At 31.6% G+C, this 136,613-nt stretch overlaps 1 pseudogene across 1 annotated transcript; it reads right to left on the bottom strand.

The window, feature by feature from the left end:
* Nucleotides 1–23,314: 23,314 nt before the first annotated feature.
* LOC143247354 (F-box/WD repeat-containing protein 7-like) lies at nucleotides 23,315–132,987 on the bottom strand (annotated as a pseudogene). The gene is made up of 14 exons (XR_013026526.1): nucleotides 132,842–132,987; nucleotides 101,987–102,146; nucleotides 86,163–86,401; nucleotides 72,544–72,807; nucleotides 58,503–58,881; nucleotides 48,563–48,648; nucleotides 46,686–46,875; nucleotides 45,688–45,822; nucleotides 42,563–42,872; nucleotides 39,886–39,999; nucleotides 33,976–34,157; nucleotides 29,060–29,285; nucleotides 25,329–25,539; nucleotides 23,315–24,353 (listed from the first exon to the last, which is right to left on the bottom strand). The product of XR_013026526.1 is annotated as an F-box/WD repeat-containing protein 7-like (transcript).
* Nucleotides 132,988–136,613: the final 3,626 nt, after the last annotated feature.

The following is a 136,613-nucleotide window of genomic DNA, read 5'->3' as shown; positions in this document are numbered from 1 at the left end:
TTGTAGAAATGAAAGCATAATTTAACTTATTTACTGCAATATTATTTCATAACGGTAAATTACATTTCTTGATTTTATCTATTATGATAATTAAATTGAATTGACTGAATATTCACTATCGTTTATCTAATGGTAGTTGTAGATTCCAAACATTATAATGGTAGCTTCTCAGAATTATTGAAAGATACAAAGAGCTTAAGAAAGGTATATCACAACACATGTTGGAGAACATTAAGTTTCGCTGTAAATAACTCAAACGTTTCATCAAGCCAGGAAAAAGTAATTTTATTTCTAGTAATTGCAACACAGCCAGAATATATGCTTTGCCTAAAATACATAAACCTAGTGTTTCATACAGACCCATTGTAAGTAGTTTAAATTCTTCTATACACTCTTTAGCAACGTTGTTGATTAAAAACCTGTCTGATTTAAATATCAGCATGCTGTTAAAACTGTATTAACTTTGTTAAATATTCTTAAAATGTTGAAATCCAGGATAACTTGTTTGCATCATTAGATGTTTCTTTGTTTACAAATATTCCGGTAGATATTTTATTCAACTTGCCATTGAAGAGTAATCATTAGATTACATCAAAGCCATAATTAATATTATCAAACTTTGTCTGCAAAATTGCATGATCAAAATCAATGATAAATTTGAAAACAAACTGAAAGTCCTGCATTAGGTTCTCCTTTATATGACTTTCTGAATGGCATATTACAGGTCTTTTGAAGATAACAATTTACATGAAACTGTAACAGAACCTATAGGGTACAGAAGGTATGTAGACGATACCTTCATGACAAAGGCAAGCAAAAGAAACCTTGAAAACTTGAACCACATGAATGACAACAACATAGAATTTACTATGAAGTCAATTAATAAAAATATCTTTATCATATGTTCTTATTAAAAAACGTGACAATAAATTAAAGCATAGTGTATTCCACAAGCCAGTTGCCATCAGAATGTTATCAGATTACAACTCTAACCACCTTTTAAGTCGCAGGTAAGTACTTTATACACATATGCCTGACATGCTCTCATATATGTTCTGACGTCATCGTAATAAATTACGAAAAGGTATTTAGCAATATTTTGGTATTAAAAGCAGTATCTGGGAATCATGGTTACGACATTATAGTCGTTAATAGAGTTTTCTACAAAATGAAAGTAAAACGGCTTGGGGTGAAATATTCAAAACTTACTCCGTTAAAATAGTCACAACATAAGTTCATCAGTATACCGTTTTCCTGGTTATTTCTGAAAATAAATGTGAAGGCATTCTGATTAAGGGACTATAAAGTAGAATTCATTTCTCAACACAAAATTGTTAACCAATTGCAAGCACTCAAAGATTCTAAAACTCTAAACATAAAAATGTAATATATCAACAGAGTGGAAGTTGCAGTGAACTGTACGAGGACAAACAAGAAAGAAATAAAGGTAAGAGTGAAATACATCAGTTTCATATAAAACATGGTAATATAATGTCCTCTTCTATAACTGAATACTTTAAAACTGTGGTGATAGTCATGACCGGATTAACGTATCTTAAGATATGCAAAACTAACACAGAAAAAAACTTGAGAGAATGTTTGCATAATCAAAAATAGACCCTCAGAAATAGAGATGACTAGCCAACCAACACGTCCTATTGGAAGACCTACTTTGGCCAATCAACACGTCCTGTTGGAAGACCTTAAATATTCTGGCGTGTATGACTTACCTTCCCTAACCATGAAATACTATATTCAATATCAGTTGTTCCCCACAAAAAGTCCAGTTAGCCTTTCCTCAGTGTTTCTTAGACGAAATCAAACACCATGGAAAGCCAGACCCTACCAGGGTACATACAGTTCATCGTATTTTTTCTAAGCATACTAACCGGTCCACCTATTTCATCAAAATAGTAACACCTTCAAAACACAGTGCTGACTACATCTTTCACAATGGGTGTTTCTACCATATCTTCCATTCCAGCACCGAACGCCCCCGTCGCCGTTCCACCTATCCGCAGTCATATAACACTCCCAGACGAAAGAGACAACCTATGGACGACTTCCAGCAGTCAAGTATCGATTCATCACTTAATCCAGATTCAAGCAGGAATAACATCCAAACATCCTCTACCAGCTCCACATTGATGCCTTCAACCCCAATATAAGTATATGTCCGGCTTTACCGAGCAGATGTAAACACACGACAAATCTTGCGAGATTACAGCTACAATTTCAAGCACTACAACCTCATGCCAGACTGTGTGTTTTCTTATAGCAAAGCTACATCGGGCTATCTGCTCAGCCCACCGAGGGGAATCGAACTCCTGATTGTAGCGTTGTAAATCCGAAGACATACCGCTGTACTAGCGGGGGCAAAAGGAGAACATGTTTGGTATGATAAGATTCAGAACCCGCGACCCTCAGATTAGAAGTCGAGTGCCTTAATCACCTAGCCAAGTGTTTGTGTACATGCCAGACACAAACCTCACGAACCAAGACTACAAACGCACTAGTTCAGATCGACCTCAAGATTACTAACACTCAGAAGGTACAAATTAAGACTGCAAGAAGACACAAATCAGTCCAGACAACCGAAGAAGAACAAAACACTCAGGGAGCACAACCTGAATTCTCATCAATTCTATGCTCTTCATACGCTTGTGCTCGTAATGCACTACCCGATTACCCAGACCTTCCTTCTTCATCCACCAGATTAACGAGACGCCATTACCTGCAGTCTAACCGAACAGGGAAGCGGACTCACCACCTCCCTTCAACCCTTTCTCTCTGATCAAATATGCAAGATATTACAGTGACATAGCTCCTTACCTCAGTTGGAGCTGCGACTCAAACCTACCTTCTTCCTCAAGTCAGCTAAACAGGAACTAGTTGGATTATTGGCACCAGCCAGTGAAAGTGGGTTTTCTCGGGGTTCTCCCGTTTTCCCCATATAAACTTTGTGGTATCGGATTTATAGATCCCAGCCACCCTGAAGGACCCTAAATCATATATCGATCGTTGATTTTGTGATATTCATGCATAGCGGGTGCCCGGTGTCGGTTTTGTCTTTTCGCCTGCTCGTGATCTCGACTCTGATATTATTACCATCAGGATGATCTCGTTTCATTTCACATATGTTGTTTTCTTTTTTCGGGTCGCTCGATTAAACTCTCAAATCAAGAGTGGGACGAAGAGAAAGTTCATCTTTCTGAGCTCCCAGGTTATCTCAATTTCCTCGGGAATGGAGAATTTTAAACCGAAACAACTGTTAGCATTTTGCTTTTGTTTGCTTATCTTCCCTCTCTATTTCTTAATCTTGTTTTTTTCAAAAATGAACTCGCCCATTGTCGGTTGGAACTACATATCAACTAACTTAACGGATACTGTAGAATTTTGCTTTGATGATGGTAACAAATTTATTGACACTAGTCGGCTATGACTTATGTTAAATAATTTTAATTATTATTCTGTCAGAAAACGTTTTTTTGTTTTTATAATTGCTACTCTTAATTTGTCCTTTTGTGTCAAATAGTTGATTGGAACCAACTGAAGACTAACTTCTTTCACATTCTATTCTGATTTTTTTTTCTTTTTCTTAGTGCCATTTCTGGACACTACATGGCAACCTATTCTACGTAACAAATTTGTTTGTCTGTAATCGAGAAGAAATACAATTGGTTAGCTGTACTTTGTCCACCACGGGTATCGAATCCTGGTTTCTAGCAATACAAGTCCGTAAACATGCAACTGTGCCACTAGGAGGGTACTGTATGTAAAGTTTTAATAAAAACTAACAAATGTATTAAATACGAAGTAAGCGAAGTTGGAAATGAATAAAATAGAGAGCAAAAAACATTTTGGATGAAATTAAAAAGTTAACTCATCTTTATCTGGTAACCCTCTCTGATCCATTTCCAATAAGTCAATATTATTTTAGATAAGAAAGACTTTATCAATACATCTATAGTGTAAACACACACTAACATTTTATAACCTTTAATAATAGCAACAGAGCACTGCTTGAATGACTAGAAGCACTTACCTACTTCTTTATCAGAAACCTTTAGTTTAGTCATGGTTCCCTACCGATATTATTTACTTAAAAAAAATAAATGTCAAGATATGATCAGAGTTATAAACTATATCTTGACTTCCAGTTCAGAAATTATTCACAAATAAACTATTCTGATTATTTGTCACACGTGAGCAATTATTACACACTTGTAACTAGACTACATTTATCTAATAAAACCTTTCAACAGTTTCATAAAAGTATGAACAATATCTGGTATTTTTGATAATTAAACTTTTTTAAACTTTAACAAAAAAAGCAGACAGAGTTAAATGGCTGCCAACATTCATTCTGATCCATCGTGATCTCTTCTCCATTGGCCGGCATGGCCAAGCGTGTTAAGGCGTGCGACTCGTAATCTGAGGGTCGCGGGTTCGCATCCCGTCGCGCCAAACATGCCCGCCCTTTCAACCGTGGGGACGTTATAATGTGACGGTCAATCCCACTATTCGTTGATAAAGAGTAGCCCAAGAGTTGGCGGTGGGTGGTGATGACTAGCTGCTTTCCCTCTAGTCGTACACTGCTAAATTAGGGACGGCTAGCACAGATAGCCCTCGAGTAGCTTTGTGCGAAATTCAAAACAAACAAACTCTTCTCCATTTACTCTGGTATTCTGTAAAGTCAAGACAACACATATCTTTTATTTATAAGGAAGCCAAAATATTAAGGTTGATTTAATGCTACTCAATATGTCGGAAAAAACTGTTGTTAGATGGCGTACCAGTCAGGAAAATTTGTCTGTAGTGATTTCTTGCACTGTCAGCACGTAAGTATAATAACAAATAACGAATGTTATAATATCTATTATAACTCTTTAATTGGGGAATTTTTGTTTCATAAATTTATTCCTACTGTAGTCTTGTTTTCTTAAGCAACTGGTTTGTTTCAATATAACAATAGTTCTGACTAGCTACACAATCAACATCATCATTTTGTTTTCTATTGTCAAATTGCAAAAAAAAACAAAAACAACAACGACAAAAAAATATAATTTGGAAGAGATGGTGCAATAATTGTCAGTTGTGAATCGAGTACCTGTATTATTTGGAGACCTGATTTAAAAAAATGCTTTAATATACAAGACAAGCCCTTTTATTCAAGGAAGACTTGTATCTTAGTTTTTCAACCACGTTAGCTCTATACACTCCAAAATTACGTTCACCTGTGAACAGAAAAAAACTAACCAAACAGGATCTCTCAACCTCAAGATTTCTAGAACTGATACACAATTCAAAACAGAAATCCACAGAAAAATCATCCACACTGGATTATACATTCTCTGGGACTCAGCACATGGAACAAAACAAAAACTCAACATATTAAAGAACCAACTAAACACACCTATGTTGACTTGCTAAAATTAATGACAAAATCAACAAAATAAAACAACACTTCATCAACATCAACAATTTTCCTCCACAACCCGTTGAAACAATTATACACACGTAGATCTACACTTCAATCAATAAATAAACAAATAAAATAACTCCCAAGATACAAAAAACTACACAACCTTACTTTGTGCATACCATATCTTCACGACATTAGCGAAAAAATAACTAACATTTGAAAAAAACTCATAACAAAATACAACATTCCAGTAAACACCAAATTTATTCAAAAACCAGATACAAAACTAAAGTTCATGCTATGTTAAAACTACACTGAAAAACATAACACCAACATTATTAAAAAAAACACAATGTAATAACTGCCTCGACTTTTATATTGGAGAAACAAGCAGAAAATGGTTAGGTTTGCATTTCGCGCAAAACTACTCGAGGGCTATCTACGCTATCCGTCTCTAATTTAGCACTATAAAACTAGAGGGAAAACAGTTAGTCATCATCACCCACCGCTAACTCTTGGCCTACTCTTTTACCAACGAATAGTGGGATTGAACGTCACTTTATACGCCCCCAGGGCTGATAGGGCGAGCATGTTTGGTGTGATGGGGATTCGAACTCGTGACCCTCAGATTACGAGGCAAGTGCCTTAACCACCTGGCCATGCCGGGCACAGAAAAATTGAAACAAGATTCAAAGAATAAAAAAAAACATAAACATCTTCACATGTTTTTGAACACTGAAATATAAATAAACACAACATAACCATAGAAAACACCTAGATACAAAGTAGGGAAACAAATATAAACAAACACAAAATCAAAGAAGCCCTACTTATACAGCAACTAAAACCAATATCAAACCGATATAAAGGATCACCTTTATACCTATACTAATTAATAACCTAACATCCAACTGCAACGCCACCTACAATCTCGTACACTTTTACATTCTCGTTCCTGAGACATGCGCCTGGTAATGGTCAGTTGCAAACTCTTTCTTTGTTAACAAAGTCGTAGGAAAACAGACTCCACTGGAAGCTTACAGCTAGATGTTGATTCTAGACTATATGCACGAAGCTACGAAACTTTATGTTGTTGAACTGGAAAACAATTTCAAGATAAAGAATTGATATAGAATAAGATGAATACTCGGGAGGATATACACCCATTTCCTTTGATCCTACATTTGATCTGTTTGCTGGTCATACACGCTATAACTTAGTGAAACAGAGAACTTTATGAACACATTAGAAATTCACTCGATACTCTCACAAGGTTTGTATTAGCGAACAAATTTAGAAGTGTATTTGTCCTTGAGAAAAACAGTTATACATCGTCAACTTGGATCCAAATCATACACCCGGTAGCCTCTGGTTCTGTATTTATTTTGTCGAAATGAAAAAGGACAACATTTTGATCCATTAGGACTACCTTCACACAATCTCAACATAAAAATACGATTAAGAATAACTGTCGAATGTAGACTTAAAATCAAAGAGTACTGCAATGACCATATTCGACTGTGTGAACAATACTGTATATATTATGTCTATTATCATTGTCAACATGTGTCAACATGACAACTATCTAAATTTCGATCCCATAAAGATATTAGTGACACCTTTATTTATGATTTTGTTACAAAATATTTTCATATAAATACATCCTTAAGATGTGCGTTTTTGTATGTAGATCAGACTGCAAAAGTGTTAAAAAGAAATATTGTGTTGAGAACTTTTATTGTTATATTAAATCAATAAACGTTTTACATGTAATTAAATACAAATATTCATCACATGCTGATACATCTTAGAATGAGCTCATCAGCCTACGTTTATAAAAACACTATTTTTAGTAACATTGCCCATCTTTGCAAATTGTATTTAATGCTTTATTTATGAAGCAAAACTGTGAAATCAACGTTATACAAATTAGACTAAATTATTACTTTTAAGACTTTGTTACTAAAATATAAATGTAATGTTGATCTACATAATATTAAAGCCATGTCTGGTGCCACTCTGTGGCTCTAGTAGCACACTTTCCGATGAACTTTCGTTGTCATGGCAACATGACAACTTCTCCCCTACCACATAGCAACGCACCCTCTGCTTCCACTTTGTAGTACTATGACGTCATCGTTTCTGGTTCATGGCTTTATGACACCATCGTCCCTATTTCTCCTCTTCCTATTGCCTTGGATTAACACATGTCTGTCGTCCTCTGATACAACAAGCACTCTAACTACTCGTATCTATACAAGAACTCATTAATCATCATTTTTCACTATTTTCTTAGTACTTATTTGTTTGAGGGAATATAAGCCGACCCATTTACTGGAATAATCCGTTAGTAGATTTAGGATAAGGTCCCATGATATCTACTCCAATATTATTTCACAAGCTTCCACTAGTTTAGTACTTTGTATAAATCTAGTCGGCTGTTCCTAATAATTTAGTAGTTTGACAAACATGATATGATAACACATAATGTTTAAAGTCCATTCTCATACCAGGCCAATAACCACGTTTAACTACCTTGTCTATTCTTTTTCTTCTACCTAGATGGCCGGCTGCAGGATGATCAGGCAGTTATATTAACATTATTAGTCTCTGTATTTACCATTGCTAGTAACTTTTCTGTGTAATAAAACTTTATTTCAGATAGGGTGTTCAAAGCTATTTGCAGTCTCTGTAGCTATAGTAGAATCATTTGACAAATGTCAAGTTTTAAGCATGGGTAAATATGTTAAAACGCATCATCGTTTGCTTGTTTAGTAGCTCAAATGCTAATGTTAACAATGACAAAATGTTTAGATGATAATTTACTAACATCTAATGACTGGGAGACCAATAGGATGTCTAGATAGAGCATCACGTGACTGGTTCTCTTCTCCTTTTCTGTGAAGTATTTCAAATGTCACGTGCTGTAACTTTAATGAACAATGAACCAGCCTACCAGGTAACTTCTAAGCTGTCTGTAACCATTTCAAGGTAGCATGGTCAGTGATCAGTGTATATTTTTCTACAGCTCAGACTATGACCAAACACTCTAACTCTGTTGCAATGTACTTCTTTCTACAAAGTTCAGTGTTTTACTAGCATATGTATGATACCCTTCTTACACAAAACTGCTCTCAATCGAACATTTTGAGGGATTCATATGCAAAAATAATGTTCACCTTTTTACTGGAAGTCGCGGGACAGGAGATTCATGTAAAGACTGATGTATTTTCACACTAGGAAATCCATTTCCACTTAATATACTTTTTTCGTAATTTAAAAGTTGTGGCAAAGTATGAAATAAACTGATTATACCATTCACATATACCCAAGAATGTGCTTAACTTCTCTCAGTTTATTTTAAGTTGGGTAGTCTTTAATATCTTTCAATTTATCAACATTTGTGTGTAATCCCTCATAAGTAAGTTTAAACCCTAAATATGATACTTTTGGCTGACAACTTTACTTTTAGAAATTATTACAGCATAATTGGCTATACGGAGCTTGTAGAAAACCAATTAAAGTTTTTTCATGTGTTTTTCAAATGTGGGTAAAAACACTATAATGCCATCATACCAAAGTCTTAGCCATAAATCTTTAGAAGATTGCAGGTGCATTTTTTCAGACTGAAAGGGCATCACTTTAAATCGATAAAGTCCACTGTTTATTATAAGGGTACTTACTCCGATGTCACTCTTCCCTTTTAAAAACACCCACTTGATATTTCTAATGTGCTGATACTGGTCACACCTCACAAAGCATTTAAAATATCACCTATATGAAGCAATGAATGTTACCAGATTCTGAGACTTGATTTGATTTCACACAGAATATAAAATCATTAGCCTTATTCTTGACAGTAATGGAGGGTTCATTTAACCTATCATGGAGCATCTCATTCACTTGATGATGTAGCACTTGTAATTTATTGGGGGGTTAGTGATAAGGTTTACTAAACGCTGTTTTTTTTTACAAATAGTGGTTACAATACTGTGTTAAGACAGATCTGTGAAGTTAGGTTTATTGTGAGAAATATCTATATCTTAATACAAATTGTTTTAACTGTTTGCTGTCTTTACTTATTAATTGTGAACCCTGCACCTTTTTAGTATTTTTTTCAGTCTCGGCGTCACACCTAACAGATGGAATATTTAATTCAAAAACATTAGTGGGAAAGTTTAGAGTAGGTTCCTATTATTTTATAAAGTGTAATCCAATGAGACAAGTTACTGCCATTTTTTAAAAAACAACAAAATATTGGTCTGTAGTGCTATTCATTGCAAGTACTTTGGCTTCAAAGCATCCAAACAATCGACAGTTAATTATTCCAACACATGTTGCTTTTAGTTCAAGTTTTTAACTGAAGTGTTGCCATATTTTTTCGTTTATGACTAAATATCCGACCCACAGTATCTACAACCTATTACTTTCACACCATTAAATTTTATTGTTGAGTAAGGTAAATACATTTTATTGTTGAATAAGGTAGATACATTTTATTGTTAAGTAAGGTAGATACATTGTATTTTTGAGTAAAGTAGATACATTTTATTGTTGAGTAAGGTAGATACATTTTATTGTTAAGTAAGGTAGATACATTGTATTTTTGAGTAAGGCAGATACATTTTATTGTTGAGTAAGGTAGATACATTTTATTGTTAAGTAAGGTAGATACATTTTATTGTTAAGTAAGGTAGATACATTGTATTTTTGAGTAAGGCAGATACATTTTATTGTTGTGTAAGGTAGATACATTTTATTGTTGAGTAAGGTAGATACATTTTACTTTCAATGGATTATAAATCTCCTTCTTTGACCTCTTTTTTCCGTTCCCCGAACACTATTTTTTGCCACCTTGTACTCTGTTTCCATATTTTATTTTCTTAGGACAATACACAGATACAAGCTTTATTTGAATACAACTGTAGTATCACAAAGGTTTACTACAGAGTTGAATATAACATTACTTACTTCTCTATTAACAGTTTCTTGTTTATCCGTCTGCTAATGTTTTTATTGTTTTATAAATTTTAGCGCATCAGCAATAAATACAAGTATTTTGGCCAGGAAATAAACATATAATTAATATAAATGAACATATAATTAATATAAATAAACATATAATTAATATAAATAAACATATAATTGTGATATTATGCACTTCGCAATTTCTCTTTCTATAGCTTAGTACTTCATAATTTATACGTTTTTTTTTTGTTTTTTGTTTTACAATTTCCGATGTAAAAATGTCAGATAACTCATCTACGTTAGGGTGATACTTCCTGTTAAGAGCTCTTTAGCCGGTTCGTTGTTGTTTAACATGCTGAGAAAAAAAATGTTCAAGATTTCTTTAAATTATACCCATTGCTAAAAAGTCGTTTTTTATCCAAAAGCCTTCAGGTATTCTAGTGAGTCTCTCTTCAAACAAGAAACTACGGGTTTTTATAAGTTATAGATAATATATTATTAGATGTCAGGAAAACTATCGGTCGGCAATTTATGAAAGAGAGAGGATGTGTGTGTGTGTGCTTTCATTTAGCAAAGCCACCTCGGGCTATCTGCTGAGTCTACCGAGGGGAATCGAGCCCCTGATTTTAGCGTTGTAAATCTGTAGACTTGCCGCTGTACTAGCGGGGAAGGAGAGAGGATGTAACAGGTGGATGTGGCAAGAAGAGTTTCTAATTTATATCTCTGTAGCCAAATAAGATCGAAAGCTATGAAACTCATGTTTTGGCTGAGTAGCAACAACATTAAAGTGAGTAATTTATGTTAAATTTTTCACTTTTTTGGAGAGACAGTAAATAAATTATAGAAGAGGAGTACCTGGAAAGCAAATGTCACAAATCTCGTACTAGGGTGAGATTGAGGGTTTTTTAATATATTACTTTGTAAACTTAATAACTTAAAGCTTATACAGTATTAAAAACTTGATTTATTAACTTCCTTTATTATGCCAAACCTATCTGTATACTATAATAGTAAAATAATTTAATTAACTTTTGAATGTAACTCAGTAAAACCTCGTGACATGCTCAGAAGAGGATGTCTATATGGAAAGGGGTATTGCACAGTTGCTCTTTGCTGCAGCAATAGAATTCCCTCACGAAATACATTGTTTTTATCTGCAAAGCACGGTTTATACAAGCAAGAGTGTTCCATCAGTGTAGATCTCTAACTACAGACATTTGGCTATTTAAACTCCAGGTAAATTTGAACAGCTGTACAGTAACAGAGGAAGAAGTGACACAAATTATCGATGCAGCTATTGCCCCAACTAATGATCACATTCGAGAATGAAGATACAAGTTTCAGAACTGTAAAAATCTTAAATTGAAAGTACTACAAACAGTTTAAATTAATTGTAAAGGCATGTACTCAGTGGTTCAGAGAGTTTACAAACATGTCCTGATGGTTTTGGAAAATAGTAACACGTATTAACGGAGATGTAGGTGATGCATATTAAATAAAATAACTACAACCAGGGGTATAACTAGCATTGAAACTGGGTAGATATCAAAGAACAGAATAATAAAACCTTTAATGCTCATATGTGATTTGCAAAAAAGAAAAGGAAAGAACACCAAGGTTCTATGTAAACTTTAAACGAATGAATGCAGTTATGTGCATAAATGCTTTTCTGCTACTATGCAAAGGTGAATGCCTGGATGCATTGGAAAGAGCTTGTTGGTTAGTACACTATGTCAAATCTCTGGCTACTTTTAACACCTAATATGAACTGTATGAACTCGGCGTCATTTAAATTAATTTATCTTACGTACACTCCACTTTTCAGGGGCAAACGGACTTGTAGTACTGCAATGAGAAAGATCTTTGATCTATGCGGACGACAAACGTGTCTATGGTTACATATTTAGAGTGGCAGCAGAGAATTTGAGAATGGAATTCCAACGCATCAGAGATATGGACTGAAACTAAAATTGAGATAGTATGCACGTGCAAGTGGAATTTTTGATTCATGCGAGTAGTACGGGTGGAGTTTTCAATGATCTTGCGAATATTACAACAGTTAAAGACTAGCACTTACTTTGTAACAAATGCAAAATCGTAGCTTTTTTAGCTTTTGTGTCATATTATCAATGAGTCTGTAGCTACTTTCTCCCACTGACTGAGGATAATATGTTTGTACAGACATCAGAATGTGAAGATGTACTATAACTCCCAAGAAAAGCGCCAGTTTTTACATATCAGGGTGGAAGGATCCATTCGTCGTGGATACAGATGAATTGACATCATTCAGTGAAAAGTACAGGATACTATAAAAACAAAATCATATATGCTAGTCATATTTTAAGTGCCCATACTTTTTGACAAAGAAAAACTGGTTGCATATGTAGTTTTTAAAGTAATTTTACCACTATTTGTGTAGTAGTTATTTCATCATTTGAATGATTGAAGAATCATTAAAATGGCTAATAAACTTAAAAAACTCAAAATGTATAGTTGTGTATTGGATTAAGATGCTATAAAAGTATAATTTTTTGTACAACAGTACACAGGTCAGTGGGATAAACATACTGATTGATTATATAGAGAACTCATGACACAATGTCTATATTTTTAAATATCATACAGAAGTTAAAGCTATAACATGAGCAGTGGTGCTCAAGAATGACCAAACCAAGAGGTTTAAAAGAACAAAATGAATGAATCAGATATATTATGGTGATACTTTCAATGCAACAAAGTAGTGTGTATCCATTGTAAAACTAACAAAATTGCACCATTTTCAAATATTGTATTTGTGTAGCCAGTTACTACTACAGGATGGGATACTGTACCATTATTGTAAATCATAAAACGTGGTGCCCAACCTGTGATGTAGCTAATGCTTACCATTGCTCAAAGGTAGGAAATATTTCGCAATTTACATAATAGAATGACTGGAAAGAACAAGAGAGTGTCACACATAATTTCAAGCATACATAAGTAGTTTCACTAGCAGCTTTCGTATAAAGATATTGAGTGATGGTGTAACCACTGTACTCAGTGAATTACCTGGAAAAAAACTAACCAAATTAAGGAACTTCAGACAGAGAGAATTATCTTGCATATTACTGGTCTTCTGTTCAAAGGTGAAGAAAAAGGTAAAAGATATGTGCTGTTCATTACAGATCATTTCATAAATGCGTAAAGATTTTCCATTACCTGACATATTAACACCATTTGTGATAGAGATGTTTGCTGCAAAATTGATACTCTTCTTTGGTATTCCAGAAGACATCCACACAGATCATAGAGTTAACTTGAATAGTTGCTTGTTTACAGATTTGTGCCGAGAGTTGGATGTGGTAAAGACATATATTTTGCCATACTATCCTCAGTGATTGTAGTTTGGCTGAAAGAGCAATACAAACTATGAAGTGGTTGTTAGCCAAATTTTCTGATGTTCAGATGATAGAAGGCCCGGCATAGCAAGGTGGTTAAGGCATTCGACTCGTAATCTGAAGGGTCGCAGGTTAGAATCCCGTCACACCAAACATGCTCGCCCTTTCAGCCGTGGGGGCGTTATAATATTATTGTCAATCCCGCTATTTGTTGATTAAAGAGTAGCCCAAGAGTTGGCGGTGGGTGTTGATGAATAGCTGCCTTCCCTCTAATCTTACACTGCTAAATTATGGACAGCTAGAGCAGATAACCTTTGTGTAGCTTTGCGCGAAATTCCAAACAGAGCAAAACCTGTTAATGAGAGGTACAGCTCCATGTGGATTTGGTTTATTATCCTTCACCTATCCCAGGTGTACTTGTACTGAAATTTACTAATGAATATGTGAAATAGTTTGATTCTGTAATAATTGATGTGCATGAACTTGCACTTCAGCATATGGGTAAACTTGTCATATATCGACAGAAGTGTTGTAAGTACTATAATTGAAGGTCCAAGCCTAGTGAGTATGGTTGTGGTATGCTTCTCCAACGTGGAAATACCTTTGTTTTGCATAGAACAACGTATTAAAGTGAACTACAAATTACAATGGCTGTACAGCAGTGGTGCACAAACTTTTTGAGTCAGGGGCCACAAACAGACTTCTCGTACAGTTGGGGGCCACAAAAAGTGAAGATTAAAATCGTCCCACAGTTGTTTCACACAAGATGGACATCACATTTAAGAACACACAATTAACGATTACATTAAAGAGTTTGCACATTATTCTAAGAAATGTTATGATACTTCAACTGTCACAAAGTCAGTGTGATGGATGGTGTTGTATGTCATCTACGAGCTTAGAAATGTCCGGCTTGATGTTTGACATTGAAAGACGCAAGACTGCTTCCAGATGATCATCAGTCAGCTGATTGCGAGTGTTGTTTTTGTTCAGTTTCATATGCGAGAAAGCCTGTTCGCAGCAGTACGTGCTGCCAAACATGCTGGTGTGGACAAGTGCATTCTCTTTCAGATTAGCAAATGTATCAGGCAACGTTTTGTAGAAGTCAAGTAAGCTATCCAGTATCTAATCTAATGCATATTCTTCTATTGCGCTTAATCTTCGCGCAGGTGCGAACTCTCTATGTTTGACTTTCCCATTGGACATCGCGGGCCGGACTTTGTGCACCACTGCTGTACAGTATGCATCGTGCATCTAACGCATCAACAAGTTTTAAACTCTACATCACTGACCAACATCTTAGTAACTTGGTACACCAGGAATTATAGTTAAGTGAAGGGGTTAAATGGTGATGAGAGTACTGACATATAATCTTCTCTCAGGTAACTAGAAGGAAGACATTGGTAATATATATATGAATATTCATGAAGAGTCGGATAAGGAAATGCAAGTGGAGGCACAGATAGTTGGCTCTGATGTTCATTCAAGAAATTAATGGCCAACATCTAATTACTATAGATGTGATGACCAGGAGCTAGAACTGTAACTAAGAATTAATTGCTTAAAGGAAATGGTATTTCTTACTTTTCAATCTACTAGTTAGTGTACCTTGAGAGAATGTATATACAAATATACATATACGGTATTTTATGTTAAATTTGATTTCCTGTCAAATTTAAATAGCTTACTTTGAAAAAATAGTACAGTTCGCCCACGAACTTTACAAATAATTTAGCGACTGAAATAATTTGAGTTTCGCTCTTTTAAGTGAAAAATGACCAGTCCGAAGACTTTTAAAACAATGAACCAAAATATTTAACTTAAATAGAAAAAGAAAGTAAGTGGGCTACAATGAAATTACAACAATTTTTTATCTCATTTGTAGTGAATGTTCAGTCTTTTAATATCTCTTTCCACATAATACATCACTGCAACTCTAAACGTGACTAACTTCTAGTGGAAAATAACCCTTCACTGTAGCTAGACTGGTGAAGAGTTGGATATATAGTACGCTTGGATTCAGAATTTGAACTTGTTTTCTTTGTTCAGTACAGAGTATCGCTAGTGAGTTCTCTTCCTGAAAGCGTTGATCAGCAAACAATTTCAATTGACATAATAGTATATAAATAAAGAATATTTATCAAATCATTAATCAATTACGGGATCGGTATAATACACACGAGTTCGTCTCCACATTTGCACACGTTAAGTATTTGCACTATAACTTTTGATACAACATGTTTACCTTCACAAAATTTGGTAGACTTTTAGTAAATATTACAAGTGTTTTGTATACAAAAATAAGATTTTTAATGAAATACTTCTACTAAAAAGTTGTTTGTGAAAATAGAGTCTGTTTCGTTTGTTACTAGTCCGAGCGTAAAGTGATTTTATGCAATGTGTGTGTTTTCTGATAGCAAAGTTACATTGGGCTATCTGTTGAGTCCACCGAGAGAAATCGAACCCCTGATTTTAGTCTTGTAAGTTCGTAGATTTACCGCTGTACTAGCGGGGGACGACTTCATGTTATGATAAAAAAAAAAATTCTTCGTTCCAAAAATCTCAAATATTATTTGTGTAATCTCTAAAATATCCTAAATACAATTCAATCGTTTGTTTTCAGTAATACTTTATATTTTATGTTATTTTCTATACTCTAACTATGTTGGCTCTGTCTCTTGAGCAGCCTCGTAACTATCATAAACAAATTAGGAAATGAATATAAGTTATACTTTTTTCGTGCTAGAATGATTACATATTATAACGCAAAAATATAAACTTTCAGTCTAAGTTGATAAAGTTTCAAAACATTATATATTTACATATGTATTTTTCTTGACCTTCCAGTCATGCCTGCCTAACATAACTTGCATTAACACGGTGCACGTACACTCAGGTCATGTATCTAGTAATATAAAACTGACCTTTAGTCTTCCCTGTCTTGGCAGTGTTTTAGTGGACTAGTATTTTGTAATAATGTCACATTACTATTATTATACATTATATATATGTATATAGATTATTACTATTTAGAAATAAATTATTGAACTTAGCTTTCTTAAAAAATATAGAACAATAAATCAAGAATTAAAGCAAACAATTATATCTTTTGCCACGACCTTTGTACTAGGTTGCTGCTGGATATAGGTTGATAAGGCTTTACAGTTTCACACATGGAGAATATCAATGTTGTTGTTTTTAGGTTTTATATATACATTTGAACAACCAAAGGATCATAAATAATTACACTGATACCTTTAAATTTCAGTACAATCTATGAAGCTTAGTAATTAAGGTGTATTTAGATTTCAAAACTTAAAACAGACTAAAGATACAGCCTACCTCCTCGAAATCTTGGCTCTAAAGAATGTGGTAACCTTCTCACATATTAAAATGGCTGAGAAAATCATTCTGGGGATATTCTAAGCTGTTGATTGATTATTCACGTCATATATTGAAAGTGAGTATAAAGAACAGTTTTCAAAATGGAAAGTGAATGGAGTCACTGTGTTTGATTCAGTACATAAGCCATATCTAAGCAAAATAAAATGTATGAGGTTTTAATCTTATATTCCAGCTTGATAATATTGGTAATTTGAATTCTAATTTGTAAAAAAACTACAGATTTAGTATTCTGACATCACAAACATCTGGTATTTTCAAAATACCATATGACTCACTAAAATATATATTGAGACGCGTTCTTTTAATATTACATTTAAATTAAAACGTTAACTAATATATGGTATTAAAGTTTGAATTATAATCTACAATTTGATTCCAAACTTACCGAAATAAATTCAAGAATATTAGCTCAATAAAATTTTGTTAACTCAAGCTCAACAAACAGTATTGAAACATTCTTGCAACAAGAACAACGGAATAAAGTAAAATAAAAAAACAAACGGGTGAAGCAGCTAGAACAAGACAATGCGAGCAATCTTGGACAATGTGTTGCCACCATAAAACTAAAGATGGGCCCTGCATGTTAAGGCGTGCGACTCGTAATCTGAGGGTCGCGGGTTCGCATCCCCGTCGCGCCAAACATGCTCAACCTCCCAGCCATGGGGGCGTTATAATGTGACGATCAATCCCACTATTCGTTGGTAAACGAGTACCCCAAGAGTTGGTGAGGGTGGTGATGACTAGCTGCCTTCCCTCTAGTCTTACACTGCTAAATTAAGGACGGTTAGCACAGATAGCCCTCGAGTAGCTTTGTGCGAAATTCAAAACAAACAAAACTAAAGAAGCAAAATAATCAATAATTTGAAATATACATCCTGCTGCTACATAAGGGAGAAGCTCTTGATATGCTAGCGTATCACGTATTGGATACACGTCTTAACCATTTGACTGTTTTACTTGGGAAAGTTGTTTTAAAAACCAACACAATAAATGTTGCAACCCCTCCTTTCTGAGATATCAAGCGATTTTCGATAACGAAATATGAATTTAATGATCCATGATAATTGTTCAATTTATTTAGTTGGCTAGTAGTAAAAATTCCTGAGTAGTCTGCAAAAGTTTCAGAGACAAGTGATGTTGTTTGATAAAATCCTAAGAAAATTGACGATTGATGATGAATAGGGATCCTGTCAAGTCAATAATTGTTTGTTTTGGAATTTCGCACAAAGCTACTCGAGGGCTATCTGTGCTAGCCGTCCCTAATTTAGCAGTGTAAGACTAGAGGGAAGGCAGCTAGTCATCACCACCCACCGCCAACTCTTTTACCAACGAATAGTGGGATTGACCGTCACATTATACACCCCCACGGCTGGGAGGGCGAGCATGTTTAGCGCGACGGGGGCGCGAAACCGCGACCCTCGGATTACGAGTCGCACGCCTTACGCGCTAGGCCATGCCGGGCCGAAGTCAATAATAGTAAAAGGGCTTTTAAATATTTGCATACTGAGCACCTAGCTTAAGTGTTTATGACAAATGTTTCTGGATATTTCGTAGTATAAACTTCTTGATTGAACTTCCAACCTTCTGCATAGATTGAAGCGACTTGGTGTCGATATATTTCCAAATTTTAATCTATGGTCTTGTTGGTATAAACCAGTCTTCTACGTCACGAGAAATTAAGACTTTAAATCAGGTTAAATGTGTATCATTTTGGAAGATTTCGTCTTAATTATTTTGTGATAATCTAATGTAACAGGGTTTTCAAGATCCCGTGATGACTGTGTCACTGAAATAAACATGTTGAATTAGGATTATCACCGTTTTATTTTTGGGAAAGTGTTTTTCTGTCTATCTACTGAGGGCATGTGAAAGTATTTTGGGGTTGATAATGCGAAACGTGATCTGGATGGATGTTTATAGTAGAATAGGTTATTTTTGCTTGCTTCTATGTTATAATTTTCGTGATATCATTCGAGTTGAAGTAATTAAAAATATAAGGTGGTGTACTTCTATTATGAGCATATTTTTGCTTTTTTTTTGTATATATCATATAAAGGTGAAGGTTGAGAGTTTCACACTGTAGACATTTAGAGTGGTTTATTTCTACTTTAAGTTTGTTTTTAAATATCAAAGGTAACTGCCTTACTACAAATCGCTGCACACAGCGAAAGGCAGTAGGAGTTGAAAGGTCGAAGATTGAACCACTCAGCTTCTAAGTTTTAGTTGCTGGCTAGTTTGTCATTGGCGTCTGGATCTTGTCTGATTGGTGGAATATTCCCAACGCGTTTGGATGTGATGGCTACAGGCATTATCTTTTATGAGTTTAAATGATGACAAAAGAACTGGTAATGAAAAAGTTAAATCTGATTTTTGAGTCTCCTTGTAATGTTTAAAATAGTATCTATTTACAAGGAACGTTACTAATAGCTTTAGAACTACATGTATATATACGTATTAATACGCGATTACAACTTTTCAGGTGTAGAAATAAATTTGCGATGAAATATTTCAGATGCGGTACATTTGGTGGAAAATGTTGAATAATTTGCTTCAATTATACCAAGCTATCAAAGAGGGCTTCTTTTTTTGTGTTTTCTTACATCAAGAGGTTAGAACGCTCGATCTGTAATATAAGGGTCTCGGGTTCGAATCCCTTCATAATAAACATACTCGCCTTTTTAGCCGTGAGGGCATTATAAAGGTGACGGCCAATCCTACTATGCATTGGTAAAAAGAGTAGCACAAGCGTTCGAGGCGTATACTGAAGACTAGCTGCATTCCTTCTAGTCTTACATTGCTAAATAAGGGACAGCCAGCGCAGATAACTCTTGTGTAGCTTTGCATGAAATTCAAAAAAACAAATAAAGCACGTAAACGACTTGACTTGAGGTTGTAATACTGGACTCAAGTCACATGATATTATTAAAATGCTATATTCACAATCTTATGTATTTTAGTTGATATGATATTGTTACATGTTCATAAAGATATGGCTATAATTAATACAAAAAAAGCAACAAATACGATCATGTTCCACTTTAGTAAATGTAGATAAGCTAACTGCCATAGGTGAGATTGAAGGTGGCTTTTGTGAGAGAAGTTGCCTGGAGAATGAGATGTACTGTTTTAATAATTTGCAGACTAGCTCTTAGAATCCAGGTAAATGGCTCTATGAAGAACAAACCTCTTCCAAAAAGGCAGAGAGTCACCACAACATCTTAGAACTGTCACATCCATTTGACCTTTTTGGAAATCTATCTAGAAATGTCGATTTTTTAACATGCTACAGAAAACACTGAAGTCTTTTTTCTCCTGACCCAAGTCTAGTAGAACGTCTCTGGGACCCACTTGTCATTTCCATCAACAGGAGACAACCACGATTGACTAACCTTCGTCAGCAGCATGTAGCTGCAAAGAAAGAGTGGGAAAACACATCATAGGAGGCTATCCAGAAGTTAGTCTATACATCAATGCTGTCAGAATTGTGTTAATACTAAAGGAGGTCATAGCCAATATTAACCTTGTAATGTTTTCATTTTGACACACTGTTACATTTCACACTATTTTGAATTTCGTGCAAAACCACACGAGGGCTATCTGCGATATCCATCCCTATTTTAGCAGAACAAGACTAAAGGGAAGGCAGGTAGTTATCATCACCCACTGCCAACACTTGACCTATTCTTTTACCAACAAATAGTGGGATTAACCCTCACAATATAACGTCCCCATGACTGAAAAGGCGAGCCATTCAAACCTGCGACTCTCAAATTACTAGTCGAGCACCCATTTAATACTGAAAACCTATCGTGCTTCTTTCATCTGTACAACTTTATTGCGAACTTGTTTGATATTTGTTTAAAATATATAATTATATCCATTAGATCAGAGTGCCACATTTCTTTTGCACATCAGCATATTTCTAAACTTATGATCTTGAACTAAAACATGTTATTTTTATAGGGATCAACACCATATCAGGTGACAAAATGTCGACCTCTTGCTTCGCTTTTGGTTACTAAGAAATTCGTCGATTATGTGACCAATTTTTAAAAGGTAAAGTTACGATATGATCGTATGCTTATCCGAAATAAAATAAAATATAGTGCATCTAATTTTCTTTGAACAGTTTTGATTTAGTAATGTAATTGATATTTACATTCAAACGATTTCTAAACTTTGACAAGCCCTGTTAAGTTTACGGATTCACAACGCTAAACTTCGGGGTTCGATTCCCAGTACTGGACACGTAGATAGCCCAATGTGGTTCCTCCAAACCCAACTTTGGTAAATATTACCGAATGTTTTCGTGATTTATTTTCAGGCAGGTTGTGCTATTATGCTAGAAGTAAAGAGCACAAAAACAGACGTCTTTTGGCACAATGAAAGATTTTGATAATTCATGAATTGCGTTAACTACATTTACTCGTGGTGTTACATAATAATCTGTGAGAGATACATGAACCAAATTCTGATTTATTTATTCATCATATATGATTTTATTTCTTTATTCAGATTATGTTCAACTTGTACCAGTAGGTTACTGTTGCGAACCAGTTAGAAACGTGCAAAGATAAAACTTTAGCCAATGCTGGTTATTAGCTTCATTACATTTATCACTACAACACATCTTCTAAAGTTTCATTCCCTACCCTTTCTCTCCATTGGATCTGGGCTTGTATACTTTCGAAAACTAAAATAACAGTGGAAGAACTCGTATACATGTGAAATTATTGAACTCGCTGACTGTTGCCAAGGCCTGACACACTCAGGGGGTCAGTCTAATTTACTTCAACGTAAACTCTTCTACATGTATCTGTGTGTATTGCCTATTATTTAAAATACACGTGTTCTTATATCATAATAGTCTTTTCCTCGAATATTAGGCATAGCGCATGTGATACACTTTTTTGTTGATTACCTTATCTTAGAAAGAGTTAGGTCATGACCTGATAGATAATTCTAGTTGAACTTGTAGCACACCAAAGGTTCAACTGACACACAAGTTTTTGTTCTGACTCGTAATTGAATATTGTGAACATCCTGACAGCGTATTGCATTTATGAAAGGCTTATGTGTCTTCTGAGGTTCGTGTTCAATTTATTCTCTGCATTTCTGGAACCTGTTGGACATCAGTATATTTGAACAGTACTACATTATTAACGATAATAGGTCCACGATATCAATATCATTAACAAATAAATTTGTTCTAAGACCAAAAAATGTAATGGAAAAATTACTTACTAGAAACAGAGGCTCTTCAAAATCAAAACTTCACAGATGATAAAAAATCACGAATTTTTGTGAAGTATTGGAAAAAACAACAACAAAAATATCCAGAAAAAAAGATCAACATTCTATGAGCAACCCAGACATGTTTTCCTTCATAACTTTATCATATGAGTAGTAAAAGAACTAATGTTAGTGCACTCAAGTAAGAAATAATGCAAATATTCATGAGTGACTCATAAAATACTAAAGTATGTATGTATAAATAACTCATTAAAATAAAATGATTAAAAAACAACAAAAATAACCCAAAAAACAAAACCAGATAGAGACCTAAATGCGTGTGAATGATAACTGCAGCCTGGTGAGAGCCTAGTAGATCTCATGATGTTGCTCCAAATTTTGATGTACTCTTTCATCTAAAAGAGGTCATAGTTTTTGGTATGACAAGAAACTAAAACTGAATAATCATATCAAAAGGTGATGTTTTAATCCATCTAACTGTTTTCTGAATTATTGTGTATCGTAGTTCATAACAAAAAAGACACCCTCTTATTGTGTATTTACAACATAGGCCATTTTCATCAGCATTAGAAGCTTTGTTAAACATTTGAAAACATGTTTACTTATTACTCATAATGTCATTATTAATTTAGATTAACATACATATCTTTAGACTTTATTGGCTACATACAACAATCAATGCATACACTAATAACAAAAGTTAAAGTTTCAACCAAATCAATTTTTGATTTCTTCAAAATTTCAACTGAATACTTTAGCCTAATGTTAATAATTGCTTAATTTAGCATTTCCTATGTTTTATCTTAGGCCCCTAAATAAAAAGTTTCTGTCATTACATTTGTTGTGTTCATTGTACGAATTTAAAACAAAATAATTCAAAGTCAAATAAAATCCAAAACTGTTTATTTACAACAAAACGTGAAAGCTGATAAGGAAATATTGTACACAAGCTTTGTGGATTCTATCCTGAAATTTCAACGTGACCAGTTGGACTCCTCACTTTTAACAAAACGTAACATTAAAACCAAAAACAGTCATTCACAATGTAACTGACAGAATCATCTGTAAGAAGCAGCTACACAATGTTTCAGACCATATCCTGACTTTAAAAAAAAGCTAACGTGAAATTACCCCACAAACATTTTAAAATTAATCTTAAAAAAACAACAACAAAAACAATCAAACCAAGGGCATAATTTGGCCCCTAAAATACACCATTCAGGATATGAACATTTTCATTCTTGCTCAATGCCTGTTTGTTGATTGTTATGAGCATTAATTTTAAGAGATTCTAGGGTTTTAAGACATCAGTATACTAAAACATTAGGAAAAGACAACACAATAAATGTGACTGAAAGACCAATGGCATTCCTTTCTCTAGAGTCTTTCTGAAAATCTGAAGCAACACATTCTGCTTCTCACACTTCCACTACTCGAATAAGTTCTATTTGCTGTTTCTGCTGCCTTAAGAAATACCTTTGATTCCTTAACTCCCCACTGTCAAAATACAATGGAGAGATTCAGATATGATGATATAAAATCCTCTGGAATCATGGTGGGTAGAGAGAAGAATATACATGAGGCATTTGAAAGACCAATGGCTATCCTTTCAGTTAATATGATATGAAGTTCATGCACAGCTATATGGTGTAAGGGTTATTTGACTTCCACATCAAAGTCTAAGACTAACAGTTTTGTTTCTTCAGTGCCATTACGACTGCCTACAGCACACACTAGTCTGGTAGGGGAGGCCCTAATTCGCCACACCACCCCTCCGCTGCCTCCACTGTCTAATGATACAAGATTACTGAATAAAATCTCAGTCTTGAGGTCCCACAATTTTACAGTTCCATCATCAGATGATGTAATCACAAACTTGCTATTAAACTGAAGACATGTTACTGCACTTTGGTGTTTATTGTCACCTGATTAATAAAGATATGAAAAAATATGTTAAGTCAATAAGAAGAAGAAAAAAAAGGTATTGCATGTTTCCAAAAGAACATCAGCATAGTGACAGAAAAAGACAAAATATTACTTTTCAACTGAAATAATCAAAAATGAACAATTATATAGATATAAAGCAATTTTAGATGGACCTACATTTACAAAACATACTGTATATATTTATATCAAACTTAAATACAGTTTGGTTTCCTATCTACAGACCACTAATGACAGATACTGAATAGTATTAGTTATGCTGTGTCTTAAGTAAAACCTTCAATTTGCTTAAAGTTTTATTTACTTTAATACTTAGATGTACACTGTTTGGAACCCTGACAACAAGGCATCATTCCAGTTACATCTCAAGGTAACAGCAATACAATGAAAACTTTTGCTTGTTTCCACCAATTGTTTATTAGATTAGAAAAATACTGTCTTTGATAACAATATTCTTGAACAGTAGAGATATATACAAGTACTTTTTTTGTGTGTGTGACTAATTTCAGTAAAAGCAACAATTACTTTAATCAGTGTAAAAAAATATGTATACATATTTCTACTTCAAAAGTCTAATATTTTTTAAATTTGCAAAAATCACTTGGATGTGAAATAATATTGTTAATGTTGTCATTGAAAAGTTACTTTATTATTGTCAAGCAAGGTTATCATCTTTAAGAAACATTAACAACCATCAACATAAAAATTGCAAGTACCAAACAATGATTTTAACCAAGAAAAGGGAAATATGGTTAATATATACCAGCTAAACACATTTTAATAGCTTCTGTTATAGCAGGAAGACTTTATAAATTTAACTTATCATACATTAAAATACATCACTCAATACATTTTTCAACATATCAATAATTTTTCTTTGCTAAAAAAATATAATACTTGAAAAACCAATGAGTTATCACAGTAATCCTCTTCCAACACCACAAACGTTTGCTCACCTGCTAATGTATGTAGACATCTCCCTGTAATAATGTCCCACACTTTGACAGTGGAATCAGCATTTCCAGAGACTAGGATGTTGTTTCTGAGCTCCATGCCAGATGTTAGTGATTGATGCCCTTTGAGAAGATGTTTACAGGCACCAGTTTCTACATCCCACACCCGAATGTGGGTGTCTAAGGAACCACTGACAACATGAAGGCCATCGAACTAAAAAAAAAATATATATATACACACACACACACTTGTAATGGGGGCAAAGTTGTAGAAATTTAATTTTTAGCCATGTATCATGTAATACTGATATCATTTCATGTACAAATGGGAAAGCAAGATCTTTTCTTATATCAGTATATACATATGTACATATTGCCAAATTATTAGTAATTTCAGCTGTCTGCAAATATTACACAAATACTGTTGGTGTATATTCATAATGTAATGTTTAAATGCAACATAAACAGCAAATGTACTCTTTTTATATACCCAAAACTTATAATTCAAGCTGTTCATATACAAGTTACAAAAAATTGTGTCAATACTATTAAAACTGTTATATAACTAACATTTTGAACAACATAATTAAGCCAATAACAAGTAGCTTGCTATAGTATTTTTTTGATATTCATCCAAGAGGATTTCCCAGTAAAGTTAAGTTGAGGTTATGAAAATACAGTTAATAACCATGTAATGTAACAGTAGAAAACAGACTTGAACATTCATCATTGTTGATGCATCACATTAACAGTCACTAATGAAACAAATTCTACTTTGAAGTGAAGTTAATTTGAAAACATAAAACTGTGTGTCAGTGGGGGGAAAAGATGGTTACATGTACCTGTGTTGCAAGTCTGACTTGTTTTAAACAATCAATAATATAACTTTGGCTAAATGAACAGAATCCTCATTGTGTGTTAAAATACTGATCTGTCTGGTAAGCTAATCACTGTATGAACAGTTATAAAGCCTTGGATGATAACTATAATACATCAGGCAACAGAGACTGTCCAAATGCCTAAATAGTACCACAGACCATAACAAAAATACCACCATGTTCTGTTGTGGTTTGCAGATTAAGCCACAGTTAATGGCTTAATAGTTATTAAAAAATAACTAATTTTATGGTTCAAGTAATATCCTGTAAAATGATTAGAATCAAATGGCAAAACATGCTAATCTATAAATAGCTACTAGCCTGACAAAAGTTAAAACTAATTTTGTTTTACTTACTTGTGACCAATTACTTAATAAATATTTACACAGAATAGAACTAAATGTTTCTTTAAAATGTGGAAAAGTTGTATACTAAACAGGAATATATGTATGGGCATGACTAAAGATTAAAAGTAAGTTACAAAAATTGCAAAATTATTTCTAAAATTTTATTACAATGTCAAATAAATAGAATATTTCTTCTTTGGTTAGTAATCAAAATAAAAAAAGGTAATATCCTTTCTCAATTGAATAGATATTAGGAGCATATAATTGGCATTCTGACACACTCAGATTTTCTTTGCTCTAGTTTCATTAACTTTAAACTGATTACAATGTTTAGAATAATTTTTAGGTTTATCCTGATTATTTTACATTTATTAATAGCTTCTGGTCATAGCAAGGTACATACAATTAACCTAGCAAATAATAACCAATTTTATTTACTTGTCTAACTATCAGAAAGCCTAGTCATAAAACAAACTTTTAAAATGCACTAAATCATTTGCTGGGTAAACTGGTTCTTATAGTTTTTATCAGTGCATGTTTTTATGTGTTTTGAAAATAATGACCTTTATTTTTTAAACTTAGTAGTATTAACTATTACTGGTTATAATAATTTCTTGAACTAATCATCACACTTATGAAGCCTATTTTAGCATTGTTTCCTACATATGGATTCTGAACTAACTTAAACCTCCTAAGATGGTTAAACTCTGTGAGACATTAATAACATATTATAATCATTAACAGTTTCTAATCAGTTTGTTATATGTTAGAGAACAAATTTAATGGTTGTCCAAGATGATAGAAATTCTGTCACACAAGAAAATGATGCAAAAGGTAGTGATTAAAGTTGTCCATACTGCCTTCCAATAAGCATTTCAGTATTGAATCAAAGACAAAATGTGCAAGAATATTATCACAAATCAATAAATTCTGTATTATTTTTATGTTTTTACTGAACTGCTCTGCTGGCTCAGTTCTACTTCTGAATGTACACAAACAGTTGTTTTCACTTTTGAGGCATACATTGCACACACTGTACTAAGGGGCTCAATTTACAACATGCCTTCCAAGGTACTTGTAATGTTCACAGAAATCCCCAAACATGTGTACACCATGGAAGGAATCTCCAAATTAATAACATTCCTATTCAAGGTGTAATGTGCTGTGTGTGACAGTTCAGCCAATCGCAACTAATAACTGCTTGTCTTAATGTGTGGAAAGTTTTCTTGAGCAGAACATGACAATTCCATTGGAAATGTTAAAAATTATCAATGTCTTTCTGTTGAGTAAAAATGTCTCCAGTATTGTGATAAAGCAAATACATGAACTTTTTGGGTGCACAAAATGTTTAGCATATTTTGGTGCAAAATAACCATTACTGTGGCAAATTTCTTCAATTAATGAAAGCCTAGAGTTAATTTCTGTCCTATGAAATGTCTATGATGGTAATGGATGCCACATACATGAAAATGTCACATGCAAACAAAGCCTTGTTGACTGTGTACAGCAAGCATAATGTACTTATGTTAGTGTACTGCTTAGACTCTGTTCAAAGATTCAGCAAGATAGTGTTATTTTTAATGTAGTATTTTGATGGGTCCAGCAACTGTATCCCACATTTTACCAGAGGATGCTTGTTTATGGTAATTATTCAAATTGTCAAAACTAAATAGAAGATTCATATCAATGCATTTTGCAGCATGTTAATTAACATCTTAGTGTATTTCCAGTGTAGGCTCGTTTTTTAATGATACACAAGTGGATAAACATACCAACCCATCATGCCAGATAATGGCAAAAAGTGAAAACTTCATAAAACAAGCACATCTCAATATTTACTGAAATGAAAAAAACACTTGTGATATTGTCACTATGTGACTGTCTTTGCAAACACTGCTGAAATTTGGAATAGGCTTAAGAAGCTTTCACTTATGAAAGAACAGCTTTTTTTTTTATGTAGGGTAACCAAAGTCTGGATAATGGTTATCCTTTGGGCAACTATTCAAAATGTTTTAAACTTGTTCCCTGTATATGAAGATTTTTAATTTGTAACTTACATTTTATGGTTCCAATCTATTTATTAAGCCTATTTTTAATCAAACTTTAGTATCATGAATATACTCAAAAACAGGTCAAAGAATATTTTACAAAATTAAGTTTTAAAAAATGGCCATTATTGGAAATTAAAATGATTTCCAATTTCAATAAAATAGATTACAAGCCTTGTAGGAACAAGTATTAATAATATAGTCTATTTAACTAACTTTCATGATGGTATTTTTACATCTGACAAAGACAAGTAATTATTAATGGTTAAAATAATTATGAAATAAAATTTCACAAAAAATTACACAATGTTTACTTCAGTAGAATAACATTACTTTTATATTCACAGATACTTATAAAGACATTAACTTTAGAACATTTTCAAATCTATTAGATCAAGTATCCATCTTGAAATTATTCTTGATACAGTATTATCTACCCAAAACTTTCAAGTTCATACTACCTGTAAGGAGTAAACTCTGTTTGAGTGTCCTTGCAGTGTGTGGAGACATTCTTCACGTTCAGGATTCCACACCTTCACTAAATAGTCATACGCTCCACTAACTACAAGTTTCCGTTATACTGTACACAACGGACGGCAGCACAATGACCCACTAGTACATGGAGACATTCCCCAGAATCAATGTCCCAAACTTCGCAAGGTTGCATCTCGTGAACCACTTACAACCCTTCATTCACAAAGAAGAGATTTTTTTTATAGTTACAGTTTTAAATACCAGATTTATATCTTACTTATCAATTAGTTGTTCTCCACTAATTATCAATAAGTTACAATTTCTTCAAAAACAATAATGATAAATTCAGATTCTTCTTCAATGGTTAACTGCTTTTTGAAACTTGAAGTGCATCTTAATTAAAACACTGTTATCAATAGAATGTCTAATCCCTGGACCATTTCTTGTTTGTTTACTTGTAAATGTGTATTTTGTGCTTATAATAATGGCTGAAGATGGTTAGAATGGGAAGTGAAGAAAAACTATCACACATTTAAACCTAAATTGACCACCAATATCCACATTAACTTGCAATATGTTTTGTGTACCATCACTAAATTATCAAGCTTTCAGTTAAGATTACACATTGTTTGTATACAGAAATTAAGATTTTAATTATGCATTTTCAATAAAACTTTGTCCTTGAGCATGATCAGTCCTGACTGCTTCAAGTGCAAAGTGATTTTCATGTGAAGGATAAAAATGCTTTTCCTTATATGAAAATTGTAAAATCTCATTTGCACAATCTCCAAAATTTCCTAAATAAATATCAAACTTTCTTCAGTAAAATTTTGCATTTCATCTGTTATTTTCTTTACCCTAACTATAACACATGGAAGTCTATTTCACTGACTACATAACCATGAAACAACAAAAGGAATAAATCTAAATTACCCCTTTTTACCTATCTAAAATAACTTTAAATTTTAACAGGAGATTACAATTATGCATCCTAAAAAACTTAAAGCTTGTAACAACACACATCTGTTTATATTTAAATTTTATTACTTTATTGTCCTTTGACCCATATGTAACTAATAATCCCACCACACAAGTTATAAAGCACTTGATAAATGCATAGTTTAAGTTACCATATTGAATTATATAATACGCACGATTCTTCATAACTTGTGAAGAAATATTTTTTTCATTATCTTAACTAATTTTTATCTTTTAGTTGCTTTTACATTAATACTAATAATAAATAAAGTATATATATGTATATGGAAAAAAATGTGGTACATACCCATAATCTTGTTATTTTTACTATGAACTGTTGGTGAAAGTTGAAGTTACTTTTTTTATTGTAAAGGTTGTAGTGTACAGTATAATTTTTATTTAATTAAATAATGCACCTAAAAACACAGTATAAAACACACACAAAATAAACAATGCCCTATAACTATTGTAATTTATCTGGCTTTTTAAATAAACAACAACAGTTTTTAAAATTTAGATAAGCTGATCAATGTGAATAATGTAAGAGAAATTTTCAAACTGAAGGTGTAACAGACAATACCCTATACAGAAAACAATGTAATATAAAACATCATTTAATAAACAATTTTTATTGGTTGTAAATAATATAACAGAAAATTCACAAAGAATGACTGGCAACTTGTGAAAGATAGGATGTGAAAGATGGTTCTGATTTTTTAGTTTATAACTTTGTAAACAAATACCATTGAAAACTATAAAAATTATGCTTTTCCTCAGTAATGTCTATATTAGAATGAGTAATTAATGTCAAATTCTGTACTTCACAGAAGGGCTGTAAATAAATTAAAGAAAAATGCAATAATTCTCATACTAATGGAGATTAAGGACTTTTATGAATACTTCTTTATAAAACTGAGAAGATACAACTCGTACAACATTAAAATTTGATTTAGTAACTATGCTTTTTTTGTATACAATGATAATACAGTAGCTTAATTACTAACATAATAGGTTGTTACACGTGCACTTTGACATAGCTGTAGTGAGAAGGTTAACTTGTATTATTTGTGCAATGTTTCAACAAGGTTTTGTCACATCAGGTACAAGCAGTTTAGAAACACACTGAAATACATATACAGTATGGAACAGACAGAAAACATAAACAGATTTCTTGACAGCTCAGTAACATATCTTGGTTCCTATAATACTGGATTTAGTTAGAGCTGTTTTGTTCAATTAAGATTCTGCTTTGATTTTTCATTTATTGATATTCAGCTCTGTTTACTATTACAGTTTTAATAGATATCTCTGTCTTCTTTTTTTTTTTTTTTTTGCAATGGTGTTAAACATGTGAAGGACGTTTATTATTATTATTGTTTTCTTCCAGTTCCTCCAATGTAGAATTATGGGCAGTTATTAAACATTATTTCATAAATGATGATGGTAATGTGTGACTACACAATTTTTATTCAGTAACATTTCTACTTTAGGGCCAGGTTTCTGAGTGAATTTAAAGATGATATGAATTTTACATTTTCTGGCGTGTTTTGTGCAAGTGTGAATTATTTTTAAACAATTTTAGAGATTAGTGATAAATTGCAGTGTAATGTTGTGTTGTTTGTTGGTTTATGTGTATATATTCCTGTGTTTTTGTAAACTACTTGAATGTGATAAAGACTAAACCTTGTTGAAAGATTGTACAATTGTTACTACAATAAACACATAATAAAATTTTCCTCATTAACCATTCAAATTGTTTTCAAAGTTGGTACCACTTCATCAGATTTTGTGGTTGTGCTTTTTAACATAAATAAAATTTTTGACCTTTTTGTCCCAAAGTTAACAGGAATTGATATGTTAAGTTTGATTATTAACACTCTCTACTAGGCATTATTTACTGAGGGTTAAGTGACTTTCATTCAAAAGTTTATTAAATTAATTTTTGTTTACGTTATACCAATTAGTATAGCATAAATGTGTACTTAATAATCCATATTTTAATTCTTTATTTTATAAGTTATTATTTAAAAAAACAAAAAACTGAATATTCCATAGTTTAGGAAATGTGACAATTTCTCTAGGCATTCTCTCTTCTCTATTTTATTCACACCTCCAACAAGTAAGAAATTCAACAATAAATTACTCACTATATAATTGTCATTACTTAGACAAACCATTTTTTTTAGCCTTCAATTTTGTTTGATTACACCTGTCATATCCTATCTTTTAGGATTTGTTAATAGTTCTCTCGTGTTTCATTTTGTATCATGTATAACTAATAAAAAGCCAAGGTTTTCATCTATCAAATGATATATTATATTGTGTTCTAAGTAGAGAATTATTACTACTTCTGTTAGTATAAGCTTCGTTGCCATGGGAAAGGTAACTTGCTTGCATGAATTTTTAATGACTGTTGTTGTATAGTTAAAAAGTCAGAAAAATTATGACAGGGGAAATTATCTGCTTTTTTACATGTTATTGTTCTATATTCTTTGATGCACTATTTAATTAAATAAACATGTGGGGTTAAGTGTTATAGACAGTTAAGAGGAAAAAAAAGACCTGGGTAAGTACTTATTCCTTGTTTTTCATGTTTATTCTTCTATATTTATTATAATAAAAGCAACTCAAATGTAAAAATGGGGATTTTTTTAGTTCAGACTAAATAAAATAAATAACAACAACATGATAAAAATGTTTCACGAGGCACGCAAGCAAGCAGCTTGTTGGTAAAATAATTCATTAACATAATGTGAGCTCCACATTCTCGAAGTGATTTATAACTTATAAAACTTGTGTATAAATAGATGTATGCTATTAAGAGTGTAAAGGTATTTAGGATAAATGAATGTTGTTTCATGTTACAAAATGAAGTTATTGTAGAGAGATTTCCTATTTTTGTTTGTGGTCACAAAGTCAATTAAATTGACCAATGTTGTATACAGTTAGGGTAGAGAAAATAACAGATAAAATATAATAATGTTTTACTGAAAACATACATTTTATATGTATTTAGGAGGTTTCAGAGATTACATAAATGAAATTTGAGGTTTTTTTGAAATAAAGTATTTTTAATCTTAACATGATAATCACTTTGCAAATGTATGTGTGGAAATATCTTTAAGTTGACTAAAAATACTTCACTAAAAATACGAGTTTTTGTACATGAAATACTTTTAATGTTTACTATAAGTCAGCCAAATTTTGCAATCAGTCAAACTGACTCAGCCAAAGTTGAGAGAGTTAATTATTAGAACTCTGGTTATTCTAAAAAGTAAGTGTCTACATATATTAAAAATATTTATTGCTCTATCTCATTTGAACCTCTTCCACTGGGGAGGGATAAATACAAATGACTTAGCATTGCACAAGTTTTCTAGATTTTAACTTTATGTGCATTTTTTTCCCTCATACAAAAGAGTAGATGAATGATCTATATATATTTTACAATCATTTAAATCTTTTCTGCTTTGATTAACATTTAAGTTTATCTTAAGCATACACAAGCTTTATTACAAATGGCATGAATGCAATTTGGACAAACTTGGTAAAAAAATGAATATTTAACCCTTTTATGTCCTGGTTTTGGCTCAGACTTGATAGCAAAAACAAAGACATCAACAGAAAACAACCGTTTTAATTTTTTTTTATCTAAATTTGTTTCATTGCAATTTCATAAAGTTTCTTAAGAGTTACCTGCATTTTTTTCTATTGATTGGGAGTATGACAATATCAAAATAATTCCAATTAGCATGCAACTTCATTTTCTAATAATTATGTACATCTTTTGATGCAAAAATTAAGCTATCAGTTGTCAAGTTTAGAGTAAACATCTCCTCCAACTACTAACAGAAGCACAAACTAGATAACAGGATAAATGTTGCATATCTGATGCCTGTAATTATTATGTAAAACTAAAACATACTTGTTCTGATGAAGATGCATGCATCGTACAGTGGACGTGTGTCCATACAGCGTATGAGTGCAGGTTCCAGTATCTGCATTCCAAACCTTTAATGTTCGATCGGTAGATCCACTGATGATAATGTTTCCTGACATCTGTGATGACCAGACTCCTCCAGTATGCCCCATTAATGTTCTCATACACTGATGGGTAACAAAAATGAAAAATTAATGCAATACCACAGGTTTAGCAGTTGTTTATAATACCCTCTTTAGAGAGAGGTGGTTCAATACAAAATAATAATTGGTTGTTGTGGATTGTTTCTTGTTGGGTTTTTTTACATAAAGAACGTTCGAAATAAATCATATTACACAACTTAAAATTTCACTGGTGAAATATAACTACACATTTATCAGGTTAATCATTGAAAAATTTACCAACCAATGGATCCATTTTGTTCTGTGCATGTTTAAAGTAGAAACAATGCTGTATTAAAATAATGCCAAAGGAAGACCTATCATACTTTTTACAGAAAAAAACATTAGCTACACAAACATCTAGTTTCAAATTATTTTGACAGACACACAAACATAAATATTTCATGATGGCAGACAGGCAGTTAAGTAAGCTTACCAATAACAAAATTCATAAATTTTAGAGAAATGAGCCATAATATTAGTCATTGCAAAATTACTTTGCAAACTATAAAACACGCAAGTAACATTTTTATGTTATTTACTGTTTTTGTGGCATTTTTCACAACTGGTGTAAAACCTTATTATCCACACATACACATACAGCCATTCTACCAAGTCATAGTCAAAAACAGTTTTATAAATATAGTTAGCACACAACAATATGCCATGTCCTGTATATGTTTCATGCCATTTTAACCCAAACACTTCAACAAATTTGATATATTTGTATTCAATTGTATTGAACAGTAAAATACTTACTTCATGATACAAAAAGTAAAAAACAACACAAACACAATTAACAAAATGAAAGTATTAGCTACACTCTACTTAGTTTTTCAATATCTAGAAAAAAAATTAATAATGGTTTTATTTACCACATTCATATTTTCAATGATAGGATTTGAGGCAGTTAATGATTAAGATAACCAGATGGGGCTAGTGCATCAATAACATTTCTTCAAAACAAAAATAGTCAATATTAAGCAGTCAAAATTGTGTTTTAATTATTAGGATCTTCATTACTAATGACTTAACATAATGTTTAAGAACACCAAGGGACCCACTGGTCCATCTCAGCTGTCCTATTCTCTAAGCCAAACTAAAAACCATCAAATAAATTAAAGAAAAACATTTAAAGCCAACACTTATCATTCATATATCATATATCTTTTAAGCTTTATTTTAATTTCACTCAAATATACTCCCTTTACAACACTGAAAGGCATTCTATTTCTTTGGCCAACCACCCTATCTGGAAAAAAAAAAAAAAAAAAAAATCATAGCTGAAGCTTCTACCTAGCCTAAATTTGTGTCCTCTGATTCTGTAATTCTCACTGAAAATTATCTGTTCCTTTTACACTCTTAAACACTTAATCAAATCCTCTCTAACTCTTCTTTTTTTCAAGGGAAAACTTTCAAAGATCTTAATCTCTCCACGTAATAGCCCCTCCATCACATGTATCATTTTTGTAACCCTCAAGATTGAACACAACACACCAAATGTGGCTTAACCAGTAACCTGTACAATGAACTTATAACCTCTTTGAACTTGTATTCAATATTTCTGTAGATACAACCTATAAAATATTATTTGCCCTACCACCAGCAATAGCACACTGCTTAGATGGCTTAAGAGACTGTTCAACCATTACACAATGATCCCTTTCTTTCATGACACTGTTAATGTTATTTCTAAAGAAATTATAATTATAATTCAAATTATGATAACCCACACACAATATCTTTCATTTATCATAATTAAAACCCATCTGCCAGTTATTTGCCCAACTCACTATATATTCTAATTTATTTTGTAAATAAATCTAATTTATTTTATATATGTTACAAGCATTAACCTTGTAAGAGAATGTAAAAAGATTTGTAAGGGCAAATTTTTCCACCTCACTGAAAACATGTTGATTATCTGACAATATTCTGTGCTTTGTTAAATGACTTTGTAAAGTATTTTTTATCAGACTTTCCAGAATTTTCCCCACAACTAATATAAGACTAATAGGCCTAAATTTACTGAGACAATTCTATTACATTCCTTGAAGGTAGGAATGACAGTAGCTAATTTCCAGTATGCTGGTACTTGTCCACTATTCAGTGATGTACAAGAAATTGTACATATCCAATGCTTAACCTTCTTTAAAATCCTTTTGGAAATATTATTTGATTCAAGAGACTTATCATTCCATGAACTTCCCAATTTTATTTTAACAAGCTTAGAACTCGTGCAGTTATCTTGCTTTCCTCTATTAATTGCTCAAAATAAGGAATACTGCTCAAGTCTTAATCAGTAAAATCTGAAGGAAAAGTAGAATAACCTAACCATTTTATAATCAGTTACGAGCCTTCATTTGTCAACCCTCAAGCATCCTATCCCTATCCAAATATTTTGTTTCCTCCTAATGTACTTTAAAAAATCCTTATTCAATTTTTCTTTTCAGTCAAATGTTTCACACATTCTTTTGAATATCCCAATTTTCCATTTGACCAACTTTCTTGATCTGTTATAACACCATTCAATTTAAAAATCTTACATTTATGGTGCTTTTCTTTAATCTTTCAAACCTTTCGTGAGCCAACCTGGTTTTTTACTTGCAGCAACAAATTCCAACTAAGTTTTTCCCCTTGATATCAACTAACAGTAACCCAAATGGATTCAATCTCCTTGCTATTATCCTTAATATTGTTAACTTTAACATTATGTAACTCTCACTTTACATGCAGAGCCACTCCCTCCCTCTCCTCTATGTTTATTACTCTGTCTCTATTAAATAGCCTATGACCATGTATTTCAAAGAAATTTCTGTTGTTAAAATCACCTGCACTTAACCATGTTTCTGTCATTCTCATTTTATCAAAATTGTCTGTTACTACCAGTGCCCTAAAGTCATCTATTCTGTTTCCTATACTTTTAGATTTACAGCAGTAAAAATTACGCCTATTCTTATAACAAATTTTAAATTAATTTCCTATGCTAAACTTTCATCTACATCTCAGTTTTGTTTCATTTAGTTTACCTTTATCCTCACCAATATTTAGTACTAATTCAAAACTTCCCTTACATCTGAGTTAATAAGCCCTCCAAAGCATGCCACACCTTTTCCTACTTAAATGCAAACCATCCATTCCAAAAAAAATTCAATCTTTCCACTGAATTGATCCCATACATCCAACCAGATAACCTGCTAATCCTTACATATTAATTTCAGCCTGACATTTAGTCCTAGTGACCTACTCAAAATTTCATCTTCACAATTAAATTTTGGCAATATCTCTCACACAATTAATTTATAATCTTTAAGTGCTTTTATCAATCCCTTGTACTTACTAGTTAGTTCCTCTGACTTACTCTTGCCTATATTGTTAGATCCTAAATGCACAAAAATTTGAATCCTTGTCAGTTCCCTTCACTGTATTTCTTTTTCTGTCAGTCATGCTTCTACCTCGAACCCCCAGGATAGCATAATCTAATTCTTTTCTCATTATTTACCTCATAGACTATTCTATCCACATGTTGTGTCAAGAAGTCACCTATTACTTAACTTTTAGTAGATTTTCATTAACACACAGTTTTCCAATTTCCAAGTATATCTTGGCACTTGTGTATAATCTTAAAATAATAAATAACTCACAACCTTAAAATAGATACAAGTTCATACTCTATATCCTTCTCTCTTCCTTTCATTTTCCATTCCGTCAATAGTTCCTCATCTACATAAGCCAATGACTGAAATCTGTCGCTCAATAGAACAGGATCTTTATAATTAAGTTGACTATTTTTTGACCCCAATGCTACCTTTTTTTAACTTCCTGAATGTCACTGTTAATCTAATCTGATGTTTCGACTTTTCTAGGTCATATTCCTAACCTAAAGATGACCTAGGAAGGTCAAAATGTTGTTCTGTCCTTATCAAAAACAGTGTTAATACCCATACCAGCCATTCTGAGATATGTATTTGTTGATATCTGTTGATACAAAATGTCAAGAATGGTAGAATGTTTCACTAGTCACATATTTAACATTTTAGAACCAACACTAGCTTCATGAATTTTCATAATTTGACTCTTAAATTCATTTCTGAGTATGTAAAAGGTAAAATATATTTTAGCAAATTTAATGTTAGCATGTTTTTTTTCCAATTTCTTTGTATTATATCTTGGCACTTGTGTATAATATTAAAATGATAAATAACACACAACCTTAAAACAGGTATAATATTAAAACATTTCAATTAAAGCCAATCTATGACCATTAAAAAGTTAACTCTAAGTTTTGATATTTAGGAGCGAATTGTAACATTAAAACATGCAGAGTCAACATTTTAGTTGTCATAGATTGCTTAAATGTTTTCAATTATGTACATACATTAGATTTTTGTCTCATAAAATTATACACTAGAACAATATTTGTGACTCAAAAACAGTGAAACAATGAGCTCTGGGAATGCTTGCTGATTACAAAGATCATTCTTTCTAATTTCAGTTGTTCAAATTCTTTCCAAATGATACAGATGAAATTTCTTGTTAGCTGAAATTGTATGCAAAGTAATCTGGAACATTAATTTTTCTACAGACACTAATAAGAACTGAATGATAATACTTTTATACTATTGCTCAGTGGATTAGCAATAAGTCTGTGGGATTACAATGCTAGAAACAGGATCTCAATACCCGTGGTGTGTAGAGTGCAAACAGCCTATTATATTTGTATAGCTTTATATTAAAAGCAAACAGTCATATACTTTTTTAATATAATTGTGGTGAGTTGAATAATATTAAAAACTTCTATCAAGATAAGACCAATGTATGTGTGTGTGTTTTTTTTATAGCAAACTCGTACCACACTATCTGCTGTGTGTGTCCACTGACAGGAACCAAAAATGTTGTACTGACAATAGTATATCTCTGTAGTTGACTTCTTGGTGGTTTTACCTACAATATTTTTCTTTTTCTTTTACGTAGAACATAAAATCTATTCAAAGTTTATGTGCATCACACATGTACTGTGGCATATTATTTCACTTTTGTTATGTTGTGGAAAAAGTCCCTACAATGCACAAAGATGTATATGTTGGAGTGTATAATAATTCACTTATTAGAGATAAAAATATGGTTGGATTATCATTTGTACTAGTATTTCAGATTTGCATACCTCTGTTGCTTATTGCAATTCACTGTTTGAAAATTTACTAAAAGAACTTTGTGACTTGTATCAAAAGTATGTCAAACAGCAGCAACAAAAGACAGTTAAAACTGCAATAAATTATCAAAGTAAACATGGTAAATATCAAGAAAGATTATGAACATTTTCAAAACTAAAATATAAATGAATAAATGTTAAAATAATTTTCACTTATTGCCCAAAATTCAAATAACTATTAAAGTTAAGCTCAGTAATGCCATAACTTAAGTTGTAGACTTAAAATATAGATGATTTTCTATAATTTGTGATTTAATTTGAAGCAAAACTTTAAATTAAAACTAAGAGTATTTTAATGAGAAATTGTTTGCATAATATATATAAATGCCTTTCTTTTGGTTTAGTAAAGATCTTAAAATAACTAAAAAATGAAGCTCTTATTTCTTCGTATTGAGCAGTTATACTGTTTTCTATTAAAAGGTCTCAATAAAAACTTACTAAAGTATTTATCATCAGTAAAACGTTCACTGCACTACTACCAGGTTCTAGAGAATATATTAACAGAATTATTCTTTGACTTACCCTTCCAGTGGTTGCATTCCAAACTTTAAGTGTGTTGTCATCCGAACCACTGACTATTTTGTTCGCTGAAAATTGCAGGCAGGTGATCACATGATCATCGTGGCCTCGAAGCACCTGAGTAAGACATCATTCAAAATGTGTGAATATGTTTATTATAATTTAAAATAACCAGGTTTAGGAGCAACAGTGAGTGGATTTACAAATGAACAATCTTTTAAAATAGAGAGGAAAAACATTCTTCCATGGAAGTTCTAGGTATGAGAAATTCATTCAAAAAGTGAAAAGATAAGAAAACTTTAATATAAATATAGATTAAATTACAAATATTGTCAAATTATTTTTTTAACTGATTAAATAATCATTTTGTAGTTTTAATGGCATACACTCATTTATGCAAGCCTGAAAGGACTGAATATCTAATCTTAATTTTCGTTTTATTCCACATTACAGCTTTGATAGCATGAATGAATATTTTTAAAACATGTATGACATTCTAATCCCTGATGCAATGAAGAAAGTTTTGCATTTAAATCAACAATGAACAATCTAACAATGTATTTAAATTATTGAACAGTAAAAAGAAATCCCATTTTTAATAGATTAAAGACATTCTGCATGAAAAAAATATAGTTTAGATCTTTCTGTGTCACATTTCTTAAATGACAACTGTACAGTTCTGCAAAAAGACAAATGCAAAGTTTCTTCTTTATCCAGTAAACATAGTTTGGAATTCTTCATTACTTAAATTAGCAATTCATAAAAAGAAGACTTTTTTTTTATTCACACTGCTAAATAAAATGTTTGTAAGTCTTTTTACTGATGAAGAAAACATAAAACTGTGCCTTTCTCATTTTTTAACCATTTTATACCAGGTGTCCCTTTAAATGTTTTTCTGTGTCACATTCAAAATTTAAGATCTTTAATATAAATGTATGTGAATGAATTCAATATTATAATGTACATTATGACTCCAAGACATAAGTCATTTATTTTAAAAAAATAAATCTTTAAAAACTACTTAAAATTTCAGATGTACTGTTATGTGACAAACAAGCAATGAATATTCTCTACTTTGACTATCTGCATCTTCAGTAAAAAATGTTAGTTAATTAGAGATCTGTCCAGACAACAAGATGGTTACATAATCTCTTGATTCTCATATTTCAAAGTTTTCTGAATGAATACAGTTTAAATAAGTAATAAATTTTTTCAACCCTTGACAACTGCTGTGCTTACCTTCAACAGATTTGTTGGAGGGAGCTTTATAATCTTTGTGTTGATGTTATGTACTTGTGTGTATATCAATCAGAAATAGCTCCATTTTAACTATAATCTCATAATATTTATTTTTAAATTAGTGCCAAGTTGTTGTCATGGGGTACATGAAATTAACTGTAGTATGGTTGGCTGTTTGATCAACTGTAGCACTTATAGTTGCTTCTTACATAAATATGTTATAATTAGAGGTAGAGTTTAAATTACTATTATAACTTAGTTAATTATGCATCACTTTCAAAATGCATAATTAAAAAGCTTAAAATATGCATCATACATTTCTTTCCATTCTCAAGGCTTCTGTTATTAGGTGCTTAACAAAAATTTTGCAGAAGGGTTGCATAAGTGTTTTAAAGAAACTGTTATATTCATTGAGGACACCTGTTTTCTTGTATCAAGGTCAATGATAAGCCGCAAAAGACAAAAATTGAAAGTAAGAAATTAAAAATTAACAATACAGGAAAATGAAAATATTTTCTATTTTTAAAATTTCATTACATTGTACACTGATGATAATAGATTTAGTTAGTGATATGGTAACAAAAATATATGCATTTTAATATTCTTTTATGTGGTTCTGAAAATTACACAAATGAAATTTGATAACTAAGACAGAGAAAAGTATTTTTATGCTTCAATTGAAAATCACCTTGTACTCAATTTGATAATAGCTCAACTGCAAGTAACTACAATATATAATTATTTTTTAGTAAAAACAAACATTCATTCTTTGTGTACAAGATACTTATGATCATTAACAAAATCTTACTAGTTTTTGAAAAGACATTAATTTAACTTTTAGTTAAAAATTAAAACTTGAGCCTCTGCAAATAATGTTTTTTAACTTTTTTTATAAAAACAAATAAAAAGTTATGGTTTCCCACACTAAAATATAAGAACTCTACATTATTCTTGACTAATAACTGAATTTCGATAACCATCTACAAAACTTCCCAGAAAAATCCTATTTCTCAGTGCATGATGCCAGAAATTTTACTATTAAGTTCTCAAAATCCTGATAATAAAGCCTGAATTACTTCTCTTACAAAAAAGATGCCAGAATATAACTCTTAAATGGATCTATGTTGGATAATTAAGCTGACATTTTTAGAAAAAATACATATGTTTACATTCAAATTTATACACTGTAAAGATTGTTTCTGGAAATATTTTGTGCAAAATATATATATATACACACAAGATAAAAAGAATGAAAATAAATGTCTTAAAGGTTCCACTTAGAGGTCTTACTTCAGTTTTCCATTTTAAAATTGAATATATGTGTAACAGCTTGAAGATTAGAAAGTTTTTTATTTCTCAAGCTATCAATATACGTCAGTCTTTGAACAGACAAACATGGATAGAAACACTAAATACTGAAAATAGGACTACCATTACTAACCTTTGGACAACGCAATGGCTGACACCTCCAGTTCATTTCAATATGGTGTTGTCTCATGTAAGCTGCTTTCCAAGGACTGGGTGAGACAATTCCATTTGTTGCTAAGATAGTTTGTGGAAATTGGGTGGTAGTGCTTGAACTTCTGGCTCTCCTCTTTCCCAAGACCTCACGCACATCTTCAATACCATCTTCCCGACATTTTTCACGCCACAACAAGTTATCTTCTGCTAGTATTCGCCAATAGCGACAAGTTTGTGCTGCCCCGAAGTAGATCTTTTGGCTCCAGGAAAGACAGAACATAGAGTGCAAGCTGCAATGTTACAAGGTATTCAATATATAATAGATAACAATAACTGTATAATTAATATGAGTACACAAACACTTTTCTTTCCTTAAAAACTGAATGCAAGAATATTTATACAATATTTATACATTTTCCTGAAAATACCAGAGGTTTAAAATGGTTTACTTTTGTAGTTGTATATTCTTATTTCTAAAAGCAAAATATGAGTAGCAAAGTACCATATTAGTAATTTGGATACAACATATACTGAAAATTTTCAAAATAAAAATATTAATATGGACTGTTTCACTCGCATAATGTTTACTTGTTTTTTCTCACAGCACACACAAAGTAACATTTGCATCTCAGAGTTCAGTTTAATAGGACATCTAACAAAATTCTGATATTCTGTTTTATTGAGTTTTAAGAATTTTTAAGTAAGTTAATATTTTTCTCATACCATTTTTTTATATTGATTATTCAACATATAAAGTAAATTTGGTTTTTTAGGTTAAAAATACTTAAATGTATCAGAAAATTTTCAAATTTCACATGCAAAATCTTTATAATTTCTAGACAATTATCAACTATCTAAAAAACAAAACTTATACTTCAGTATCCGATGGTATTCGCAATGGTCCATCATTCCATCTATTTTGCAAATATCTCTTGGTGCCTCAGCAGGAAAACACCCACAAATCATCACACTGCCTCTCCCATGCTTCATGGTAGATGCAATGCACTGAAGTAAGTACCTTTCACCTTTGTTCCACTGGACATATAACCTACATTTTGAACCAGGTATTTCAAACTTGGACTCATCCATCCATAACACCCTTTCCCAATCATTAAGTCCAGTTTTTGTACTTAGCAAATTTTAGTCTCTTAGTATTGGGATGTCAAAGTAAAGGTTTTTTTTTTACTGCTACATAACCAAATATTTCATTCTTGTTGAGTTTTCTTGATACTGTTGATTTGGACACTTTTCTGTCATGTGGTACATGAACTTTTATCTCATGCTTAAGATTAGTATCAGTCTTCCTTCTGTCCCAAAGGCTGCATAAAAGAAGATTTATAACATACTGAGATTAAGTGTTCTGCCTCTTCATTTTCTGTTTTCAAATCTACCTGTCTCAGTCTCATTATCTAGAGCGTTTTTGGCAGCACTTGAGGAGCATTTCAAGTCTGCAGCAATTTGACAGAGTCCAAACAGAATCATATACAACTTTTATGACAACTCTCAATGCTTTATGGCTGTGGCATAAGAACAAAACTTAATATATGGTGTTAAACATTATTTTTATCAAGTTTTATTTGTGGAGTGCTATCAAGCAGATTTCTTCTAGCATATACCAGTAACATATGCTAGCTTCTTTCTATATATGTAAGGACACTGCATGGCGTACCACAGCAGTTATTTCAAACTTCAAATTTGATCAACATGTTCCTTCAAACAGAAAACTTATTATATGCTTTTCATGATGTTAGAAAAATAAGAAGGCTCAAGAAGTATTGATAAAAATAAATAAAAACCTTATAACCTGGGAGCTTTCGAAAGGTGGATCTTTCTTCTTCATAGGCAAACTGGGAATGTTAGTATAATTGAATGAGTGATATATATATGTATATAGGGAGTTTAGTTACATCATGAAAGTCATCTAATTTTCCAGGAAACTTCTATTTCTCTGAGTACTGTTGTAATCATCTCATTTACAGCTGTGTAGCTGATGGTGAAAGCATATGTGAAAAGGCATTAGGGATATTTTACTTTAGAAAAAGCTATCTGCTTTGGTTTTGAATCCTGTTTTAGTGCTAATGAGAGTAACATCGTTAATGGAATGACAAAGTTGGTTAAGAAATTGAGCAACAGGAAGATTGTTTCTGTTGTTAATAGAAGATTTAAGGTTGTTGAAACATTCTCTAAGTTCTTTGTGTATGACATGACTTAGGTATTAAGTATAAGGGAATTTTATAGAATTATAAGTATTCTCACTTTATCTCATTCAGTTGTCAACAGGGATCAGCGAAGTATTACTATAGTGTTAAAATTTATATTCTATAATGACATGGAAGAATTAGCTCCATAACAGTGACAAAATATTATCTTGTCTGAACACTTTTGCATAGTACTGGAAATACATGTATTACCACCACAAATGCATTCAAACTTATTTTTCTTATAATACAAAACAGTAAATAAAGAAATATAATTGACAACCATCTTTTCTAGTTATGAACTTTTTACTTGTTTGCTACTTGGTATAGGTTGCTAAGCCTTATCAAGTTTTGCACATTGAGGATGTAAAAGGAAATAATACTTTTAAGACATATATGTTGAAATAACCAAAATCATAAATTACTATAGTAATATCACAAAATTCTATTATAATTTATCAAGCTTAGTAAGCAAGCTCTATTTAAATCTAATAAAAACATGAGACTTTCAGCAGAATAAAGACAAAAGCTACTTCCTTGAAATCTTGGTTTGAAAAAACATGGTAGCTTTTTAACAGATTAAAGTGGTTGAGGAAAACCACTAGAGGATATTCTACTCTGTTGTCATATATTGAAATAAGTGTACATAAGTTACTGTTTCCAAAGGGCTTTAAAAAGCACTTTAGTAATAGTATGGTAATTGAAAGAATAATTAAATGACCATTATGGTATCAAGAGAAAAAAAGGCAATTTTAACTTTGCTAAAAGCTATACTGGATACAAAGAAACATTCTTCATAATAGGGTTCATAGCTATTTCAAAAATTTTAAATTAATACATGTAATCAATATAGTTTCATAATAAAATTAAAAATAGTATTTCATGAAATTACAACCCAATAACAAACCTCTTTTGGAAGCAATGAAATAAAATCTCTCTGAAACTGTGGTTCTATCACCTCCATCATGTGTCGAACCTGTACTGGTTCACAGGTTTCTATTAACTGATCTATAGCAAGTAGTCTTTCTGCATTGCTCCATGTCTGAAAAGAACCGCATACAAATATTTATTAAGTTTTGAATAGATTTTTTATTATCTGATACATAAGGTCCCTCTAGACCATAAGTCTAACCACTTTTAGGTATAATTGTGAACATATTAATGTATCTTGAAAGGGTCCAAAACTGTTTAAGTTCCTATGTGATTCATTTGAACCTATTTCTCTGTTCAAATGATCTTTGAGTCAATTAAGTACACATAAATCAATTACTATTTTATGTTTTTGAGTTAAATAAAACAACACATTACTGATACAGTGATACTGGTTCAATCACCAGCCAAAACTTATTCTGCTACATAAAGACTGAAATTTTGGAGCTGTTAAGTTACTTGTACAGTTAAAATTTTAGCAACTTTGTAATAAATCTGTTCTTCGATGCATTTTCAATATCACAATTTACACTACCTTTGTAGTTCAAGAAGTCTATGATTTACGTATTAAATACTAAAAAATGTAAAAAGCTTATCACTTTCTAATTTCAATTCTACAGTTTGTTTACCTTTAAATAAACATTTTAAAGTAATTCCTTGTTTTTAATTTCATTTCTCAATAAACAAAAAATAAAAGCTTTATTCATCTGACTCGATTAATTTTACTGCAAACAAGTCAAACTTTCTGTGTACCTCAAATTTTGAACAAAAAACCACAGCACCATTTGGTGGTATTATAAAGTATTTATTTTCTGGTATTAAAATTTATATTTTTGTTATAGTTTTGCTGGTTCAATCATGTATTTGTTGTCGCATACACTGAAATGAAAATGTTGCATGTTTTACATAATTATGTTATCAGAACTGTGTGCCTGTGATGTAATATATGGAATTATAAGAAATACACACACATACCTGGAACGTAGCAAGCCACGTGGGGAGCTCAGCTGGAGGATTGACTCTTGTGGTTAATCGTTTCTTCATAAGAGTGGTGCGTTTCTCTGGTGCAGAAGATATTGGAGCTTCTTCATTTTCCATTTCAGCCTCCAGGATCCCACTGTCTTGAGAGATGTCAGCACCACTACTGAGCATTGTGGAATTGTTACTATTAATGGACAGTATAAACAGATTTTAACACACTACTAGAGTTACAAAAACAAATGATAGTTTTGGCTGGCATTCATAAAAATTCATCAATATGATAAAAGCATATTCTAACACATAATGCAACTACTATGTGGTACAGAAAGTTAAGTATGTTACTACATTAAAATTATTTTGAATATGAATACCAGGAAATTATGTGACAATTACAATTGAGAAAGTTGCAGTGAAATGATATACAACAGTCTACATTTTGACATTGTGCAGGTAGTGTGATACCACTGGAAAACTGATGTTTTTTGGAAAGGTATGTAACAATCTTTTCCAGTGTAAAATATTCACACACTAAAATTAAAATTTGTTTCAGATTGGAAATTTAGAATTTTAAAAAGAAAGGGATATTGTTAGCACTTAATGGCACTGGAAAACAAAGGAATAATGCAGATCAAGTTTATCAAAATGACCATTCAGAAAGAGATCTCCATCAAGTCATACTACAGCCATGGTAAACAAAGTGTAGTATCTTGTAAGAGTTTAGAATCTATGAAAATAAAAAAGGTCAATGGCAAAAGCCATCTACGTGTCTCAGGTGTCAGTAAGCAACATGATCGAGAAAAAACCCATATGGAAAAAGTGACCCAAGTTGCTTCTATGATGTATCTAAAATGTTGCATACCTCAAACAGCTGAAGAATGAAATGGATATTCATGTTATCCATCCACATTAAGGTAAAGTGGTTAAGTGACTAGAAAAATGGGCTTTGGAATCTATCATCCTCATTCATTAAAGAAATTATTGCAAGCTTGTAGGGAGGAGTAGTGTGCTCAGGACATGAGATTTTTCAGATGGAAACTGTGCTGCATAGCTATTGTCAAGATGTCCAACTGATAAACAGATGAGCATGAATAGATGTGGCAACAAGGACAGTACCAATAAGGCTCCAAAACAGCTTTCATATAATGCACCTGATCTCTGTACAAGCAAAATAATAACAGGGAGACTGACAAAAATCTGTATATATTTAACACATTCCTTTACATTTTGCCTTTCATTCTAATTTAATTTTGCTTTTTAAAGTACAGATTACTAAAAATTACTCTGAATTAAGTACATGTTACTAAATGATTCTTCAGTTGACATTTCATCATGACTGTGTAATTAAATTAACAAAAAACAATATCTCATTCAACATTCATAATCGCTTTTACTTGTTATTTTAAGAAAATCTAACTAAGAAGTAACACAAATCACAATAAATTCTTTATAAACTTTTACATATATGTTATTAAAAAAAAGTGATTTCACTAAATTTGTTTTCCTCACTCATTTACAAGTGCTGTAACAGGCAAAAACAGAAATATGGATAATATACATGACAATTTCATAAATCTCAAACTTTTCAAAATTACCATTTATTTTAATATTAATATTTTTAACAATAATGTTGCCTTTATTTTTATTTTTGATTCCACAAAAATAGCTTACTATTATTAAAGTTTTAACATTGTTCCAACAACTGTGTTCCTGTTTCATTACTTATTTAATAATGAAAAAAATATGCTTTTCCTTTTGACACTCAAGCAGTGAAATATTTTGACACAAATCAAAATACAAAGGAATATCTCTAATAACTCTGTTCAATCTATAACTATTTCTTTCTGAGCAAATGAAACTATTAGTGTATTCACCTTGATCCATCTGTTGTTTTACAGTGTTTCTTTCCAGGAAAGTAATCTGTACTATCAGGGGTTCCTTCAGACTTTCTCTTCATATGCTATTCGTATCACAAATATACACAAAAATAAATAAACTCCAGACACAAAAATGCACTAGTTACATACCTATTATTTATTGCTAAGTATGAAATAGCCTTGTATGTTAAATTGGAGACAAAGTATAACGCATCAAGCTTTGTGATTTGCAAATACAAAACTGGTAAATCATAATTCCTTATTGGGTAATGAACAAAATATTCACAATAAAACTTGATTAGAGAATAGTATGACTGAAATTATTATCAGCTGTATTGCTATTTAAGGCAGATGTCAACGAATTGTTTTTGAATCTTGGAGCCAGTCCAAACACCTAGGAGCTAGGTGTGCCAACCTAACTTCACTCTTGTTTGTACCAAAAATGAAGGCCACATATATATTTATTTTCACAGCATCAAATGTATGCTAACAATCACTTCATAGTGTTGCCCAAACTAACTGTCTCTGGACCCAAAGTATAAAAAGGTGAAATGATTGGTTAGATTGAAAGAAAGAAGAAAAACCAAATGGTGTGAAATTAGTAATGAGCTGTGCAAACATAGCTCTACATTTCTGAAAAACATGAACTGCTGAATCTGCCATTAATCCTTTTGCAAAGGAGCTCATTTAGAAGCTTTTCTGCACGTCACTGTTGTGTTCAAAATTTAATTAAACACCTTTAATATCAATGTATGTAAATGAATTTAATATTATGTGTGTGATGATTCAAAAGTTTTATTTATCCAAGTTTTAAGTCCTTTGTTTCAAAATTAACTTTTTTAAAAAATAAAATTTCAGATGTACTGTCATGTGACCAACCAGCTAAGAAAATTATCTACTTTAACATTCTCTATCTTCAATAACACAATGGTAGTACTACAGAGGAATGTCAAGACAATAATATACTTAGACAATCTTTTGAATCTTTCATTTTAAAGTTTTCTAAATGAATAAAGTTGAAACAAGTAATTTTTTTCAACCATAAACAGGACTAAGCCCACCTTCAACAGATTTGTTCAAGCTTTATAGCCTTTACATAGCCTGTTACATACACACAGCTATAACCATTAGAAAGAACTTATTTTTTAGCATAATCAAACTAGTTATTTTGAAACTGGTGCAAATGTTGTTGTCATGGGGTACTTGAAACTAACTACTGTATGGCTGGCTGTTTGAGTGACTATAGCACTTACAACTGTTTCTTACCTGAATACATTATAACAACAGTTTAAATTGCATTTAGGTATTATTATTATATTTTACCTAATTATGTATTAGTTATGTTTTACAATGCATAACTAAAATTACTAAATATCTTGTAAATATACATCATGTTTAGCATGTGTTCTCATGCTTGAGATATTATTGAGCTGAATAAGAGGTTTGTAGAAGGAAAATACCAGAAATTAATATAAGCAAAACATTTCAAAAGATATTCTACAAAATATAAAAAGTTATATATTTTGTTTATTTCCTAATTTTTATAATTTCATTGCACTCAACACTAATAATAACAGCTAGAGTTAGTGCAATGGTAAAGAAAATGAAAAATAAAATATAAACATTTATGATTAAAAATTTGTGATATCTTTTTAGGATGCTATAGAGATTATGCAAATGAAATATCAAAACTATAAGACAAAGAAAGTAATTTTATAATTAAAATGAAAAGCAACTTGCACTCTAATTTGTTATTGGCTGAAGACCAGTAACATCAACATTAAAATAACATATTTTTAGTAAAAACAATTATAAAACCATGATTATTTGTGTGCAAGATACTTATGATCTTTCTAAAAATCTTACCACATTTTGAGATGATACATTAAGAAATCTGAGAGTTACCACATGTATTGTTATACAAGTGAAATTTGCAACTTGATTTCTGCAAGTGGTATGAGCTTGTCCTGAAAGAGTTGAAATTCTAGAGACAAAGCTCACTTTAGAACTCAAAGAAAGCAAAAACAGCTCTAGGTTTCCAAGAGTCCATAACTATTCTAGATTCAAATTATATTTACTACAGCTCTATGTATGAATAAAATGGAAGAAAATACTGGATGACACAATGAAATTTTATGATGCAATGCAAATATGGCATCTAGGATTTGTTGAAGCTTGATTTAAGACATATTTTTAAAGGAAATAATAAATATGTGATAGAAAGGTATGGGAAAACAGTTTAAGTCATAGTTGAAAATATCACAATTTAATTACCTTTAACTTATATGAATATCACAAGTTCACAATTTGATCACAGAATTATACCAGAACTAAAATATACCAAAGTTTGGCATTGCCTATTGACATGTCTATTTCATCAGGAAAAGAAAATGACAGAAGAGTTTGAAATCATCTGAGGCACAGGAGCCAATGATATCTCAAACTTCTAATGGATCCATAAACAGTCTCTCCTAGGCAGCCTGCATGGCCCCTTAAAAATCAAATGAGCCTTTAAACATGACTCCACGTAACGTGATCTAAGCATTTTTAACCAAACAGGACTTTTATAAACCATGAATGACCCCTCACAAATTTATGAACGTTCATCATTTATATACAATCAGTAAACATTGACACAACAAATGCTGTGCAATGAATGTTTAGCTAGATGTGTATGTTAGACGTGTTGGAGTATGTTGTATACAAAATTTATAGACTATCATGCTTAACAAGCAGAATGCACGTGTGTGTATTTATGTTTATGTATTGTGTACACAGATCAAGCAACGTGTGTTCAAGATGATGTGTTCCAGATGTTTGCCAAGGCTGCTGTGGCTGAGGTACCCCTCTCCCACATGACTGCACTAACCCAAAGGACCACTACTAGTGAGCTGTGAAGCTGCTCACCTATCTGTTAGGTCACAATCTGGGTTCCCATGTAAAAAAAAACAAAGCACATTTCCTTAGTAGGTGTTTTGGAAACTAAAAAAGAAAAGCTGACACCTTGTAATAAATGTCAATGATAAACCAAGGAGTGGGAAGCTGGAGGCAGGAAACGGAGTTTATTTAAAGAAAGATAGGTTAATACTGAAACTAAAGAATGCTGCTTACAGTATATGAAGGCTTGAATATAAAAGACTGCTGTTGGTATTGACAAAGCCATTGTGACAGTTGAAAGAACCAACACACTATTCAAGGACAATCAGTTCAAGGTTGTATAAATAAGAGTGAAAATTAAAATATGAAGGTATTAAGTATTGTTGACATGGGATGAATACACCTAAAACTTAAAGATAATAACATTTAAATGGGCTATAATTTATTAAAATTCATGTCAAAAGATTATGTAGCTTTGGGCACTGAATATTCTACCTGTTTACTGCCTGAATTGCTATAAAAGGGTTAACAAAGCCTTTTCATGCTTTTATTTATTTAGGGTCCAAATACCACTCAATGAAATGCTATGCAAGTTGTTAGAAAAACCCCAGATAGTAATATGATCCATATATTGAAATGCGAGTATACGGTTTAAGGAAGAGAACTGGATATCATTGACAAAAATATTGTATAATGCTGGGCTTAAACACTGACCATTAGAGGACATAAGCTATGAACAAGAAGGGCCTGGATGTTGCACTGTTAATTTCAGCTGTTCCATTGGTAAGAAACCTGGATATCCAGTGTATGATAAGGGTAGGTAAATGATCATCAAATAGTTTATAGTGAAATATGTTGTGTTATATCAATTCAAAGGCTTTTTGGATGTCTCAAAAGGTAGCTAAAGTTGTATGTACACTTTCTGCTGAAACTGTGATAAATGGGTTTGGTAAGTTTAGAAATTTCTACTTGAATTCTATACATCGTTAATAACATTGTTGGTTTCTAAGCTAGTGTTTGATTCATGATTGATTTTTCCATCAACTTACCACAGGTGCTTAGCTGCTGAGATTAGTTATAATAGACTGGGGAATAATGTTAAAAATAACTTTTTCCAAATAGCTGGGTAATATAATGAGTTATGACAAATTATAAATTGGTACTAAATGGTTAAGATTTTGTTGGATAGATTTTTTTTTTTAGAACTACACTGTTAATTCCATTCTTTCCTGAAGCTTTGCATTTTCCTAAGATTAATTTGTTTCTGTTAAAGTATGGCAAGTATACAAATCATTACAAGCAAAAATTGGAAAGTTCAGTTAAAAAAAAAAGTAGCAAAAGTGCTGATTTTAAGGACTACAAAGGTATTTTTAAAATAATGGGCAAAAAAATTTAAGTAGTGACAGTGTTGCTATTATACTGAATTTTATTTATGGTGTTTTATTTGTTGTTCATCACAGATAAATTTATGGCAGAATTTGGAATATGTCAAGTTTTGATTTATCTATTCAAATAAGTTTTTTTTTAATAAAATTATGTTCATGCAATAAGTTGCTTAAGTACAATGTCACAGGAAGTCATGTCTGAGTCGTTTGTGGATAATTACCAATTTGTGAATTATGGAAACAAGTTTCTAGGACTTGTTACTTTGTTATGTATTACTTCTTTGATGGCTTGGGTTATGGTTGATCACACCAGAGGAGAAATTATCAATTTTGGTTTGATTTTTCAAGGCTGTGATGCACCTAATTTAAAGGCTAGTGTTCAGGACTTGTGGCTTGTGAATTTGACACACACAAATATTAGCATGCTCTGCGTGGAACACCTGGAAAACTCTATAAACATTAATTGCAAATGAAAGAGAAAATACACCCGTGGGAAAAAAAAGTTACTACCATATAGACAATATGCTAAAACACATTAGAAGTGCTTTTAAAACAGAAGGAATTCCATGAATAAAACTTGGAGTCTTGTCTCATGTGAAAAGACCTTGCAGTAATTGGATTAGTATCTTTGTTAATCATTTTGTGTGTAAACATTTAACATTTGTATCATGCAAGCAGTTATTAAAAAGAAAATTTCCACAATTGAAAAAAATGAGTTTTAGAACCTAAAGATTAGATCTATTACTACAAGTGTACTGGTTTTGCAGGAGTAAATAATTCTGATGCTTATCAGACATTTTTTGCCTTTTCTGACAGTGTAACTGTTTAGTTTATGTTTTAAGAAGCAAACTGAAAACTCTAAAATAATGGAATTTCCATAAAATCTGTGCTTTGGCCAAATTCAAGTTGTATTAAATGTTTCTCAGATGAATAGAGCTAGATACTAAATTACAATTGGCCAATTATTAGGTGTGAATCCAAAAACTATTAGTGCACTATTAGCAAATGGTGAATAACTTGCTGTAGCAAGAGATTTTCAATTTGGTACAAAACATGTGCAGAACAGTTACAAGCTGTTCATGCTAATACATGACAAATAACATTGTCAGAATTCACTTTTTTTTCCCCAATTGCTAATAATCCACTAACTGTTTTAAAATTCACATTCTCTTGATATATTTCACAGAATATTATGCAATCATCTTCATCATAGCATAATAATTTACTGTCCCTTTCCCATTTAGCCCTGTAAGAACCTTTTCTCTTTTTTCTTTTCATGATCATGGCCCCATGGTCTTTTCTTCTGTTACATGCTTTTTTGGATCAAATTTTTAACTTTGGGTGATTTCTGTGTGTGACTGAGTCAATTTTTATACCATGTATTCTGCGATTTTGACTCAACATCTTTTGGCAATACTGGTCTGTCAAGGGTGGACTCTTATCGATAAGTCCAAAGTCCTTTTGCAACAACAATGTGGCAGTACATACACAATTTATTTTGATTAACAAAGAACAATAAGTTTAATTCATCACCACTTAAGCCATTTTAGAGATACTTTCATGTTTCCATATGTTGTAAATTTGATAATTTTGCTTACTACAAATTCCAATTCAAGAACAACTAATTAATAGCTGTTTCAGGATGTGAAATAATTGGCAGCTATATGAAGCTAGTGATAAAGTAATTTGTTTGATTTTCCATTTCTCCATCAAATACATTCGATATTTCATTGAAAAATGTGCAAGAGCTAGAGGGGATCAAGAATGAATTACATCTGGCCTCGACATACATTTTTAGATCTAGAATCCAATATTCCAAACACTTAGGAGCCAGGTCCATTACAGAAAAGTTATGTCATACATTTTGAGTTGGTTATGCAGTTGTGGTATAAAACACACAGTTTTACACTAAAAATCAAAGGATTCATGATGAAACTTTATTATATAACATATATTAAACTTCAATATGTGCAATTATTTAATTAGTAGATTAAATAAACTATAACTTAAGGTGGATTACTGTAGTAAATGAAAGTAAAATGAAAATCACTTTGATGTTGATAGGCCAAGCAGAATCTTTTACGATAATGAGAAACTCACTTGAAGTAAAAATTTATTCTCCAGATAGCTGGTATGGGTATTAAATCTTTAATTAAAATAAAGTACAGAACAACATTTTGACCTTATGTCATCTTCAGGTTAGCCCAAGCCATAAAGATGTTAACCTTTGTTGACCTGAAAATGACCTAAGAAGGTCAAAATGTTGTTCTGTACTTTATTTTAGTTAAAGTTCTAATACCCATATCAGTTGTCTTGAGTACACAGGTTGTCCCAGAATCGGTCTTATTCATCAGTACAACACTATAATGATAAGCAAAGGTCTTCCAATGAGCCTAAGTTCACTACTGTTTGTAGTGGGAAACAACGACTTTATTTATTTACTTTCACAACAAAGAATGCATGCTAATGATCACATGATATAAAATCAACAGCTACAGGATACTTTGGTCCTGACTGAGTCAAAAAAGAAAAATAGTGTGAAATTAGTCATGAATTGTGCAACCTTAGTGTTTCATTTCTGAAAAAACACGAAATGCTGAATCTACCATTAAAATCCTAGAAACAAAGCTTTATTTTAACTTAAGGAATGCAAAAATAGTTCCAAATTTCCCAAAGTCCAGAAATGTTCTAGAATTGAGCTCTATTTAGTGCATTCACAAACAAAATAGGAGAAAATAACTAGGCACCATGATGAAATTTTTTGTTGCCATGGTGACCTAGACCTATGATTTCTTAAGGTCTGGATTGTACTGGTGGTGATGCGTAGATTTTCTTTTATTATTTTAATTAAAAAACACAGCTTTAAAGGGGAACAAAACGTTACTGTTATACCATGTTGTAGAGTAAAATTAAAGTTCGTATATGAAATAAAAATTATTTAAGTGGTCTGATAAAAATGAAATGGTTTGATTTTTTTTTAACGAAATGCAAGTTCACAACAGAATAAAATGAGATATTGATATCTTTACTTTACTTTCAATTTACATAACATCAGCTACTTAATGATTTTTCTGATAACCTCCCATATTACCTTACAGGCATATTAAAATCAGCAATTATTTTTCTACAATTTCTATTATAATTGAAATTTAAATATTCTTGTGCAATCTGAACTATCAGAAGGAACCAAAGACTGGAGTTAGAATTTTGATGAAGGGGCAGACCCAACCCCAGAACAACCCATGCCTTCACTATAGTGTGCATTTTACAATGAGCTGTATGACCTGCCCCTATAGATGAATGTTTTAATGTGCAGCTGGCTCCCTGGAAAAAATATGAAGCATCAGTCATGAACAGAATAACCTCCCAGTCACATGTGTGTCCAATCAAGGAAGCTAGAGAAATTATTTTAAGACTATGTGATAAATTGAATTAGCTTCTACTTGCACACTTTTACTCCATTTCATTCTTGTTGTAATATTTATCAACTTTACACTAATTATATAAGTGAAGAATGCGATGAAATTTAAAAATTAATGTTGGCTAGAATTACTATTTATATTAGATATAAAATACAGCATCTTACTAATCTGTATCTTTAACTTATAACAATAAATATCACACTATTAAAAACAACAGAGAAGGTTAGCATAAATCTGTTAAAATTTAACAAAAGGAAAAATTCTTGAAAGAAAAACAAAACACATTTGCATCAACAAGACTATGCACACAATATAAGTCTCAAAGAACTGCAACAGGCAAGAACATTTGAAGAGAACTGTTTGTAAACATTTCTTATGTCATTTGTTTGTTTTGGATATTTGCTTAAAGTTGTACAAGGGCCATATGTACTAGCTGTCCTTAATTTTGAATTAACAAACTATAACACATCCACAATCCCAAAATGAAGACTGCAGTATCTGTCAACAGGAAGCAAACCATGAACCTAAAGATTAGCAGCCAATCATTATAAATGCTAAGTCACATCCTGACCAGGAGTAAAAGAAAAGTTTGGTGACTGTTCTCTGATATGAGATACTCTCATTTGCTATCAAACTATGTTGCCTCTGCCATATGGATCTACTGCAAGATAAGTTCTCCAGACTTAGATAGAGGGAAACAAACAGCATTTATTGGTGTTGTAACTTTAGCTCATAAACAAAAAAAATTAAAAAGATACAATGTAAACAAATATCCTCAACTATGGTTATTTTATTTCAAGTGCCTTCAGTGCCAGCATTTCAACTTTTACAGGGTTGTTTACCTCAATATACTTACTAGATACAAAACAACAAATGAAGATAATTATACATGAGAATTTCAGTAGTCCATCTGTTTTACTGCAATTTTGTTGAAATTACCACTTCTAGTAGTGGTAAATCATTTTAGGAGAAAAGTAATTTCAATAAACTTGTGATTACTTTTACAAGCTTTATTTCCTTACAGTAATTTCTAAAAGTATCAAACACACTGAGTCTTACTGTTGTGTAAAAACTCTGAAATCAGAATCTGTGTACTGATAAGATTAATGTGGAAAAGCTAAAAAAATAGCAAAAAATTATAAACCTATAAACTATGAAAGATGGTTGGAAATAGCAATGCAAGGGATTGAACATTCAGAACCTTCAACAATCTTTAAAATTCAGTTACGACTTTAATCATTACTTACTGAACTATTATCTACTATTCCCTGCACACATTTACATTGAAAATTTTAATGTTCTCCACATACACAGAGAAATTATCATACTCCATAAACTAGTAATAAACTAAACACAAAAATTAACATACAAGGAAATAACATTGTGAATTAGATCTTGGTGGTCACTAGTATTTGCTATCAATCAGTGAAGAAAAAAAAAGGTTTTCAACACAATTAGGAAACTTGTATGAAAATATTTAACACCTGTACACAAGCCAAACATTTCTAACCACCTGACAATTGGTACAGTTAATTAAAGTAAAAGAAATCAGGAACAAAACTAATCTTTGAGCACAATTTTAGACTTACCACAATTAACTGGCTATTGAGGCTAAATATATGAATAAAGAGAGAAACATTTGTAAATGTGTCAGAACTATAAAAAGAAAGTAATGGGATAAAAATTCATTTTTAAACACTTTCACACGATCAAAAGAAAAAAAGTGAAAACTTAATTAGTCTGATTCTGGCAAACTCAGTGAACAATAAACAAGTCTACACATTAAGAAACTGTCATAACTGTAATAACCTGGAAAAGCTACTCAGTTTTTTGAGGTGAAAAACATAGTATGTAATACATGGAGTACAAGACAATGTAATTAAGGAAAAACCACAAGAGGTAAACTGTGCTACCACAGTCACTTTATTTTTATGATCTCATTTAAAAGATCTGCTAAATTTTATTTAATTCAAGAGTTTCATAAGAAATAATATACAGTAATCTTTCACTTTGTTTCATGGAATTCAATTTTTAATAAATGTTAAAAGACGTTTTACCATAACCAGAGAATTACAAAACAAATTTAACTGTTTTATGTTTTATAGTTTCAACATATCTACTAATGAATTAACATTATTTTTCCAAAAGAAGCAAAATTTTTACTTAAATTATATAAAGTGCACATTAGAGGGAAAAAAAAAAATTATAAAAGAAAAAAAGAGAGAGAGAGACATTTTAATGGTTTCTGCTTACCACAGCTTTGTCAGACAAAGAAACACTGGTTATATCTTCTGTTCTGCTAGAAAGGGTTTTCACTGTTTCTTCTGTTATTAATGTATCTTGAAGGCTGTCCTCAAACCCTTCATAAAATTCATCCTGATCATCACCAAAGTCATCCTCACTTGCGGAAGAGTTCAAGTCCTCATCTGACAAAAGATTGTCTTCATCCTCTTTACTCTTTATATGCTCCATGGAAGAGCAGGAAGCACCACACAGTTTATCCACTGTACAAACTTTGGTCACTTCAACTGTACATGACTGAGTAAGACAGAGTGCAGGATCAGTACTTTTGGTATTCAATATGCTGCCTGAAGGTTGAGGCTCATCTGCAGAATTATTGTCCTCACATTGTCTGAGAAATAAGAAGAAACAAATTTTGGTACAGGTATAAGTACTTGTAAGGCAATTCTTGAAATGTATTTAATTAATCAAGATTTGTCTATAAACTTTATACACAACATGTTCATTTTTATAAGAGGCAAACTTCTGCAGGCTTAATCAGTAGTATTTCTAACACTTATGGTATTAAAATTAATTCAAAGATAATAGATGTAACAGATTTATTGTGTCTTGTAAATTCTAAATACATTCCTCCTGTCATCCATAGATATAAAACATTATTATTTGTGGGTTACCAGAATGGAGTACAATAATTAGTAAACACCCTAGTTTCTTTCACTATGATATAGTACTGCATATCAAGTATTTAAGCACATTAAGTTTCAACAAATTTTTTTTCATCTAAAAGTTGGCTAAAACTTAGTTATATTTTCAGAAAACACTGATTTCCTCAAAGAGTGGCAAGACAGGTTCACTGAAATAACATGATATTTATCAACAAATTTATTGCAGAATACTTCTTTATTCTTCATAAAAACAAGTTTGTGAAAAATATTGAGACCCAACACATGTATCATCACAATAAACAATCTTTACTTAACCTAACAAATACAGACTGGGTGGAATTCACCCAGCTCATAACCACAAAATTATCCATGAGAGTAACTGTACCATAATTTTTGTTAATGTACTCAAATCTTTAGAGGTCTTTGCAGATTAGTAGTCAACATTACAAGATTTTCAAAATATGCAAAATATCAGGTTTTAAAATTAAGTATTATGTAGTTTTTCCTTAACGATTACACATGAATATTTTCTTTCAGAATGTTGACTGTCCAATGTGCAAAGTAATTTTGATTTTAAATTTAAATATACTTTTTTTACCTAAAATATCGAGTTTTGTTTGCATAATTTTTAGATCTTTCTAGATAAAACATTTTTTTCAATAAAGTTTTATATTTAATCAGTAATTTTATCAATATTAACAATATAATGTTGGTTGATTTGACCAACCATGTAACCAACATAAAAATTAGGATATAATTTGAAATTACTTTTATTTGTTTAGAATAATTTCAAATTGCAACAGGAAATCACAAATGTTTATTATAAATAATGCGTCTTTAAATATGCATCATTTATATTTGTAAATTAATTTTTTTTATTGACCTCTGAAATGTGTATGACCAAAAATGCCTGAAACCAAACTGAAAATCATGCACTACATGTGGAGCTCATGTTATCATACCGAATAGTGTAATTTACACACTGCTAGCACATGTACTCCATCAAAATTTATCTATTTTTTCATTATATTAAACAAAATTATATTTTCATAATTTCATTTACTTTTATAATAATAATAACAATAAAGAAAACAGATGAAAAATAATCTTGTAATTAAATATGAAACACTTTTCATTAAAACTTTATTTACATCTTATCTCTTACAAGCTGATTACCTATGGCACCAGTGCATTAGATCTGTGTGTAACGTATTCATAACATCATATCTACACTCTGAGAATGGAGAAAATTGTTTCTGTGGTTCTTAACCTAGGTTCAATCGAACCCCAGGGGTTCGGTGAGTCAGTCTCACGGGTTTGGCGGAGGTCAAGACACACACACACTGTGTGTGTGTGTATTTCATTCACCCCACTTGTATGATTTGTGACGTCATGCTCAACTTCGCCATCATTGGCTGCGGCTGATCATGTCACATTACGTGGCCTTAATATCTGTGCTGCAGGGAACTTTGTGTGCTTAGCAATCGACTTGTGACTGTAGTAATTGTGCGTCAATTGTGATTTTTTTCTTAATTTTTCAATCCCTTCCTACTATGTCGAGCAAAAACAGAAAGTGGTCGGACGAATAAGTACAATATGGATTCATGTGTATAATGGAACATGATAGGAGCCAGCGTCCTCAATGCATGATTTGCAATGCCAAGTTGAGCAATTCTAGTCTAGCACTGGCAAAACTAAGAGAACACTTCCTAAAGCTTCATGGAGATGGAAGATACAAGAACACAACACTTGCTGAATTTGAGGTAAAGAGAGCCAGGTTCAATGAAAAGGCTACTTTGCTTGTTCTTGGCTTTTTACCCATTGACAAACTGATCCTCACAGCATCGTACAAAGTTGTGTACTTGATTGCAAAGCAGGGCAAACCACACACCATTGGTGAAGCAATCCTAAAACCAGCTGTGTTGAAAATGATGAATATCATGCTGGGAAAAGCTGCTGAAAATAAGTTATCCCAAATTCCTCTTTCAAATGGCACCATCAGCAGCAGAATAGATGGCATGAGTGATGACATCTTGGTTCAAGTGGTTGCAGATCTGATTTCAAGCCCAGCAAAATTCAACCTTCAACTCAATGAGACCACAGATGCTTCCAATATAAGCCAGCTTGTTTTACTCGTGCTTTATGTGAAGAACGATGAGATAAAATATTTTTTATTTTGTAAGCCTCTTACAACAACAACTAAGGCAGCCGACGTAAAGAAACTTGTGGATGACTTCTTCAGAGACAACAATCTTTCGTAGGATATGGTTTCTGCAGTTTGTTTGGATGGAGCTCCAGTCATGCTGGGACAAAACACTGATTTTGGTGTGTTGGTGAAAGCCAACGCACCACACATCATTGTAACGCACTGTGTTCTGTGCAGGCATGCATTGGCAACAAAAACCTTGTCTTCAAAATTGGTAGAAGTATTAAAAATTGTAGTGGAATGTGTGAACTTTGTGCGAAATGTACCCTGAAGCACCGCATCTTCAAAGAGCTGTGTAATGAATGGGCTCTAAATTTGAGGTACTTCTGTACCATTCTAATGTTCGGTGGTTATGGAAAGGTGCTGAATTGTGTTTTTGCGAGAGCACCAACATTGTCATGCAGAGTTCATTCTCATTTTGGCATACATGGCCGATATCTTCAATGCTCTCAATCATCTCAATCAACAGATGCAGAGCGGTGGAGTCAACATCATCGAAGCAGAAGAAAACCTGAAGGCTTTTCAAAAAAAGCTACCGTTATGGAAACAATGAACAGAGAATGATAACTTTACAAACTTTCCCCTGCTGAATGACTGTGTAAGTTAGATCAACAGATACTTCCCCACCAGATAGTCATATCCAGCATGGGTAAGACAGCCGTTTACGTTTTGTGTTGCGACAGCAAATGTCAATGATGAATACCTCGACAAAATCATTGAACTTCAGCAGAGCCAGGTTCAACAGCAACTTTTCAGAACAGCAACGCTCTCAACGTTTTGGCGTCACCAAATCGTAGCGTACCCTCTTATTGCTAAGAAAGCCCTCGAGATACTCATACCGTTTGTTACAACGTATCTTTGCGAGGAATCCTTTTCAAGGATGGTAGACATAAAAACGAAGAAAAGGAACGGACTTTGTTGCGAAAATGATATGAGTGGCACTTGCCAAGGTGAAGCCGCTCATTTCTGAACTTGTCTCTGAAAGGCAACAGCAAAAGTCACATTGATTTGCTGTAAATATTCATTGAGTTATGTTTTTGTTTTTGTGTGAAATTCATGTTTTGTTGGTTTTCTTCTTTGAACACAGTGATATTGCGTGCAACTGATGTATGGTTCATTTTGTGTACTAATAAAATATCTACTTATGTTTTGAATTTGAAAAAAAATCATATTTTATTTTTCCAAAACTTCTGGGGTTCAGTACCTCCAACAAGGTTAAGAACCACTGACTTAGACAGTAGGTGAAACAAAATGAATAGTACTCTGTCCTTTTTCACTATGGATCATGAAGTTCTAAAGTACACTCAAGAGTTTTCATCTAATCGTTTCATTCTATTTCCAATGTTTATACTACTGCTAATGACAGAAGAAGAAATTGACGAGTAAAAAAAAGCAATGGATCACCACTCCTTACTTAGTTTGATATTTACTCTGCTTTGAAAACAAGCTGAGGTAGGATTTACCAACTTGTTGATAGTATAATTCTTATGGCAGTTGTAAGAAACTATTCAAATCCTGGCTCTCAGAACACCGAGTTAGAACTTGTCAGTACAGTGGTTGCAACAAAAACTGTCTAAGGTACTTTATAACAGTGATAAAAAATATTTAAGATGTCTCTATGCAATTGTTGTAATCCAATACAATAAACTAGGGTAGTTGCAATTTGGTGGTAATATAGGTGTGAAAGTTCTTATGAACATCATGTTTCCAGTATTACCATGCTCATACAGTAACCAATAAATGCATACTTTCTATTATTTTTGTGGTACAGTGGGGTTTCAGTTACCCTATGTTACATAGTTGTAAGCATACATGCATGCACATACATATATACACATAATTATTACTATTTACAAGTAAATAAATTTCAGTTATTTTTCTTAATACATAGAACAGAAATAAAAACTTAAGAAAACACTAATCTCTACTACTTGTGGTAGTTTGAAGTTCTTGATGATGAGAAACCCATTTGAAATTAAAATGCATCTCAAAATGGCTGGTATTGGTATTAACACTTTTATTGATAAGGATAGAAAGTTTCAACCTTCCTAGGTCATCTTCAGGTTAAGTAAGAGAGTTTGCAAGTGACTGTCACCAGACAAATCTCAAAAACAAGACTGTAGGGGGCACTGCAGTTGGATGTTAGGTTATTAATCAGTATTGGTATAAGGGTGTTCCTTTGTTTTTGTGAAATTTTGGTTTTAGTTGCTGTATAAGTAGGGCTTCTTTGATTTTGCATTTGTTTATATTTGTTTCCCTACTTAGTATCTGGATGTCTTCTAATGTAATGTTGTTTTCATTTCATTTGCAGTGTTCAAAAATGTGTGAAGGTGCTTTTTTGTGTTATTTCAATCTAGTTTCCATTTTTCTGCTTGTTTCTTCAATATAGAAGTTGTGGAAGTTGTTGCATTGTATTTTATAAATTATGTTGGTGTTGTGTTTGTCAGTGTAGTTTTTATATAGTATGGACTATTTTTGTTCCTGATTTTTGAATAAATTTGATGTTTACTGGAGTGTTGAGTTTTGTTACAAGTTTTTATCAAATTTTGGTTATTCTTTTGCTGCTGTCAGGAACATATGATATGCAGCAATGTAAGGTTTTGTAGTTTGTTGTATCTTGGGATTTATTGTTGTTTGTTTGTTATTGTCTAGGTGTTTAGTATAATTTTTCCACAGTTTTTGAAGAAAATTAGATATTAATGAAGTGTTGTTTTATTTTGTTGATTTCATCGTTAGTTTTATTGGGTGAACATAGTTTTGTGGCTGTGTTTATTTGGCTTCTTAATATGTTGAGTTTTTGTTTTGTTTCATGCACTGAGTCTCAGGGAATGTATAATCCAGTGCAGGTGATTTTAATGTGGATTTCTGTTTTGAATTGTGTATCAGTTCTAGTGATCTTCAAGTTAAGAAATGCTATTTGGTTAGTTTTTTCCTGTTCACAGGTGGACTTAATGTTGGGATGTATCGAGTTAACACGACTGAAAGAACTAAGTGTGTGTTCTATAAATGTGAATCCTGCAACTGCATCGTCAACATACCTGTACCAGTATTGTGGTGGGTCTAAGACTGAATTTATCGTTTGAGATTCAATCTGTTTCATAAAAATGTTGGCTAAAACTGCTGACACAGGATTCCCTATACTTTGGCCATTTATTTGTAGGTAGTTTTGGTTATTGAACATAAAGTTAGTTTTGGTGATGGTTGGTCCTCTTTCCTCTGATTGTTCCTCAATAAATGTTGATTTATTACCTGTCAACCCTTGGAAAGACAACAGCTCTATAAAGGTCTATTAAAGGATTTAGCAATATCTCTGACGTTCAATGTCAACAGTCAGATAATTACTTTTAGTTCTTAACTACTCGACCTATGGGCCTGGATGAGATAAAACATTACCTTTGTCCTTCCTCAATTCACAAGTCTCTTCTTTCAATTCATGATTGAGTTAATGCACAAATTTGTTGGTAACATACAAATGTAATTAGTCAGTGTATGTTATGCACTTTCCCCTGTTTCACAACTGCTGTAACTCATATGTCAAAGAACAAACTTGTCTAAGCACAAAGAAATATCCTTTCCAGCATGAACAAGTTGCATCCATGCCACTTGCATATACCATAACCACATCAATATTTAATGGTGGTATATTTTTCCTTCACCATTATATTACAGCACCTTTTCTGTTGAGCATGTGGGAAAGCCTTTCCAAAATGATGGCTTACAACCTCTTGCACACCAACTCTACATATTCTTGCAAACATTGTGGGATGTCTGGTTCAGGGAAAGGATCACAAATTACATGTACAAAGACTTCCTGTAAAAACAAACATGTTGGTCTTTGCTAAGTTACTCTTTATTCCCTCATGAGATACAGTCAGGTTTATTCCTGTCCATTTAATTAGGATAAACAAACTTGGCAAGCATATGACTGAAAGTCTGTATTACCCATTCTGTTAAAACATCAGACTGCAGTGACAAGTTAAAGAGTGTCTTCACCACATCCAACATTTTACACAACTCAGAGAACAGCTGGTTGTTGTAAAGTTAGCTCCTTGATACATGTGGGTTTATTTTGGTTTACCAAACTGTCCTATCTAGTGCATTGCAAAGACATCAGCTACAGACTGTGCCAATGTGTTGAACAATAGATAGCCCTTGACCCACTTTGTAAAATAGTTAAAAGTTGTAAGTACAAGTTGATAAACTTGTTCAATCTCTGGAAGTGGGTCAAAGATATTCTCTGTAAATGAGAACCAACAACTCTGAAAAAACTTACTCTGTTTTGGTGACTTTTTCTCTGGATGGCACACAACAAAGTGTCAAACCAGCACTAAACTGAATAGTTTCTTGCATTATAACTCAGGAAGATACTTAACTATTGTAAACACTGAGAATCATGAGAATGCAGTGTTTGATAGCATACTTTCCTACAGTTGTAACTGTTCATACAAATGTTACAAGTTATTACACAACAAGAAATGCCCATGCTAGATCTATGTCCTTCTTCTGCTCTTACTAAAGTTCCTGATGTGCTAACTTTGGCATCCATCTACTAGTGGAATTGCCTATCGCATGGCTTGATATTGTCACAACAACAATTATGATTCTCACATAGCAACCAGCATCAGGGAATTAATGAATGGATGTTATAGGCCTGAACAATGATGAATGAATAAATCATACTCCTGTTGTGCTATTAATTTAAAGACAATCACTCCTTTTAGATTTTTAGAGTTTGTCAATTACTTATTAACACACGGTACACTAGTAATGAACTTTATACCAGGTAAGTTATGGTGATAGTGTTTCATGAAGGCTACAACTACCAGCAGTTCTTTTCTCAGTTGTATAACATCCATATATAGCATCGTCAAACGTAATTATTGTATGAAATTAAACATACTACTCCATCCCACTAGATAATAGTATTCCAATTCCACAAACACTGTCACTGGTTTCTAATAAGAACTCACAGCCTTGTCATGAATATGTCAGTTCTGGGACTTCCACTAAAACATGCATAAGAGACCAAAATGCTTACTCATACTTCTCGCTTTAGTAAAAGCATAATTCTATTTTACTGAGAGTGATGGTATGGTAATTATGGAGAAGGTAGTCACAAACTGCAGGTAGTATAATGCAAAACTATAGCAAGAGACTACAGAATTCTTCCTTGGTTGTGAGTTGAGACCAGTCTCTTACCAATGCTATCTTAGCATAATTGGTAGAAACTCATTCTACCCACAAAATGACCGAGAAAAATTATATTTCCATAAGCTTGAACACAGCATTTCCTGGTTTTAGTTTCAAGGCAGCCATTTGTGTCTTCTAAAATGCCATTTTCAGGTAATAAGCCTCAAATTTAAATGTGCAATCAAACACTAAATTTTCATAAATACAGACAAAGCTTTTTTTTTTTTTTTTCCCCCAATAGCAACTCTTTCAGTCTTTAGTGCATACTTGACTAGCCTCTCAAAATTAGTGAGCACATTACACAGGCTGAATGACATAACACAAAATTCATACAAGTCAATCTTTTAAGCTAAAATTAGATTTATATCTGTTCTATCCAATTTTACTTGCCAATATCTAGACATCAGCCAATCTTTTGAATGCATCCATTTGTAAAAAGTGAAAGCCACTGATGCAAGTTATCACATTCATTCATCTAAAATAAATACTAAACCTGGGTGAACAGGGATGCCTATGTAGCAGTTGTTTAATCAGAAATATATTACCTCTATCCAATTTTATGTTTAAGTTATTGTTATCCAAACCAGTCAACTATATGGTCTTATGAATACATTATAATGTGTTCAACCAACAGGTCACTGAGTTTGTGATGATGAGAAAACCCACTTGTAGATGAAATTATATATATGTAAAAATGGCTGGTATGGATAGAGAAAGGACTATGTAGAGAAGCGAACGTTTCAACCTTCTTTGGTCATCACCAGATTCAAAGAACACAAAAAGTCACCTTCACATGTTTTCAAACACTGCAAATCAAACACAACCACAGAAAACACCCAAATACCAAATAAACAAACATAAATGCAAAAGTAATCAAGCCCAAAATAAACCAATACAAAGGAACACCTTTATACCTATATTAATAAATATAATCCAATGTATGACCTCTACATTCCTACACTCAATTACACAACCGCCTTCAAACATGTGGTCAGCTATTGGTCAGTTACTTCTTTCTTTGTGAACGTGATGATGACTGAAGAAGGTCAAAACGTTGTTTGCTCCTCTACATAGTGCTTTCTCTACCCATACCAGCCATTTTTACACATAAGGTCACTGAGTTGCTGTCACTGCATTGGGTCCAGATCATTTGCACAATATTCAACCAATGATTTGAGATTTGCTGACATCTGTGTATTTATTTCAGAACATCACCCCAAAGCTATAATTAACCTTGATACCTCCACTTAATGTACACTTCTGATGAACATTTCAGTACAAAGCTGGACAACAGCAGGACTTCATCCCTCATAAGACAAATAACTGCTCAAGGGCCTAAGCTAACATTTTTTTTTTTAAACAAAGCACTTCATTTCACGTGTGGGTTCTATAGCCATTTTACATGGTACACAGTTACTAGACTTTGTCTCCAGTAAACCAAGACACAACACTTTTGTATGCAATAGTACTGTTACTTCCTCTTCCACATCAATTCTGTAAGTTCACTTATCCTGGGTTTGCTTTGGCTGGCATCAAATAACTCTCTTAGTCTTTCAGTTCATCAGTTGCACAGGAATAAATGACTGAAACATTCATTCCAGGATGCTGATACCAGAACCAACACACATTGGCAACAACTGCCTTCATACTGAGAGTGATGTAAACTAGTCATAGTTGGAGATCTGCCTCTCCATTTATTTATTTCTAGTTTATTGTTATTTGCTAGAACACAGTTAGTATTCATTGGTTAGAGTAGTAGTTTTATTTGGAGGGCTTGCAATGACTGTACCTACATGTACCAAAAATTCAATCTCTTGTCCTTGAACCTTTACAGCTAGGTACCAAGCTTTACCTAGGCCAGGTAGAGCTGAACTGACCACTAAACCTTTCAGTGCAACCAACAATTACACTCCTCCAAATAAGTAGCTAAATTTCATTTAGGCTCCATTAGTTTTACTGGAGTCATAGCAGTGGCATTTACCATTTTCTCTTCACTCTTTTAGACTCGCCAAACCACCAAATGATACAATACTTTCTGTACGGCAAGATATGGGCAATTCACATGATTTATCCAGTATTCCACATAAAAATCACATGCTTTGCTCTGCTCTTTCAGAACTCAGTACAGGAGAAATATAAATCACAAGAAGACTGGGACAGCCATGCCTGTTCACTGGATACCAGTGTGGTTATGCTGCTATGTTGGAATGTATGAGTGGTTGTTCAACCATTGGTATGACTTGTATTCAGCATGATGAAGATATTCAAGTAGAATAGATTATATATGGTGAAGTGATTGCAGCTGCTCTTGCAAGTTTTTGGTTTCTTCTTCTCCTGCAAATAGTTAGAAGTTACTACTTCTTACCTTGTTACATAAGAAACAACCTTTATGAGGGTAAGAAAATCCATCACGGTCAGGTGGTAAAACTCATTGCTTCCTGGAAGTCTCTTAATGAGCTTATCCACCAAATATGTCTTCTCAATCTGTAGAAGGCATTGCTAGGTAATTTTCCCTATGTAGATGGTGCCCTTCTTTCAAGACTTAAATTAGACTCAATGGATTGCCCAATTTTACAGCAGATTGAACAGTTGGCACAGCTTGGCAATGAATGTATTACAATTCCATGCTGTATTTCACTTCAGTACTCAACAAAATCCACGACGAGACCACTCAAACTCAAGATCAGATTCTGCATATCTTGTTCTTAAAAGCAATCATTCCAGGAAAGTTATGTGTCTAAAGTGTTTTACAAAATTGTCCAAGTCTTTTTACTGCTGTATCTTTGAAGAACTGTGGATATATTTTCTTTGATTCATTCACAAAAATCTGTTGTTACAGTAAAAAGCCTCTCCCATATTAACTTTTTGGTCAACACCTGGCAGTGATGTTATAGATATTTGGGCTTAGGGTGGTAGATAATCTTTGAGACCCTGTCCCTTGAATAAAAAAAATGGATCCCTGGTCCAGGAAGAAAGAACAACTAGTTGCTATGTCTCTTATATTGGTTCTGCTCAATGACAGATTTTATTGGCAGGATATCTCCTTGTTTGGAAAGACTTTACTGCCCAAAGATTACTGTCCTCATCCTTATGGTCTGGCCATCTCACTTAATAGCAAAATTGCCAGTTGGCAAATGCCATCTACTAACTGCACCTTCAGCATTTCTTGTGGTTTTGACCACAGCTAGTGAAAATACTCTGGCTGGTAATGGTCTGAGAGTTCTATGCAGACCATTTCATTCAACCTCATACTCAACAGAAGTCATGCCATTCACTGGGACTTTCAGTCAGTTCTGTTTTTCTTGTACTGAAAGCTGTTCTTCAGGGGAAGGAGAATTTGTTCAAAGTAAATTGGTGTAACAGCTGCCAGCAATTCTATATTCAAATATGAAAGTCATGGACCCTTGCAGCATTAATAAATGCTATATGTCCAGAAGAGGGCTTCTTCTGGACCTTGACAACTCTCATCTTTCAGTGACTAACTCTCACTATTGTACACAAGTCCTTCAAACTATGAAAAATGCCAGTTTTGTAAAATAAAGCATATTTAAACTTAAATAAACAAGAGTTTAAGTAACAAGTGATATACATATCAAATGAAATGCAAAAAGTGTCCACAAAAAAGGCAACTTGTTTTCACAGCACCATCATTTTCTTTTTCCTGTTGATTCTTGTATTTTAAGAAATCACTGAGTGCTAAGAAAGGTCTGCTGATTAATGAGACAAATTATTTAGTGCAATATAATTCTACATTCTCTGAATGAATCTGCATGAAAAAGAGACTGAATACCAATGTACAATCCTAATAAACAATTCTTAATTAAACAAATATACAGAAAAGTGAAATTCACTTGGTCACAAAGGATAGTCACTTTACTGAGGAGATAGGTTTGAAGTTATCCTAATATATTCAGATTGTAAGAAAAATTAACTATTGATATCCTGTTACAAGCTGAATAAATATCATATTACTTGATTTGTTAACCAGACAAAACCAGAACAACTGGTGCTACTGCATGACTGGTTATTCATAATAAAACATAAGAAAAATTGTTACCTTCATAGATCACCTTACTGCCAGTAGAAAAAATAATTGACTAACTTCACATATTAAAAGATATCTTGCAGCTGTTTTTATCAAGGGAAGATAAAAGATGCAACTCTACATGAATGATACAGAACAACAGGTAACTAAACCAAAAGAAACAATGTTTGGTGAAAACTGCACAAATAAACAAAATTTGAAAAATTCTTTTATCAATATAAGGAGGTATAAAACACAAGGTATGCTCATGTACCACAAATATAATTAAACAGTAATGTAATGTAAAACATAACGTGCAGAAGTTAGCTTCAAGTGATTACACTGAAACTAATAGTCTCATAACATTTATAATATACTTTTTTAATAAAAACTAATTACACTAAATATGGATCACTAGTTTGTAATAATATCACTTAACAATGTTAGGCAATAAAGAAACAATAGAGTTGACTTAATATATTGGAGGAAGGCTTAGTAATATTTAAGATACATCCTAGTGCAAACTTTAAAGCTTCATTAACTTTCAGAAAATGTGGAATTTGACCATGATTGCAAATGACAATTATAACATCGGATTACTGAAAATTTCCACTACTATATGCCTGACAGTTTATAAAAGTACAAGTATAATAACAAAAAATATACAGTACCTAATTACCCACAGCTGACTTTTAAGTTACAGAATAAAACAGCATTATTTCTGATATTTATTATAGCTGTACTTCCTTCCTTGGAAAAAAAACTGAAGAATACATTGAAACATCTAACTTAAACATAATTTAACACAGTAGAATCAAGTGGTTGTATGATTCAAATTTTCTAAAGACATTTATCAGTTAAGTGTGAAGTCACTATCTATCACACTGGGACCAGTAATTTTTCTCATTGTAAAAAAAATATCTCGGTAGATAAAACAAAACTAAATAATAAACCTCACATGAATATTAGATTTTTTATTTTGTTTTTGGTAAACCATGAAGCAGCTGTATTTTAATTTTACAAACTCAGTAACAAATTATTTTTAATATTGTTAAGGGTAACTTTACACTTATTTCTTTTTCTTAGCAGAATTTCTTGAAGTTAAATGGGATGACATATTGTCTTCAAGATGTTCTACAATCACATCTTAATAAACTATTTCCATCACAATGATAACAGTTACAAAATATCTTTAATTTCACTGGTAACTTTACTTGTTAAACCCTTCTTTAAGTTCAGCAGTTTGTGTGGTTGTTTTCTCAAAAGAGTAATAAGGTAGGATTTAGGAATATCAAACAGTACAACACACATGAATTGTTCTTACTGAATTTGTCTTCTCCTATAATATAATTCTGAGATCTTATTTATTTTTATCCACACGTAATGTTTTCTTTGCTTGTAATGTATACTGACTAACTCTTAAATACATATGTACATTGCTAAGGAACTATATTGCATATCTATGTGAATATAATGTCATACTACATTTTAAATTAAAATGTTAAAACACTTTTTGACCATTTTTTACTTACCACTAACACTATTTAAGTGATTGTAGTATAACAGTTATTATAATTTTAACACATTACCCTGAACAAGGTGTAGCAAATCACACTGGTTGGATAAAATGACTTGTTATGTGTTTGTCTGTTTGAAAATTTCACAGAAAGCTACACAAGGACCATCTGTCCCTAATTTAGCAGTGTAAGACTAGAGGGAAGGCAGCTAATCATTACCACTCACCACCAACTCTTGGTCTATTCTTTTACCAACAAATAGTGGGATTGATCATCACATTATAATGCCCCACACAGCTAAAAGGGCAGGCATGTGTGGTGCGATAGGGATTTAAACCCACGACCCTCATATTACAAGTTGAGCTCCCTAAAAACCTGGCTATGCTACCCTCAATTATGATGTGCAAGTTATTTCTACCTACAAATTGAAGAGAAAAATGTATCAACTTACAGGTTTCTCTGGAGCAAACTGCTTGTCTCTTTTGTACAATCTTCTACTTTACACATCTCAGATCTAGTACTGGAAGTTGGTGATGTTGCATGGTTGGATGTATTTAAAGAAAGGGAAGTCTCAGAGGAGACAGGTATCTCGGTCCCAGAGGGCATCGAGTAAGTCAAGACTGTGGTGTCAAAATCCAGGACATTAGCACCTAAGGTTGGAAGGCTGGACAAATCTATCACACAATGAACTCTCCTGAAGCCTGACTGGATAAGTCTGTAGTAAAAAAATTATTTCACTATGAAAAATTGTAATTTAACAGAAAAAACAATGCTTCATTCTCTTTCATGCTACCAAGAAAATTCAATCCATGTTACCAAAATAAGTATCATAACTGATATATGTAAAGAAATTTAACCTATTTTGGTGACATGTTGCTACTACCAAAAAATAAATTAAAAAATGTATGTAACAATGGATATCCCCCTTAACTACAGAAAAAATAGGTATCCTGAGTGACAGGAAGAGAAATTGTTAAATCTTTTAATTCAAAATATGAAAATAATAGTGAGTGTACTTTATAGTCCATTACCTTGTAATTGGGAATATAACTGTATAAAGTTTTTTCTTTTCAAAATAAAGTTAGAGAAATAGTCAAAGGAGAGAATTTTTATAAAGTGTACATGTTCTCATAAAAAGAATTTTAAATTTTTGAGGAGGTGATGTTTCGGTGATGAATACAAAATCCAGAAATATTACAAGTTAGTTTCTTGTAATTTGAAATAATAAGAGGAAATGACATTTTGTTTGCAATACTTTCCATTACAGTATGTTCAGAGTTTGAAACTACAATCTGGAACCTTTTTCACATTTAGTTTTCTTCTCTTTACCAACTCTAGGCTGGGTTTTATAATGGGAAAGTCACAACACCAATGTCACTTTGAGACATTTCCTCTTCCAGGTCATTCCCTCTTCCATAACAAACGAGGTATCTCTTTCTGATTCCATTCACATTTACTACATTCACTTGTTAAATTTCTGAGAAAGAGTATTTTGTGATGAATCGGAGATCCAGAAATGTTACTAGAAATTACAAGTTAGCTGCTACTAATGTGTGCATGTCAAATAAAATATAATGAATGTCAGATGTTTGTAGTGGCATTACTATCAAAAGTTCACTATTATTTCTTTTGCTGTTGTTGAAAGCTTAACAATTTATTCTTTGATTTCATAAAATGTCCTCAATGTTATTAGCCAAAAATCTTATCTTTAGCACTTGCAATGTCTCCACTGAATTAATTGAGGCATTTCCTTTTTTACCACAATTTTTTTCTCTTTGGTTTTCTGTCTAATGACCTTAAAAATGGATTTTCTTTTTCTGGCTTGAAAAGTTGTCACTATTTTGGTATTTTTTAACTAGTTCCCCAGCAAATAACTTGATTCTTTCTTTTGGGTTTATCTTGTTCTCCAGCATTAAATATTTCCTTTATATCTTTAAGAAAAAATGTTTTGTGCCCACACATTTCACCCTTTCTCAGCTGCTTCTTCCACTCCATATGAAGTAGATATGACATATCAATCTTTTAGCACCCACATGGTCAGTTGTTGTCAACTCTTTCAGTTTCTTGCATCCATAATTGATAGTTGACTGGCAATTTGCATATACAAAGCTTTCTGTACAACATAAGAGATCATTTCTCTTGCATTGCCTTCCATTCAGGTATGTTCAGTCTAAAACTACAATCTGGAGCTGGATTTTTCTTGCCACACCTGTTTCAACACTGATTTCAACTTGAGACATTTCTTCCAATTCACTCCCCCTTCCTTAAACAAACAAGATGTCATTCCTATCTTATTCCATTTGCATCTACTACATTTATATAATAAATGGAGCATCTTAAAAATTAACTTTGTAGCTGTGTCTTCACGATTTAGTTTTGAATCATCTGGGCCTCAAGAAACCAACCAAAAGTGCTCAGAAACAAATGTTTCTCTTCATCCCACTTGCAAAATTGGTTAACTCTGTATGTGACATTATAATTATAGTTTTGTAACAGAAAACAAAGTGATCTGGAGTAATAGGTTGGAAACACAATTGGTTCGTGCCACTTCATGTGGAGAAAATGCTATAAAAAAAGGTATGGTGCATAAGTTGGTTGAATGTGGTTGGTAACTGAAGCTTCTGATCTGATACAATTACAGTGCAAATATCAACTGGAAGCAGTGAGATTAGACATCAGTGTACACCTGTCCCAGATGCATGCAACCCCACTATGATCAACCATTTATCTGACGTAACGTTTCAAATATTAGCAAGAAATAAAACTTTGAGTATTTTGACAACAGTAAAATGACAAACAAAAAATAAGAAACCAAGTATGAAAAAAAAAGAATTATTTTGCATTTAAAATGAACATAGATTAATTAACAGATCAATCATGAAATTGATTCTCCTTTTACAGCTAAACAGCATGATAAGTGTTTCTGGAAAAGGTAAATGCTCAAGATTGTTGTTGGTTCTGATTGTCAAGTTAATGTATGGTGTTGTAAGGAGAAATGTGTGTTCTGCACTTCTAGTGTATCTGCAATACTGTTTATTTTGGATAATAGTGAACATTTGTGTTTGAATTTTTGGTAATATCTGGTTGAAAAGGTGGTTTTTCTTTAACATTCTCTAGCTTGCCTGCTTTGTTAAGTTCCAGGTGTATAAACAAAAAAGTATAGTGCTATTCTAAGTTCTCTGAGTTGGGTTGATTCCACTTTAATAAAAAAAATTATCCAACATATTGCAGGTTACAGGGTTTCCATATTTGAATAATGGCCTCATATGCATTTTATAGATTAGGATTGCAAAATAGGTATTGCATCCTTTAGTGTAACCATTGAATTTAAGCAGATAAATTATTTGACTAACTTTCCAAGGTCTTTCATTAAAGTAGTCATTCCTTTTCAGATTGCTACTGTATATTTGTAAGCTTACTTTATTAATCTTTTTTGTGTTCCTTTTAATTTTTCTAAGAATATGATAACATGGGTTTTGGAAAGGTTGAAAATAATACATCACATGACTATATGGTCATGTGTCTGCTGAAGTTTGTTGACAGCAACGAAGGAGCCTCTTGACATGCTCTGTATTGAGACATTGTCTTTAAACTATTAGGCACATGTTTGGTTAAATTCTGGAAAGCTTATGTTGTTTACAAAAATGACAAAGCAATCGGCTAAGTATGGATAACTATGGGACACTCCTGCTTGTAGGGTAATGGTTGGGATGATTTTACAACTGATTTTAATCCTGACAGAAATCCAACTGATTACTTTTTGGGAATGTTGTATTTTAGCATAAGTTGTATTTACAGGTCATTGTGCCGAATGCTATCAAATGTTTTTTTTTCTTCACATCTAGGAATGCAATAATTGTGTCATGATTACAGCTAAAATTATGAGATGATTCAGATTCTGATTTGATGGTCCACAACCTATCTGTTTTCTAGACATATTTTGTAATTAAGTTGTCAGATTCTACATGAAAACTACATTGTTCCACGAGTCTAATCAATCAAACTACACTGTTCAACAAGTCTGAGCTGTAATAGAAGTTTAAGAGGCTTTATTGGTTGAAAATTACTAAGATAGTTAAGGTTACTCCCACTTTTAGGGAAAACTGTGATAATGGTGGTTTCCCACTGACTGGGAGAATAACCTAAAATTAAAGAAAGGTTATATAAAGAGAAATGTGATAGGAGAAGGCTAGAAGCATTCTTTAAAGCTATGTTTCTTATCCTGTCCTCACCAGAAGGATTTTTAAGTTTAGAACTGTTTTTCTTCAATTCAGTTATAGTAACTGATCTAAAAATGCTGTTTGCAGTACTTTCAGGGTTGATCAATACTGGGAAATCCAGTCTGAAAAGTGTAGTTTGTCAATGATATGCTTATTGATTATTATGAAATGATTAGTGTTAAAACTGGTTGAATTAGGTGTAGTGAAAGTTGTTTCATAAAAACTAGCAAGATGTTGGCTTTGCTTTCATTTGTTGCTATCAAAGTATTGTCATTTTAATGGTGTGATGCATTTTAGCCACAGGTTTGCTACAAAATGATTTTAAACTTTAAACTTGCATCACAAGAGGGCAGGATCGGCTTTCTAGCTGTTTAGGATTTGGCAATTATTGAACCAGTTTATGTTCTGGTATTTTTTTTACCATTTTTTTTAATGCCATTATTGGCTGTATTGACTTTTGGCTGAATGTTTCAGTCTTGAAATAAAATGTAAAATTTACACATTTGTTGTCTTTTCTCTGATCAGTATAAGAATTTCTGAGGTTATCTGTCACACTTTGGCATTTGTTATATTTTTGCATATGTTTTCTAAAATGATTTGTCAGGCTTAAAGAGAGCAGACTTATACAGCATTTGGATACATTAGATAATGTTTTGCAATAGTTTACAGTCATCTTTAGTAAAAGATCCTATATAAAAACTAAAATATGAGGTTTTTTCTAGTATTACCACTTAAATATTCATCATAAAAAGAAACTATAGATGAGGAACACATCCAGCTGAAAATGCAAAAACTAGTAGTGTAAAAATATAAAAGAATTAGAAACTAAACTGTTCTATTAACTTGTATTTTCCTCAAAGGCATATGAAAGGAAAAAAGGTACAAGAACAGGATAAGCTTAACACTGCCAATGGCAAAACATTCATTACACTCACAGTGTGAAATTTTGTTCTAATGTTAAGTAATTACTACTACAAGTTATTACATAAAATGCCAAACAATTAATACAATCAACAGATATTTCAAGATAGCCTTAGCATTATACAATCCTTTAATGTACATTGATCTTCACCAATTGCTAAGCCAATAAAATTTGGTATGTATTTGCATGTTACAAGTTATAATAAAGTTTGATTTAATTTTTGATGTTAAAAGGAAAACTTGTACAATTTTTTTTCATTATGAGTCACTGAAGTACACTTAAAGGTGGTACAATTGTTTAAAATGTGATATACTTGCTCACCCTACTTTCAGGGAAATCTTACAGATTCTTAATATTTCTATTTACCAGCCTGCATGTGAATAATAATAAAACAAACCATGTTACTGACTGTGAAAACAAAACCAAGTTTAATGAAGCTAAAATAACACAAAAAGATAATGCATTATGTTTAGTTGCTAATCTTATCTATAATAATGGCCTGTTGAGTAACATACAATAAAACCCATTCATGCCCACGATTAGCTGACTAAATGTGTTTAAAACCACTACACTTAGTTACTGTATTAACTCTAGGTAGGAAGAGGTCAAACACACCTAACCCTCCCAGTTCTTTAACACTTAACACCCAAAAATAGAAGAGTATGTGTGTGTATTATTTCCTAAGATGGCTCATAAATAAACAACATTGAGGCCATGCATGGGCAACTTTAACAATTTATCAAAATTCTTTTGCTTTACACATTACTTACTCAAAGATATTTATAATTTTCCAACTCAAGAATAATAAGTTTTTTTTATAAAGTTCTATTACCATTATTATTTAAACCTTAATGTTTAAACTCTTAAGAGTGAAAAGATCCAGCAATGGACACAACATTTACAAATACTTATCTTAGAGGTTTTCCTGATGAAACATGCCTATAAAATGATTTAAACATACACCCCCAATTTATTTAATCCTTAAATTACCTCCTTACTTTGATATTGTTTATCACCAGTGGGGTCCAGACATTACAATATTAAGTGAAACCATTAGATTTTTCTTGTTAGCTAAAGTTACCCAACTGCTTTGCAAAATTATATAATAAGACCCAAGCAATAATGAGATTGATTAGCTACAATGCTTATGGTATCTTTGATTTTAATTAAAAGTTTGAGTATGACTAACATGTTATTAGGAATCTCCCCAACCAACAATCATGAACCCACAAGAAATTAATTACATTAAATACACAAAAATCTCTTTCAAAAGTCACTGTGGTTTTGTATGAATCACAATGGTGGTTTATTAGGGTTAACAAAGCTTTGTTACTTTTTACTTCTTGGGAAAAACTATTCAGTTGGAAAATACTGATGTACAAGTTTGTTGTATGACAGACTGTCCTGGAAAATTAGTAAAATGTTTTTTTTTGTAGAAAGACAAATGCAAGTCATATTTATCAAAATTCTTGCACTTTTCAAGTTACATGCAGTTAGTTTCTCTGTGGCTTTTAGTCATTACCAAAGCTCAACATATTTCATTTTGGTATGATTTTACAAAATTGTGTAAAGATGAACAGTAAACCACATTTAAATTTCCTGACACACAACCTGTCTCAACATTCGGTACCTCACAGCAAGTTACCAGTACTGCATCTAGTGAAATGACAGTTATATCTTTATATGGAACAACATAAACACCTGTTTTATTTACCACCTGCTTATATGTGACAGATGAATGGATGTGTCATGGAAGAAACTTATCAACATATGACTTGCATCACGTTTCCAGTCAAAGCTCCTTATTAATTATACTGAGTGATGTTACCTACTATACATGAGCAGCTTTTGTTCCTAACCTTTGTTTTCATAGATTTTCACCTGTTATGAGATGCTGCACTATTTACCATGGCTGTTATATGAACTGTTTTTTTAATCTTTGTGGATGGTCCAAGTACTCCAATATGATCTATATTCTTTCTTTTAACATGTCAAGGATAAATACATGCTTGTGTTAGAAATTCTAAATCCCCGATCTGAACTTATCTTTATGACTTGATTGTATGAATAAATTGCATCAGACAGTTACTCCAAAGCATTCTTAACAGTTCTGACTTTACTCAGGTAACAAGAATATCAAAATACACTTCTGATACTTCTTAACTTTATATCTGCTGTGATTAAAATCTTGCTTGCAGATTTGCATAATCAAAATAATTTTAATATAATTGACTCTTCCTTTTTCACATATATATATATTTTTCATTTTAGAGATGTACAAAGAAACTGAGTCTCATACATTTAGTTGTATACTTTTTTATACAAACAACATGGCAAAATTAATTCATAACCACAAAGACATTACTTTCCAAATTATTTTAAATATTGGCAATCTTCCCCTTTTTCTTAATTATTAAAACTATTATTAACAAAATTATTATTTAAACTGTATTAAGTACATTTAAAGCTGGGATAGATTTTTAATTTAAATACTTGCACTAATAGTTTGATTTCATATATATTTCATATTAAAATAGAGTTTTGATTTACAAGAAACCAAATAAAATCTACAGAACTCCAGATACTTGTGGATGTGAAGCTTTATACATAATAAATCTGTGAATTGTTTATCTAAATTATTTACTTTCAAGCAAAATACCACAACTCAACTGCAAAACCTGCTTACAATCTAAATGTTTCATAAATAAATCATTCACCATTATTTTAACATTTTGATAAAAATGCATTGAAAATGGCAAGCATACCCACAGGGCATGGGGGGTGATATGTTCACAGAGAACTGAAGAAAACAAGGGGGGGGAAGAAATATGGATCAGATAGAGAGACAGAAAAATCACTAAGAATATCAAGATTAAGATTTGGCTTGTTTTTTCTTCACTTATTTTCTTATTATTGGAATGCAAGTACATACATGTCAGTAAGCAACTGAACAGTGGATCAAGTGAGATGATGCAATGACCAATGTAAATCTGCATCAAACTTTTTTTATGTCGCATTATGGCTGAATAATGAATACATAGAATAATGTTTTTTCTTAATTGTATTATTAGATTTTATTTTTATCTATACATAATTTAATAAAATTTAAAATATTTTTGGCCATATTTTTTGCATACCAGTGCATAGGGAGGTAGGGAGGGTCAATTGAATAATGAATAAATAGAATTTTTTTTAAGATTGCACTAATCATTTTCATTAATTTTTTGCACATTTTTAGACTAATCAGTTTTTACCTTTTTCTATATATGTAAAAACGATTGATGCAAGTTGAGAAAATTCTACGTAGAGGAGCAAACAACCTTCTTCGATCATCGTCATTATTCAACCCCCTTCAAACATGTGGTCAGCTATCGCTCAGTTACCTCTTTCTTTCTCTGTGAACCTGACGATGACAGGTCAAAACATTGTTCGCTCCTCTACATAGAATTTTCTCAACCCATACCAGCCATTTTTACATATACATTTTTCTCTACAAGTGGGTTTCTCATCATCACGGATTTACCTTTTTCTGTTCTAGATCTTTTCCATAAATACAAAGATGCTGGGAAAAGACATGCATCTGATCGTCACAAAGTCAAATGCTTAGAATGTGAAATAGTCATGGACAATGACTGTAGAAACAGACATATTCAAAGCTGCCACAATGATATACTGAAGACTGGTAGAAGGCTAAAATCATATCAGAATCACAAAAAAAGGTATCAAAGTTTTTTGTTCAGCTGCATATACATCATCACTTGCAATAGATATCAAAACTAATAAACACTCAGTAGAAGTAGAGACTCATTCAAACTGACAAGAAATCAGTTTGACCCACTTTTGACAAAAGTTGAAAGCACTGTTTCAAAACAGGCACACAGTTTTCAGGAAGAAACTCTTCTGGTAGAGGTGGAACCTCTCACAGTAAACTCTGATTCATCCAGTGATAATTCAGTAGATGATCAAAATGAAACTATTCAGAAACAGCAGTCAGCAGAAAAAGTTAGTGGTTTTGAATATGCTGGTCCACAACTTATCAAATTCCCATCTCAGATTATCCATGGGATTTGTCGATCATTTCAAGCTAAGTGGTATAAAGAATTCCTTTGGGAATCTTATTATCAGGATTCTAATTCTGCAACTTGTTACCCTTGTGAAAAGTTTGCTCCAGAATATTGTAACACATTCACATTTGTTAAATGGTCAAAACCAGAAAGATTTCAAAAACATGCTAATAGTGTATGCCATCAAAATTCAATGACAGCATGGATCCATTCAAAAGCAACAGAAATTCATCAGAGCTCTGTACTTGTTCAAGCCAAAAAATGAAGAGAAAATGAGGTACAACTGAACAGGCTATCTTTCAAAAGTAATAGAAAGACTTGTTTTTCTTGCTAAGCAAAATACTTCCATTAGGGGTGGTCATGAAGATCATCTTAATGTATGTTATTCTTCTGAAGTAAATGTAGGGGATTTTCTTTGAACTTTTACACCTGTGGAGTACAGATTTTCCATGGTTTGAGGAAACATTCACAGAGCTTGTTGGCCAACATAAACAACAGTTGAGCTAAGATATTCAAAATGAAGTTTTAAATCTGGTTGCAATGAACGTGAGAAAACTAATAACCGATGAAGTAAAATCCAATGGTTTTGATTCCATCATCACAGATGAAACCATGAATGTCAGTGGTGATGAGCAACTTTCTCTCTGCCTTTGTTATATTTCAGAAAGTATTGCTGAAGAAAAGTTTATAGTTTTTTTCTTAGTGAAATCAACAAAAGCCCAAAATCTTTTTTGAATTGATTACAGAAACTTTAGTGCAACTGGGTCTCGAACTTTCTGTGACAGTTGGCCAAGGATACAATAATACCAGCAACATGAAAGGTGAACATGCTGGGATTCAATGCCTAATCAAAACATTGGCCCCAAAATCAATTTATGTCCATTGTTTTTGGCCACTTGCTTAATCCTGCCATTCAAAAAACCCTAAAGAAAACTCAATCACTTAGAAACATTCTAAAAACAATGCTATAAATTTATTCTTTTGCCAAGGGAAGTTCCAAGAGACACCACATTTTTCAGGAAATTCAAAAAAAAGTTGCAGAGAGTCATTGTGTTTCAGTCTCAGAGTGAGACCTGCTAGGCCTTAAGATATGCTGCAGCAGTGCCCTTGAAGAAACACGTTAAAGCTACAATTCTTGCCCTTCTTAAAATTGTTTCAAACAATCCCAGCACTTTGGCCACAGGTAAAGACCTTTTAGTTTCACTCTGCAACTTGAAATTCATCTTCACTCTCCTAGTCTTGGAAAAACTAAGTGAAACTTCATCTTTGTCAACTTACCTTCAATCAGAAAAAAATCGATGTCTTTTTGGCAAGAAAATCTGCAACAATTAAAAACCTTAAATCACTAGAAACAAATGAAAAATTTTGAAGCTATGGGATGAAGCCACAAATATGATGAAAGACATAAAAGAAATAATTAAGGAAGAACAAAATACCAGTTTCAGAGAACTGATCTTTTCTCACTGTTGACTACTGACAGAACATGCCTTAGAAGTTGGATTTGCTTCTGCAGATTTCAATAGTCCAACCTCCAATGCAAGAGATATCTTCTTTCTCACTGTTCAAGCTATATAAAAGCAATTTAAATCATGTTTCAATAAAAATCATTAAAATATTTTTTGTAGTCTTTCTTCTGTCATGATGCAACCAGAAAAAGAAGATGCTACAGAATATGTCTCATTACTTTACAACTTTTATGGACTGAATGAGAATCAATTATCTTCAGAAATAATCGTTGTGGTTGTTCTTCTTGATCAAGAAAAACAAAATTACCATTTGTCTTCTGGATATTATTTGTCAAAATTGATTTATGAGAATGGCATCTCTCAACTCCTTCCAACTTATCCTCAGTTGGCACAAAAATTCAGTGCTGTTTGAGCCACATCCTGTTCTGCTGATATATCATTCTCTGCTTTACGACAAATCAAAACTTGCTTGCGTTCTACCATTGGACAAGAAAGACTGTCTCATATCATCATTCTGAATATTGAATGGGAAATAAATTTTGAGATGAATAAAATGGAAGAGACAATCAATGCTTTTGCTCATCAAAAGAACTGTAAAAACTTGTTGCTTATTTGACCTTGTTATATTTGTTAGAAAAGTAGAAACACTAGTTGGAATGAAAAATTTATGTTTATGGTTTTTGATTCTTAAAAGCATATATATGTTGTTACTTTTTCGGAGCAATCAGGGTACTGAAAATTTATGTTTACGTTTTTTGATTTTTAATAACAAAGATATGATGTTACCTTTTCGGATGGATCAGAGTAATGTGCCCTACGTGCCTGATTGACGCTTTACCAATTATACACATTATCATTAGACACTTGAATAAACAGAAGGCAATTTACCGTCAAGCTTTTACGGTAGACCTTTCTTGGCGCCAAAAGTATAACAAACGCAGTTAATCACGCGCGCGTCTCAAAAATCGAGTCCAACAAACTTGTAACATACGTGTCGCTAAGGGTTACAACGTATCAGCACATTCCATAATGATTTAGATCAATACTGAAAGTATTAGAATAAAATATGTTAAATCAATCATCTGTGCAACTTTATATATAACCGTATCTATTACTGCAAAATATTACTATACATTTCACGACCAGTTAATCAAAGTATAATTTAGATAATAAATTAATTTATTTTAAAAAGGAACTGATATACAATTATTTAAACTTTAAGAATCAATATTTACCGGTAAAAACTACAAACAATCATTTTTTTTTATTTTAGCCAATGACTGCACGTATGCTGAACAATCATGCACGACTGTGTTTTAAAGTTTATGTATTATGAATGTATTTTATTACTTTAATCCCTAGAACTATTCATAGATTTTTAAACTTTTTTAATTGCTTGAAAGTCTATTACGTTTGTTATAATATCTCTAATAACATACGAGTCACAAAAAAAATACATTCTCAATACTGCAAGCAGTTCCACTAATTAATACTGTCATTCATATTCATTTCACCTTTATTAAAATATGTTTTTACACTAATTAATATCATAGCTAATGCATAAAATTACTCAAATATTACACAATTGGAGGACCTCATCCTCACCGGCTTCTGAAGTACAGAATAATTTTATGTTTGAAAAAAATCCAAGTAGGTAATTTGAAGGTTGAACACTAAACTTGCACCGAACACCTTAAAAAAAGTAAAACCTATGTTCTCTAAAATATTAATTTGGACTTTTTAAAATTAAATTAGTAAAAGTAAAACAAGCAACTAAATAAAAAAAGTGTTTGAAAACCAACAATACAAAGAAAAATTACTGCATCGTTTATTGTGATAATAACAAATGCTATTTCCTGTATTATTTTGCCTTGATTCTTTCGATCTTTTTAAACTTTTAAGTTATACAAATATGTCTACATATTGTACAAAAATCAAAAACGTTCTCCTTGTATGCGTTTCACAAGCATCTAATAATAACAAAACTCATACATCGAGTTATTATTATTCATATCAGTCCAATATTTTACGAGAATCGACATTTCTAAATGCATGTGGTCCTTCCTCCCCTAAATGATGTAGCTGCGTTTCACTGCCATAACATATTCACTAAATATTTTTATGCTTGCCTAATCGAAGAGCTCTCTCTACTCAGTTAAATTCAGTCATATCCTTTCATATTATCTTCTATAAACACGACTTTCGAAAATCGTTTTTACTAAGTAGACTAACGATTTCCGTTTTATTTCAAATCAGAAAGTTATTTTACAAAATATAATTATTTTGAAAAAATTCAAAATTAAAGCGGTGTTAATAAAAACTGATAATCTACGTGATATTTTAGCGCTAGAAATATATCGTCAGGTCGTAATCGCTCATTTGGATCTTTCAAACATTGCTTTGTCTAAACTGATTAAAATTTTCATTCACACGTGAAACATTTTAAAATTAATCATGACAGACTTATTTTCTTTGGCATTTTTAAAGAAATAGTTCTTTAATATAAACCACGATTTTTAAAGCAAGTATTCGAACTATTTGCTATTATTCTAGTTAATCACATCAACACTTTGGTATGTTGTATATTTTTTTCACCTAATTACAGCAAAAACATACAATTACTTCATATATATGTAAAAACGGCTCGTTTGGGTTGAGAAAATATTTTACGTAGGGGAGCGAACAACGTTTCGACCTTCTTTCCTTTTTACATATATATTTCTCTACAAGTGGGTTTTCTCGACATCACTGATTATACAATTACTTCCTTTTCACCTTTGCTCTATTGTTCTGTTTTCAATCTTTAGTTTCTAAAACTTTAAGATATTCCTATCATTAGCTTGTTTCTCTCATATGTATCAAAATATTTAAACCTTTATTAAATGTAACATATTTCACCTATATGTTTAGTCAAATTTTGACCAGAAAACAAAACATATAAAGACTGAATACATGCGAGTATCATATTTCAATACATTTTCTTTGTTTCGTTTTCTAGACTTTCAATGCTCTACCTATTGTTACTCGGGAATCTTCTAAATTTGTGACAATGTGTTGAATACAAAATCTTTAAAGAATGACGTGTGCGATTTAACCAAGAGCTGATTTACAGTTCGTATTTACTGCGTAAGAAGAGAACAAACTATTTGTATTAGGCATTCACCAAAACTAGCCTTCTTGACCTGGCAATTAAAAGTATCAGCTAGCTCTATCAACATATAATGTGGAAGTATAACTGATGTTTAGTAACGTAACTGTGATGAACAAATAAAACTGGCTTTAAAAATAAAACATCGACGATTCAAGGCATAATGATGCCAACCTCACCCGGCAGTTCATTAACCCAATATCACATTATATACTCAAAGTCAACCGAATGGGATGACCGTCATACGTACCTCATACCTTTTTACCATCCTCGAAGAAATCTGTCTGTGTGAATTCTAGAATTTCTGCAGTGGTTATTAAATATTCCACACGAACAGATGTTAAAACCATCATAAAACTAATTGTTGGGGAAGTTGGCTATCCAATGTCTGTTCACGCAATATTCCACAATAACAGATGTTAAAAGCCATCCTAAAACCTATAGCCGGAGAAGTTAACTATCCCATGACTTTCCACGTGTGCGAACAATCTGGAAAAAATTATATAGGATAGTCGTTGAGCAACGACAAGATTTATCAATTAGGTTTTAGTGTGAGATTATCATAAAGCAATAGTCTTCAACGTGGCAGATGCGAAAATTGTAAGATTCTAAGAGATAAAATAGAATATTCCACCATATTCGATAGGAAGAGCTAGGTTACTGTTAACCACATGACTTCGTAGTTCCTAAATGCATTCTCAAAATTAGTAGCCAATATAAGGCTCGTATTTCAAAATATACATTATATAAGGCACAAGATAAAATTATAATGATTATTATGTCATTGCTGCAAATATTTTTCACAAAAAAAGCAAACACCGACTAAAAATAATTTAATCACATTTTTCTACATACATTAAATATATCCAACTGTCAAAGCCAAGTAAAATACTTAAATATTCAAGACTTTCTCAGTTTCTGTTTTTTAAACTCTGTAGCTACAAATTAAGCAAGTCAGTCAATTGTACTCGAGTTATTAACAATTATTACGGTCATTCACACTGTCCAAAAATAATCAAATCTAGTACCAACCGTAATACTGAAAACTCTTCCACCCAAGAGGGACAAAGTTTGGTCACTAAAGTCGCAACAAGGCATTCTAACAATACAATGTCCCGTGGTATCGTGATCTGACAGCCGTTACTACTACACACTGACACCGCCGCCTAAGTGGCCCTCACTCACACATACGTTGCTTGGCAACGTCTTTTGGATTCTAACAACAATCAGAAACATGCTCTTAACTTTTGATCGGCCTTTCACACACACACACACACACACACACACACGTATCTGTGTAAGGGTCAGCAGAGCAATAAATTAAATAACATACAAAAACACATTTTAGCAATTACTACCATACTTTGACATCTCGTATGCCTCAGTCACTGCAAAATTCTGATTCAACTCTGATTTTTTATACACATCCACACACACACAAAACGGAACCAATTTAAGTATTTAAATATACATGCAAAAATATCTACAGAATCTACCATTTAAACAATATTATAGAAAAATCGGTAAAAAACAAAAAACATACATATAGATTTTCTTAATAGGAAATTACAAATTACAAACAAAAGTACACGCTTAAAACTTAAGCATTTGATTCACATATTCCAACTTGCATTAGTATTTATTATTTACATTTCTTACATTTTCATTCTTATAACCACTGATACGTGGTCCTGATCGATATACATATACTTTAACAAAACGAGTTTATAACTAAACAATTTATTACGAACAATTACGTAAGTCACCACACACATTATAACCGGCATGATGAAGAGTTTACTCATCACCAGCTTATATTTTACTTTTATTATGATTATAATTTTGATGCTGGTTTGCCAGCAAAACCCTCAAACAAAAGTGATCCAAGCTTATGATTACCCAGTCCAGTTCGGATGAACATATAATGAATTTGTTTGAAAGATAACTAAGCATACGGGTAGCTCTATTCCTAAGAGGTCCGTATCACATTAGTTCGGTCACTTTTAGTACCAGTAACAATAAAGCAGCTATTTAAAATGACGAATTGGACGGTTGTTAGGGGAAACATTACACCAACTAACTATTCAACTAAGCAGATCGCTATTAGTTGCAGTATTATTCAGTTTTAACTCACCAATGCTGCATTTTAAATTACTTTAGAGCAATTATGTATTAAAACATTTACCTTCCGTATGTTCTAATTCTTTACATGCTTTTCTCTAACCATAATTACAATTTTCATTAGTGCACACAAGAAATTCTTACTGGTTTAATAAAAATTGTCAGAATATTCTTGTGCGAACACTAGATCAGTGAGTGGTTCTCAAGCTTTGTAGTTCGAGGATCACCTGCATTTTTTCTTATCTCTGTGGGCTGCAATGATACCGGTACACTACTAGCGTATAGTTCCGTCAGAAATTATTGTCCCACCTCATTGTATATCCTCAACTCACATTTCGATGCTAACTGAAATAAATAAATTTTGCGAATTCGAGTTTAACCAATAGAGGACAAAAGCACAGCCGGGGGAGTAAAACGTCGGTAATTCCTTTGACAGCCAATCAAAATTAAGATCATTCATTAAATAAATTCGTAGTATATACATATTCATTATAAAATTACTGGTAAAAATCAGTTAGTTTAACAATATATAGAACACCTTGTGCATTCTGCTAACATTATGTTCCAACAATGTTTTTGTCATGTTGCTTAGCAACAAAAGTAAAACCTAATTTTTTGTCTATACATTTCATTTTATACTTCCAGTACATAGAATAACGAATACATTGGTATGGAGGTTCAATATACACCCTGCGAAACAGTTGTATGGGCATACAATAGAAAGCACTATTTATACAGACTTCTTACTTTAAAGTCTCTGCTGATTAACAAGGCTTTTTTTTTTATTATAAATGTAGATGATAGAAAATAGCTTAATTCAAAAACTCTAAGTTTAAAACGGAATCGATATTTTTACTATAATGATAAATTGTATGCATTTTGCTCTGGGCTAGGTTATCCTCTACAACACCTTTACTTTAAGCTTATTATACCAACATTCACTACACTTATAAGGTTTCATGGCACACGTCCTTCTCACGTCTTCCTTGCACTCCCATCTCTAAAATCTTAATGGGCAGATTGCAAGTTAACAATTTTATCTGCATAAATATATTTTGGCTTTTATGACTCCTATTTCGAAAAATAAAACGCGACATAAGACAAAATGCCTCATGCAGATTAGGCGTTGATTTTCTCTTAGTTATGCAACATTTCCATGAGAACCGATGCTTTAGCTTGTTATTTCAAAATCTGATTAATACCCACATTACTTTGACATGTACACTCTCATTACATGACTTTCGTTGTTACAACCCAAAACAAACAAAATCATTTTTCAAACAAAATCTGCATAATAAAGCAATGACTTTTCATTATTATTATTGTTTTATAATTAATTAATGTATTGAGTCCTTTTCAAGTTTATCGCACTGTTTCACAATGATTGCAAGGCTTTCACATCTCTTAACTTTCAAATAACAAACTTAGTTACTGCTCCAATTTGTGAAAATTACCTTATATGATTTTAATCAATTATCTATAAGCAATTTTTAATGCAGATTTCACCCATTTCCTGTTGTCATTTGATTATTCAATTTCTACATAATTTATTTTCAGTTTTTATTTTTATTTTGAAATATTTTCCACAATATTGTGATTTAAAATTTTTCATTTTTATTTTACTGTATAACATTTCATGCATTTATTTTAAAAGAACGAACTTTTCTGCTAACTAGGTGGTCTTGCAAACGTTTTTAGGTTTCAAACACACAGCAGACCTTAACTATAGCCAAGTCAACAGCCTTAAATGTAGAAATGTATTTCCACAGCTAACTGTAAATAACCTTATTTCAAACATCACAAAGCCACATTACATTGGTAACAAACATCGATATTTGTTGCAAAGCCATCAAAGACTAGAGCTTGGAGGTCAAGCATAGCAACCCCTAACTTATAACTACAGACCAAATTGAGTGTAACCAGTAACCAACACTCCACTCCTACATGACTACTCAACTTACAGAACAGGTGACTTGACTGTCAATATTATAACACAAAACTGCAAAACATGTTTAGAAAGTTTATAAAGACTGGAAACTTTGGAGATTCTAACCCATAGCTCTGCATACTAACCTTTAGACCACACCTAGTGCAATATATTAGGTTATCCAGAAATAAACGTTGGAAGATTTCAACAAGGTGTCTTAATCATCTGCTGTTTCAACTCCACTCAGAAGGACTTTTGTTTGATTTTCCTCTACAATTTCAAACTTGGACAAAAACTATCAAAACTACATGGAACATCAACCAGGCATTGGCCATGGATCTGTTACTGAACATACAGTTCAGCATTGGTTCTGAAGGTTTTGACATGGAGATGAAAGTCTTGAAGACCACAAAGGTCATGGAAGAAAGTCATTCTTAGATGAAAACATGTTGAGGAAAGCAGTTGAGAGAGACTCTCACACAACAGTATGTGAGCTTGCAGAAAAGCTAGGTACAAGCAAATCAAGCATTGCCAACCACCTGAGTGTGATAAGAAAGATTAAAAAGTTGGATAAGTGGGTTCCATATGCACTGACTGAGGATCAAAATCAGCATTATGAGACATGTCAAGGATGATGCTTCAAAAATTGAATGAATTGAGAATTGTGGTTCTACCTCATCCATCTTATTCTCCAGTACCCCTACAGATTTTCATTTTTCAAGTACTTCAACAACGTTTTGAACAATAAACACTTTCAAAAGCAGGCAGCTGCAGAAGAAGCTTTAAGGGAGTTCACTGACCACAGAAACTCTGATTTTTACAGCATGGGCATAAACAGTATCATTACATGGTCACAAACATGTTTTGAAACAAATGGTACTTACTTTGATTAAAGCAGTTTTACAACACTGGTTTATACTTTTCCAAACTTTGCAGTTCAAAAATGACATTTATTTCTGAACAACCTAATACATGTCATGTTTTGCATATTGCAGGAAACATGCCTTATATTCTTAACAAAGCATCAATTTTACCATGTGCGATAGAGCTAGCAAAAATTAAAAACAATATTAAGATACCAACGTGGTTTCGCATGTTTCATGGGCTAACACTGCAGCTGTGGTTTATTTAAAAATTAAGGGAATAATATTTTAAATTACTTATGGATTAAATGTAATTATTCATCAGCATTTCAGACTATTTCAGCACTCTGGGTAGAAAGTCCACTTAACTCGTTTTTTGATAGTTTAATTTAAAATAATGTGGTAAAAATTATAAATCTAGATAACCTAAATATTCTAAAACTACTATACCAGACTTTGGTCATATTCACTTGAATGGACAAGAGCCATTACCACTGTAACTTAACTTTCTATGCTAAAATATGCATTGTTTTGTATTTTAACCATTCTTAATTCTTCAAGATAGTTCATAACTGCATTCATTTTATAACAAACTTTATCTTATACAACCAAAACATATAACAAGGTTTATAAATAAGTTATTATACTTACTCATAAATGAAGCCACATTTGCTTCAGACAAAAAAAGGTGTCTAAACAGTCAGTAGATTTTAAACAAATATGACATAGTACATCATTTAACATTAATGTACATACTAAACCTATGTTACATTTAGTGAAGTTGAAGTCTAACTCTTAATGGTCAAAAGTTTTACTCATATGAACTGATATTCAAAAACGAATTGTATTAGTAAACATTTGTTAATAACTGGATTACTACCGCTTCTAGCCACCAGGTGTTCCTAATACTTCTCGCATCTACCTCTGTACCTAATGTAATTGTAAGAAGAAAAAATACAGTTTAGGTAAAATAAAGTTGAAACAATATTAATGTTAAATAAAATTGGGAAAAATACCTTCTACAGATGCAAGAGAGAGAGAGAGAGAAAAGAACTAAAATGGAGATAACTAACTTCAGAATTATTTGTTTTTGATATTCATGAAAGGTTACATAAGGTTTGTTTGCAGTAACCACTCCTAATATTGAAATGAGACTAGAGGGAAGATAACTAGTCTACAGCACCCACCACAAAAACTTGGGATAGTCAAACCTAATAATGGGGTTTGAGCATCACTTATATTAAAACCTCACTCTTAAAGTGCATAACAAGATTTGTGAAGAAGAAACATGCCTAGCCTTTTACAACATAATAAATAGGTTGAATTATTTCAGAACAATGTTGAAACCTCGTCATATTGTTTCCCCACACAATCAAATTGTACATCACAACAATTCATCTTAAAACAGACCTGCTGCATATATTTCCACTGCAAAAGGTTTCTTCATAAAGCTGTCATGTCTAAGATACACTAATACTCCTTGCATGCTTTCTCTAGTTCACCCAGTGTACGAGGATGATTTTTTAGTGCCCATTTCAATAGTCCAATCACAAATTCCATAGATATATTCATATCAAACAGCATGGATATCCATTTCATTCTCCAGTTACTTGATATATGTGAGTTGAATGTATATATTGTAGAAACAACTCGTATACACTTTTCCAGATACAGATATATCTTAGTTATGTAACACACTGTCACTTTGGGCACATGGATAACTTTTGCTACTGACCACTGTGTTCATTAATTCTCATCTAACAGAAGACACTGCAGTTTACTTACCACTTACAAATGTCTATACTTTTAGTGTATAAATATTTTGGGCTAGAAGGGCTGTTACATTCCCTTCCCAAAGGTGAACAATTTTTGATGGCATCACACTACCTACCTATGACTGCCAAAACAATGTTAAAATATAATTTCAATACATGGCATTCCACCAAGATTTTATATTATTGTGGTTATCACACAATATGCTGGTTTGCATATTCAAAATCAATTTAATATAAAGCACTTAATCCTCTGCAAATCCTTTCGCTAATCCAAGAGTGTGAGTAGTTAAAAACAACAAAACTGAATAATTGAAATACAAGAACCAATAATTAAGAATTAAAATTTTTCTTGTTACATGTTTTATGATAATATCTGTTCAAAGTTAAGTGCAGGAAAAAATGTTCTCTGCAGATATTTAGATCACACAGATAATTACAACTAGTATCTCATCAAATGTACAGATTAACATTAAACATGAATTTGCAATACCTATGATAGCAAAGTTCTTTTTATTAAATATGCAAATTTCATTAAAAGTGCCTTGTGCAAAACTTGGCAAACAAAAAGAATCATAAAATAGAGTCAGTTTAAATTTAGCATATCAATAGTTTGACACAATCAATTCTGTCAAAATTAAATTAATTAGGAGGCTATGAAATCCTAAAATTTGGTCTTTATTTATTACTGGTACATAAGGCTTATCACTGAATAAATTAACCAGTAGCAAAATAATACAAAATTTTACACTTCTTTGTCTTGACATATCACTTAATTATCAACTTACCCTTTCTGAATAACTATCAGTGGCATCATATCATCTAAGTGTTTTGCAATACAAAAAAGTTTATATAGTGTGTGATCTGAGATGCTCTTGTTTTCCCTAATCCTTTAATAAGCTTAGCTTATATTATTTCTATGCATTTAAAAGTACAGTAAAAATACATCCACAAAGAAACACTAAACATATATAGAGATATATATTGAAAAACACTTTGGTCTTCACCCATATATCCACACAAAAGAACTAGCATAAGGCCAATAATTCACAGAAGTTAAGAAACATCATATTCAACTTTATTAATTTTTAGGGCAACCCACAACGTTTTCTTGATGTTTTTATGTCAGTGTCCATTCTTTGATTATTTTTTTTTCTGCATTATTTAATCTGAGCTTAACAAACAGTAACCTCCATCATCAGGTTAACGAGATCACACAATCAACTAAAGATTGCATGTTAGCTGGATAGAGAGGAGGAGGTTAGCATGCTTATCTCCTGGAAGTTTGTGTTCAAATTATGTGGTCTCTCATTCTAAGAATTTTAAACATAACATTTCAAATATTTGTTACTCAGTGTGTGGATGCCATACTTAGGCTCAAAACAAACACTGGATACTACTTATTTCAAGTGAAGGTTATAAGAGTTATTCCTGAAAAATGTTTACTGTTTCACCAACGAAGCTTACCAAACACAGATATCAACATGGTTTTGCATGTTTCATGGGCTAACCGTACAGCTGAGGTTTATTTAAAATTTAAGGGAATAATATTGTAAATTACTTATGGATTAAATGTAATTTAGCAAGTTATATTCAACTTAATCTCCACTTAAACAAAACTTAAAAACCTGTAGAATTCAGTCAAGGTAACGAAATGTAAATATTTATTGTGTTGATAACATTTAAGCACAATACCATAACTTTTAATTTTCTTTACTACAAAAAACATGTGTTAATTAAAATAGCATATGATAACTTATACATGCAACTGTTTTTAGTTTTAAATTGTTTATTAAACTCATGCAGGAGAAAAATTACAAAACAAATTAGTTCCAAATGGACAGATAAATGAAAAAGTTACAGCTTACACATACAAAAATATCAAATACAACATCCATCAACACAGAAACATTAAATTTAGCACACATTACAATTACATAACATGAATGTATATTCAAATAATTACATGGTAATAGAATTAGGCAAATGTGGCAAAATTAAAAGTTCTCACATGAATGTGAAAATTTAAAAAAGTGCATTAAAAAACCAATAACTTTAATCCTACTCATAGTAACTAGCTTGAAAGACAAATAAAATGCCTAAAGAAAGCTAAAACTACAACAGATGTCAGGCCTCAAAAGTAGATTAAATATACAACTACTACTGCGACCTATATTCTAAAAAAGAGAAAAATAAGAAAACTAAAAGCTTAGGCAATATTACCATAATATATAACATTGATGGAGTTCTATATGCACAGTTTATGAGACCTTGAAACAAGCATCTTACAGTATTAGGCTAAGTCATCATAGTTTAGATAGCAGTGCCACAGGCACTTTATACCACAATCAGTACAGTAATGATCAAATTTTGCCTCTATCAAAAGTGGTAAGTCATCAGTAGCAAGAACAAGCATTTCTATTCTGATTTATGTAGCAATTGTATCATTTATAAAAGAGTCTGAATGTGTCATCATTACCTTAGTTTATTTGGCTGCAAGAAAATGCTACAAAGAACACAATTTACACATTTATCTTTAATTTTTGTGATCTTTGTTTGGAGGGTTGTGAAAGCCTTGCCCTTCTTCTGTTTGTAGCACTATCTTACATTTTAATTACACAAATGGAATCACACAATAAAATTTCTGGGCCCAAAATTACAATTATCATTAAACAGTCTATCTTTACAGCCTTGATAGAGTATTTGAATTTTACCTTGAGCCCATTTTCTACAGAGAATGCTCTTCCACAGTCAATGCTTGTTACACAAAAGCACAAAACTACTGGACAAAATTTTGATAAGTTACAAGATTGATCACCATGCAATTTAGTAACCTTTCTACATAAGTGTTCAGTTTTTAGTTCTTATACATGCCTTTCAATGTACATTTGAACATAGGCATTTATTTTCTTCAGCATTGACATCATTTCAGTGTTTTTCCCAGCATCAACTGAAGTTTTGGAGAGTTTATAGTTTCCATAAAAATCTGCAAGGTCAGTCACAACATATTGTGACACTTGTAGTAAAATAAGTTGTTTTACAGAATGACTAAGTATTGGAATAAAAAATTAAATCATGTCACTTCTGTTACCTTATGCAAAAATTGTTCTGTGATGTGATCCACAAATAAATACACCCAAACTGTAAGGTCGAATGTCAATTAGCTAATAACAGATCATCCAATGTCAGGTGACGTTTGTCCAAATGCTTGTTGTGGCCAGGGGAAGAATGTTATGGCAGATTTTGAATAGATAACTATTTTGATATTACTGCAGTCAGCTACTAGCTATCTAACAGACAGCTAGTGCAAGTCAACAAATACATGTATGTAACTGTCTATATACCATACACATGCACTTGTATTCACTAAAAAGCAATTTAAAAAAATGTCAGTTAAAATGATTTATACTATTTTCATCATGTGACTTCATTATACCTTGTAACTTATGATAAATGTAATGTCATTGTATTTGACAAAGTACTAGTACAGTAGTACAGATTTGAGCTTTTGGCCATTTTCACTACATAATTATAAATTTGTATACTGGATACCAATTATTCTTCCACTTACCCACACTGAGGTGAAATAAAATAAAATTATACAATAGATTTTCCATTCTTTTCAGAGAAGATGTTACCTTTACATTTGTAAGAACCAGTATAATGACTATGTTGTATTTCATTGCTTTATTGTCCAGGGAGTGTGTGTGTGTGTGTGTGTGTGTGTGTGGCATTATTGCTCTTTACAGCAAAATAAAAATGAAACAAAAGACATTTAATGAAATAATAAAGGTTTAAACTGTGGATACAAGTAATTTTTAACTTTAAGGTCAATACAGAAAATGAAAGAACTGTGTTACTCAACTTATTTCGTTTCTGAACAATTATTTTGACAATTCTTGGACATTTTTTATTATCCCCAGAACTAAGTATATTGTTTGTGTTCAGAAATCTACTGATGAAATATATAATGGTAGAGAAAAAAACCTTTTGATGTTCATTTAGGAGGTCCTAGAGATTACACAGATAAAATACGAAACTTTAAATTGAAAATAAGGTCAAGTTATCTCTATCATGAGATTGACATTTCACACAAATATACAATTTCCTGTTTACAATATGCTTTTCACAGTTTCTAAAAGACTGACAATTAAGTTTGCAAAATGTCAAAAATATTGATAGTTAAGGGTGCTATTGGCAATTGTTACCAATTCTAAAATTTACCATAAATTCACTGCTATCAGGGAGTTCATAACCACAATCTACTGACAGTTCAATATATCATTACATTCCTAACTCTGGTTTGTTTTCCTTTAAAGCACAACATAAGCATCTATGTGTGAAAATAGCCATTTTCATAGTGTATAATCAATAGGCAAGCCAGTTCATACTATATCTTAGTACATTTGTAATAGATTTGTAAAATAAAAAAATGTCATCTCTCAAATAATCATGTGCATTTTGCAGAGGTACAACAGCTATCTATAGTACAAGACTGTAAAAAAAAAATATATATGTATATGTAAACTGTGAATGTGCACAGTTAAAACATAAAGATCAGGTTTTACAAAAGCACAAAATAGTAAAAAAACTCATACATGATCAAAATTAGGTATAACAAAAATAAAGTAACAATCACCAACATCTCATCTCTAAAAACACTATTGACAGTGGAAGTAAGGAAGCAGTCATGTAATAAATTAATAATAAAAGTTGATAAAATACTTTGATTTATACAAGTATAGTGCATGCCCATAGGGCATGGGGGGTCCATTTGACCCTCTAATTTGTAGAAAACCATAGTGTTGGAGGGAGATAGAAAATAAACAAGAAAAAAGGAGAAAAAAAGAAAAACAAGACGGGGGAAAGAAAGAAAATATGAAATGGATAGAGAAACAAAAAATCACCACAAGAATATCAAGAATAAGATTTGACTTTTGATTTTTCTTCATTCATTTCCTTACTGTTGAAGCATGTGCATGACAGTAAACAATTGAACAGTGGATCAAGTGAGATGATGCAATGACCAATGTAAATCTGTATCAAAACTTTTCTTTTACGTCTTGTTATGGTTAAATAATGAATACATATAATAACTTTGTTTTTCTAATTAATATTTACAAGATACATATATAAAAAATATTTATAAACAGAAGCAAATTTTCTGTTTTTGTAATCAATATTTATCTTGCTACAGATGATGTCTCATAACTTTGTGACTTTTAATGACTGAATTCAAATCAGTTATCTTCAGAAAGAAATATTGTGATTGGTCTTCTCGATCAAGAAACACAAAGTTACCATTTGTCTTTGGGATATTATTTGTCAAAATAGATTTATGACAATGGCATCTCTCAACTCCTTCTAACTTAGTCTCAGTTGGCTCAAATATTAAGCACTGTTCCAGCCACATCATGTTTTGTTGAAGATCATTCTCTGCTTTACATCAAATCAAAACTTATGTTCTACCATTGGACAAGAAAAACTGTCTGATGTTGCCCTTTTGAATATTGAACAGGAAATAAATTTTTTGATTGGAAGAGATGATCAATTCTTTTGGTCATCAAAAGAGTCATGAAAACTTGTTGCTTATTCAAATTTCATTTAGTCTTATGTTATATGTGTTAGAAAAGTAGAAACACTAGCTGCAATGAAAATTTTATGTTTATGGTTTTTGATTCTTAAAAGCAAATATATGTTGTTACTTTTTAAGAGCCATCAGGGTACTGAAAATTTATGTTTACCTTTTTTGACTCTTAATAACAAAGATATGATGTTACTCTTTTTGGGGTTATGGTTCACATACACACTCACAGAGAAAGACATACACCTGCACTACCAGTAATGTTTCAAGGCTGAAAGGTTACCAGGCAGTGCAGGTACGTTTGGTTGGAAAGTACAGGTAATAAATATACTTATGTTTCTTGTCCACTGGCTGCTGTTGATTTTGGCTGAACTTCTGTCCTCCATGAATAAAAGCATACTTAATTTCTCTAAATTATTCTTTTTGCAGTCTTGTTTCAAAAATTCTCATTTTTCATTTGCTAAGATAATCTACTGCTGCCCATTTCTTCACACCAGTTAAACTGTCTCTCTAGCAAGAAATTGTCTTTTCCTTTCATTTACATATAAGCCTTTGTACATATTTTCAGACTGCAGTACTTGTACCATTTGGTATCCTCTTTTAAAAGGCAACTGTTATCAGAAAAATGTACAAGGCCTAATGTAACTTTTGTTTTTAACAGCTTTCCAGAAAATGCTGCTCCCTTTACATAAGCTTGACAGCTGTTGCTATACAAAAAAGCTTGAAAGTTTCCCTAAAAGTTTACATAAACATTTTTACTTGCTTTCTCCAACTCCCAGGTGTGTTGAAGTTGTACGTTTCAAATAATCAAGCTTTTCAGTTACCTCCCTGGATCACAATTTCAGGTACCTATACCTACTATTTTCTTTTTCAATCTTGTAAGTTAATGGTCACAGCAAGTTCATTTTATTTATAAGGTTAAATATCTGTATCAGACACAAGTAATGTTTGTTGCAATTTTGAACCCAGTGAGGACTCAAATTCATGTTCATTGGATATGATAATTGTTTCATATTTAAACAAGGCATGTAAAAAAACAAAAACAAAAGCTTATTATCTATTGAAGATAAACTATATTTAATAGATACAAAATTATCTCAACCAAAATACTGCTAAGCAACGACAATGTTACCTAGCCTGACTCAACACTATTTTGACCACTAATGACTTTTTTTAATGGCTAACAGTAAGAATTAATGATTTTGTATTTTTATTCTGACTCATCCTGTTTTTTGCAAAGAAATATACCATTAAAAACTGTAGTATAAAATAGGTATGTTCCATTTTCTTTTGTAAGTAAAGATATTACACAGATAATTTGTTTCAATGGAAAAATAATTCCTGTACAAAGGTCTAATTGCACTTTATTTGAACAATTCATATATGTACTATGACAGTGTTGTTAAGGTTGAGACGTTTATTATCTATATACTTCATTCACAGTAAATTTCACATTTCAACAGTGTAATACATCACAAAGAAACTTATGAATAGAGGATTAAAAAAAAAGCATTCATACAGTGAGTCTCTTAAGATGCTGTATAACCAAATATAACATTTTACAGAAGGAAGCCTTCAACATTTTCCTTTGAAACAGGAAGATTTTAAGAGGAGATTTACATAAGCTCCAAAACTTTACACCTACCCAATCTACAGCAAAATTCTTATTATCTTTAGTTGTAAAAAAGAACTATGTCACAAAATCTTCAAATAACATTAATATGGATTAGAAACAGAAAAAGTTCACTAGCTTTTAGTCACAACTTGAAATGTTGTTTAATTGAGAAAAATGGATTACAGCAATTTATTTCAGCTAAATATCTATTAAGTCTTCAAATACAGCTTCAAAGGACTTGTGCTTTTGGTCTATTTAAAATGTATCTTAAAAGCCAAAGTCCATATACAGAGGAGAGTCTGTTAAAAAAAAAAAAAAACTTGTCAAGTGTCATCTTTAAGATACTTGATATACTGGAAATTGCCGTGTTGAGCAACAGTGTATAATAATAGCCATCTGGCTAAACACAACTGATGATGAATATAATAGCTCCAGAGGTATCATGGAACCTAGTACATTGCTCTTATAAAGTATAGATAACCATAATAAATATTTATAACCTGAAATTCCTTGATCCAGTCTGTAAATTCTTCTGATATAAGCAGTAAACAAATCCTAGAAATACTAAAATCAATTAGCAAAAACAAGTTGTAGTCAAATCCTCAAAGTGACTCTTACCTCATGCTTTTAAATCTTGTAGATCTTTCTGGACTTTCAGTTTTAAGTGATAAACACCATTGAAACACCCCAGGTACAAAATCAAATTTCACAAAATACGTAATTGTTATTTTCCAGTAAAAACTGTAAGTGGTTATTCATTTTACACTACCACCTCCAATTTTCTGAGCCACTGTGCTTGATAAGTCTAATCCCCTTCGTACAGGTTCGTATATAATCATATTATCATAGCTAACTAACTTTACATGACATAATACATTTCTAATTTTCATATTTTAGTTAGTTTTATACAAGTTCACTTTACACAATTGTTTTGCTAATGAAACATTAACCTACCTTTTTGTATGATAATAAAAGTACATTATTTTATTTTGTTTAAAAATGTAAACTGAATGAAAACACTGATTTCAAGACATTTAAAAATTATAAAATAGTTAAAGTTCTAATAATAAACATCAAAAATCAGAAGCTCTCTATGTATGACAGGGTCAAAAAATATATCAATCTTTTACAGAATCACTTTCAAAATTTAACTAAACACCTTTATTATCAATGCATATCAATAAACATGGCATCAAACAGTTTGCTTTTCAAAATTTTAATATCATCCAAGTGTTACTTTCTTAATTTCAGAAGAAAACAATTCTCAATCTTCACTCTTCTGTTTCATGTGACATGTCTTGGTTTTGGTTCTCCCCCTCAGTTTTTCAACATTACAAACTGAATGTTGAGGCTTACAACCAATTATAATTAAAAACAACAAATAATCTTCAGAATGAATATAAAGTTTGAAAATCCCAAATTCTTGATTTGCTAATATATCAATATATTTCTAAGGCCCACCAACAGAGAATCTTCCACATTTTCATGCATTTCATGTCAATTATCAAGATCACTATACTTTTCTGATGGATATGTTTGTAGCCAATATAAAATCACAGTACAATGTAAATGAAATTTACAAGAAACCTAAATGCATTTCTTTAATTTGCAGACTCAAGGTGTGCTGATAAGCCTTAAACACACAAGACTGCAGTCCATGTACAGACAATCAAGGAAAACATTAGGCCTCTACATCACAAATTCTCTTTTCAGTTTTATCTTTTGTGAAAAAAAAGAAAAAAGAAATCTAACATATATGTACAACCTAAAAGCTGTGTGTGTGATGGTAAACAATGATAGTTCACAAAAAAAAACTTGTTTTTTATAGCAGTAACAGAAATTTTATTAACGTTTTAACACCCATACCAGCCATCATTATAATACATTTTTACTTCAAGGGGTTTCTGATCATCTACTTACAGAAAAATCACAATATATTTGGAACAATATTTTCTTACCCCAATATAACTTTTGTGTGTTGTAAAATACTTATTTCAAAACTACATGAATTATTTTCTTATCAATTACAGTAATACAAAACGTTAGTAAAGCAAAGCATGTTAGTGCAAACAGGCCTTAACACCTACAGTACATAGCTCTTGTAACTTCAACTACAACTTAACTGTGTTAATTGAAATAATGAAACTAAAGTTTAATATTATGGAGAAAACTTTACATACTAATGCACTTACTTTTATGCAACAACTTAAACTCCTTTCACGCTTCTAATTTGTTTGCCACACCACCAATTCTACCAAGTTCCTTTATAACCTTAACTTGAAAAATGATGGCTTTTCCAACTTCTTGATTAACTGTTAACAGTTCAAATCCAGATATCTTCCTGAATACATGCTGAACAACAAAAATAAAAATTAATTATTCAAAATAGATAATAGAAACAATTCAAAATAAAATTTATTAGTTTATTTGGTAATATTTATCTGTAAAGTTCTAAAAAAAACCTTGCAGTAGTGTGATAGATGTACAAGATTGACAAAAAAACAGAAAGGATATATTATAAATCATGGAATAATTAATTACACTTATTATATGCTAAGGTGTAAACAAGACATTTATAATTAAACCTTTATTTATCATATTTTATGTTAATTTCAAAAGAGATGTATCCAATTAGAGCAACTCAAGCAGCTATGGACTGTCCAATACATTATTTAATACTATATTAAAAGAAGTTGGTGATATCTAACCTATATAAAAGCCATTTTGTGTCACCTCGCACTTGATTTCTTGAAACAGTTGGAGTCATAAAAGCCATAATGCATTTACCTGGATGGAATAGTTCAATTGTTGTCTGTCCATTGTGATTTTAGTGATACAGATGCAAGGGAGCCATGAAGGGCTATGAAATTGTGTAGTGAGTGTTGGTATAATAATCTTAAAGATGGATGTGGGATCACCTAGCCTAGAGCCAGGTGCATACAATTTATTGTAAAAGTAAAAATAAATTCAATTTTAAACTTAAATTGTTTCTGAATTAGGCTATTTCTTGTTATATCAACATTTTAATAAAAAATACCTCTTTTGCAATGAAGACACTAAGAAATCAACTATTTTTGCAGTTTTATTATCTATACACTTCGTTTTTATACTTTCAGTACAAACTTATTTGGTTAAACTTCTGATGATAAGCTATATGACACAAAAGCCATTGTTGAAATATAACAATGCCCTGGCATTTCTACTGTTACAATTGATATCTTATTTTTATCAATAAGTATTCTATGAATATGTCACAAATTCATTTCATCAACAATTTTAATTCTGGCTGGTTCACATTTGACTGACTTGACTGCACTTTTCTGCCAATTTATTAATCAAGCTTCATTTTGCATTTTATTTATTTAAAGTTAGCCATGAAATGTGAGGTTAGGGTATACTATGGTGTGAGGATGGTAGTATTTGCCTCAATTTTGATGAGCTATACACTAGTTGTACCTGTATTTTACTCTTACAGATTGATCAATCTAAAGTGTAATCAGCTAAGTTAGATATTATCATCTTTATTTCCACTTTCAAAAACAAACATTTCAACACATTGAAAGTGCTTTCAAAGAAATGTTAATGACAATGGGCTAACTAGTTTAATTGTTAGTGTTTTATACAACACCTGTTGATATAAATAATATAACTACTGTTTCGTAATTTTAAAAATATCTATATTCAGTTTTATCTTTTTATACTTTAACAGCTAGCTTGAAAAAAAAAAGCATTAACATTCAACCATTCTTGAATTAGATTCAATGTACATTAAACATTTTTCCAATTTTGATAAAGATAGTATGATATACACTTCTGAAGCATAAACCAACTTTTAGATTGAAAATAAGTTGTATCACTTCCAAACTATAACACTGTTAATACTACTTAAAAAACAGAAGTAACAAAAAAATGGTTCATTAGTTTTTGTTGTTTTTTTCTTTGTCTATAGATGCACTTACTTTGGTTTAAAAATGTATCAATGACTTAACCCTTTTGTGTTGACCTCACCTATTAAACTCCTTTCTGTGCAAGTCATGAGGTTTTAGAAAGCAACATTTAAAACTTAATCACTTTATTACCAATGTATTGTAATGAAATTATCACAATTATGCACACTATAATTCAAAGTTTTATATAATTTTAAAGTTCTTTATTTCAAAATGCTATAAAGCTTTCAAAAGCTTTAAAAATGCTTAGACTTCAGTTTTATTAATAAGTGATGATTGAGTGGTCACAGATATGAATATTTTATCTCTATTACTTGAATCATAGCTCATTTAGTGTTCATACAGGTCTATAGCAAAGTGCTCTTGCTATATATTCATCCTTAATTCAAGTTCCATCAAATCAACTACAAGATCACAAAAAGTGTGCTCACCACTTGACAGCAGCTATGCTAGCTTTTTTATTTGGACACAATATCTAGAAACATGTATTTGACTGATTTTATTACCATGAGAAATAGCTCATTTTAAATTAATCTTACAATTGTTATTTTAAAAGCAACACAGTATTTGTTACCAATATCAATAAACCAAAACATTGTTTTATGATTTCATCCATGCTCACAATTACTGTTGTCTAGATAAGTATTAGTTAGATATACAATTAAATTGCATTTAGGTTTTACATTCATATTTTAGTCAATTATGAATTATTTATGTTCTAAAATTCATATTTTAAAAGTTTAATAATTTTTCATGTAACTCAAACATCACCTTGATTCACAAAGGTTAACTTACTACACAAGTACAAAACATTTTCCTCGAGTATCATTGCCAAAGACATTTTAATATGCCCTGAGCACACCCACTGACGTGCATCATAAAGAACAAGAAAATATTAAAAAATAACCTATAACTGATAAACACTTGAAAATACAAGTATACCCAAAGGAAAATATTTTATAATTATATATCAAAAAGTTAAAAGGTATTTAAATATTTCTAGTTCATGATTTTAAACATTTTGCTGTACTGCATGTTGATGATAATGGCTACAGTTACCGATATGATACAGAATATGAAAATATAAACATTTAACTTTTAACAAACATTTGATATTCATTTAGAAGGTTCTTGAGGTTATGCAAATAAGATTTGAAAACTAAGATACAAAAAAAAAAAAAATTTATACTTAGCATGAAAATCATCTTGTACTTGAGCTCCTCAGTGCATGTAAATAACTACAATAAATAACCAATTTTTAACAGAAATAATAGGAAAAGGTCAAAAGTAAATATTATATTTCACTGAAACTTTGTCCATTTAGGAATGTTTCCATCAAGTTTCAAACAACATCTTCTAGTTTTACTTTTAGAATAAATTTCATGAGAGCTAGACAACCTATTTATATTGCAAGTAGGTTGACGTGAAAGAGTTAATTAAGCAACATGAAGAATATACAAGAAAATACCAGCAATATGGAATCCCCTAAGAAATTAATATACAACATATCACATCAAGGAAGATCAGTCTGGCTAGGATAAATGTTTCAAACTGTACAGACACAGTAATGTTTGCATCTGAAACATGAAATTCAGTGTAGTATAAAAATAATTGTCCTTATAGAGGGATTCAAAATATCTTTTGACTGATGTCACTTGCAAGTCTCACAAACTTTCAGTGTACCCTCAAACAGTTGAAGGCAGACCACTCAAGAGAATACAAATGAATTTCAAGCAGGCACTTAGCTATAAAATACAAAAAAAAATATCTCCCCACTTTCAAAGAGTATCACCCTTTCACAAACCACCAACACAAAAGACACACCTTTGTCTAGGACAAATGCAGATATTTATGTACAATATAAAAGTCCCAACTGAATGAATCCACTCAAACATAGGGTCTCATATTATTAGAATGTTGTTTCTTGATCACATGATTTCATCATCCCAGACACCCCTGTAATTGTTAACAAAGATAATTGGGTTTTATTGCCATTTGTGGATTACCATGCAGAATGAAGTTGTGAACCCAAGTGATAAGAGGCTGGGAATTCCATCTGACTTGAAAAACCAAAGTCAGAAGTAAACTGGTAAAACAAAATTGCCAATATTCTGTCCTGCAGAATACAGTATTGTGTGCTATATTAAATTAGTTTTGAATATGCAAATCTTCAAAGCATGTTTCAACTACAGCCATTAGATTATAATGGAATGAAAGTTTTCAGAACTGCATTTTGATATTTGTAGCTGGAAAATGAAATAGATATTCCTGTTATTCCATACGAAGACACCAGTTATGTCAAATGTGAATTTCTGTGTGGCAGAACTACTGAAATGGGAATGAAGAAATCATCACTCTTAGGCACTAAAGGATTATGGAAAGCAATCTGGGAGAACTAATGTGCTCTGAACACTATGCTGCATGGCTGTCAGATAGAATATGACTGAATACAAACTGCAATAACAGTTAGATTCCAAAATAGCTTCTATATTTAGTATTACGTAACTCTGTATGCTATAAAGACTACTGCAACTAGGATGTCAAAGACACTGCCAAATTTTAAGATGCAACTTTCTTAACACCTTGCCCCTAAAAAAAAAAAAAGTATGTGCAAGAAAATAAGTAGCCCTGATGAGACAAATGATTCTTCTAACAGAGAATCAGGATCACTTACAACAGGTGAAAAACAGATTGATCTCTCTTCCAAAGTACAAGTTTTAGGTGAGACAACTTTCTGAAAAAATAAGAAACAATAAGCATCAAAACATAGATAACATAAAACCCTCTCCAAAATGAGATTCATAACTATAATGTGATAGAGTGAACAAGTTGCTACAACTTCAAAATGAAGTCCTACTAATCATAGCAAGAAACCCATATCCCTTTTAGGATAATGCTTAGAGATTTGGGACCAATGAAGAACAGCTTGAAATGGATCTTTAAATAATGCAAATAAAAGGAATTGATGCTTTATCTTATAGCGAAGTAAACTCTAACTAGCTGAGCAAAAAGCTGATAATCCATGGTAATGAAACAAACACATTAATAAGCAACTTGAGGTGCACATCAACTCCAAAAGATAAAAGAAAAATGTTGAAGGTAAAACCACCAAGACATTAACTTAGATATAGATATATTATTTTTTAATATATTATACTACTGTTGATACAATGTTATGGTCAATGCCCTTCTTCAGGTGTCACTAACTGAATAGTAAATCCATAAAAAAACATTCCAAATTACATTTGACAATGTAATAAATGAACATGTATAACAATGCTTACAAACACCTGAAACAGTAATTAGCGTGTGTGTCTATATATATAAAACATACCTCTTTCTATACATATGCACTATTGTTTAAAAAAAAATTGAAAGATACATAATTTACTCTCATAAAACCATTTAAGTGTAGGTGAAACTAAAGTGAGAAATATTACAAGAAACTAAAAATTTTACTTAGCCCATTAGAGTAGAAAGTTCCTAGGTTAAAAATTATTTTTTCTTGTAATTTACTGTTGTTTGTTCTTATGGAATTTCTATACGGGTTAATAAAATATTTGGTAAATCCATGTTAGTAATACCAATTATTGACATTTTAAAAGTTAACAACATTTATAATTATTTCCCTAAAATATGTTCTATGCCTTTAAATTTAGTCATTTTCTGCATTCTTCATGTCTTATACCAAAATGAAAGCAAGAAAGGTGTCAGAGACTTCAGCAAAATAACTCAAAAAGTCAGTCAAAACAAATAAAAAAGGTGTCTTTTATCATGAATCAGCTGATAATTAAACAGCTTCAAATTTATCCTTTCACTAGGAAGCATCTCCCATTGACAATGCAGCAAAGTTTATGCCACATCTTTGAAAGAGGTTTGATCAAACAGTACACATTTCAAAACAATGAAATTACACAGAAAAAGTATAGTAACAATGCATTTGTCAAAGACACCAACCAGGAAATCTTACGACTGAAAACACTGAACTCCTTTATATCATAAATGAAGTGGAAAAACAAAAGACTGAATAAAACAGCAATAAGCAAGCAATATTCTGGATTTAGTGAAATACCACTGCAAAATAAAAATGTGTCACTTAGACATTTCACTCTGAAGAATGATGAGAAACTCATTCCATACCTTAGTTAGAAGAAACAAATCTTAGTTTATCTCATCAAATATTAGTATACTTGTATAACTACAGTTTAACATATTAACTCCAGTAATACAATATTTCTGAAATACATCTGATAAAACAATAATATCACAAAACAATAGGTATAGTAGAAAAAAGTCCTTTATAAAAAGTGACAACTCATGTTTTGCAGGAATTCTAACAATTATTACACAACAAAGACCTTTTTCAGCTGAAAAAAAAATTCATATCCTGAAATATTATTATTATTCTGATAAAGAATAATTTATTCCAAATACTATAATAGTAACACAACAGAAATTAGTACTGAACAAGCTTTTAGCTCATTTGGGTTGATAACATTAATTAACATTAACAGACCTCCAAAGGCCACTGGGCAACATTTTTGTTAGATAAAAAAACAAACACTACACAAACCATTTTTTCTTTATATGAACTGAGATTTTTGAACATTTTACTTGCTTAAAAGAAGACAGTTCCCACTCTCTTTCAACATCAGGGTTACAAAAAAGTAATTTGAAGTAGTAAACTGATTGAAATTCATCACTGCATCTTGAGCTTAAACATAAAAAGCATGGAAGTCTCCAAATGACATGCAGAAGTATTCAAGAACAGTTTATTACTATCTTGGTAGATACTATGCAGCAAGCTGAGAACAATATTATGCCTGTAACTGCTTACAAAGTGTTCCTGTCTGTTCATCCTACTGATAGACTGTTGTGATGTTTCAACTCCCCTATTAAATCACAAGTGAACTTGTTTGTATCTCAATTGAAAGCTAAACATTAAAATGCAATAGAAGCATAAAAGATTGGCAAGAGCTTAATTAATGATGCTGAGAATGTGGATTTAGTGACATACACTGAATATACTTCCAGCAGGAGATAGACTTTAGTACTAGCTAGTATAGATAAATGAAAATGCTGTATTTTACTTAAAAATTTATCTATTAATAAACAAAAACGTGTCTTGAAAATATAGCATGAAACTGCCCCTTTTTGGGAATTTCTGAATCAAACTTATTTTTAATATTCAACAAATTAGTGTAATGAGACCCCTTGGCTCCTGACAGATGTGTTAACTCTAATTAATAACAATCAAAATTTTTAAAAATTAATTCAGAATGGAATTTTTATAGGGGTTAATAAAATATTTGGTAAATCCATGTTAATAATTCTAATTATGAACATTTTTTTCTAATTTATGAACATTTGCAATTTGTATTATTTCCCTAAAATATGTTTTATGCCTTTAAATTTAGTCAATCTGATTTTTCATGATGAAAGATTATGATTACTGGTGTTTGCTACTTCATTATTCAACATCCCCATGCTGTGTACAAGAATAAATAAATAAAAATAAAGGTGGTGTTAGACATTTCACTTTCCTCTACTCTGTAGTTCAAAGTTAGTCACATACTAGCTATTTGATGCCTGACACAGACAGTGATTGTTGTATGCATTTAATATGTATGATTATGCTACTGCAAACAGTCAAGAAAGACAATAAAATTCATTTCTTCTATTCTCATGATGTTTATAAAACCTGTAAATAACATTAAAAATGCCTTTAAAACACAATGGTAAATTGGAGTAACCTAGCTGGAACAAAGTTTAAAAGCCAAAATATTCTTCTGTCTTTGAATAAGTATCACTAAAAAAGTACATTTTCAATTCACTAATGTACATAATTGTTACTTTGAGTGCACCTGAGCTTCAGGTACAGAATTTGAAAATTGGTAATCTACATTAGAACAGCTGGTGTCTGCAAACTGCACCAGCTGTCACCTTTCATGCTACTACTGCCTGTTAATTTAAGCTTGCTCTAATTATTCTGAGGTTTTTGTTTGTGCAGTTTGTACTTCTTCCTTTTCTTTTCATATTATCTGCTAACTTTTCTCTCACTGCATAGCTTAACCACTGAGGTCATATCAAAGGAAGCTATGTTAAGCAAATGGGTTAACATTTTCTTACAAACCCAGCACCCACAATCAACCTTTGTTTGATGTAAATTTGAGAACATTCCTTCTAGTTTTGCATTTGAGACTGGAGCATAAAATAGCAATTCAATTAATGTTAAAATACACTTCCATTTTGTTACTGCATAGAAGAACTGAAAAAATCTCCAGGTTTTCTTACATTTATGTATACCAGATCATAAGGTAACTAATGCTGTATGTGAACAGGTCCTACCACTCAGTTACTTCAATACAAGCATATTTGACACCAGCATTAGACAAGATGACTTCAAAATGTTTGTACAGTTCACTGATTTTAGAAGCACAAAATTTATTTAATTTGAAGGAAGACACAACCTTATTTATGTGCCACTGAAAATTCAGATACAGCTACTCATGATTCAGTATTCAATACAAGAACTATTTTCTCTAAAAAAAGAACTTCTAGTTTTATCCACATGGGAAGATAAGAGAAGCAACAGTTTGACTCCAATATGCTCTTGAGAATGTTGCAGGTTGAAATACAACATAACCAACCTCTTTCTTCATTACACTACAGTCTGTTGCTCCATCTAGAAATACACTGTAAAACTTCTCTTGTTGCAAATCTATCTCCAGTTTATATGCTGATTACCTGCCACAAAAATTGATAACTTGCCACACTGGATACAATTAATATATGTATCACCAATGCCCATGCCATGAAATTTTTCTAGTAAATATACTTATTCTCTTAATATAAACTCATCATTAGCATAGATATTGGAAGTTCAGATTTAGGACTTTGTATTGGAATGGCCTTTTAGGTTGAATAACTTGCAATTCTCAGTGTCAAAAATCCAGACATTCATAAAAATCTTTAAAAAATGCAGATTATTTTTCATATTTTTGGCATAGCTTGTAATACAGTGTTTCAGTGTATCCATCCTTGTCATTATAATACCCTAACCAAATAATGCTGCCACCCTGTTTTGCAAGGTCCTCATTGGCCCTTTTAATGCAAGCAGGTGGATTCCATCCAGCCCACATCCTTTAAAATAACCATAACACAATTGTACTGTAACTTTATAACATGTATACATATCTTTATATTTTGCAATTATCAGTAAACACTTTACAGTTTTTACACACAAAATATAAGATTTTTTAAAAATAGGTTTTAAGATGTTTTAATCAATGCTTTGCTTTCATATTTTTCTTTACAGATGTTCATTATTCATCATGCAAACAAATTTTGATCTTAATATTTAAAATACTTTTATGCATCAGAAAACTGTCAATTCCCAAATGAAAAATCTCTAATTTGCATATAATTGTAAAAGGTTTTCCAAAAAAAACAACTATATTCTATCTGTTATTTTTCACTATTGTATCTGTGGGTTTAGCTGATTTGACCAAACTCATAACTACCATAAAACAAATTAGGATATAAATATAAATTATATGTTTTCATTCTAAAATGACCATAAATTGTTATATGAAACCACAAATGTTTAGTCCAATATCTTCAATCTTATAACACTATACATGTTTATATTTATTTTACTGAACTTTCAGCCATGTCTGATCAACATTTCAAAATTTGCTATGGTGCAACACACATGCACTCTTGTTACTATATTTAATAATACAAAAGTGACCCATACAAAGTGAGACACCTAGGCTTTGTTCTAGTGGACCAGTATTTGGTAAAAAACAGTTGCATTTTGATTATAATACATTACAAATGTATATACATTATTACTATTTACAAATATGTTTTTAAATTTCAGTTCAAAGCAACAATATCTTCTATTTATCAACTTTATACTTGTTTGCTGCTTGAGGTAATTTGCTAAGCCTTGTCATATCTTGTACATGGAAGATGTAAGAGAAAATAATTCAAAACTTACTATATCAACACTGCAGAAATCCTCCATAATTTATCAGACTTAGTAATATAGCTGTACTTGGGTATTAAAAAAAAAAAAAAATGATTTTCGATATGCATTACTCTCCCAACTTTCTGCTACAATTGTACGATGAAATCACAGGTTTTCCAAAGTAAAGACTTCACAGAGGCTGAGAAAACCACATTGAGAACATTCTCAACTTTTTATTGGTTATACACACAGAGAACAAAGCAGGTGTAAGTAAGTAATTGTTTCCGAAAGTGGAAGAAATGGTGGGATCTCCTTGGTTGGTTCACTAAATATAATAATTTCTTCAAAAAACAGAAAAATAAGAGGATTTAGTTTATATTCTAGCCTGTCCATATCATAAGTTAAGTTTCCAATTCATAAAAAACACTAAACTTTGTAGTCGGACATCACAAACATAATTTGAACAAAAGCTACATTCAACAAACCTTGCAACACAAAAAAATTGATATTTAGGGGTTTCTTTTTACCATTTTCTTTTAAATTAAGAAACATATATATATATATGCACACTAAAATTTAAATTATAATATTCAATTTGACATTAAACTCATAGGAGTTGCATAAAATTTTGAATACAAGTGTAATCATGATGACATGCACTTCTCTGACCAGTGACTAGAGGAAGAACTATAAATGCAAAGTTAATCTATTTCTGAACTGTCACATTTATTCTTCATAATGGAATTCCAGACTGAACACTGAGTGTTTATATGTATTGCTGAATTTTTAGAACTTCTTAAATTAGTATTTCAAACAAAGAACTCGGTAATACAAGAAGACATCGCAAATGGCAGCACAGAAACAGGACTGACATTAACCTTATCACCAGGTTTTATTTCCAAGTTTCATCAAGGTCATCCAGCTTAAGAGCTTTATCAGTGTTACTTAGGAAATTTTTACTGCTGCTTATACTGTACCCGTTTTGTTTTCAAATCTAACTAGGCATATTTAGCTGTTGAAGTGTACCATGCCATACAGAATGCCCAGTACTGACAATTGTTCCAGACCAACACTGTTTTTGTGTGGACAATATACGTTTCTGACTGCTTCTTAACAAGCTTGACAGCATTGGATATTCCAAAATGCTAATATAAACTGTTATATTTATCACACAAATAAAGATAGTGTACAAAATATCCAATAATCATTCTTTAAACAACTTTAAAGTTTGAATTTAAGTACATATGGCCAATATTTAGCTTCCCATCCTCCACATGCAAAATTTGTAAGACTTATGCAACCTATTGAAAGCAGCAAATGGATATAAAATTTGGCATCAGAAGAGATAATTCTTTGCTATACTTCTTTAATGTTCTATGTTTTATGAAAAATAAGTTAAAAACGTATTTACAAAATAGTAAATGTATAATCTATTGTAACTGAAATGTTACTATTTTACAAAATACTAGTTCACTAAAACAGTCAAGACAGGTCACTTTGTAAATGTTAGTTTTATAGTCTTGAATACAGTGGCACAAGTACATATACACTGCATCACTACAACTTCTATGTTGCTAGCAAGGCACAGGTGAAAAGTTCAATATAATAAAAATAAATATAGAATGTACATGGTTACATGATTTAGGCTATTTAGACTAAACATTTGTATTTTTGCATCATACTTTGTAGTTAGAAGGTATAATTTACATTTCCTTTTTTTTAATGGTGGTTATGAGGTGGTTAAATTGCACAACCCATTACGTTAAGGTAGAAAAAATAACGGATAAATTATAAAGTTTTACAAAAAAATGAAATATATTTAGGGGGTTGTAAACATAATGAAAATGATACTTGAACTTTTTGGGACAAATAGTTTGTTGTTTTTTTTATCACAACTTGAGAAATCACTTTCCAAAATAAATCAAGCCTGTTTCATTCAAACAAATTTTTAATAAAAGTACTTCATCAAATAACTGGATTTTTTGTGTATGAAAGAACTGTAATGTTTCTAAAAGCCTACCAAATTTTGCAAAAATACACATAGTGCAATAAAAAATTAAAATATAAATACTTGAGGTGTGCAAGAGCATGTAAACTCTCGTGTATCACATACTGAACCTGTTGTTAAAGCATTAATGTCTGGTTTGCATGCACTACAGTGACATTTTTTTACACAAAAGCTATGGCTGTTTATAGTCAAGTATTCAGCAACTTGACAGAGGGGTATTCACATCTTTTCTTTGTGTGTCTAATAGGTATCTTGTTTTACCCATGTAAAAGACTGGGCAGTTGTTTTCATTGAATTTTGTATACATTTCTTAGGGGACTGTTTATGTTAGTTTTTCTTAGTACAAACATTCATACTTTCTTCAAATATATGGACTCAGAATGGGTAACTGATTCCTTATCAGGTACATTAACCACCCTTGTTTTTCAAAATCATATTGAACAACATGTCATAACATTTTTTACATTAGCTTTAATTATATTTTTCTCAAGTAGAATATTTTCTGTTGGTTCACAACCAAACATTTTTCCAATACATAACCAACATACACAAAAATATACAATTTACTGGTGAAGGTGGAAAAAACTTCATAATAAGGTTTTACACAAATATCATACAAGCCTCCAGGTTTCAATAAAAAAATCTCCAGTAAAAATACATGTAATGGAAACTAAATTCAGTTCCTAAAAAACACATAATTCACCAAGAAATATTCATGCTCAAATGGATCGAAAATTAACATGTAGCACAACCACTGACATATGAAGAAACAACATACTTAATCCAATGTTTCATTAACACTAATCAATTCCATTCCAAAATATTTATTCAAACCATATGTGAGCTACTTGCCACAATTTTTTTTTACAAGTCCCTGAACAGCAGACAAATACCAATGGATTGGAAATTAGCTGGTATCACTCCTACCTTTAAGAAATGTAATAGAAGTTGTCCCAGTAATTATAGACCCATCAGTCATACATCAACTGTGGGAAATGTTTTGTAACATCTATTAGGTTGAGGAATAATTCGTGAGCGTTTTTAAATAATTTCATTCAAGCATTACATGCAAGACTATACAATACTTCAATGCATGAACACATTACACCCAAAACATTTATTATGATACTTTATTTCATGTAATACCTAGGTATATAGTATGCATTGTTTTAAACGAAATTGCAAGAAATTAAATGCGAAAAGCAGATGGTGTCGAAAATGCTCGATTTTGTCCACTTGACATTCCATTTAATGAGCTGAAAATGAAAGCAAAAATTAAAGACATATGAAAATCAAACACACCATCTATTAGAGCAGAAAATTATCTACCAAATGATATGAAATATTTTGCGAAAGCATTTCATTTATGAATATATTTTGTTAACTTGAAAAAACGATCACGAATTATTCCTCAACCCAATATTAAAAGGTGCTTTGCAAAGTCATTCAACAAAGTTGAGAATGTTACTGGATAGTCAACATGATTTAACTAATGGGAATATCTTGCCTTACAAATCTGACATTTTCTGAAAAAACTGCTGCTTATGTAGATGAGAGTAAGAATGTAGATTTGGCATATCCATATTTTCAGAATGCATTTGACAAAGTATCAAACAATAGGCTTGTAAAAAAAAATTATCTAGAAATGTGGAGGATAAGTTAGAAAATTGGATAGAAGAAAGCAGAATGTTATTACAAGTGGACTTCAGTTAAAACTGGATTAATATAACAAAAGAAGTACTTGAGGCTCAGTCTTGGGACTTTTACTCTGATTTACATCAAATACATAAATTGAATGCAAACAAAATTTATAGTCAGCCCTTATCATTTATATATCTATCAAGCTTTCTTTTAAACTCACTCAAATTTGCTACCTCCACATCTGAAAGCAGACAATTCCAAAGGCCAACCACCCTATCTAAAAAATAAAATTGTCTTAGCTGAAGACCTCCACCTTGCCTAAATTTCTATTTGAGTCCCCTAGTTCTCCATTTCTAGCTGTTAACAATGAAAAATGTTGATGCATCAACATTATCAATTCCTTTTACAATCTTAAACACTTCAATTAGATTCCCCTCTTTTTTGAAAGAAAACAATGTGAAATGATTTCAATCTCTCCTCATATGACCCCTCTATCCCATGCAACATTCTAGAAACCTTCTATGAACCCTTTCCAGGTGTTGATGCAAATTACATGGAGGCACAGTAACAGGTGGAAAGTGCCATAGAAAATTTCTAAATAGTGTTTATATTTTTCTTTCCAAAAAATGTGAAGTAAAAGGAAGAATAATCAGCCAAACATAATACATGAACTCCCCATGAATTAAAGCCTATGCTTTCACAGTCAGCATCATTGACCCTGATACATGATTTAACTGACTTGGAGGCTTGTGTCAGAACTATTGTCTATTTATGGCAGGAATTTTATCATCTACTATATTAAATCTGTAATTTATATCAAGAAATTAAAATTGGGATAACAAACATTTCTATAACAAGGGAGAAGAAACAACAGAAGTCAAATACAATAAATTGAAACTTGAACCTCAAATTGATATAAATATGTGATCAAACAAAATGTTTTTATTTTGTAGTCACATGAATAACAAGTTAAAAAATGTCTACACACAACAATAGCAATCAATAAAATGAGGACTATTTTGAAGTGGTAGTATAGATGGTGTAGTATGACTGGTCAAAGGTAGTCACATGATCAGCAAATGTTGCTACAAAAGTGAAAAATATGAATGGCTATAAAAAACTGATCAGATGGTGGGAAATTTTAGCTGTGGTCAGAGGGCAAATCCAGATCAAGATAGCTTTGGGTAAAAGGAGGTAGTAGTGCTGCTTCAGAACTAAATTCAATCTGAGAAAAAAGTGATTTAGATATTGCATACAGAAAAAGTAAATCTACAAAAGAAGTTGGATTAGAATAAAGTTTTTTTTATAAGATTTAATGAAATTATTCATTACTGTACTTTGGATTGGTCAGTAAGTTTAAAGTTTAAATGCTTGTATTTAATAATAATATATCATAACTAATGCATCAAACCTTTTACAAATAAATGCAAAATTACAATCAGCTTTACCAATGGGAACTAACATCTTCTAATATTTGAATCTTATTTCTTTAATTGATGAAACAAAAAATCTACAGGGTACTTTTTAATTTTCAAAATATAATTTATATTGTATTTTTATAAGTTCATAAAACTTTCATTCCAAAACTAATCTTGGAAGTTTTATTATAGTTAAGTTTCAAAATTTATTCATCAATATTATTTTAATACATTTTAGAATACTTTGCTTATTACATTTTAAGTATTCCACGTAACAGATTGTCTTATAATTTTCAAGTTAGTAATATGTTTGTTAAAAGTATCAATAAACTATTTTCACACTCCAAGTAAATTATTAACTTCATTTACATTTCCATTATTTAAAAAGAAACTCATCATTGAATAATAATGGACCGACTAGAACATTATATTAATAATTAATGTAGGCCTTAAGATTTTAAAAGGAAATATTTTATAGAGTGATTAATAGTTTGAGAAATCTGCAAGTCATTAAATATTTTACATTTAAAATTAATTACCAAATACAAAGCCTTTAATCAGTGGTTTCTCTTTTTCAAATCTTGATAAATCATTAACTTTTAATCAATATTTTACAATGTCTTAAAGCAAGTCTTTTGCATGATCATTTTGAAAATTATAATTTTTTTAATTATATTAGTTCTCTCATTTTAGGAAGATTAACTTCATACATCTTTTTAAGAACAATTTACTTTCATTAATACTATAATAAAAAATGCTGCCTAAATAACTCTATTCTAAAAAATCAATCCATTTTAACTTGTTTTTCCCTTTCCTTAATTTTATGAGAAAAACTATGACAAGAAAAAATTGCAATACAGTAAATTTTACTGCAATTTAAAGCATCAAAATTATTAAAACCTTGGTTTAATCCATATGGATATAATGTTTTGAATTTCAAAATATAAAAGCTCTCTTAATGAAGTCTATTAGCTTCTTCATTAACAATGTCTAAGTTATTTCAACAGAGGTAAAAGGATGAATTTTAAAATGCTTTAATTCTATATAACTCATCAGATCTTTAATCTGAGAGCTACACAAGTTTATACCTACATGTAACAGAATTAAAGTTTGACCCACATTTTCCACATTACATTGAGTAAATTAACAGCTAAGCTACATTATTTCACAGAATGAATTTGTATGAGTAATAGAATGAAGTGTTTACAACAGGACATGAGGCACTGTTATTGTATTTTATAACATTAGCAACAATATAATTACTATAATCAGCTCACTGAGCTAAACTATAGTTGACACAATTTGTTTATTAGTTAAGGCAATGCCACTTAACTGCATGAAGACTCAAACAAGTAATTAAAAAGCTTGAAACAGTCAGCAACAAATCACATTAATTGAAGTATACATATAGAAAATTTGTGTTAGTTATCACAGGTTTGAATTTGCTGTTTTTAAAGAAGTCTTTCCTGCTCTCTAAGTATTAATTTTATATATATATATATAAAATGAAATAAATTGCTTCAATACTATTAATTACCTTAATTGTTAATTAGAATAATCACTAAAAAAATCAATTTAATACAAATATTTTTCAAACAAACAAGCCAAGGAGGTTTCTTTTTACCAAATGAGTAGTATGCTCCAAGATAAAGTATGTCACCACAAGGGAAAGCTCACGTCAGTTTCATATCACATACATACTCAAATTCATTTGCTCCAGACAGAAGATGAATCAGTGCTTTATTGCAACTAAAAATTCATAGCTGAACTAAATGAAAAATGGAATAATGAATGATAACAAAAATACAATAAACTAGAACCTGCTATCTTACAGTAATATACCATTAATGAATACAAAATGTTTTTCATGCATTATATGAAATCAAGAATTTTTTGTTTATTTCTATCTTCATATCTGTTCTTTTAGCAAATACAGAATATTTTCACCCTTCTTATAACACCATCCATCCATCTAGGATCATCCTTAAACATAGGGGGTATGAGTGGTATCATTGTAGTGGGTAGATGAGATTTTGACTTAGAGGTATTCAATTATAATCCCATAGATGGTAACTTTGCACCACTGATCGTTAGACCAGACATATTACTACATGTCTAAACCTATGGTTCCTCTCATAATGAGCAGGATTATTATAACAACTAGTCATCAGTAGTGTAAAACTAACCTTTAATGTGAAAAGTATTCACAATTCATGAAACTAGTTAGTGTTCTACATTCCTTTTTTTCTATGTTATCCAAGTTTCAGCAGTGTCTACCATGACAACATAAAACAATATCTGTACGTACCATCAGCTTTTATACCTATTATAATAATACTCAGTTTTTGTCCATCTAATAAAGTGTGCACACCTTACTATCCAAATGCACATCCACTTCATTTCAATGGATCTCAGCAAAAGGTGGATATAAACATATAGGGTGGCCCGTAAGTCCCAACCCATCGATATGTTATTATGTTATATTCAATTATGCATGTATCATAAATTTTCTTTTTTTTCAGAGAAATATGGCTGATGTAAGCCCATTTGCACTTGAAAATGTCTCACAGAACATAGAGTCACATAATATTATGCAGCGAGAATGAGGGACAGCACACAGATACACAAAATATATGGATGGGTAGGGACTTACAGGCCACCCTGTACATTAAGACATTTTGTATTATACATTAAAAGCATAAAGTTTTTAAAAGGTCTAATGCTAGGTCACAGAATAACTAGTTTATTTACAGTATTGAGTATGCTAAGTTTCTCCTTAACTAAAGAAAAGACAAAAATGTATAGAAGTTAGCATTAATTTCTCTTCATCAAATAGTCTGACTTTAATAAAGGCTTAACTAATGTTAGACCTAAGACAAGTAGATTTACAGTTTTCAGTGTCTAAAATTAGAATTATTTTGTATTGTTCAAAAATCATATATGAAGTAGAGAAACTAATTTGATAACAAATGTACTACAGGTACCTGCTAGTTTATATTCTAAAGATGACTAGTATGGATATTAAAACTTCAACTAAAATGAAGTACTGAACAAAGTTCCAACCTTCTTAAGTCATCTTCAGGTTAACAAACAGAGTCTAATATATATTTATATTTCAACTGGAATTTTTCTCACCATGAATTACCTACCACTGTGCTATACTAAACAGCTGTACATCATAACAGGTTCAACAATTTGCAGTAATTTTTATACTTGAAATAATTTTTAAAATGATTTATGGAACTGCAGACTTGTGATCTAATATCATAGCAAAACAAATACAACACTCCATTTTTTACATACATAATGAAAATGTCCAGACAAAGATAGCTATGTTTGCACATTCAGTTACATGATAGTATAAACCTATGTTTCCCTTCAGCCTAAAGGATTAATTAGTTAATTTGGTTTATTGCTAAAGGTGTGTTTATGGCCCAAATTCTATTGAAAGTACATTACTAAAATTGTGAAATATTTTGTTTTACCAGCTAATTTCTCAAAGTTATTTGTTAATTTGTACTTTTATTCTTAACAAAATATAATTATTTCAAACTCCACATCATTAACTAAAGCTAAGTAAAAAGAAAAAAAAAGTTAGAATCTCTATTTCCTTTTTTGCAGGTGCCCTCCCACTTCCTCCCCTTTAAGTTATTTTATAGTCTTACAAAGAAAGAAAAGTTCTGAATAAAAAATGAAATTAACATAGTTGATTTATGTTACTTTTTTATTTCCCATAAATTCTGTATCATTTCAATGAAAAAAATGAAACAGATTTCTGTTTGAAAACAAACAATCATGAAAAAAATGCAAACTTTCTTTTAGAGATCAATTAAAACAAATAGTCCACCTCCTTTCCTTTTTTTTTTGAAAACTCCAGCTCAATGTTTTTTTCTGTTTAGCTTTATTTTAGTGCCAGCTATCCTATCCCAACAACTAGTTTATGGTCTAGAGCTCACTACTTTTCTTAAATAAATAGGAATGTCCTAAACAGACCATTGACAAAATGTTACTAGAAACTTATCCAGATACTACCTACTATTATATATGTATAATGAGCAGCATATTATAAAACATTAAATTCCTCTTTAAAATATTTTAGTTTTTGCTTATGTGGTATACTGTCTACTGAATTAGTATGTATTCATTTTCTTTGAATACTGCAGAAATTTCAACTGCAGTTTCACCAGCAATAACTTCAGCAAAATTTATAAACAAAGTAACTTACACTTCCATCATTTTCTGTAGAAATTTTATTGAATTTTATGTTTAGAAATTGTTTTCCCAAATTTTCAGAAAAAAAAATCCCCCTCCTGAAACAAAATGGAAACGGTATTTGCTATGTTTTTTCCAAATATAAATCAATTTGCCTTGACTAGTTTCAGCATCATGACATATTATGGAATCATCATTAATTTATAAATATTTTATAATTAGCACTGAAGTTCCCAATTACTTTTGTCTTAAAATGTGGTTAAATCATTAAGTTTAGATACTGAAAAAATATTCACAAATTCTCCAGAACCATTAAATATATAATGAGTGTAAATTAACAATCTATTGTCAACTGTATTGATAATCATTAGCATTTTAATTACCTAAACATTAATGGCTCATACTTCATTTGTGTTTCTCCTATACATCACACACAAGATAATATTTTAAGCTTTTATACACGTTCATCACATTTTTCAGTAGTAATCTAAAGGTCAAGATGGAGACTGTCTATGACAATAGCAGCCAAAAGCACTGGAGATATCTCATCTATCATACAAGTTTCAAACACAGAAGAAAAACTAGTCAGCAATCATAGAAATTCAATTAAGTTTGTGAAGTGCTTATTCCCACAATGCCTCAACACCTACTGTCTTTCACTGTCTGCAGCCAGTTGTCCTTAATGAGATGTATTAAAGTCAAAAGTAGGAAAATGAAGCCACCCAAAAAATACTACAAAGCATTACCTACTATACTCCACCCTGAAAAGTTCTAAAATTGCCTTGTGTAGAATAATAACCACCCCAAAATTCTACTACAAGTAACTCTCTACCTCCACACTTTTCTGAAAATGTCATATTTTGTACAAGATCTTAAAATACATTTTATATTCAACCTTAAAAATGGCAAAACCTACTTTAAATACAAAAGGTAGTTCATATTTTTCTGTTTTGTAACAATATTCTTGTTTACCACAGGAAAGCTGAAACAAGCCAGGTATTTGAAATTAGTCATTCTAGCTCCAGCAATACTGTATAAAATTTAATGTGAATTGTTAAAAGTAGTTAACTACCCCTCATGACAAAGTGTTTTTTTTCAATTCATTGAGTATTTATTTATCACTGTATTTTTCATTTCATTATAAAATCTTGCAAAAAAAAATTTAATTGCAAATATTTATAACCATTTTTTCTAGTTTAGTTACAGGTAATAATACATTATTCAAAGAACTTACTGCTATTAGATATTTAGAAATCTTTTTAAATGTGATATAATCATGCCTTTTAGAATCATATGAAAACTACATTACTAAGGGTGGGTAGACCAAGATTGAAAACATTAAATGTTCTTCTCATATCAAAAATATTCAATTGTACTTTATTATTTATAAACTTAATATCAAAATTTAGGTAAATGGCATGTATATGATCACTGTTACTATTCAGTTTCAAGTTCATTTGGATATACTAAACTTGGTGAAAAGTACTGATTATTAATAGTTGCTAAATAATCTATGTAACAAAAAGTATATTTATATTACTCAGAATTTCAAACCTGTTTCATAAATGTATTTTCATAAAAAACTTGCAAATTAGCCATGTTTGCAGGCAAGTTAACTCCCATTGGAATACCCACTGTTTTTTTAATATATAACTGCTAATTACAAGTAAGTTGTGTTATACTGAATTATAAATTTACAAAAAATCAGTAGACTGGATATAATTTGCAAAACATGAAAAAAATAACTAAATATATTTTATAACATATTAGCATGAAATTTTGGGATTGGAATAATCTGTTACTCAATTTGAAAAAGTTTTAGAGCCACTATACATCATACTTATCTTTCTTATCTCAAGTTTATCCCATATTTATTTCCTCGTATATACACTGCTGACCAAAATCTTAAGGCCAATGGACATAAAGAAAAAATATGCATTTTGCATTGTTAGACTCAACTACTTATTTAAGTAGAGCTTCGAAAGATGAAAATAAGAAAATGGAAAATAAAATAACATTGTTTTAGCATTTAATAGGGAAAATGTGAACACTATAAAATTAGCCTAAATACTAGCTGGTCAAAAGTTGAAGACCATACTGAAACGAGGCATTAATCAGTAAACACGTAACGAAATTTAGTCATTTGTGTTCAAGCAGTAGCATTGTCAACATCTCCCACTGACATCTCCTGTGTTACATTGGGTAAAAACATGGCAAAGGCTAAAAAGTTGGCAGAGTTTGAATGTATCAGAATTGTCGAGCTGCAAAAGCAAAGTCTCTCTCAATGTGCCATCAGTGGTGAGATTGGGTATTGTAAAACTGCTGTTGCAAATTTCTTAAAAGACCCTGAGGGTTATGGAACGAGAATTTCAAGCGGTCGGCCAAAGAAAATTTCACCAGCGTTGTACAGGAGGATTTGATGAATTGTCTGGCAAGACACCAGCTAATCGTTGAGCCAGATTAAGGCCCTTACAGATGCAGAATGCAGCTCAAGAACAATAAGACGGCATATATGAAAGAAAGGCTTAAAAAACCATAAATATCTTCAAAGGACACACCTCCTTCCACACCACAAAACAGCTTGGTTAAACTTTGCTGAGAAGCACCAAATATGAGATGTAGAAAAGTGGAAGAAGGTTTTGCTCTCTGATGAGAAAAAATTTTACTTGGATGGTCCAGATGGCTTCCAACGTTACTGGCACGATAAGGATATCCCACTGGAGACATTTTCTACACGACATAGTGGAAGAGGTTCCATAATGATCTGGAGTGCTTTCTCCTTCCATGGAACAATGGAGCTTCAGGATATACAGGGGCATCAAACAGCAGCTGGCTACACTGGCATGTAGGAGAGAGCATCCTTATTGACTGAAGGCCCTCACTTGTGTGGAAATGATTGGATCTATCATCAGGACAATGCTGCAATCCACAATGCCCACAGTACAAAACTTTTTCATGGCAAATAACATGATTCTTTTGGACTATCCAGCATGTTTGCCCAAATTGAACCACACTGAAAATGCTTGGGTGTAGATAACAAGGAAAGCCTATAGAAATGGATGTCAATTCCAAATGGTGCATGATCTTCATGAAGCCATTTTCACCACTTGGAATAACATTGCAGCCAGCCTTCTGCAAACACTTATATCAACTACGCCAAAGCAAATGTTTGCCGTTTTTTGCAATGATAGTTATGCACCCCATGACCGAGACCTCTTGTTGGGCATTTCCTACTCTGTTTAGGACTTCTTTTTGGTATGGTCTTAAACTTTTGACCAGCTAGTATTTAGGCTAATTTCATAGTGTTCACATATTAACTGCTAAAAAAGTTTATTTTTATTTTCCATTTTCTTTTTTCATCTTTCGAAGTTCTACTCAAATAAGTGGTTGAGTCTAACAATGCAAAATGCATATTTTTTCTTTATATTCATTGGCCTTAAGATTTTGGCCAGCAGTCTATTAGAAAAGGAAAAGAAAATCTAGCCAAAATTCAAGAGCTCAACTAGTATACTTCAGTATGTAACTCAACCCAGTATACTAGAGTTTGCAATTCCATCTCATCTGTCACACATCAATAATCCTTATTTATCAAACATAACACTTAAATTAAGGTAACTGATTTTGACTTGTATTACTTTTTTAGTATAGTACTTAAAATTATGCATCAGTAAGTAAAAAGCCAACATATCACATGTACAAGTGTTACATCCATTACAATAGTTTCTCCCTCCAGTTCACAGAACATAGCCATATCTGATAATGAAATATACCCAAATCAAGGCCATGGAAGGTTATCAGTTAATCAAAATTACTATTAAATTGATTAATCATAATTAGTGTTTCCAATTATCACTATTTTAGATCATTTTAACTCTCCATATAATTGAAACATTGCTTCTAAGCATGCTCACTCTTTCTTTGATATGACAATGCTACCACTTTTGTTTGCAATGAATTTCATACAAAGCTACACAAGAGCTATCTGCATTGCAATGCTGCCAAGCCTACTGTCATTCACCTTGAACTGTTGACAAGAGGGAAGCAAAAGTTTAGTAACATCCACCACTAACGTTTTTGTTTCTGGACTGTTGACAAGTAGGACAGAAACTAGCAGCACCTGCTGCCAACTCCCTTTTTTGCTTGTATCATGGTTTGAAAAACACTGTACTTATTGATTAATCATATGTAATTGATAACTGAGACCATCAATTTAATAATTAGCAAATTCAACTCAAAGGCTAGCTCTCCTCCAAAATATGGCCATGACTTCATGAAGGTATACCTTGTTACTTTCCACTGGAGAGGATAATGTCTAACTTGTAACAAAATATGGAAAGCTATTTTTACATATACATTACATACAGTGAAACAATGTTACTTTTGTGAAAATAAATATCTTATTCAAAAATGAGTTGAAACTACTGAAAAGTATAATGATATTATATATTACCCTTAAGGTTATGCAAAAAAATCACCAATAAAAACTATTTCCTACAGTTTTAGTAACATGTTTTGTTGGTCTGACTTACAGTAGAACCCCAATAGTGTAAACCTTTGCCACACTAGGAGGCAAATATTCTCTCACATGGGTTTTTACAAATCAAACTTATTTAAGCCTCTTTTTCTGAAATAATCACATGATACAAATAGGTGGTAATACTTTTGTCATACAGTTATATCAACATTTATCAATTACAATTTTACTACTAGCATAATTTCACTTTCCTAAAGTTATGATTTGGTATGAAGTGAATTTTTAAACAATCAGAATAAAAAAGAAATGTTACTTAGAATTACAATTAAATCATACAAAGGGAAACCAGCTTGAACCTTCAAGACAGTCATGTAAAAGGGCAGAAACAGGGAATTCATACAGAAAACAAACTTTACATATAATAAGGGAAAAACTAATCACAAAGAGCTTTATAGTAAAGTAATTTCTAGAGTTTAATACCATGATAGGACAATGTCTAGACATAAGTCATGTTTGTCAGATAGTTCCAATTTTTGGTTAGATAAAGTCCTAAGTGCAACCAATATTTTAAGTCATCACCAAAATTTTTAAAACAGTTAGGTATGCCAAGTCCACACACTTTTCATTATCAAAATAATGTATAACATGATAAAAACAAGTTAACATATTAATCAGGAAAGTGCTCTCTTTAGCAAATCCATAATGATCCTCTTTTAACCTGTTCAGTACCGTAGACGAGATAACTCGTCCAAGCCGACTGGTAACACAGTGCCACGGACAATTATTGTTTCATGTTTTGTACATATTTATTCATTTTGTGTACTATTATAAGTTTGGCTTAAAGAAAAAGTAGTATTTGTTGCTTATTTCCTTTGTTTTAAAAATTACTCAATTTTGCTGAAAAAAACCGGCATAGGAGCTGCCGTAGCAGCTGAAATACTTGACAGTCAAAAGGTTAACATTGATACTGCACTTCATTACATGATTTTTTATAAAGCTCCTTTTACAACTTTCTTCAATTTTTACATTAAATCTTATCACTATGGGTTTTCCTGTGGTCAAGGATCAAAGGGTATGTCATCATTTTAGTAGACTTGTATTCAAAACTTTATTGAACTACTAGTTTATCAATGCATGTCAATAAGTTTGGCATAAATTTTTTTTATTATAATTCAAATTTTAGTATTATACATTAGTTAATTTTAATTTGAAAGTAAATATTAAAATAATATTCCTTAATATCAGTTTTTGTGTGTCACATGGTATACTGAATGCAACTTTGGTTCAAATTAGATGTTTCTGATGTTCAAATACAAAGGCTATGGTTTTTTAAAAATTAAATACTCAAATTACCAATAATGAAAAGATAGAATATAAAATAAGAACCTCTTATGTTTTATATTTTCTGAGATATGATTATAATTAGTAAATTAAACACAGTGACCATGCCACCTCTTCCCATTTTGAAAATACGTGTTTACATACACCAACTTCACTCCATGTGTTTATAAACAATTAAAAGCTCAAAATTGGTCCCACATTGTTTTCTCAGCCTATTTAAAGTATCTATTTCCCAAAATTAATCTTTTTATTCCCAGTCTTGGAAAAAAAGGGATAAAGTAAAATGATGTTCAAAATAATATTTTTTAGCCTAAAACAAAGCTTAGTAAGTAATCCTGATAAATTAGAAAATGTTATTTCAAAATGCATATAGCAAACCTAAAAAAATTTGTTTCACATCCTCCACAGGCAAATTTCAGCAAGACTTAGTATGCAAGGTATGGCAAGTAAGTACATTATTTACAATCATACAAAAAAGAAATTGTCATATTTTTATATTTCTGTATTTACTATTCCATGTTTTAAGAAAAACAACTGAAATTCAATAATTTACTTGTAAACAGTAATGATATACACTATCCTACCAAACGTCATGGGACACATCTCTGATTGCAGGAAAATGGGTGTGATAAGAAATATGCAAACAGTCTGGCTTTCAAAGATGATCAGTAGTTCTCTTGGAAGTCATTTTGAACTTGTATGCCAAATGATGAGTGAAAGGAAAGAGCTAACAGAGTTTCAGATGGGAAGAATAGCTGGATGTCATTTGGGGAAAATGTCTGTGGATGCTACTGAACAAGTAAACATTCCCAGCTTGACAATTGGTAACATGCCGAAGAAATGGAAGTCTACATGTGACAAGTCAAAGTTATGACCAGGTAAGTGTAAAGGTATAATTCCATGTGCCCTACACTGTGGTAATTTTATGGTAAAGGCCCTTATACCTTCCAAAATGCAACACTCCATGCTGTAAAGCAAGGATTGCGAATGCATGTTTTGAAGAGAATAACACTGGAACATTGCAGTAGCCTACAAAGAGTCCCAACTTCAACCTTATAGAACATCTCTGGAATGAGTTAGAATGCAAAATAAGGTCAAGATGGGCCTGTCCAATTGTGGAGCTTACTAATGCATTAAAGGAGTAGAGCACAATACCATTAAAAATTAGTAGTCTTTCAAGATGCAATGAAGCAGTCATTAAGGTCAAAAGCTGGTCAACAAGTTAATTTCTTGGAATATAGCTGTTTTATTTATAACTACCCATATCTCTTTTGTAAAAAAGTGTATGTATATTTGTAATGTAATTACTTTACAAAGTAATGGTCCACTAGAACAAAGACAAGACTCATCACTTTGTACACACCAATATTATGATATCTAATATAGTAACAAGAAATGCATGTGTACCATAGTTGTAGCTTCTGTAATATTAGTCAGACATGGGTGAAAGGTCAATAAAGTAAAAATAATAAATGTTATGAAATTTAGGCTATTTAGAATAAACATTTGCAATTTCATCTCACAATTTTAGATATTCTAGAATGAAAAAAAAACTTATTTCCAAATTTGTATGGTGGTCACAAGATCAATAAATTTGACAAAACCTGTACAGTCACAAAATAGAGAAAATAAATAATATAGGTCTTCTAAAAACAAATGTGACATCTATTTTGATTTTATTAGGTTATAGAGGTTTCACAATTTTCTAATGCAAAAAGGTATTTTTAATCTTAAAATCAGAATTACTTTACATGTGGGATAGTTATTCTTCAAAAAGAAAAAATACATAAACAATTAACTAAAAAATCTTAAAATGTGACAAAAAAAACTTGATATTTTGTGTATGAAAGCCTTACTTTTAATGCAATCTTCAAAATTTTATGAAGATACACATTGTAAAGTTATAGTATGAAAACTATAGCAAGCACAAAATTGTTACAATGTTGGTCTCCTGGACCAAGCCCACAGTGATAGGGTTAAAAAAAATAGTAACCGAGCCAAATTTCATGGCAACTCTTATTATCCCCTTTTGATATACAAGTAACACCAACAGCTCTCCACTCCTCAGACACCTGCCCAAAATCTACTGATCTTCCATAAAGTATAAAAGAAAGGTTCACACATCTGATCTTTGTTATTCTTGTAAAAGCTAGGAAAATGTTTCCGATGATTTATTTAGTATTCACCTTCCATGCTTTCTTATTACCAGTATAGGATTAATACCTATACATTCCTAACATTTTCTATAGAATGTTGTGCGAAGAATATCCTTGTAACAATAAAAAACATCTAAATGCTCAGCTATTTCATCTACACACTGATTATAAGTTAGAAAGATAATGATCTATTTATCCAAATTGCTAGTTTGGCCTCACTTTGAATACCCTTTAGTTTCTGGGCTCCTTATCTAACAACGAATTTACTGAAAGTTATTTAAAGGAGGACAACTGTAATCATTCCAGGGATGAACATTATAATGATAGGTTAGAACTTCTTAATTTCTCTTGACAGAAAAATGGAAGGTGGTGATATGGAAGTTTACAAGACTGTCCCAGAAATCAATTGGATAAAAAGATTTTTCCCCTTTAAGCTATATCAAGATAAAAGAAAGAGAAAAAAATTAAGACATGGAAAAACAGGCTAGACCTCAGTTGATATGACAGACCCTGTAAATAACTAGTTTCCATATTGTAACTTTCAACCCTTCAACCCTCTTCCTTCAGATCCAGGATAATGTTTCACCTCTGTGATCACAAGCTTTTGTTTTAAAATAAATTAACTTTTGACACTGCATTCTTATTCATAAATAGCATTTTACAAAAATATGGCATTACTTTCATGATGCATAAAATGATACTTTGTAAAAAATTATAAGACTTTAATGTGGTTATCAAGTGAAGCTGACCACCAAAATGTCTCTACTTTTTTATAAATATTTAAGAAGTTTTTTAAATGATGTTTCAATTGCAGTCAATTGCTGTAAGTTTTCTTCACATGAATTAATCTTCATATTTTTTGTGTTCAGACAAAACTTTTTTTTGCATGTCTTTTGTATTCTCCAATCATTTTTTGAAAATTTTTAGTCTTGTATTCAACTGAAAAATATGTTTGACAGTTGTTTCATTGAAATAGAAACATTTCTTTCTAATGAGACACCCCTTTTATGCAACAAAGTGCCAAATATTTTTGCAAAAATGTGTAATTTCTCACCTTGAACAATACAAGTTATAATTATCAGATTATCTATCTAATTAGATTCTCACTTGGAAACAAACACTCTTCTGAAGTAATTTTCCTGATATAATCAAGTTCTCACTTTGAAACAAACATTCAAGATGTCTTCAAAAAAGTAAAAAATAAAAAGGTAGACTATATAAAAAATATTTTGGTTAAACATTGTCTGTATCCCTCTTGCTACAGGAAAGTAAAAGTGGGCATGTCACAACAAGTTGTAGTTAGTTATTAAAATGAGAAAAAAATATATGCTCCTTACTGTTCTGTTGCTAATAACAGTTAATAGTTTTCTCAATGACCTAGGACCACAAATATTTCATGCACACAAAATTCTGGTTCTTCACATGCATGAAAAATGTAAAAGCATTCTTTTTTGTTAAATGTTATAACACTGCTGCTAACTTTACAATAATTCCTGATGTCAAATACAATTAAGTTTGAAACTGAGTGACAGGTGTATGTGTGTAGAATGTATTTATTACACACCTGCAAGACTCATTTAAACAACTAAGGATAGGGATATCATATGGCTTCATGTTTTTGTTGATCTCAGTCTGGCAACCATCAATGAAGTGAAATTTCCATCTGAATTCACTGGCCTATTTGTTGTTGAGATGCAAATCAGGTGACCTAACAACTGGTCATGTCTGATATATCAAACTTTCATAACTAAATTTGCAATAAAAAAAAATACAACTTTAATAAGATTATCAAGCAGGTTATTTGTAAGTTCATCAATAACTGATAACAATCTATTAGTTGTTGCATATTCAAAGAAAACTGGTAACTGGCAATCAGCCTGACTATTAGACAAAAAAAATACCTACTCTGAGCTCTAATTGTAACATAATGATCACACACAATTTTTAAGGTGGTGAAAACTGACAACTTAAACCAGCTTCAAAGTATTCATCAAATCACATCAGCACAGAAAACAAATACTTCAGTTGTAAAATACATATTCACAAACATCAATACACATATCCAAAAACTAATAGGATATTACTATAAAATGAAGGCAAGACCTAATTGCTGGAGGGAGGATGGGGGTCAAAAGCAATATGAGTAATTCTGTCACAATATTAAGTGTTGACAATAAAAAGTTAACATTTCACTACCTATAAAGAACCCCTTTAATTGAATTTTAGGATATAATTATTCATATTTTCAATAGTTTCCAAATCTAACCAAATTTTAATAATTTCCATTATATCATAGTCTTCCATTTCAACTTGGATCCTACATTCACACATCTTGTTGATTATTCTATCATCCTGCTGCTCTAAGTTAAGAGATTGAACAGTATTCCTATGAGAAATCTGTGTTTAAATGTGACATGGTGGTTAACAGTAAAACCTGAAATATTAGAGGCAAATGATTTAAAATTAGGCAGTTTAGATGCATGCTTAAATTCCTTGAAAATTATTTAACACATTAACTGCTGATTTACCATACAGGGTAGTCTGCCTTCAGTAACAGAATGTGAGCATAGTATCACATACAGTGTACAACTTGCAAAAACTCAGCACACATTTCAAACAGTCAGTTATCTTACTTTCGTAAACTTTACTTTAAATGGATGTCAAAAGCTATAACAAACTCATTATTGATATTTGTTTTATTGGGTGAGATAAACTTTAGTCTTATCACCACTTTTTTCTTTCTGGAAAATTATATTTTCTGACATGAAGAACATTGAATTATTTTAGATTTCTTTATAATTTGTTTTTACAATACATTGATATAGAAGAAAGTTTTCTACAGATATATATATCTCAATGTATCATTACATAAAACTAAAATTCAAAGGTTGCAGAAATTCATCACAATTACAATGTTTTTGATATTCTTTCAATATTCATATTCAACTTTTTAATTACTGCTTAGCACAACATTTACTGAATCACTTTTGTTTTCTAGAAGATTGCAACAGAACCTTTATACTTCCTTCCATTACTGTAATTATTCTTAACCCATTAAAATATCTAATAACAAATATTACAGAATTAAATCTATCACTGTGACTTAGTTATAAACACCACCAAAAAAAAAAAAAAAACAAGGGTTAATTAGGCTTGATCTGCAGAACATTTCAGAATCATAAAACTCTAGAATATTTTAAAAAGTATTTTTGGAAACACCTACATTTGTATGTGTTTTTTGTTTGTTTGTTTTTGTCTTTTTTGCACACTGAATAAAAACTGGGAATAGCTGAGTAACATCAGTATCTGTAAATCTATATCCGTTGAAAACTCTGAAATGGTATTTTAATTAAATACAGCAGCGACAGGTTTTACTGCTAACCACTCAACTAAGTTTATCAAGTTTACTCTTAAGTAAACTGAAATTGATTATTCAATTTACTGTATGATATTCCAATGACACTGAATGCTGAAACTTCAGGAATAGTAGTTTAGTTTAGAATGAAAAAAAAACTTTCCTCATAATAATTATCTAAATCTTAAATACAAGTTAGATCATTTTCCCTTATAACCATATTATTAAACATACATTAATACAGTTAATTTAAGTGGCACATTTCACGATATTTTAAGTTTTTGTTTAATCAAACAAGTTAAATCTATGCAGACGCAGATACATCTACGTTAAGCCTAATAACAGGCCCAGGATAGAGTAATCCAAGTAAAATAGGCCTAGCACTAGACTTGAGTTGTAAGAGCTCTAGTTAATTGTATCTGTAGGAACACTATCGTTACTACTTAATGTTATATTATACTATAAATCGTTATTAATGGTTCTTTCAAAAAAAAATTATTGCTTTCAAACAATAACATACCTGACTTAGTTCAGAAAATCTATGTCTACCGGTTCTACAAGAAATTCAACATAAAAATACCTAACTACATCGATCTTTGACTATGGATCTCTGAAAAGCATAATTGTAAGAGTACCGTCACCAAACCCTGACGGAAGATGAACAAATCAAGAAATCGCATGACGCCTAGTGACGTCATATGATAAGTTTATTTACTATAAAAACTAAGAAGTTATGAATAATATGAGCAACAAATACCAAGCAATACCTTAATTCAATGTCCCAGTTTTATATTCAGTTTGGTTGTTAGTTTGTTGCTAAGCGCAAAGTCAAACATTGGACTTTCTGCATCTTACCCACCACGAGTATTGTAACCAGGTTGTTTACATTGTAAGTTTGCTGAACAACCGGATAAGTTTAGATTTACTCTTCATTGACACACAGTAGAAAGTGTATAAAAGGATGTATACAAGATAAATAAAAAATAGATAATTTAAAAAACCTGCAAATAGGGATCTTAAAGATTTTAGAAAACAATGCTGGAAATAGTGTAGATATTGATGAAACTTTGTAGAATGAACAGCAACTGCCTGTTATGGAGACAAGTGTAGAGGATGACGTTTCGAAAGTATTCCGCCTTTCGTATAATATAGACAAGTTACTCGAACTGCAAACCCCTATACTGGCTCCATGCTGTTACTCAGAACTACATCTGGCGAAGTCAAAATAGAGATTTGTAGTTTGAGTAAATAATGTATACGGTATCTCCAGCCTTGTTTTGTTCCTCACCTTTTACGATTCTTTTTTCTTATTTTTCTTGTTTATTGGTTGTTTTTTTTATGAGCAAAGGGTTACTTGATATCGTAGCTAACTTTACGCATTTAGAAGAACGTTTAATAACAAAATTAACTATTGAAAAATACAAGGTTAAGAGTTAAGTTTCAGTTTATGACGAAGGAAGTCACTGGAAGATATAACTCACGGTTGATTATTAGATAATTAGTGATTTATGAAACTTTAATAAGAGAAGTCCTGGCGTTGATTTATATGTGTGTGTGTTTGTGCACTAATAAAGCAGGTGGATTTCAAGAAATATAATGTACGTTCGAAGATTTTGATTTTAATTTTCAGAGTTAAAATAGAAACAATGAACAGTACAAACGTTGGATATGCAAGTCTAAAGGTTAGAAGAGATAGACAGTTAAATTTATTGCATTAGTATAAACTGGATCAACATAGACAAGTACAAAAAATTCTGGAAATTATCTGCTGTCACTCCTACCTACAAGGCCCGGGTTCGATTCCTCTCGGTGAATTCAGCAGATAGCCCCATACAAAGAAAATTTATATTATAGATAGCAATAACACTCTAGCGCTCTTAACTAGCACAAAAAAAAAAAAACGTTATGGAAACTGCGCATTTCTTCATCTTCCACTGTTCGATAAGATATGTACGTTTCAGCAATATATAAAATTAATTATATTGAAAAATGACGTAAATTTATTTATTTTTTGATACGATAAAGCCCGCCATGGCCAGGTGGGTTAAGGCATTCGACTTATAATCCGAGGTTCACTGGTTTGAATCCCTGTCGCACCAAACATGCTCGCCTTTTCAGCCGTGGGGGTGTATAATGTGACGATCAATCTCACCATTTATTGATAAAAGAATAGCCCAAGAGTTGGCGGTGGGTGGTGATGACTCGCTGCCTTCCCTCTAGTCTTACACTGCTAAATTAGGGATGGCTAGCGCAGATAGCCCACGTGTAGCTTTGCGCGAAATTTAAAAAACAAACAAACCTACTTTCAAGGAAAGTATTAAAGTTGTTGTAGTAATTATTAGACTATTAGTCTTGCATCAATCGTGGTGAAAGTTTTAGATCGTCTGATAAAAGATACTTTGAAAAGACATTTAACAAAGTTTAGAATTTTATCGGATAGTCAACATGGTTTCTCATGGTTTGAAAATGTACATGTAGATGAGAGTAAGGTTGCAGATTTGGTGTATCTGGATTTTCAGAAAGCATCTGACAAAGTGTCACATAAAAGGCATGTAAATAAACTTATCTGTTTCGGTATGGGGGAGAAGTTAACTAATTGAATAGAAGAGTGGATTTATGGAAGAAAGTAGATGGTTGTTATAAATGGAATTCAATTAAACTGGATTAATACTGCAAATATTGTACATCATAGTTCAGTCTTAGGACCATTGCCCATTTTGATTTACATTTATTAATGACATAGATGAAGGAAGGTCAAGAAAATACTTAATTTCTAATTATATAAACATCTTGAGTTACACTAGTTGTGAAAATGAAATAGGAAGAAAAGGGTTAGATTACGCTAACCTTGGGCGCAGGTGAAAACATAACGTGATAAAAGGATACTGCTTTTCAAAAGAATTTAGGTCATTTAGTGAGTTGGGTAAATAAATAGTAGATGGGTTTCAATTATGATAAATGCAAGATATTGCATGTGAGTTATCATGATTTGAATTATGAGTATAAGTTGAATAGGAATAACCTTAAGAGTGTTGTTAAATGTATATCTTGTTTGTTTTTTTGGTTGTTTTTTTTTAATTTGCACAAAGCTACAAGAGGGCTGCCTGCGTTCGGCGTCCCTAATTTTGCAGTGCAAGACTAGAGAGAAGACAGCTAGTCATCACCACCCACTGCCAACTCTTGGGCTACTCTTTTACCAACGAATTGACTGTCACATTATAACGCCACTACGGCTGAAAGGGCATGCATGTTTGGTGTGACGGGGATTCGAACCCGTGACCCTCGGATTACGAGTCGAGTGCCTTAAACACCGGGCCATGCCGAGCCCCTATATTCTTGTAAGCCATCCAAACAGTGTAGTGTTGCTATTGGTAGAGCAAATAGGATTTTCGGTTATACCTACAGAAATATTGAATATGAGGCAAAAAAGGTTATAATTTCATGGTAAAGGCACTGGTTAGGCTACATTTAGAGTTTTGTGTTCCACCTTGGGCTCTTTACCTCAGAAGAGAGATTGAATTATGGGAAAGGATTCAAGGAAGGATTACTGAAGTGGTACCTAGGATTGAGGGGCTGCCATATAATGAGAGAAAAAAAATTCTTAAGTTGTTTTCTTTTGAGAAAAGAAGAAATAGAGGTGGATCCTACTTAAGTGTTTAAGATTGTAAAAAATTGATAATGTTATTGCATCGACATTTTTCATACTTAATAGCGAGAATTATAGAACTAGGGGAAACGAGTAAAGATTTAGGCAAAGTAGACGCCGTCTTCAGCTAAGAAAATTTTATTTTTCATATGCGGTGGTAGGCCTACGGATTTTGTGGAAACAGCAAATATGAATTATTTCTAAACAAAACTTAAAAGATATATGAATGATAAGGGCTGGCTTTAAAGGTTTTATTTTTAATTTATTTTATTAATAGTTTTAGTTTGGCTTAGAGAATGGGACAGCCAAGATGAACCAGCAGGTCCCTTGTTATGTATGCTGTGAGGAGACCGTTAACATCTCCTCGGGAAACAAAATATTCTGATAAGTGATAGACGAAATTTGAAAAAAATAGGTTACCAGACTTGTACAAATTTTAAAACACATTGAAGAGTAGAAGAATAAGATTAATCGATGCAATGAGCTACAATGGTTTCCTTGTTTTATTAAAATTGTGGCTTTTTCTGTCAGAGCAATGCATAAAACAGGGCATATGATATATTTAGTACTATTTTTAACTAAAAATGACCTAATGCAAGGAAATGGAAATATTTTAGCTACCTCTAAAATGAGATATAACTTCTAT

This window comes from Tachypleus tridentatus, chromosome 3 (genome assembly GCF_004210375.1).
Source record: "Tachypleus tridentatus isolate NWPU-2018 chromosome 3, ASM421037v1, whole genome shotgun sequence".
Taxonomy (NCBI): Eukaryota; Metazoa; Arthropoda; class Merostomata; order Xiphosura; family Limulidae; genus Tachypleus; species Tachypleus tridentatus.
The sequence above is the reverse complement of the archived record's forward strand: the minus strand, read 5'-3'. Positions and strand labels throughout refer to the sequence as shown.